We start from the raw sequence: 144,179 nt of genomic DNA, 5'->3' as shown, positions 1-144,179 counted from the left end.
TTAACACTACCTTCTTGTACAAGTCTTCATGTATATGATGGTGGGGGGGTGGAGGAGAAAATCAGAGCACCACTCTGGCACATAAAATGCTAGGAACTGAACTCAGAACCTCATGACTGAGAGCCTAATGCTTTATCTACTGCACCACTTCCCAGGCTATTCCGTAATCTTATTTAAGAGGATCACGTATATGTCAATCTCCCCAGCCCCATCTTAGTTTTCTGTGCTATCAGTCAATTGATGCTCTCTCTGTCCTGGATTATCTTTCTCAGTTTCTTTGAATGACTTTTTCTTCTACTCATGTATCTGAGGGTGTAAGTACATTGTGTCCTTCCTATCCTGCACATCAATTTATATTAGCTTGATAGCACATATCACACAATTTATACTCGCCTCACTTATTTATTTGCCTTTTTCATTAGCCATTCCATCACTGGGATATAAATGGCATGAGGGCTTGGCGACTTTCCATACTGTTCATCACTTTTATTTGCCACCAAGGTTATTGCTGGGGCTCAGTGCCTACACTATGAATCCACTTCTCCTATGAGCCATTTTGTCCTTTTTTGTTTTAACTTTCTTATTATCATTATTTATTGGCTACAGACAGCCAGAAATCGAGAGAAAAGGAGGAGATAGAGAGGGAGAGAGACAGAGACACCTGCAGCCCTGCTTCACCACTTGCAAAGCTTTCCCCCTACCGGTGGGGACCAGGGGCTCAAACCCACCAGGTCCTTGCACATTGTAACATGTGAATTCAACCAGGTATGCCACCACCAAGCCTCCTCCTTTTTTTTATTAGATACGACAGAGAGAAATTGAGAGGGAAGGGGGTTGGGGGAGACAGCATAATAGTTATGCAAACAGACTCTCAAGCCTGAGGCCCCGAGGTCCTGGGTTCAATTCCCCAACAACCATAAGCCAGAGGTGAGCAGAGCTCTGGAGGAGGGGGGGAGAGAATGGGAGGCAGAGAAGGAGAGAGAAAGATAGAGACTTGCAGAACTGCTTCACTGCTCTTGAAGCATGCCCCCAGAGGTGGGGATGCAAAGCGTTAGATCCTTACACATGGTAACCTATACACTTAACTGAGTGCGCCACCAAGCCCCCTGTTCATCACTTTTGGCCAGGTGTATTTTGTGCTCAGTAACTATCAAAGGAAGACAAATATATGCATCTGACGACAAACTGAGAAGTGTAAAGTCTGAAATATAGACAGTATTGCTGTTTACACAGCACATTTTCCTGCCTGAGGCTCCGAGGTCCCAGGTCCAGCCCTTAGCACCACCATCAGTGAGAGCTAAACAGTGCTCTGGCTCTACCCCGGTAGGGAAAGAGAGACAGGCTGGGGGTATGGATCAGCCTGCCAATGCACATGTACAGCAGATAAGCAATTACAGAAGCCAGAACTCCCATCTTCTGCACCTGAAAAATAATTTTGGTCTATACTGCCAGCTGGGGAGAAATTATAGGGGGAAGATGACCAGAGAGCTCTGATCTCCAACTCCATCAGGACCTGGAGAGAGAAGAGGAAAAGGGAAGGGACATTTGGATGTAGTAATAGGTGTAAGTGTGACTTGGAAAGGAAGAGAAGATGAGACTTTAAAAAAAGAGTGGGGGTGGGAGTGGAGGGGTCAGGAATAGGGTTAAGTGCACATAGTGCAAAACGCAAGGACCAGCTAAAGATCCAGGTTCAAGCTCCTAGCTCCCCACCTGCAGGGGGGTCGCTTCACGGGTGGTGAAGCAGGTCTGCAGGTGTCTATCACTTTCTCCCCCTCTTTGTCTTACCCTCCTCTCTCGATTTCTCTCTGTCCTATCCAACAACAACAACAGCAATGGCAACAATAATAATAATGACAACAAGGGCAACAAAATGGGAAAAATGGCCTCCAGGAGTAGTGTATTCGTGGTGCAGGCACCGAGCCCAAGCAATAACCCTGGAGGCCAAAAAAAAAAAAAAAAAAAAAAAGGATGGAAGTGAGGGTAGCCAGCATAATGGCTATACAAAAAGACTCTTATGCCCAAGGCACCTAAGCCCCAGTTCAATCCCCATGCCACCAAAAGCCAGAGTTGAGCAGTGCTCTGATTAAAAAAAAAAAAAAAAGCAAATATATACAAATATAGACAGATAGTTGTAGAAACAATAGTTAACCCACATCTGCAACCTTAAAAGAACTGCTGTAGCTTGCAATTGAGGGATTGGGGATACAGAACTCTGGAGGTGGGAACAGTGTGGAACTTGTTATCTTTTAATTTTAGAAATCAGTATGAAATCATTTTTTAAAATGCTCTGGTCAAATAAATAAAATCAAAAGAAATCAAATTAATTGTTTTTTTTTAAAGGAGGCATGGGGCCCAAGTGGTGGCACAGCTGGTAGAGCGCACATGTCACAAAGCAGAAGGACCCAGGTTCAAGCCCCCCGGTCCCCACCTGAAAGGGGAAAGCTTTGTGAATGGTGTAGCAGGTCTGCAGGTGTCTCTCTGTCTTTCTTCCACTCTATCACCCCCTTCCCTCTCGATTTCTGGCTGTCTCTATCCAATAAATAAATAAAGATCCAAAAATTTAAAAAGGTGGGGGGAAGGCATCCATCTTGAGTATGGACACATTATTACAGTAAATTTGAGACAACAATTTAGAGCTATGGGAGGAAGGCAATGGCGGCCCACCCTATTTAACTTTTCAGCGAAAAAAAAAGATGAGAAGGTCACTCCTCCCGCAGCCCTGGGGGACAGGAGCCATCGCACAGCTGGTAGTGATGCCTTGCACAGTCGCTCAGGCCCAGCAGGTGTCTGCCAGCTGGGCGTGTGCGGAGCTTGGCAACTTGCCAGCCCAATAGGGGGAGGCTCTTGTGGGGGGCGGAGAGAGGGGGGGAAGCCTGTCCCATCACCCCTTGCTGCACACGGGTTCAAAGCCCCGTATGTTCTACGCCATCACGCCACGACCCCACAGCCAGGCAGGGACGCTGAGAGGCCTAGTCGACGGAAGGAGCAGGGGAGCGAAGAAAGAGGTTCAGGGTTGAAAAAGGACTGAGGTGTGTGGGCAGGGTTGACGGACTAGGCCTCGGTGGCCATGGCCATGGACTTTGGGGATCCAGGAATCGGTTTCCACCACAGGGAGGTGGTGGAGTTCATCAACGAAGAGGTGCGTTGCAATGGCGGCGGCCCGGATTTCTATGTGGCCTTCCGCTCGCGGCCCTGGAACGAGGTGGAGGACCGGCTGCTGACCGTGGTGGCCAACCCGCAGGTGCCGCGCGCCCTCAAGCGGGCCTGCACCTGGAGCGCGCTGGCCCTCAGTGTCCGCGTGGGCGCCCGCGAGCGCGAGCAGCAGACCTGCTGGCTCCGGCAGCTCCAGAAGCAGGTGGAGGAGCGCGAGGGTGCCGCCTGGGCCCTGGCCTCCGAGCTACAGCGCCTGCGCGAGGAGCGCGAGGACATGGCGTCGCAGTTGCGCGGTGCCCGCGACCACCTGCAGCAGGCCCTGAGCGAGCGCGAGCTGCTGCGCGGGCAGCTCATCCAGGCCGAGAGATGGGCCCAGACCCACCAGGCGCCCTGGGAGGCCGTGCCCAGGCCACCGGGGGGGCAGCTCGGGCCGGAGACGTGGGCCATGGGTGCTGGGGAGCACAATACGGCACTAGACCCAGAGGTGCAGTGCGGGCAGGATGGCAACGCCCAAGTGGGCGCTAATGCCACTGGTATGTTTTATGTGCCAGGGCCCCCAAATCCCTGGGTCCAGGTTGTTCAGCCCCCACCGCCGGTGCTGCTCCCCACACCATGCCCAGTGGGCCCCCCGGTGGCACCAATGGCCTTCCCGTGCCACCCTCCACCACCAGAAGCAGCGGGGGGCGCAGCATACCCACCCCAGATGCCACTGGGGGTGGCCGGTCTACCTACAGAGTGGCCTGCAGCTACCCAAGAGCATATGGCTCCGCAGTGGAACCAAAGGAACCAAGGCCAAAGGGAATGTTCTGTGAGACCCCACGTTATGCATCCCTCTGAACAAAACTGGAACCCAGGAGACTCGGGAGAGCAAGACCTTCAGGGGCAGAGGTCCACAGTACCAACAGGTAAGACAACGTTTGAACCCCTGCAGGAGGAAAAGCTTGCCCCAGACCTGCGGAGGAGAGGCTAGGGCCACCTGTGGTGTAGAATGAGATTGATTTTTCTGACACTTGACTTGGATGAGTGCAAGAAAATCTGCACACTAAAGTGAGCTTGAAATATTGACCCAAAATGAGCACCTCACTGAATTCAGGAGTGGAGAAAAAGACTGGAGACCACACCCATTATTACAGTAGAAGTCCTGGGTTCAAATTTCTGGTCCCCACTTTCAGGGGGGAAGCTTCACTAGCTGTGGAGCAGTGTTTCAGGTGCTTTTCCTCTCTGTCTGTCTTTCCCTATTTTTCTCAATCTCTTGCCTTATTAATAAGAAGGGAGGGACGGAGGGAGGGAGGAGAGAAAGAAAAAGGGGAAATATGGCCACTGGGAATGGTGGAGCCTTCCAGATACTCAGTCCCCAGTGATAACCCTGATGGGAAGAAAAAATAAAAAAAGTATGAAGACATAATCCAAGGGGAAATTCATTTCTGGAAGTTCTCTTCTAAACAAAATGCTTTTATTTGCATAATAGAAAAGCTGAAAATCTGGGGCCGGGTGGTGGCGCACCTGGTTGAGCACACAAGTTATAGTGCGCAAGGAGCCAAGTTCGAGCCCCCGGTTCCCACCTTCAGAGGCACAGCTTCACAAGTGGTGAAGCAGTGCTGCAGGTGTCTCTCCCTTCCTTCTCAATTTCTGGCTGTTTCTATCAAATAAATAAAGATTTTTTTAAATTAAACAAAGGGAGTCGGGCAGTAGTGCAGCAGGTTAAGCACACGTGGTGCAAAGTGCAAGGACCTGCATAAGGATCCCGGTTCAAGCCCCCGGCTACCCACTGCAGGGGAGTCACTTCACAGGCAGTGAAGCAGGTCTGTAGGTATCTATCTTTCTCTCATCTCTGTCTTCCCCTCCTCTCTCCATTTCTCTCTGTCCTATGCAGCAATGACAACAACAATAACTACAACAACAATAAAAAAACAAGGACCACAAAAGGAAATAAATAAATAAATAAAAGAAATCGAGAGGGAAGGGGGAGGTAGGAGGAGAGAGTAAGAGACACCTGCAGCACTGCTTCATGGCTTGTGAAGCTTTTCCCTCGCAGATGGGGACAACGGGCTCAAACCCAGGGCCTTGCACATGGTCACATGCACGCCTAACCAGGTGCACCACCACCTGGCCCCCTCTACATCATGTTTTAAAGATAAATGTTCCAATTTGCACTTGGGTTCACAGGTGTAGGCTCTGGATGGTGGACACCTTGAAAAAGACACGAGGAAACATTTCTCCATTGGTCCTCTCTGTAGTCTCCTTAACCTCCTCTCTCCCTTTCAGAAAAGCCTTGCTTTCGGAACACCCCATCTGGTACACATCAGGTAAACTGCTTTTCCTTGAGAAGGCGAGGCTCTCAACAGCAGCAATGTTCATGTTTGCTTCTTGCTTGGTTTGTATGAAATGCAGAGGTGAGTGTCTGTTCTTTGTGTCTCTAAGCTGCAGGAACTGTGTGTGACGCTGAAAACGCTGCAGCTTCCAACATGTGACTCGTCATGACGTTCCCTCCAGCCCCTCAGCAGCTTGCCCATCAGTGAGACCTTGGCTGGCTAGAGCTGAAAAGCTTGTGAAGGAATCTGAGAGGAGGAGACATACTGGCACACATCTTGGAACAAGAGGAAGTAGATTTTTTGTTAGCACATAAATCCTTCTGTTGGAAAGAAAATAGATTGACATAACCAGAGTTCAAAGGGGGTTGGGAGGGTAGGTTCACATTTCAGAGGTTCTTGGAAGTTTGTTGAAGTTCATTAACTAGTTCATACACCACTGCCATTGACTGCTTAGCATGGCTAAGGAACTACGATTACATGTTATTATCTGGTGCACACACGTTAACCTACTGGAGTGACAGGAGAGAACTAAATTTGAGATAGTGAAGGCCAGGCTTGTTTTCTTTGCCTAGCATCTTGTAATGTTTGGGTAAGCCCATTTGGAATAATGCCTAGATCCATTTGTGTATTTCTGGGAACAACATCTGAGAGACTTCCATGGAAGGGTTTGAATGACTGCAATGGTCATCTGATTAATCCCAGTGGAGACAGATGGGCTGCGGTAAATATCGAGATAGTGACAGTGACCGTATAAAAGTACAGTCAAGAGTTTTCTAATACCTTGTTTATTTTCCTCCTTGGAGAGGGACATCAATTTCTAGTTGTCTGAAAGAACACATGGTTATATTGAAGAAAAACAGTGCTTGAGAGTGTGTTGGTGTTGCAGTCAGCCTCCAGCTCTTGCCACGCCAAGACCCCGTCCAGTCAGGAGTGATGGAAAATAGAATGGAGCCCAAGGACACTGAGCTGTGGCTGGGACTGTACTTGGGACTAACAGAATTGACAGTGGAGCTGGACTGGGACAAAAGTGTTCCAGAATGCCCCCGGGCCCCTTCTCTTCTACTTGGTGTGTTCTCCTGAGGGACCTCTGCTTCCAAGACAGGCGGAGTTCATCAGCTGGGATATTAGACCACTCTCAGGTCTGAACCAAAGGCCATCTCGAGTTCCCCCGGAGAATCAGTCTTTGTTCGGGCTTTGCTGTGTCTAACCAGTAATAAAAAACGCATGCACTGGCTGGCCATGTTATCTGTGTAGTGTTGTGGGGGTGTGGGGGGAGGAGAGGTTTGCTAGAAGCAGCCTCTAAAATCCATGCCTTTCCTTTATCCCACAGAGGAGAAGGGAAGCTCAACTAATAGGCCCACTATTAGAGGGCCCCTCCATTTACTGATAGGTAACCACCCAGGAGAGAGAGGGAGGGAGGGAGGGGGGTGGGAGAAAGAGAGAGAGGTGCAGGGCAGGGCGGGGGCTGCTGCCATGCTTTAGTCCTTCGTGAATGTCTGGTTTCCCCACCCTGTCCACATCCACATGATCCCTTGAAGGTGGGCATCTCTGCTGCTCCAGAGCCCATGGGCATGAGTGAGCAGGAGGTGGGGGCTTCTGCAGAGGCTGGGAGACCTGATGCCTGGGATTTGGTCTCTCTGTGCAAAAAGAAGTTATTTCTCTGAGGACCTGCCTCTGAGTCAAAATTTTCCTCCTGCATATCTGCCCTGGAAGGCATTATCCCACTCTCCAATGCTCAGGATTCTGGAAAGCAGACAGGATCAGTCAGCTAACAAGACAAGTATGCCCCGAGGCAAAGTCTGGCTACTGCTTGGAACCTGGACTGGGAGGGGGCAGAGAGCAGAAGTGATTTGGCCAGTCAGCTTTCTTTCTTCCTTCAATATCCAGAATTACAGGGAGACTTTGGTTACTCAGGATGGCCCTGAGAAGGCAGGGGACCATCAACTCAAAAGCTAGTTCCCCTGGGTTGGAGGTTGTCCTTGTGGTGTGCCAATATTTCCCTGAGGCCTTTGAGGAGGATGAGATACAGATGAGATTTGAGAATGTGCTGGTATATTTTAGTCTGAATTAGCAACACCAGAATCACCTTAGAACACGTTGCAAATGCAGATTGTTTTTTTTAAATATATATATATATATTTTTTTTTATTTTAGTAACACAAGAGATAGGGAGAGAACTAGACCATTACTCTGTCACATGGGATGCCAGGAATCAAACTTAGGACCTCATGCTTGCAAATCCAACACCCAACTTACTCTATGTGCCACATCCCACACCCGAAAAATACCAATTCTTGAACTCTACCCCAGATCTGATTCCAGAAGTATAGAGGGCTGGGCGTGACAGGTGCTACTGATGCCTGCCCTTTGAGAACCTTTGTAATCTACAAATCATCCTCTATCTCTATGTTGGTTAGTTTAGGGCTTCACAAGATATCGGTTCCTATTGGAATATCTGGAGACCTAGATGAAAACAGACTCATTCCTGGGTAGAGCGCAGTGTAATTATCCAGAATGCCAGGGCTGAAAAGCTTTGCTTTTTTCATAGCACCTTATATGAACCTTTGGCCAGAATCATTGAGGTTCAATATCAATTATTGAATTGATTTGATTGAATTGATTGAATTGGGTTGTTGGAAAAGTCATGACAGGGAAGGGGTAGATAGCATAATGGTTATGCAATAAGACTCATGCCTGAAGCTCCAAATTCCCAAGTTCAACCCCCTGTACCATCATAAGCTAGAGCAGAGCAGTGCTGTGGTTAACAAGAGAGAGAGAGAGAAGTCATGACACATTTTTGCATGTAAAAACATAGAAAAGAGGCTGGGGAGACAGCATAATGATTCTGCAAAAGAATTTTCATGCCTGAGATATCAAAAGGTCCCATGTTGAACCTGCAGCACCACCATAAGCCAGAGCTGAACAGTGCTCAGGTTGAGAGAAGAAAAAAATAAATAAATAAAAACAGAAAATTACACTATGACTTTTCCAACAACCCAATATTATCCTGGACTGAGCATATGCAGGTAAAAGCACTAAGTTATTTAAGGAAAGAGCTTGACTTTAGATTCAGGCAGACCCGGGTTCATACACCTGCCCTTCTATCTACTGCTGTGTAACCTTGAGCAGGCCATTAAATTTCTCCATCCCACCAGAATATTGGTTCCTTCCCCCCCGCCCCTCCTTAGGCTTCTGCTCTGTGATGTGATGTGAGAATAATGGGACCAAGTAGTCCCTATAAGTGCCTACTCAGACCACCGTGTGCCAGCCATGTGACATTCTATGGCCATTTTCCCATTGGTGATGTCACAGTCTGCTAAGGATAATAGATATCTCGATTAGTAGTTCTTTAAGGAGGGTGTTTTACACATGTGACAACCCGGCAACTTAGGCAAAGTCGTTCATCTGGGAGTTGGTGAAATCTGGATTTAAACCTCCATCTCTTTGACATCAAAGTGCGTGCATACATGCTCTGTCTCACTCTATCACACTGCCTCGGCCTATTGTCCTTACCGATTAATAGTCGTTGACAGGTTCTCTCAACACTTGACTGATAAGAGATGATGGTAAAGGAAAGGCTTTGAGTCATAGAGGCAGTCTTAGGGAGAGGGAAGTGGGTGGTGATGACCAAAGAGTCAGGCTTGGTTGCTGTAGGGAACCGGCGCTAGAAAAGAAAGTGCTGAAAGAAGATTGTAGACACGGCCCCTAGGTGTGTCAGCCTGGTGAAACCTTCAGAGGCAGGAATGCGGGGAATAGAGCCGCAAGAGATGGCATGTCTGTCTCCTCCCTCCACACACACCCTTGCCATCAATAGTTTCCACTCAGCTGTAAAAGTAGTGGTTCCAAACTGGACTACTGGAATATTAATGCTGCCTATCAGCATTTTTTTTTTTTGCCTCCAGGGTTATCGCTGGGGCTTGGTGCCTGCACTGCTGCTCCTGGAGGCTATTTTTTTTCCCTTTTGTTGCCCTTGTTGTTTTATGGTTGTTGTTATTATTGCTGTCATTGTTGGATAGAACAGAGAGAAATGAAGAGAGGAGGGGAAGAGAAAGGGGGAGAGAAAGACAGACACCTGCAGACCTGCTTCACCAACTGTGAAGTGACCCCCCCCCCACAGATGGGGAGCCAGGAACTCGAACCGTTATCCCTATGCTGTCAGTGCGCTTTGCGCCATGTGTGCTTAACCCGCTGCGCTACCACCAGCCCCCCCCTTTTTTTTCTTACCAGAGAACTGCTCAGCTCTGGCTGATGGTGGTGCAGGGCATTGAGCCTGGGACTTTGGAGCCTCAGGCATGAGAGTCTCTGCATAATCAATATGCTATTTATTAAAAAAAAATAATAAGGGAGCTGGGTGGTAGCGCAGTGGGTTAAACACACATGGCACAGCATAAGGATCCCAGTTCGATCCCCCAGGTCCCCACCTGCAGGGGGGTCGCTTCACAAGCAGTGAAGCAGGTGTCTTATCTTTCTTTCCTGTCTTCCCCTCCTCTCTCCATTTCTCTCTGTCCTGTCCAACAGCAATAACAATAACTACAACAAGCTCAACAACAAGTGTAACAAAATGGGAAAAATGGCCTCCAGAAGCAGTGGATTTGTAGTGCAGGCATCAAGCCCCAGCAATAACCCTGGAGGCAAAAACAAAAGAAGAAGAAGAAGGAAAAGGAGAAGGAGAAGGAGAAGGAGAAGAAGAAGAAAGAATAGGCACTATAATTTAGGAGTCTTACAATCATCAATAAATCAGGAATTAATTTTTAACCACCATACCACCTCTGTCACCTTCAACTAAATCACTACTGGTGCTGCCACCCCACATTACGCTGCTACTGAAATCCTACTGTGGACTGTAACTCTTCAAATCTGGTGAGACTTTTCCTAACACATGAAACTACCTACACCTACATTAGATGGCACATCATTTAACTAAGTAACAGATACCAGATTGGGATAGGGTTTAGGGTACTGGGTACAGGTGTACACGTATCCATAAGCAAGGGCAATTATATAATTCAAATTCTAAGTGCTCAATAACAGTTGAAGAGCCTAAAGAAGGCATCGTAAATTCTCTAATTGATTGAACTTTGACCAAATTAGCTGGGCAGCCCAGCTGAAAGGCCCAAAGAAGACAGATCCCAACAACCTAACTCTGGCTGGGCTCAACAAATGATACTTAATGCCTAAACAACTGAGAAAAATCTAAGATCATCAGATAAAGAGAGGGCTACAAAAGCTGGATAAGTGCAAGAGACTGGCCCACTTAATAACGGCCCGTTTGGTCAATATCACACCATCTCATCATCTGGGGCCCTAGTTAGGGAATCCTTGGATTCCCACACACATATGATGGGCCTAGACCTTTAAAGGGTCCCTCTCTCCACCACCTATGGTTGCTTCCATAAGGAATGGCATCTTGTGGGCCCTTCCAGGACCTTGTCCTCACCATAAGGACGGTAGCTCCAGTCTCCGAAGGGAGGCCAAGGGTATCCTACCCTGCCACTTGAGAAAGACTGGTCCTGAAATAAGTGCAGCCTTATGTTCCCAGATGTGACCATGAGCTGTAAGCTCAAACCAATAGGGACTTAGAAGTTACACAGGCTTTGGTGAATATATATATGCTGTGGAGCAGGTGGATGGAGGTAAATAGTTAATTGTATCCACAGAATTTTTTTTCAAGAACAGGAGCTACTCTCTGCCCTAGTCCAACTTTCTAGCCCTTTTTCTCTACTCTGACACCATTCTCTCAGACAATATTCTCATCCAACCTCAGGATAGCTACCAAACTCAAACAAAACTACCATAGTTGTATACCCCCCAGGAACATGCCTAAAATGTATTTCCTAGCTTTCTTCTACCCTAAAGTCCCTAATCTCATCTGCTCTAATCCTACCTTGTGGTTCTTGTTCATTAACCATTTTGTCTCAACTTAGGTCATGCCTCCTTCCAGACACCAAGTTATAGATACTACCATGACTCCATCCCAACTTCTCTAGGCATATGACCTTACCAATGTGTCCTGGACCCTTGCATCTCCAGAGCTCTGGTCCACTAGGGAAAGCAGGCTGGGGGTATAGATGATCTGACAAAGCCCATGTTAAGCAGAGAAGCAATTACAGAAGCCAGAACTCCTACCTTCTGCTCCCCCAAAATAACCTTGATCCATACTCCCAGCAGGGGAGAAGTGATAGGATGAAGATAAGAGGACTCTGAACTCCAGCTCCATCAGCACCCAGAGAGACAGAAGGAAAAGGAGAGGGACAGATGGAGGTAGTAATGTTGTCATGAGTGGCTTGAAGGGGAAGAGATGATTAAATCAAGAAAAAAGGAGTAATTATGTATAAGTGTGGTCAGATAGTTGTAGAGAAGAGGGTTGGTCCATGTCTACAACTTTAGGGGAACTGTGGTGGATTGCAGTGGGGAGAGTGAAGATTCAGAACTCTGGTGGCGGGAATGGTGTGGATTCAAACCCCTGTCAACATGTAATTCTGTAATATAAAAATAAAAAGTAAAAATAAATCAGGAATTAAGAAATCAGGGGGTCTCCCAAAGCATTTTGTCACCAGGAATCTTGTCTTTTTTATAAGTAATTTATTTATTTTTTATTATCTTTATTGGATAGAGACAGAAATAGAGACGGAAAGCGGTGATAAGGAGAGAGACAGACACCTGAAGTATTGCTTCACCACTTGTAAAGCTTTTCCCCTGCAGCTGTGGCCCGGGGGCTTGAATGTGGGACCTTGCGCATTGTAATGTGTGCTCAACCAGCTGCACCACCACTCAGCCTCGAATCTTGTCTTATTATCATCACTAAAATGGAAGTGACACCTCCTGGCCTCCTCTGGCTTTTTTTTGTTTTGGTTTTTTGCTACCAGAGTTTTCCCTGGAGCTTAGTGCCTTCACAACTCCACCATTCCTGGTGGCCATTTTTTAAAGAATCATATATATTTCATATACTATATATATTTGAGAGACATGGGGAGGACAGAGTATTGCTCTGGCACATAGATGCCGAGGATTGAACTCGGGACCTCCTGCCTGTGGGTCTATATTCAGTCCACTGAGCAACCTCCTAGGCTGAGCAGTGGCCTAATAAAGGGTGAGAGAGAGAGAAAGAGGGAGAGAGAGACACCCGCACCACAGCTCCACTGCTCATGAAGCCCATCCCTCACCCTGCAGGTAGAGACAAGGGGCTTGAACCTGGGTCGTTATGCACGGTAAAGTATGTACTTTGCTAGGTGCTCCAACACCCAGCCACCATTTGCATTCTCAGTATGATGCCAGGGTGGAGTTCCATGTACCACTGTATAGAGTAAGATTATCATTTAAAGGATCTCAGCCAGTTTAATAGATAGCTTGTTCTGGGGGGGGGATAGCATAATGGTTCTTCTTCTAGCATTTGCCCTTCTTCCGTAGCCAGTCAACAGCATCAGGTTGAGCCTGATGTAAAGTTTCGAGACCTCCTTTGAATCTGGAGAGGTGGCAGTCGTTGACTATGTGGGTCATTGTCTGTAGCCACAGGGGCAGTTCGGTCGTCTCTGGCTCCCCAGCGATGGAACATAGCGGCGCACTGGCCATGGCCTGTTCGATAGCGATTGAGGAGGGCCCAATCATAACGTGCTAGGTCAAAGCCGGGTTGACGCTTGCAGGGGTCTGTGATGAGGTGTTTGTTCTTTACCTCAGCTGACTGCCAGCTCTGTTTCCAAGAGACTGGAACTTGTCTCAAGTGGCCTCCCCCAGGGCTCTGTTCTGGCTCCTACGCTATTTAATATTTACATCAATGACCTCCCAGAAACTTCTTCAAGGAAGTTCATCTATGCCGATGACATCTGCTGTGCAACTCAGGCATCAAAGTTCGACATCCTCGAGGAAACACTCACGAAAGACATGTCTCTGATATCTGATTACTGTAAAAAATGGTGACTAATTCCTAGCACTGCAAAAACGGTATCATCTGTTTTCCATCTACACCATGCCTCGGCCTCGCGTGAGCTTAATGTGCAGCTTGGCGATACGAGAATCCGGCATGAAGCCCAGCCAGTCTATCTTGGCGTTACTCTCGATCGCACTCTGTCATTTCACAAACATCTCATAAAAACTGCAGCAAAGGTGGGCGCGAGGAATAACATTATTGCAAGACTGGCCAGCTCCTCATGGGGCATGAGCGCTTCCACACTACGATCATCATCTCTGGCATTATGCTATTCCACTGCAGAATACTGTGCCCCAGTATGGTTCCGTAGCCCCCATGTCCACTTGGTTGATTCCAAATTATATTCCTCCATGAGGATAATTTCTGGAACCATCCGTTCCACCCCGGTTCCATGGCTGTCAGTTCTTAGCAACATCGCCCCGCCAGATATTCGTCGGGATGCGGCATCATCTAAGTTCATTTCCCACGTCTACGCTCGACCGGACCTTCCAATATATGTGGATATCTTCGCCCACCCTGTTCAACGCTTGACGTCTCGCCACCCAATCTGGTCCCCTACGCCTACAACTGAACTTCTCTGTTCCAGTCTCTTGGAAACAGAGCTGGCAGTCAGCTGAGGTAAAGCATAATGGTTATGCAAACAGTCTCTCATGCCTGAGGCTCCAGAGTCCCAGGTTCAATCCCCTGCACCACCATAAATCAGAGCTGAACTATGCTCTGGTTGAAAAAAAAAAGTGGTCCAGGAGGTGGCGCAGTGGATAAGGCATTGGACTCTCAAGCATAAGGTCCTGAGTTTAATCCCCAGCAGCACATGTACCAGAGTGATGTCTGGTCCTTTCTCTCTCTCCTCCTATCTGTCTCATTAATAAATAAATGAAATCTTAAAAAAAAAGATAACTTGTTCTGATGATTATTTTTTGCTATGTAAGGTGGAACATTCATTTCAAGTTTCATACTCATGTATATTTTTGCCATCATGATTTAGTGCTTCCTGTCTATTCAAGTTTACTCGGATTATTCATCTTCTTTCCTGAGTATTGATTTGATATTAAGAATATTCACCTGTTTGTTATATTTAAGGTTGCATGTGTTTCCCCTTGTTTATAGTTTATTTTTTTAATTTTTAAAAGATTTTTTATATTTGTTTATTTTCCTTTTTGTTGCCCTTGTTGTTTTTCATTGTTGTTGTAGTTGTTGTTGTTATTGATGTCGTCATTGTTGGATAGGACAGAGAGAAATGGAGAGAGGAGGGGAAGACAGAGAGAGAGAGAGAGAAAGATAGACACCTGCAGACCTGCTTCACTGTTTGTAAAGCAACTCCCCTGCAGGTGGGGAGCCAGGGCTCGAACCGGGATCCTTACTCCAGTCCTTTGCGCCACCTGTGCTTAACCTGCTGGTGGCCATAATTTTTTTTTCTTTGCAGTGCCAGGGATTAAACCTAGGAGCTCATATCTGTCAGTCCTTCATTCTACACACTGTTCTTGTTGTTGTTGCTGTCATTATTGGATAGGACAGAGAGAAATTGAGAGAGAACAGGCAGGAGTAGATAGCCTAATGGTTATGCAAATAGTCTCATGCCTGAGGTCCCAAAGCCCCAAGTTCAATCCCCTGCACCACCATAAGCCAGAGCTGAGCAGTGCTCTGGTAGAGAGAGATGGGGGGCGGGGGGGAGACAGACACCTGCAGACCTTCTTCACCACTTGCAAAGCAACCCCCACCCCCACTCCCTCAGATAGGGAGCCAGGGGCTCGAACTGAGATCCTCGCACTGGTCCTTGCACTTCAAACTATGTGCACTTAACCCAGTGCTTTACTGCCCGGTCCCCTATTTATTTTACTTTTTATTTTAACCAGAGCACTGCTCAGCTCTATTTTATGGTGATGCCTGAGATTGAACCTGGGACCTCAGAGACCCAAGCATAAAAACAGAACCATTAAGCCATCTCCCCAACTTCTTTGTAGCTAGTATTTAAACTTGTGTTTTGTGATAATTTAATGGTTGAAAGTATTACATTTTTATTTACTGGTATATTTTCCTGTATTGATAATTCTTTCATATATATATATATTTATTTATTTTCCCTTTTGTTGCCCTTGTTTTATTGTTGTTGTTGATTATTGTTGTTGTTATTGATGTCATCATTGTTGGATAGGACAGAGAGAAATGGAGAGAGGAGGGGAAGACAGAGAGGGGGAGAGAAAGATAGACACCTGCAGACCTGCTTCACTGCCTGTGAAGCGACTCCCCTGCAGGTAGGGAGCCGGGGGTTCGAACCGGGATCCTTACGCCGGTCTTTGCACCAATTCTTTTTTTTTAATATTATTTATTTTGAATAGAGACTGTGACATTGAGAGGGAAGTGGGAAATAAGGAGTGAGACAGAGAGACACCTGCAGCCCTGCTTTCCCACTTATGAAGCTTCTCCCCTGCAGGTGGAGAACATGGGCTTGAACCAGGATCCTTGCTCACTGTAATGTGTACACTCAACCAGGTGTACCACCACCTAGCTCCTTCTTATTTATTTATTTTTTTAGTTCTTTTTTCCACTTTATTGGAGGGATAGTGGCTTACAGTACAGTTGTTGACATATGAATACATCAAATATCCCAAGACCCTTTGCACACCCATCTCCTCCCTTTATTTATTTATTTAATTTATTTATTAAGATTTATTTATGAGAGAGGAAAAATAGGAGAGAGAACCAGAACTTCAGTCTGGCACATGCCATGCTGGGGAACTGAACTCAGAACTCAGGGCCTCATCTTTAAGTCCAGAGCTTTAGCTATTGTACTACCTCTGGGCAACTTTTTTTTTCCCATATGACCCAGGATCAAGTTTTGATTGCTGTGTGTCTCTTTTGCCTGTCTGTATCTGAAGAAGTTAGCCTGAAGCAGTGAAACCCCAGTAACAGCAAAAAAAAATAATACCAGGGGGCCGGGTAGTGGCGCACCTGGTTAAACTCACATTACAATGCACAAGGATCCGGGTTTGAGCCCCTGCAGGGGGAAAGCTTTGCGAGTGGTGAAGCAAGGCTGCAGGTGTCTCTCTCTCCCTCTCTATCTCCCCTCCCCTCTCGATTTCTGGCTGTGTCTATCCAATAAATAAAGATAAGTTTTAAAAAATGCTGAAAATCATTTCCTAGATAGGGGAACCAGTATGTTGTTGTAAAGGGAACTTTAATGCCAAGATGTTTATGTTTGTTTTTACCAGAGCACTGCTTATCGTGGTGGTAGGGGGATTGAACGTGTGACTTTGGAGCCTCGGGCATGAGAATCTCTTTGCAGAACCAATATACTGTCTCCATTCCCCTAAAGCTAAGATGTTGGAATGTATTGGTTCCAACTTCTGGGCTGAGAGCACACCCAGCAGAACACACACCTTTCATGTGTGATTCCCTGAGGTCAAGCCCCAGCACAGCGAGCACTACGGTACACTGGGGAAGCTTCACAAGTGCTGAAGCAGTGCTACAGGTGCCTCTTTCTCTCTCTCTCTTTTTTACCACAGCAGAGCTCAGCCTGTTTTATGGTGGTGGGAGGGATTAAACCTGGGACTTTGAAGCCTCAGAAATGAGAGTCTCTTTGCATAGCCATTATGCTATCTACTCTCCATCCTTTCTCTCTCACTATGTCCCCTTCTCTCTCAATTTCTGTCTCTGTCCAAAACAAATCTTTAAAAAACTTTACAAAAAATAAATATAAATCTTGGACTTAAGAAAAAATCAGTAGAGGTAATGACTCCAGTTACTTGGTTATGAACCCCAGATATTGCCAACGGATTTACGATAGATGCAATAATCCACATACAACACTCGCCAGTGCACATTATAATTCTGAAAGGGACATCCCCCTTTTTTGAAACTAGCATCTGACAGCCAGAGCTTAGTCAGCAATATTTCTCCTAATATCAGGTGTGATAAAATAAATCTAGACTTTCCCCAGAGACACACCCTACTAGGGAAAGAGAGAGGCAGACTGGGAGTATGGACTGACCAGTCAACGCCCATGTTCAGAGGGGAAGCAATTACAGAAGCCAGACCTTCTACCTTCTGCAACCCACAATGACCCTGGGTCCATGCTTCCAGAGGGATGGAAAATGGGAAAGCTATCAGGGGAGGGGGTGGGATATGGAGATTGGGTGGTGGGAATTGTGTGGAGTTGTATCCCTCCTACCCTATGGTATTGTTAATTAATCCTTTCTTAAATAAAAAAAATAAATAATAAATAAATCTAGACCACCACCTGACCATTCAGCAAGCATTTATTCACTGTGAACTATGTGGGAGGTACCGTTCTAGGGACTAGGGACAGGATTGTATTATAAACACAGGGGGAAAAAAAACTCCTGCTTTCCTGAAAACTTACCTTCTAGTGAGAGACAGACACACAGATGGAGGAGGAAACGTCATAGGAGATGGCGATGATGCAGGCGAGAATGCAACTGAAGGAAAGAGGCAGTGGGCAGGAAGCCTTATCTCACTTTTTTTTTATTTATAAAAAGGAAACATTGACAAAACCCTAGGATAAGAGAGGTACAACTCCACACAGTTCCCTCCACCAGAACTCTTTTTTTTTTTTTCTGGTTCTCCATTTCCTTTATTGGAAAATGCAGTAGTTCTCTATGTCTATATATATACAGATATATATATTATATACATATATATTTGCCCATTTATTCCTATTTCTCTAACTTCTCTTCCTTTCTAAGTCACACCTACTACTTCTTTTTTTTTTCACTTTTTTAAATTTTTTATTTAAGAAAGGATTAATTAACAAAACCATAGGGTAGGAGGGGTACAACTCCACACAATTCCCACCACCCAATCTCCATATCCCACCCCCTCCCCCGATAGCTTTCCCATTCTCTATCCCTCTGGGAGCATGGACCCAGGGTCATTGTGGGTTGCAGAAGGTAGAAGGTCTGGCTTCTGTAATTGCTTCCCTGCTGAACATGGGCGTTGACTGGTCGGTCCATACTCCCAGTCTGCCTCTCTCTTTCCCTAGTAGGGTGGGTCTCTGGGGAAGCTGAGCTCCAGGACATATTGGTGGGGTCTTCAATCCAGGGAAGTCTGGCTGGCATCCTGATGACACCTGGAACCTGGTGACTGAAAAGAGAGTTAACATACAAAGCCAAACAAATTGTTGAGCAATCATGGACCCAAAGCTTGGAAAAGTGGAGAGGAAGTATTAGGGAGGTACTCACTGCAAACTCTAGTGTACTTCTGCTTTCTTACTTTGGTGCCATACTCCAAACTCAGTCAATTTCTGCTTTGCGTTTCTACTTCTTCTTTTTTTTTTTTTTTAACCAGAAACTCTTTATCCCATCCCCTCCCCTGATAGCTTTCCTATTCTTTATCTCTCTGGGAGTATGGACCCAGGGTCAGAAGGTGGAAGGTCTGGCTTCTGTAACTGCTTCCCTGCTGAACATGGGCGTTGGCAGGTCGATCCGTACTCCCAGCTACTGAGTGCTCCCAGAGCACTGCTCAACTCTGGCTTATGGTGGTGCAGGGGATTGAACCTGGGACTTTGGAACCTCAGGCATGAGAGTCTGTTTGCATAACCATTATGCTATTTACCCCTGCCTGAGGGCTTATCTACAACCAGGAAATATTTCAGTGCTTCACTAAGAGACTAGAATGAGCAATGAGTGAGTGAGTGACTGAAGATGGTTTGAGGGGCAGGATGGGTGGAAGAGAAATCTTTCCAGCTAGAAAGCAGAGCCTTGTGTGGGCCAGGAGGTGGCATAGTAGATAGATAAAGCATTGGACTCTCAAGCGGGAGGTCCCAAGTTCAATCCCTGGCAACACAAGTACCAGAGTGATGTCTGGTTCTTTCTCTCTTATCTTTATCACTAATAAATATATAAAATCTTAGAAAGAAAGAAGGAAAGGAAGAAAGAAAGAAAGAAAGAGGGAGAGAAAGAAAGAAAGAGGGAGAGAAAGCAAGAAAACAAGCAAGCAAGCAAGCAGAGCCTTGAACTGAGAGCATCCTCCCCTTCTGGTATTTGAGGAGTGACCAAAAGAACAGGCAGGCAGGTGCTTAGTTAACTGTGGTTTATGTAAATAGAATACAGTGTTAAGCAGGGGGGATTAAACCAATGAAACAGAAGGGGTCTTAGAAGCATACCAACAGGCAACAAAAGGGAATAAATACATTTAAAATAAAAAAGTTTATAAAAAGTACTAAGATGGTTGGGGAGGGCGGAGATTGATTTAGGGACAGTGAAGGGAGAGGCAGCTCCATTTAGTCTCTTGAACACACTAATGCACAGTCAGAATGATTCATGGTGCAGAGCGTTTCAGGGCAGAGAGATGATACGTGGTCAGTCTAACTACATGTGGCTGATCTCTCGAAAGGAGAGTGGGGAAAGAAGTGACATTTAGGGTGAACATTACTGATGAAGAACAGCACAAACTGGCCTTGGTTTGGTCTTATGAAAGGCAGGCTGCGGCAACATCCATCCTCCCCACAAATGGGCTGGACAAAGCAAGTTATTTATTTATTTATTTATTTATGTAAGTATTTATTTATTTGCCTCCAGGATTATTGCTGGGGCTCAGTGCCTGCACCATGAATCCACTGCTCCTGGAGGCTATTTTTTCCCTTTTGTTGCCCTTGTTTTATTGATGTTTTTTGGTTGTTATTACTGTTGTTGTTATTGATGTCAATGTTATTGGATAGGACAGAGAGAAATGGAGAGGGGAGGGGAAGACAGAGAGGAAGACAGACACCTGCAGACCTGCTTCACCACCTGTGAAGCGGCCACCCTGAAGGTGGGAAGCCGGGAGCTTGAACCGGGATCCTTACGCTGGTCCTTGTGCTTCACGCCACGTGCGCTTAACCTGCTACACTACCACCCGGCCCCCCAAAGCAAGTTATTTTGAGAATCCCAAGGAACAGTTGGGGTAGGGGTTGTGCGTGGCTAGAGAAACACACACGTTGGCTGTCTGTAACCATTTTGTGTCAGGCAAGGTGCTGTTGCAAAAACTGAGTGCTTCTTTGAAGTCAGGATGTGGAGAGGTTTCATAGGATTGCTTTTGATGACAGAGCTGGCCTTAAATGACACTTTGGCCCCTTGCCCTTGTGTGTGACTTGGGTGGAGAAACCAACTCAAACCTCAGTTATCTGAGAACTGGGAATGGTCCACCTGTCGGACCTCAGACAGTTGGTGTGAGGATTGAATGAAATAATGTAGGTGACCCGATGGCAGTGCACCTAGTTGAGCATACACGTGACCATGCACAAGGACCCAGGTTCAAGCCCCTGGTCCCCACCTGCAGGGGAGGTTTCGTGATCACTAAAGCAGTGCTGCAGTTGTCTCTCTTTATCCCTATCTTCCATTCCCCTCAACTTCTGTTGAGGAAGGGAAGAAGGGAGGGAGGGAGGGAGGGAGGAAGGAAAGCTGGCTAAAAATAAGAAAGTAGAGCTGGGGAAATAGTATAATGGTTCTGTAAAAAGAAAAAGACTTTCATGCCTGAGAAACCAAAATCCCAGATTCAATGCCCCACACCACCTCTGGTAAATCAAAAATAAAATAAAGATAAACTGAAAGCAAAAAAGGAAAGGGAGAGAAAGAAAGGAAAGGAGGAAGTAAAAATTTCTGGGGAGATAGTATAATGGTTCTGCATAAAGACTTTCGGGGCGGGGGGGGCTGGGCAATGGCACCCCTGGCTAAGCACACATATGATCATGAGCTAAGACCTGAGTTTCAGCCCCACCCCCACCTGCTTCATGAGCACTATAGCAGCCCTGCAGGTCTGTCTTCTCTCTCCTTATCTCCTATATCCCCCGCCCCTGTCAGTTTCTCTCTGATCTATCCAATAAAGTCGAAAGGAAAAATAAAATAAAAATGTAAAAGTGGCCGCCAGAAGCAGTAGACTCGTAGTGCCGGCACTACGCCCCAGCAATAACCCTGGTGGCAATAAAAGAAAAAAAAAATTTTATGCCTGAGGCACCAGAATTCCAAATTTAATTCCCAGCACCTTTGGTAAATTAAAAATCAAGTTGATTGGTCCGGGAGGTGTGCAGTGAATAAAGCATTGGACTCTCAACCATGAGGTCCTGAGTTCGATCACCGGCAGCACATGTACAAGAGTGATGTCTGGTTCTTTCTCTCCTCCTGTCTTTCTCATGGATAAATAAATTCTTAAAAAAAAAAAAAAGGAGTACTTAGTAAAGCCACAGCTGCCTTTTACTACTGAAAACACACCCTGGGCCAAGATTTCCAGTATGTTATGCCTGCCTCTCAAAATCAAAGCACTCAAATTTACACTGCTGTCCAAGCAAAGGCAATGGGAGGTTACTGGCGCTTTGGTGAAGACTACAGTGCCTGTCACAGTGTCAGAGTGACAAACATCCATTTGAAGAAGTGTGAATGGTGGCCCTAACTTGCATCCAGAGTTGTAAATCAACATGGCCTTGATAATTTAAAAAAAAAAGTACCATTTTAAAATCAGTATACTTAGACATTTTTATGAATAAAACTTTATTATTCTATTTTTAAAAAACCAATACTTTTGAAGACAGAGGAGAGCCTAGTGGGGTTTGAATTGTTATGTGGAAAACTGAGAAATGTTACACATGTACAAACTAGTGTATTTTATTTTACTGTTGACCATAAACCATTAATTCCCAAATAAAGAAATTTTTAAGAAATAACTTAAAAAAAAAGAGAGAGAGAGACAGAAACAAAAAAAGAGTGAAAGAGACCAACATCAAAGCTTCTTTCAATGTGGTGGGGGCTGGGCTTGAACCTGAGTCACATACATGGCCAAGCAGCACACTATCCAAGTGAGCTATTTCACGGGCCTTAAAAATGAACACTTTTCACCCGAGTAATGAGGCTGAAGAGTTGACATTCCACGCCTGACGTCTCTGAACACAGTCTGAAGTGAAGCATCCTGAGGTGGTACTCAGTGCGTTGATTAGGTTGAGATCAGCAGATGCAATATCATTTGGTATGAACTGAGAGCAGCATGCAGGAAAGTGAGCCCCACCCTAAGGTTCCAGGACTGGGGGAAATATAGGCTCTATAGAGGAAGCAGGAGATTCCTGCTATCTTAGGGTTAAGAAGATAATAGATAGTTATTGCTGTAATCAAGTTATTTGACAATTGGGTTAACTTTGAAATATCCCTGTAAGGATTTGCTGTATCATACACATCACGGTAATTTATGTCCTTTGACATTATTTGTATATAGCTGTGTCTTTTTTTCTTCCCTTTTGTTGCACTTTTTTATTTTTGTTGTAGTTATTGTTGTTGATGTCATCGTCTTTGTTGGATAGGACAGAGAGAAATGGATAGACGAGGGGAAGACAGAGAGGGGGAGAGATAAGACACCTGCAGACCTGCTTCACTGCCTGTGAAGCGACTCCCCGGCAGGTGGGGAGCCAGAGGCTCGAACTGGGATCCTTACACTGATCCTTGCGCTTCTGCGCTACCACCCAACCCCCTATAGCTGTGTCTTACAGAGTAATGCCACTGGTTGCCTCTTTTCTCCCTGGTCTAAGCTTTTTTAAAAATTATTATTTATTATTTTTAGTACCATTTCTTTTTTATTGGGGAATTAATGTTTTACATTCAACAGTAAGTACAATAGTTTGTACATGTATAACATTCCCCAGATTCCCATATAACAATACAACCCCCACTAGGTCCTCTGAATCCTTCTTGGACCTGTATTCTCCCCACCCATCCACCCCAGAGTCTTTTACTTTGGTGAGATATGGTGGTCTAAGCTTTTAAGAGAGTCAACATTTCAAAGACTCAGCCTATGGTCTGTGCACTAAAAAATTTGAGACATTCAATTTTTCCCCTCTCGTATTAGTAATTTATGACTACAAGTTAATAGGAGTGTACATAAACGCCATTCCCACCAAAAAAACTCCAAAAATCTAGTATAGTCATGGGCCTTTTGGAGTATAACTAATAGGCCTACTAGCTACAAAACGGAGACCCCCAACTCTTCATCTGAACTACTCTAGCCTTCAGGTTCATGATTAGTCAACAATTTGTTTGGCTTTATATGTCAACTCTTCTTTCAGCCACCGGGTTCCAGATGCTAACACGATGCCAACTTCCCTGGACAGATGACCCCACCAATGTGTCCTGGAGCCCCCCTTCCTCAGAGCTCTGCTCCACTAGGGAAAGAGAGAAACAGGCTGGGAGTTTGAATCGACTTGTCAACGCCCATGTTCAGCAGGGGAGCAATTACAGAAGCCAGACCTTCCACCTTCTGCACCCCATAATGGCCCTAATGACTCTGGGTCCATATTCCCAGGGGAATAAAGAATAGGAAAGCTGTCAGGGAGGGGATGGGATACGGAGCTCTGGTGGTGGGAATTATGTGGAGTTGTACCCCTCTTATCGTATGGTTTTTGTCAGTGTCTCCTTTTTATAAATATATTTTTAAATGAACACTTTTTACCTTTTTATTTTAATATTTAGTTTATTAGATAGAGACAGACAGAAACTGAGATGGAAAGGGAAGACAGAAAGGAAAAGACATCTGCAGCCCAGCTTTACCAATTGTGAGGCTTCCCCCCTGCAGGTGTGGACCGAGGGGGCTTAACCCAGAGCCTTGTACACGTTAATGTGTATGCTTAACCGAGTGCACCACCACCCATTGCCCCCCTCCCAATTAATACTTTAAAAAGGAAAGACAAAATAAAACATTTCCCCCCAAAAAAACCTAAAGGCAGTTCCAGCATTCAGAGTATGTACCTTGAACTTAAGTCGATGAACCTCCAGGTTGGCCTTTAGTAGCCCCCTTAACAACGTGTAATATTAAGTCACTCTTGCTGGGAGTAATCCAGAAATGCTTCCTTCAGAGGCCCCATGAAGTATACTCCATGAAGAAACAAAGATAATTTCTCAGAACTCCCTCTCGAGCCCTCCCCTTTCATTAAAGGTCATTAAATGAGACCCTGTTACTTAGTAACCATGGGGAGAACCAATGTTCAATTCCCCCACCTACCAAGAATGTCCATTATATTTAAGTGTGGTGGCCCAGGAGCTGATGTAGTGGAAAAAACACTGAACCCTCATGCATGAGGTCTCAAGTTTGATCTCCAGTGATGCATGTGCCAGAGTGATGTTCTGGTTCGTTCTCTCTTCCTCTCTCGTTAATAAATAAAAATTGGGGTTGGGAGGACAGCATAATGGTTCTGCAAAAGATGCTGATGCTTGAGGTCCTGAAGTCCCAGTATCAGTCCCCAGCATCACCACATGCCAGAACTGAGCAGTGCTCTGGTCTCTCTCTGTATCTTTCTCATTAAAAGAAACATTTAAACGAAATAAACAATTATCTCAGAAAATTAAGTGTATTGTCATTTAATCTAATCCTCTAACAGTTGAGCATTAGACTGAGTTGTAAGGAATTCAAAGAATATTCATAAACTGGATAGCTCACTTTGTACCCCTGGCATATTCCCGAGGTCTACCTTACCCAGAAAGAAAGAAGCTCAACAATTAAGTACAGTTCATCGATGCAGACAGACATGTGTGCTGAAAGGACATTTATTAAGAAGCTCTCACATTTGTTAGGTTTCCAGAGTTTATTACCAAATGTTTTCCTGGAATTTGCGTGACTGTAGACCCTCCGAAATTTGAAGTGTATTTTAAGGGTTTGAAGGTACCTCTTTACTGGTGGCAATCGGTTAATCTGCAGACCTAGATAGGCTGCTGTGGACAATTCAAGAGGTTTGAATTTGAAGAACTTGGATTATACAAACCAAGTTCTTAAGGCAGAATACATGGAGTAAAAATGAAGCTGTCCATATGGATTGTATCATCTTTATTATCGTTTAATCCATTGATCCAGACATCACATATCATCAAATCACACAGTAGTACCACAATATGCTTTATTTTGCAGGTACTGATTAGTTCACTAGATCGAAATACTCAAAACCTTAGGTAGCAGCAAGCATCAGTTCTTCGAAAAATGCTTAAGTGGAAAATGCTTCATTATAATTAAAGAGTTCAAAGTTCTACTGTCTGATGTACATAAAAATAAACTCAACAAGGTTAACCACACACTCAGTTCATAGATTTCTGAGCTCCCTGCATTTTATTGGAGTTGAAGCAGTATTCGTTTTAACCCTGTTAATACACTGCATCATATTCTCAGTAAGAATTAAATGCATGTTTGTTGGTTATCTAACGCCATGATGCCTAATGAAGAATTAAATGCTATCAATATTCCATCCATAATTTTGAATACATCTGAACTTCCAACCCATAAATTTAACAAGGTCACAAGCTGATTTATCTAATCTGGCTTCCGGATAATCATCTCAAAAATATTTATTGAAATGAAGCCACAGATCTTGATGTTGCCATAATTTGGACCAGCTGGCAAAGCAGCAGTTGTCTCCTGTAAGTTAGAGCTAGAGAGTTCTAAAGGAGATGGGATTAAGCAATCTGACCTCCTACTCCTGTTTGGAATACATGCTTTGAGACACAAATACAGGTAATAGAGTAAAGAAAGATGCTAATGGATTTTTTTTCCCCTTTATTTAACAAGAATTTCAATTCCAGTTATTGGTTAAGTGTTCTGCTATCAGTTCTGGGCAACAAGACAGTGGTAGGTGCCTCAACTGTGCTAAGAGGTACACGGGGACTTAATCCTTGGGTTTAATAACTGACTTCTATTATAGTAAAAGTAAGCTTTTTAACATTTTTTTATTTCATTTATTTCCTTTTGTTGCCCTTGTCTTTTTTTATTGTTGCTGCTATTGTTATTGATATCATCATTGTTGGATAGGAGAGAGAGAGAAATGGAGAGGAGAAGACAGACAGGGGGAGAGAAAGATAGACACCTGCAGACCTGTGTCACTGCCTGTGAAGTGACTCCCCTGCAGGTGGGGAGCCGGGGGCTCGAACCAGGATCCTTAAGCCGGTCCTTGCGCTTTGCGCCACGTGTGCTTAACCCACTGCGCTACTGCCTGACTCCCAGTAAAAGTAAGCTTAATGTGTCATCCAGGCAACAGTCTTTTAAGTGAAGGAAGATCTCTGATAACATGAGCATAAGCTCTCTGCTAATAACAGGTGTATAAAGCAGCCATGTGGACCCTAGAGAAATACAGCCCCATGCTTCCAAAGAAAAGGGCAATGCAACAGCCCAGCCAATCAAGTCAATACTGGGATGGCTGGTCTCTGATATCTTCCTCTAGAAAGCAGAGTCATCAGAGGTCCCTATTCAGACATAAGTCTGCATCAAGATCAACACATTCATGCAGTGCCCCAGTCCAACTCTGATTAGATAATCATCTGACAGATGACACTTCAGGGCCTGCCAGCCTATAGAGTCAGCACTTGCTGCTGTGAGAAAAAAAAATCCATCAATACATTAAACTATCTACTAGGAATTATTCATACAGGGACTGGAGAGTGCAGGAGACACACACAAAAAAAAAAGTAGAAAATTGATTTTCTTTCTAGTGGAGGAAGAATTGACTTTCTGAGCAAGCTAAGGAAAATATATTTAAATCATAACCCTAAAACAAATAGCCATTTTTGTATCCATACCCTCAAACAAAGCTGATGCTTTTACTTCATCCTTCATCATAAATGTCAAACCTGATAATCAACATATTCCATATGCGAGGAGGAAAAAGACATCCCCTTAAAATATAGTCGTCATTAACCATGATGAAGAAACGGACCAGACTTTTGCTATTACACACAGTCTCATGAAGACATCTCTTCCTTTTCTTTTTTGAACCCGAGAAACACAGATTTCGATAATCCCGATTAGGAAGTGGGAAAAGGAAGTCTTTTTATTTATTTTTTAATTATCTTTATTTATTGGATAGAGACAGCCAGAAATCGAGAAGGTAGGGGAGACAGAGAGGGAGACAGACAGAGAGACACCTGCAGACCTGCTTCACCCCTTGTGAAGCTTTCCCCTTGCAGGTGGGGACTGGGGGCTCGAACCCGGGTCATTGAGCACTGTAACCTGTGTGCTCAACCAGGTACGCCACCGCCCAGCCCCGGAAAGGAAGTCTTATCAAGAACCAAATTTTATGTGTGCCGCCAAATGAAAGTGCATTCTTCTGTTGAGTTGATTTTCCTAAAGTCAGTTAAACTCTCTTAACAGCTTTTGACTTTGCAAAGAAAACTCCAAGGAGCAGAACCCAAGGAAATGCAACATTTAAAATGATCCTTCAGTAGCAATGCTTTCCTAATTGGATCCTGGGGGTTTAAAATCATTGTTTACTCAAAGAAAATATTCGGAGTTACAATTTTTCTTTCAACCACACTTTAACAAAGGAAGAAAAAGATGGGGGGGGGAGAGGGGAGAAAAATCGATCTTGATACATTCTTTTTTTCCTTTTATTAAATGAGCTCTATTCATGCTCAAGTCAGCTGGCAGCTCATTGAGGTCAGGCTGTGTATCATCAACAATCAACTGCACAGTATTTCCTGGCTTTTTTGCCAGTAAAAACATCATTTCTCATGGCAAAAAAAAATTTAAAAAAAAGTGATATAAAATTGATTACACAGACTGATAACCAGTACGACTTTTCCTTCTTCCAATCATGTAAGAGATAAAGACAACAATTATAAGGAAGCCCAAGGCCACACCCACTGCAACAGGAATAAGAAAGCTGAGGTCAGAGTCAGCAGAACATTCTTCAGCTGTTAGAAAAAGAACACACAGAAAGCAAGGAAAAGGAAATTAGTAAGGAGTGCAATGAAGTAGAAACAAGCAAACTAGAAGTCAGCATTTTGAAAGTGTACATAGGTTATGTCTTTGCTTGCATTTCCCTTATTTTCTGACGTTCTCCATATCCACGCAGTTTGCTAAGCAACTGATCTTCATTATCTATTCATCTCAAATCACACCTAATTTCTCAGTACAGAAACAAGAACTTAAGGGAGGAATGGGAATGGGTCCAAATAACTGTGTTTGTCCAATATGGGGAGATTTTATCTTTAATTGTCTAATGGTACCAGGAACAGAGCTATCATCTACATAAAAAAAAAAATCACTGCCCCACCCCTGCTCTCCCTGGCCACCACAATCATTAAAAACAAGAGTTGTGTATAAGTAGTAAACATTTTAAGAAAGACTTAGAATCAAGAAAGGTGAGTGCTAATTTTTTTTCCATGCAGCCATGAGGTGACTAGTGGATTCTATATAATTATTTCTAGCTGAGCAGATGCCTGGGTGAATGATAGCAAAATACAAAACGTTGCAATCAACTCCATTCGACCAAGGCAGAATGCATGTGCTAGACAGCTTTAGGGCTCTGGATTCAGACAGAACAGAATTTGAATCTTGCCACCTCCAGTGACTAGTTAAAGGATCTTAGTCAAATAATCTCAATGGAAACCCACTTTCCTCATCAATTAAAAAAAGGGAGAGGGAGTAATGATTCCAAAATAGGTCTTTATATATTATGTACAACAATATTTTTAACAAATATTTATTCCCTTTTGTTTCCCTTGTTTTGTTGTTGTAGTTATTGTTATTGATGTTGTTGTTGTTGGATAGGAGACAGAAATGGAGAGAGGAGGGGAAGACAGAGAGGGGGAGAGAAAGATAGACACCTGCAGACCTGCTTCACCGCCTGTGAAGAGACTCCCCTGCAGATGGGGAGCCAGGGGCTGGAACAGGGATCCTTATGCCAGTCCTTGCGTTTTGTGCCACCTGTGCTTAACCCGCTGCGCTACCGCCCGACTCCCGTACAATGGTATTTGTAAAGCACCTGATACACATCAGTTGGTCCACAAGTTCAATCCCATCTAATGTTTCTGTTATTGGAAACACTTATTAACAATAACCAGAATGTTACTCTGGCACATGTGGTGGTGCCTGGGATCAAATGCTTCCAAACCCGAGGCACTATCCTGGGAGCCATCTCCTAGGCTGTGATGATTTAGCTTTGGAAGTAGCAACCAGATATCAAAACAGGAGTGTGTTGGTACTTTAGTAGTGTTAGTGAGAATACCGATATTCAGTATGTTCACAACAAAGCAAAGCCTAGGTATTGCATGTTATTTACTGCAAGAGTACAGAAACTCCAAGTGCCTAGTTCTGAGCTCATCAACTCACATTTAGACTAGTCTTCCAATGGAGTGGTTGCATGGGGACAACTTTGTTTTATAAATCTGAATGATAATCTTTCTTTGCCCATTATGAAGCCTCAGTGAAGTTGCATCCTTTCTATACAATTACGGAGTTAAGAGTGAATTGTTTATAAGATCAATGCAATGAACAAGATGGGACACTTGGGTGTGACACATGATGGCATTTTCCTTCTAACTTTTCTTCCTCTTGTACTTATTAAAAAACAAACAAACAAACAAACAAAAAACCAGCAAGGTTGCTAAGATTCAGAAATCTACCACAGAAATCTCAGTAAGGACGTAAGTCTTCGTCGAAGAGATTTTACTCAATCCTAGTGAAATGCTTTTGGAGATTGCTAACAGGATAGCAAGCTACTCTAACCAGTGAGGTACAGAACATCTGAACAAACCAAGATCTACATAGGATGGATTAATACAAAAAGCACTTGAATGGGAATCTTCTCAAGTCTACTGATTAAGCTTATTTACCTCTACACACAGTATCTGAGCTGCACTGAGAACATGGAGTATCCTTCAATGGGGGCTAATGACATAGCTCATTTTCACGCCAACAGCTTCTCTGCACACCCCCATTTAGGCTCTGTCCCATGGGGGCCGTCTTGAAGAAGCCAAGAGCCTAGTTGCCATGCTTCACCGCCTCCCTTCTGAGATTGTTGTTCGCTTACATTTCATAAGTGCCAGTCTGATGACAACACTAAATAGATTTTAATGCTCTAGAGATCAACAAGATGAGGTAGAGAAACACAACACAGTCTGTCCTAATTAGCTCATAGAATATTTCTCCCAGTGCTAATCAGACATCCAGAGAAGAGAAAAACACAAGGGGGATGGAAGGCAGGTGGTTAAAATATCCTTGAATCTTTTGAATCTTTACAGCTTTTATTGCTGAAAAAAGAAACCTTTTTTTTTTTAACTTGGGTCCAAGTTCCACAGTCTCCACCTGCGAGGGGTGGGGAGGTGGGGTTTTCACAAGCAGTAGAGCTGTGTTGCAGGTGTCTTTCCTTCTCCTTTTCTCCATCTCAACCTCTATCAAAAAGAAATGTCAGGCTGGGGAGATAGCATAGTGGTTCTTGTTCATGCCTGAGGCACCAAAGGTTCCACGTTCAATCCTCACCACCACCATAAACCAGAGCTGATCAGTGCTCTGGTAAAAGTAAATGGAAGGAAGGAAGGAAGGGAGGGAGGAAGGGAGGAAGGGAGGAAGGAAGGAAGGAAGGAGGGAGGGAAGGAGGGAGGGAGGGTCACTGAGAGAAGTGGAGTCATGTAGGTATCAAGCCCTAGCGATAACACTGATGGCAAAAAAAGAAGTTTTTCAAAAACTCAAATTCTGAAGGCAATTTAAGCTCTGTTGTGACTTTGTGGGTCTGTTTTATATGTGAGGGGAATCACAGGCCTGAGTTTATTGGCTTCCTTAACTTGGGGGGGGGGGGACAGCAAATCACATAACCTAAAGAATGTTGATGGTCCTGAGGACATTTGACTGAAAACCAAGCTTGCCCATATCTGATGGGTCCTTGTGTTAAGTCAAGTCACTCAGTGTCTGTTTAATCAAGTATATGTAATGGCACTGTGATGAGTTTCAATCAGGACAGTTCTTATACACTGAAAAACAGAACACCGATAGTGAAATGGTATTTATTAATTTCATTAAGAAACAACTACATATTTTATTCTTATAGAATAGTCATGTTAATAAAATTTAAGGCATCTTTAAGTTAGGATCAAAACTTGGCCAAGGCTTCACAAGATGGACCTTAAAGCATTACACATACACTGATGTTCTTTCTAACAAGTTTGTCTTCAGGACCAGTAGATACAACTTTTTTTCCCTTTCATTTTAAACTGATCAAAAAGAATAGTTTTCATTAGTAAACACTCATCTTTAAAAAGCTGGGACTGATTTAAAAGCAAAAGTTTCAACATTATCAATCTTAATAAGCAAAGTGTTTCAAGACTGAGAGGCCAGGAAATTGCTGGGGCGTGAGATCTGATAAAATCAAACTGCAGGTTCTAAAATTGCTCATATCCAGCATGATGGCGCTTGAGACCAATAAAGTAAGCCAGCAACACTAAAATAAGTACTCCTGCCAAGGCTGCTCCCACCACTATGGGCACAAGGAAGTTGTCGTCATCTGCACTGCAGTCTTGAGCTAGATGTAGAAAAAGGACAATTGAGAACAAAAGCAGTGACAACATTTCACATCTGTCAATTTCCAAGTTCAAAAATGACATCACTTCCCAGCGCACGGATTTCTTCTTTCCTTCATTCCAACTTTTTCTTTTTCTCCCTTTTCTATCAAGGAAACAAGGCATAGGCATTCATTGCCAACAAAGAGGCTGCTCTACAAAAAGGACTTTCCCAATAACCAAAATCATAAGCTTTTAGATACCAAAAGAAAAAAAAGAAGTCACGGGGTGGCACAGTGGCACACCTGTTTGAGTGAGCACATTACCATGTGCGAGGACCCAGGTTTAAACCACTGGCCCTCACCTGCAGGGGACGTTCACAAGCAGTGAAACCAGGCTGCAGGTATCTCTGTCTCTATCTTCCTCTTCCCTCTCAGTTTCTCTCTACTGAAAAATAGTTAAACAAAACTTAAAAAGTAAAAAGGCAGGAATCGGGAGGTAGTGCAGCAGGTTAAGCGTACATGGTGCAAAGCGCAAGGACCGGCCCAAGGATCCTGGTTCGAGCACCCGGCTCCCCACCTGCAGGGGAGTCTCCTCACAGGCGGTGAAGCAGGTCTGCAGGTGTCTGTCTTTCTCTCTCCCTCTCTGTCTTCTCCTCCTCTCTCCATTTCTCTCTGTCCTATCCAATAACAATGGCATCAATAACAATAACTACAACAATAAAAAAAGGGCAACAAAAAGGGAAAATAAATAAATATTTTTTTAAAAAGTAAAAAAAAAAAAGTGAAAAGGCAGTCATTTGGTAGGGAAGATAAAGAAAATGATTGCACGCTTCCCAGATTTCTCAGAGATGCTAATGGGTAAGTACAATCAGACTTTCCTTGATGAGGTTGTGAACTGTCAAATGCCACAAAAGCACAGTGCCTAGATCACAGCAGGTTGGGAAATAAAAATTAAATGAATTCAAATGAATAACTGCGTAAAGCAGACCTAAGAACACAATACACAGTAACCTGGGGCTATTACTGGTGGGCAAAGAAATCAACTGACCTTGACTGCATTAACTATTTGACTCAAGATTTCTAGTCTACTGTGAGGGTCAGACAAGAAAACCAGTGTTTTTAATTCCAAGATGTGTTATAATTGGGGCAGCCAACACACAAAATGTCATTGAGGGTATTTTTGAAGCACTTTCCACTCAGCTTCATCACCCAAGACCTAGACCAGAGCTGAATTGAAGGATGAGTAGGAGTTGGGGCCAGTGGTAGTACACCTAGTTAAGGGCATATATTATCATGTGTGAGGACCCAGGTTCAAGTCCCCACTCCTCACCCGCAGGAGAAAACCTTCACAAGTGGTGAAGCAAAACCTGTAGGTATCCAGAGCACTGGTTAGCTCTGGTTTATGGTGCTGTGGGGGATTAAACCTGGGACTTCAGAGCCTCAGGCATGAGTTTCTTTGCATAACCACTATGCTATCTAACTCCAGCCTCTATTTTCCCCCCCTCCTTCCCCTTTCAATTTGTTTTATTAAATTGTTAAATTGGAATAAAAAGGAAATAAATGATCACTGGGAGCAGAATGAGTAGGAATTAAGTATGCAGATAACAGGGGAAGGGCCTTCCAGATACAGGAAACAGATAAAAAAAAAAAAAAACGCCTTCCAGGTATAGGAAACAGATTAAAAAAAACATGCCTTCCTGGTATAGGAAACAGATAAACACGAAGAAAAAGAAAACATGGCAGCTCAGAGACACATGCAAGCAAGTGGGCATGATTAGAACAGAATCAGAGGTAGAAAATGGATGCTAGGATCATCTCAACAAAGGCATCACATGTCCTAAGTAGACTGGCCTAATATTGATGCTCTTCCCCACCTTAAAATAAAAAAAAAAAAAAAAAAACATATGGAAGACTGGAAGTAGTTAGGAGCCCCTTGATTGCTAGTCTGAATGGTGGCCAATAACATGATCTTGAACTTGGTTTCACAAAGTACAGACGCAGAAGGGCCAGAGGAGAGAGAACCTATTAGCATGCAGAATTGACCCAATGGATACTGGTGTCAAGGCAGTAGAGAATAGAATGGTTTCCAATTCCACTCAAGTGATTATACAGATGCTAGTCCCATCCATCATACTAAGGAATATAGGAGGAAAAATATATACATTGCAGGTTTCTTACTTTTTTTTAATTTTACAGTCCCTTTTTTCTGTGTGTATACGGGGGTTGTATGCAGGCCTGGGGCGGGGTAGAGGTGGAGAGAAAATTATGGGGGAGGCAGCACAAAAATCCAGGTTCAAGCCCCTAGTCCCCACCTACAGAGGGAAAGCTTCATAAGTGGTGAAACACAGCTGCAGGGGTCTGTCTCTTTTCCTCTCTATCCCACCCTCCCCTCTCAATTTCTGTCTCTATCAAATAATACATTTTTAAGGGATTTAAAAAAAAGTTTTATTGAGAGAGAGAAAATTGTGAGAAGACATTCACTTCTGAATTCCCTAAGCTGAAGATGCTCATATCCCAGCCAGACAAAGAAGTATCTTTTTCAACAAGGGAAATAAAGAGGACCAGAGACAAAACGCTTGGGGAGACCAGTATGTGAGGCACAGACAAGAAAGCAGGAGAAAAGTCAAAAAGGCAGGGGAGAGAGAGAGAATGAAAGAGAGAGAGAGAGAGAGAGAGAGAGAGAGAGAGAGACCTGCGGACCTGCTTTACTGCTTGTGAAGTGATCCTGGGGCTTGAGCCGGGATCCATACATAAAAAGGGAAAATAAATAAATTTTAAAAAGATTCCCATGCCTTTTTGTGTATGGGCAGGAGGAAAAAAATTTCCTCCCCTGCTCTCCCTCAGCCTTGCTAAAGCATCTTACTAATTATTTTCATTCCATCTATGTCTTGCTCCCTTTGCCCATACACATTACAATGTGCAGGGACCCAGAAATAATAAGCACACATTCTCACCAAGCACAAGGATCTAAAAAACTTAAATAGGGGGCCAGGCGATGATACACTTGGTTGAGTGCACATTATCATGCACAAAGATTTGAGTTCAAGCCTCTGTTCTCCACCTGCGTGTGTGTGTGGGGGGGGGTTCATGAGCAGTGAATCAGTGCTCTATCCCTGCCCAACATTTACTTTTTTCTTAATTTTATTTTGAGAGATAGAGACAGAGAGAGAACACACACAACACTACAGTCCCCCACTGAGTGCTACTCTCATCTTTGTTACCAGGGATCGGAACCCATCTAGACTACCCCAAACACAAACATGCAAGGCAAGTTATCTCTCCCTTTCTCCCCCTCCCTTCTCAATTTCTTTCTGTCCTATCAAATAGTAAATATTGAGGGGAGAAAAAAGAAGAAACTGACAGATTGAAGAGGCTGAGTGACAGTCTCCTAAATTACAGAAGTGGTACCGACCAGAAAGAGAAAATAATAAACTGAGGCTGGACAGAAAGGACGGATGCAGGTGAAGGGATGCTTGCAGAGAGGGTGGAAGGCTTGGAGGTTGAACGGCCTCTTTTTATTTTCCATTCCCTTGCCTCTTATTGCCCTAGTTCTCCTCTTAGCTTGCAACCTACCAGGGATTGATAAATCAGATAATTAAGCTTATTAGAATTGTGTCAAAAATAAGGATGAATAGGCTGCAAGGCAAGTCTGATTGTACTTGCAATTAAGCAATGTGCCAGGCATTTTGCTGGCCTCTGGGGCAATAACTGGGAACAAGATGCAATTCTGGAGTTTATAGACTTTATGATATCCACTTCGGCTGCCAGAGGAATGACTTTTTTTTTTTTCTTACTTGTTGCTCTGTTAACAATCCAGATAGGTGAGCTTGCCAGACCTGACTTGTGAATATGTTAGTCCCTCCTTTTCAATTTCCCAAATTACCACCCAGCACATAAATATATTAGGTGACATGCACCATAAAGTATAATGCCCTGGATTTAATACAACTTAAAAGAATTAATTAGCAGATTAATTTTTTTTTAATTCTGGCAACAGACTTTGAGTATCTCTGACCTAGTACTGAAATGACTTTTTTTTTTCCCTCCAGGGTTATTGCTGGGCTCGGTGCCTGCACCATGAATCCACCGCTCCTGGAGGCCATTTTCCCCCCTTTCCTTGCCCTTCTTGTTGTAGCCTCATTGTGGTTATTATTATTACCACTGTTGATGTTGTTCGTTGTTGGATAGGACAGAGAAATGGAGAGAGATGGGGAAGACAGAGGGGGAAAGAAACATAAGACACCTGCAGACCTGCTTCACCACCTGTGAAGCGACTCCCCTGCAGGTGGGGAGCCGGGGGCTGGAACCGGGATCCTTAAGCCAGTCCTTGAGCTTTGCGCCATGTGTGCTTAACCCACTGTGCCACCGCCCAACCCCCCTGAAATGACTTTTATAAATACTGCCAATAAGGCTTTCTTCACACAAGACAAATATCCCTAGAGTAGATCAAAAAGGCAATTCCACTAATACAAAGACCTTTCTAGATGCCATAACTTACTTAAAATGTTCTCAGTTAGTATGTGAAGTATTAATCTATAGTAACTATTGATTTTGAGATCAACCTTTAAACATTCTTTAGGTAATGGAAATAAATTTTGATAAAACAGTAATTTTCAATACAATCACATCCTGAAAAAGAAAATCTCATTCTGTAAGTCATTTTGACCCGATCGTTGTCCACTTGAAATTACTGAAAGCATTTCTGAGGAATAAGAAAAGTGTCTGTGTGCAACAGTTAATAGTCAGAGTGAAGCTTTCAAAGATGAAAGTTTCATGGCCATTAACATTTCAATGAAAAGCTTCATGTAGCTTGGAAAATGTTGTCTTTAATTTTCTGAGAAATTTTTCAAATATAATTCTCAAGAAAGCTGAGAAGCCAAGGGTATACATTTTTAACAAAATTAAAAACTTTTAAATTGTGTTGAGACTGGGCGGTGGCACAACTGGTTGAGGACACACACTTGTATGCACAAGGACCTGGGTTCAAGCCCCCAATTCCTACTTACAGAGGAAAAGCTGCCACATGGTGACACAGTGCTGCAGGTGTCTTTTTCTCTTCCTCTCTACCTCCCCCTCTCAATTTGTCTCCATTAAATATAGATTTTTTAAAAATTGTGTAGGGGCCAAGTGGTGGCACACACATCGCAGTACACAAAAAGGCCCATTCTCAAGCTCCTGGTTCTCACCTGCAGGGGAAAGCTTCCTAAGTGGTGCTTGAGAACAGTGCTGCAGGTGTTTCTCTCTCCTACTCTTATCTTCTTTCCCTCTAAATTTCTAACTCTATTCAAAATAATTAATTACTTAAAATGTGACAAAGCCTCTTTGAAACAATCAGCAGTAAGAATCATATTATTGTGGCCTGGGAAACAGTTCAACTATCAGACTTGCACACCTGAGGTTCCTGGTTCTATTCCCAGCACTGCCATGTACCAGAGTGGCACTCGGTTTTTCTGCCTCATGGGAAATTTTCTCAAAAAAATAAGTTTATATATATATATATATATATAATCTTAAAAAACTGAAATATGAATATGAAGATACTCAAAACTACTATCACTCAAACATATCTATACTAGTTTCAAAGGCATGGTGTGAATCCAAGACAATTTAGCATTACCTAAAGAAACAAATTACTTTTAAAAGATCCTTTTTTTTTTTTTAATCTGAGCATTATAAGAATTCCTCATGAGAGGCCCAAGAAGTGATGCGCTGAACTTGGAAGCGTGAGGTTGAGTTCAATGCTTGATATTCCATGTACCAGAGACATTCTTTGCTTCTCTCTCCCTGTCTTGTGTTAATAAATACCTAACATTTGGGGAGTTGGGTGGTAGCATACTGGGTTAAGCGCAGGTGGTGCAAAGCGCAAGGACCGGCATAAGGATCCCAGTTCAAGCCTCCGGCTCCCCACCTGCAGGGGTCGCTTCACAGGTGGTGAAGCAGGTCTGTAGGTGTCTATCTTTCTCTCCCCGTCTTCCCCTCCTCTCTCCATTTCTCTCTGTCCTATCCAACAACAACGACATCAGTAACAATAACTACATCAATTTTTTTAAAAGGGCAACAAAAAGGGAATAAATATTTTATAAAAAATACCTAAGATTTTAAAAAATTCCTCATGAAAAATTCAAGAAACCTCTAACGGTCAAGAAGCATCTTGTCAGATTCCTTCCGAAAATACTCAAATGCTTATTTATTTTCACTGAAATGGAAACTGTTATTCAAAGAAGTAGCAGGAAAAGTGTAAGGATCTCAACCTGCAGATGAGACCGAGGTCCCAGAAATTAAATAGTTTGGCCACAGGCACAAGGCAAAAGTGGAAGGCTGAGGATAAGCTAGCCATCACATAGCTTAATAAGCCAGACTGCTGTGTACGTGTGTGTTGTGATACACTAAGGTGACAGGAAGCTACTGGAAAACTGCAAAGTCCAAGTATTTGGGGGTGATCTAAGATAGAAGTTACCCACAATCCTATTTTTGGTTTGGATCAATAGCTTGGTTTCAATGTCTGCAATATAAAGTTGCTATGTATAGATATTAAACAAGTCTCAACTCAGGAGTTGTGAAGTACACAAGGAAATACATGGAAACTTTTGCTATGAAATAAATACCCCAGATCACTTGTTTCCTAAGTGGCTACATATCAGATTCAGCTAGAGGGCTTGCTTGCATGCTCACTTGTTCTTACACACACACACACACACACACACACACACACACACACTCAATCTAGACCCAGCAAGTTACATCCTTTAGGAATATGAATTTTTACAGCAGGTGATCTTATTCTGTAGCTGGCTCAGTATCTAATAGAAAGATACATTTGGGACTACGATTTCTGGAGCACAGAAGAATATTTTGTTACGTTTTTGACCAGAACTCTGGGTTATGGTGGTGCTGGGAATCTCAGGCATGAGTCTTTTGTAGAACCATTATGCTGTCTCTGCAGTCCCAGAATATTTTAGAAATAATTTAGTTCTAAGCATTTTTTTTTAACCAGAGCACTGTTCAGCTCTGGCTTATGGTGGTGTGGGGGATTGAATCTGGGACTTCCGAGCCTCAGGCATGAGAGACTGCTTGCATAACCATTATGCTATTTACCCTCCACCCTTTCTAAGCATTTCTAAAGTTATTTTTTCTCCTTCGAAACAAACTCTTACTGTACAGTATACAAAATTGTGACTTTACCCAGTGGGAAAAAATGTGAGCAAGTTTCCTTAAGAAATAAAAGAATCTTTATTGTTTGTTTTAGAAGCAATATGGACAGGCAAGTATCTAAAGAGAAACACCATACATCATCTAGTGGTTTAAACATTTGAGGGGGGAAAAAACATGAAAGCATCTACATGGACCAGTTTCTTTATACAAATGCTAAAACACAAAAAACATCCAGAATCAAGTAGAATACCAGACCACCAAGGTGTAAACCCAATAAAACAAAACTACAAAAAGGAACCAAGAGCATGTGGCTGTAGGAAAAGGCTCGTGTAAATAACAGCATATAAACTGGCCCATGGAAGCTACAAAAATATTCAGTGAAGTCGGATTTTTCTATAAAACCGTGCTTTTAGAGGTATCTTAATAGGAATCTGGTATATAATCTAAATGTAAAAATGTTTAGAAACATTAACAGCATTAAGCCAGCGCATCCATTTGTGCTTTTCTTCCCCCCCCCCAAAAAAAAAGCTGCTTTGTTTTTGACTCATGAGAAATAGCTATAGCCCGTGGTGTTTTTTTCTTTCTTTTTAATAAACGTTCTTATAAGGTTTAAGAGACTCACACTAATCCACTGTTTAAATTAATTTGTAGAAATCAGGGCACTGTCTAGCCTTTTAAAAGGTAGTTCAAGCTGGCAGTGCAGTGCAGATCATCTAACTTTTTTAAGGAAGTCAGGAATCAGAATTACAGCTGTTAAGATTTCCAGACTGACTCAACAGAGAGCAGATTGAAGTGGGAGGAAATATTCCGATAGAACTTGATAGTTACAGATGTCTGCATGTGACATACATCTGTCTCTGTTAAGTGGTCGTGTGTTCAGTGAGACTGGCTCCTTCAACATCAATATTCTGAAATCCAGATATTGGCCAATCTCCTAATGAATGGGAACAGGGGGGGGGGGCTCGACACAGGAGATCTGACTTCCTGTTAACATTTAAAAAAAAATTATTTGCTCAGCCATTCCTAGACCACCACCCCCCAAAGACCTCCAAGCAGCAGCATGAGACACTTGACATGTTAACTATCAAGCTGAAATGTTTTGCCTTCACAAAGAAACATTAGGAGGTGAAGGGTTAAATGGACAGTTGCTGCATCTCCCTGGAGCACAAAGGTGAACACGAAGTCCATGCGTTAATAATGACCCTACTAAGAATGAACAATGACAGTGTGAGTTTTGATTAGCACAGGACCATTTAAATGTGGAAGCCCGGTTGGTAAGTGTTGTAGCAATCAGTGCAAGCTGGAAGCAAAGAACAACTATTTAAATGGACTAAGAGAAGACCAGGACTTTGGGGGGGGGGTGCCAAGCGTTAAGTGTAAGTGCACTTTTTTATCTAGGTTCTAGGACACACTGGCATTTCTTCTTGAAGGAAAAGAAAATTACAAGAAATAGTGGAAGTTTCAAAAGAAATGTACATTGATTTTATGGGTACAAAGGACTAATGCCCTAAAAATTGGCACTGCCTAGCAATTACCCCTAAAGCTCCTGGAAAACTGAAATGTCCCGTTGGAACAGTCTTGTGTCTTGCAAGTTAAAAGATTGAAAAAGCCAGCTTTGTTTAAAAAGGTTTAAGCGGTAAGATTTAACACCTATTCTAAAATGTAGAAAAGCTCTTGTATCTGATCATTACAGCCACATTAAATACAAGTGTATTCAAAAAGGCATTAGAAAGGCATTTATTGCTAAGAACATAATACTAGACCCCTTTCAAATCTATTAGTATATCTCTCATAGGTCAAATATGCAGCAATGTCAAAGCAGCTAAGTTAACCTGCAAACATAAATCACACAGAAATGCAAAAGGAGCAAGTACAAATCCACTGAAAAATGAATGCACTGTCTCAATATGCAACTACATTCAGGAAAAATATCTCCTTAAAAAAAAAAAAATGTGTCCCCGGCCCCAGATCGTTGATTTCTAGGCAGAATAGCTAAAGTGAAAAACATTGAAAATCCTAATTCAAGACAGTGAAACAGAACCTCTGTTTAGGTGATCTTGGACATGCTACATAGTAGATTTAAATTCCTTAATTGGGGAGATCGAAATCGCATAATTAATTTGTACTTTGAAGTTTGGGGGGAGGCGTTCATTCATTTCTTTTAGCTTCAAAAGCCCCCATGCCACACCATTTACTATCACAACTGTAGCTAAGTAAGCCTTACGTTGAACAGTACTGCATGTTGGAACTTGTACTTGCTTTATTGTTGAATAACAGATACCACGCGTGTATTAGTGTTACAGGGTCTGATATCCAGCATAACTCTTTCTTCTGCCAATTAGGTAAGCAATCACTATAACGATAATCAAGCCTGAAAGACCAGCACCAACTATAATTGGTATTAGAATGGTGTCATCATCCAGCGAACACTCCTGGGCTGTAGGTGAGAAAAAGTGTGTGACAAATAATGAGTATAATCCCCCCAAAAAAGTTTAAAAGTAAAAAAAGAAGAAAAAAATGTTGGTTCAAAAGTCAAAAATGTTCCTCTTATAAGACCAACTTTACATCATTAAGACAGTTTTCTTTTAATTATGAAACCACAGAAACCTATGGGTTATTCCTATGGGAACTAAGATCCTAAAACTTAATGGTCCCTTCATCTATTTATGTGTGCTTATTCATTTTGATAAACAGATATACAGGCTCCCCTTGTTAGCCAAAGGTAGAATATTTCTACTTAGTATGATTTGGTAGTATGATTTTAAAGTAGTGGTCTGGGAGGTGGTGCAGTGGATAAAGCATTAGACTCTCAAGCATGAGGTCCTGAGTTCAATCCTTGGCAGCACATGTACCAGAGTGGTGTCTGGTTCTTTCTCTCCTATCTTTCTCATTAATGAATAAAATCTTTTAAAAAATATATATATATATATATTTATAAATATATATATTTATTTATTTGGTGGGGAGCTGGGTGGTGGTGTACTTAGTTGAGAGCACATTACCATGCATATAAGGACCCAGGTTCAAGCCCCAGTCCCCACCTGCAGGGGGGACACTTCAAGAATGGTGAAGCAGTGTTGCATGTATTTCTATTTCTCTCTCCCTTTCTTGGTTTCTCTATCTTTATCCAATAAATGAATAAACAATATATACATACTTTAAAGTGTATTTATTTATTTATTTATTTATTTTTAATATTTATTTTATTTATTTATTCCCTTTTGTTACCCTTGTTGTTTTGTTGTTGTAATTATTATTGTTGTTGTCATTGTTTGATAGGACAGAGAGAAATGGAGAGAGGAGGGGAAGACAGAGAGGAGGAGAGAAAGATAGACACCTGCAGACCTGCTTCACCGCCTGTGAAGCGACTCCCCTGTAGGTGGGGAGCCGGGATTCGAACTGGGATCCTTATGCCGGTCCTTGTGCTTTGCGCCACCTGCGCTTAACCCGCTGCGCTACAGCCCGACTCCCAAGTGTATTTATTTTATGAGAAAGAGACAAAGACCAGTGTGGTGTTCCAGCACATGTGGTGCCAGGGAATGAACCCAGGGCTTCGTGTGTACAAGTCTTACATTCTACTACTCACTGTGTCACCTCCCTTTCTCCCACCTCCACTTGCTGGTAGGTTATTGTGGTGTCTGGGAATACTGAATTCATTTTGTCCATGGCCAGAGAGGTGGCTGAGCAGTAAAGCACATACTTTTTACATATGTGAGGTCCTAAATTTAATCCTTGGTGATGCATGAAAATTAGACAGACACAAAGCAAATGGAACTTTTTTTTTTGGATCCTCCAGGGTTATCACTGGGGCTCAGTGCCAGAACTATGAATCCACTGCTCCTGGAGGCTACTTTTCCCATTTTGTTGCCCTTGTTGTTATAGCTGTTGTTGTTGGATAGGACAGACTGAAATGGAGAGAGGAGCGGAAGGCAGAGAGGAGGAGAGAAAGATAGACACCTGCAGACCTGCTTCACCAGCTTGTGAAGTGACCCCCCCTGCAGGTGGGGAGCCAGGGGCTCAAACTGGGATCCTTACGCCAGTCCTTGCACTTTGCGCCATGTGTGCTTAACCTGCTGTGCTACCACCGCCTAGCCCCCACAAATGGAACATCTTAAGTGATGAGCTAGTGCTCTGGGGTGTGTATGTGTGTCTACTCTTGCAATAAAAATTGTTCCTATGTAAATTAATGGTGACAGCGCATGCACAAATAATCTACCAAATAATATCAACTAGGGATGTTCGACTTCCAGATATGGAGAGAAACCAGCATGTTCCTTTACAACTGCAGCAACTCCTGTGGTTTCGTATTGCATGGAACATGTCCATATACACGTATGTGTTTGGTTCTATTTCAAATGCTTTCCAAACTAGGACTTGATTAGAAATGAAGAGGGCTAATCTAGCCCATTTCTACAAAGTTGGATGAGTCTTTCAGTGCTTTAGTGGATGTCTTTTTGGAAAACTGGGGTTGGATCAGGAAGGTTTAATTGTGGAGATTAGAATGTGCAGGATGATTCTGGAATCCTTTAGAGCTGGGGTGAGTGGGTTTTTTAAATATGACCCAAGATTTAAAGATGGCATTCAAACTTTTTTTTTTTTTTTTTTTAAACCAGAGCACTGCTCAGAGCTCTGGCTTATGGTGATGCTGGGTTTTGAACCTGAGACTTTGGAGCCTCAGGCTTGAGTCTCTTTGTATAACCATTGTGCTACTATACCTCTCCCCACCATTTAAGCATTTTAAAAGGCTGGGGGTGGCCAAACAAAAACTGTGAAACATGGGAATGATATAAAATTCCAATTTCCATCAGTCAATAGATTTATCTGTATGCAACCAGCTTTTTATTTTTTTAACTGTCTATGGCTATATTTGAGCTTAAAAAAAGTTGTGACATAGGGGCCGGGTGGTGGCACACCTGGTTGAGTGCACGTTATAGTGTGCAAGGAGCCGGGTTAGAGCCCCCGGACCCCACCTGCAGGGGGACAGCTTCACAAGTGGTCTCCTCTATCTCCCCCTTCCTCTCAATTTCTGGCTGGCTCTATCAAATAAATAAAAATTTAAAAAAAATTTTTTTCAAGTTGTGACATAGAGCATATGGCCCCCAGGTCTAAGATACTTTCATAACCTTTACATATATATTTAAAAAAAAAAAAGGTGTGGTCTAGGACGTGGTAGCTCTCAAACATGAGGTCCTGAGTTTGATCCTTGGCAACGCGCGTGCCCGAATGATGTCTCATTGTTCTCTTCTTCTCTTTTCCTCCTATCTCTCTCATTAATTAAAAAAAATTAAAATAAAGTATTTTAGAAAGTCTGGGGTGGGGGAGACAGTACAATGGTTCTGCAAAAGACTTTCAACTCTGAGGCTCCAAAGTCTCAGATTCAATTTCCCACACCACTGTAAACCAGAGCTGAGCAGTGCTCTGCTTTAAATAATTCTGGGAGCACTGATGTCAGGTATACAATTTTACAATTGCAGTGGCTGTGAGAAATCAAGACACTGGGACCTCTTGCTAATTTTTAGTGTGCCTTAACTACACTCAGCAATCTGGGCAGAATTAGCTACCCACAAGGGGTATTTTTTTTTTCTATTTCTAGAAAGTAGTCTGACTCAAGCAAGATCTCATCAGCACTCTTTCTACCTAACTCCAAGTCCATTTCCTCCTCATATATGATCAAGTGTTACCAGTGCACTGTATTTATAGTTACCCAGAGTCAAATACCCAGCTCCAGAAATAGATTGTGTAATCATTATCAGTATGAACTATATAATCCTTAGAGTCTTTCTTTCTTTCTTCCTTCCTTCCTTCATTTCTTTTTTAATGTACCTAAAAGCCAGTTTCAAGATACACAAACTGCATAGCTCATCTTGAAGACAGCTAATTAGATAAACAGGTTTGAGCTGTTATTAACCCTGCAGATGGTTTTAAATAACCCTGCAGATGGTTTTAAAAATCTGAACATATAAGGAGTATAACGTAGGCAAGCTAGAGGAAGACTCCAAAATCCCAGAGCTGAGCAGTGCTCTGACCTCTCTCTGTGTGTCTTACTTTAACTCTTTCTCTGTGTATCTCTCATTAAAATGAAAAAAAATATATATATATATATATTTTTTTTAAAAAAACTATTCTAGGGATTGGGCAGTGGTACACCCAATTGAGTGCATATATTACCACGCACACAAAGGCCTGGGTTCAAGGCCCCATTTACTCACTACCTGCAGAGGGGTAGCTTCATTAATGGTGAAACAGTGCTGCAAATCTCTCTCTCTTCCTTTTCAGCTTCTCTCTAGCCTATGTCAACTAAAAATAAATAAAATAAAAAGGGAAAATGCAGGTACCAAGTCCTAAGAATGATAGAGCAGTTAAAAAAAAAAAAAAAAAAAAACTATTCTAAGGGGCCAGGCGGTGGCGCAACTGGTTAAGTACACACACTAGTGTGCAAGGTCCCGGGTTCACGTCCCTGATTCCCACCTGCGGGGGGAAAGCTTCATGAGTGGTGAAGCAGGGCTGCAAGGTATCTCTGTCTCTGTTGATCTCTACCTCTCCTTCCCCTCAATTTATCTCTGTCTCTATCCAATAATAAATAAAGTTAAAAAAAAGAAAGAAAAAAATATTCTAAAGCATCTCAGTAATTTACATGAAAAAACAAAACTAACTAAACATAATAAGGAAATTGTTTAATATTTTAAAGGTAGATCCATCTCTCTGGTCATAAGAATGCCAGACTGAACTCCTGAGACTGGTTTATTCTGGTCTAACCAAGTCAGATTCAGTACTCGCCTCATCACACAAGCAGTTAAATGGCTCACACAACAAATTCCCTTTTAAACACACCTTATACCATTCAAAATCATACAATGTGAAAATTTTTTTTAAAAAATTAATTCAGATAGCACTCAGCAGAGCTGTGAGCCACGTGTCCGCCCCCAATTTTAAGTTCTCACGGTAAAAGGACAAGTGAAGTAAGCCCAATTGTTTCTTTCATGTTCATGCAAACACACTATACAACGGGCCTTTCAAAATCAGCTTAAAAAGACAAAGAAAGGGGGCCAGGTGGTGGAACACCTGGTTGATCGCACATGTTACAGTGCACAAGGAGTCAGGTTCAAGTCCCTGGTCCCCACCTGCAGGGGGAAAGCTTCATGAGTGGTGAAGCAGTGCTGCAGGTGTCTGTCCCTCTTTCTCTATACCCCCCCATCCCTCTTGATTTCTGGCTGTCTCTATCCAATAAATAAAGATAATAACCAAAAAAAAGGACAAAGAAAAAGGATCCCAGTTTGAGTCCCCAGCTCCCCACGTACAGGGGAGTCATTTCACAAGTGGTGAAGCAGGTGTCTATATTTCTCTCCCTCTCTCTGCCTTCCCCTCCTCTCTCCATTTCTCTCTGTCCTATCCAACAATGATGACATCAACAACAACAATAACTACAACAACAATAAAAAAAAAGAAAGAAAGAGAAAGAAAAAGACAAAAACACCATAACCTGGAGTAGATTTTGAAAAAAATCATTCACCCTGGGGAGATGGCATAAGACATACAAAAGGACTTTCATTCCTGAGACACCAAAGGGTCCAGGTTCAACCCCCTAGCACCACCACAAACCAGAGCTGAGAAGTGCTCTGATAAAATTTTAATAAACAAATACATAAATAAAATAAACCACCCTCAGTCACACTGGCACACGCTTTTAAAATTCTCCAGATTGTTTGGAGCTGGCTGAAAGCATAGTACTTTAAGCCTCTGCTACCATAACTTCTGGTCTTAGCGACATAAAACCCAACTCTGCTCTGATTCTGAAAAATGCTCCGGGTGGATGTGCAGTGCATACACTGAGCCCCAGCAGTAACTCTGGAGGCAAAAAAGGAAAAAAAAAAAGGAAAGAAAAAAAATGAAAAAAAAAATGAAAGAAATAGGGAGGAGGAAATGGAGGAGAGGAAGAAAAATCACCCGAGCACCCAATTTTCACATTCTTTCTACATATCCTGCCTAATCTTCACCGAATAGTAACAGGGACAAAACCTGGCTATTCAGGATGGGCTTTAGGAATGGAACTGAAAATGTGGCATCCTGAATGTACACAGATGAGGCAGAGTCTATACAAGAGGTAAAAGGACAATAGTGAAAAGAAACTGGTTTGAGAAATTACCTCCTCCCTTGGCCCTCCCCCCAACATTGGTCATGGGTCTTTTTAATAAGGTCTGAGATGTTTCCCTTTTTGAAAAAAAAAAATGCTCCAGGTGGGGAGACATGCGAACCCCCTCTTCTTCCCCCCTAGGAAAAAAGGGCAGATACAGGACGCTCCCCCCGCTCCCAACAGTCATTGTCATCACCCCACCCCACCCAAAAAAAGTAAAGTGAGGGGCAGGGGGTGTCTATACCTGAAGGCCAGCTCATCGAGACCATCTGCTGGGTTTTCCCCCTTTTGAGAACCTTCATTGCCAAGTTTTCAGATCATAAAGCAATCTACTTGGACTTAAATGGCCAGCCAAGCCAAATAGTCACGCAACGTGCGCAGCCATGGGAACCCTACGACAGAGCTCAGAGGGTGATTTCATATTTCTGGCTCACCACCGTTTTGATTTCCAGGATTTGACTTGAATGAGACCAGGCCCCTTTCCTCTCGCCCACCCCCATTAGTCAATGTTAAGGGAGCAACGGTTAAGCTCATACCACTGGCTTGGGCCTTACCTGTGGAATACTTTCCGCCCGCCACATTGAAAGGCTGCACCCTTAGACTAAAGGTGTTGATGTGAAAGGTTTCAGACACTTGAACAGTCTGCTCCTTGTTGCACATGTAGGAGCTTCCTATGGGTGCGTCCCAGTAGCTCAGATTGTTATTTGCGGTGCTGAAAACTTTAAAAGAAAAATGTTAAGTGACTTCTAGCCTCCCCTCCCCCGCCACTCAGGGTTGTCATAGCTTCATCACTCCCAACAGCCATTTTTCTTCTTTCTTACTTTTTTTTTAAAAAGATAATTTTATTTTGTTTATGTATATATTTATTTGTTTTTGGATAGACAGAAATTGAGAGGGGATGGGAGGAAGGGGATTAAGAGAGAAAGAGAGACATCAGAGAGAGAAACCTACAGCACTGCTTTACCATTTGGGAAGCTTCCCACCTAGCAGGTGAAGACTGGCGGGGTGGGGCCTAAACCCAGGTTCTTGTGTATGGTAGCATATGTTCACTAATGAGTGTGCTACTGTCTGACTCTCCCCATTTTTCTTTTGATGGAGGGTGGGACAGAGAAAGGAGGAGAGAAGGGAAGCTTGGTAGAGTACATGTACACTCTATCAAGTATGCCACCAGATGGTCCTTATAACATCTTATTTTCTCAACAGAAAAAAAAACAGGACCGTTCTCAGGACTTTTCAGTGACCTATGGGAGCTTGCAGTATAGGTTCGACCAATAAGAAACAACTCTTATGATGCCAAGTCTTCTTATAGCTGTTCCATAGTCTAAACTTCAGTCATATTTTTTCTTCGTTTGTTTGTTTGTTTTTTAAATTTATTTCTTTATTGGGGAATTAATGTTTTACATTCAACAGTAAATACAATAGTTTGTACATGCATAACATTCCCCAGTTTCAGTCATATCTTTAACTGTCACCCACCATACCTTTTCTTTTAGTTTTTACTTTTTTTGCTTCAGATAGAGACAGAGCAGCGGAAAGGCAGAGAGAATGTAAGAGACCGCAGCACTGACGCTTCCTTCAATGTGGTGAGGGCCAGGCTTGAACCTGTGTCACGCACATGGCAAGGCAGCACACTATCCAACAGAGCTATTTTGCCAGTCCCTCCCACCATACTTTTAAAATAAGGGATACTGGGGGGCAGGCGGTAGTGCAGCAAGTTAAGCACACGTGGTGAGAAGCACAAGGATCCTGGTTCGAGCCCCTGGCTCCCCACCTGCATGGGGGGGGTCACTTCACAAGTGGTGAAGCAGGTCTGCAGGTATCTAATCTTTCCCTCCCTTTCTCTGTCTTCCCCTCCTCTCTCCATTTCACTCTGTCCTATCCAACAACAATGACAGCAGTAACAATGACGATAACAACAATGAGAAACAACAAGGGCAACAAAAGGGGGAAAATAAATACCAACCAGCTTGAACACTTAATTCTAAGCTACTGGTTTTCAAGTTGTGGTCAAATATAATTTCCACATAGGATCTCCTGCTCCATCAGACAATACAATTAGGGTTTCAATTCCTTCAGTGTGACCCTCACTCTTCTTCCAGGGGCCAAGTGCTTTGCTTACCAGAACCGTTAGCCAAATTCATGCTGGCATTCACTTCCTTCAGGTAGAACCGGTTGTCGTTTTTCTGTTTGAAAGAGTTTCCAGTTAGCTCATCATCATTATCAAGAGTGTCTATGGGTATACTTAACACACACGGAAGACAAGTGATTTAATGCTACTACTCAGAAAATGAAACCCCAGAGCAGCCCAGAGCCAGGAGAAGAAAATACGATTAAGTGTAAACGCAAATGAGACAGGCACCCTATGCTTCAACTGGTTTGAAACCTCTGGTTTCAATAGTTGGGGGCCACTGAGGTAATCATGTGGTCGTTAGACTCCTGACAATTTATGACCTCTATCTGATTCCTCCTGTCACTTCCTGAATCTGTACCACCTCTGACTCAGATGGCGACAGCCTCTTAACTGGGCTCCCCGCCACTCAAAAGTCTCTCTAGGTCCTGTCTTTCCTCCACTGCTATCATCGTGCTTTTGAAAAATTTCAACCAGCACATTGTGCGGCTCGAGCTTATGGTGGTGCTGGGGATTGAACCTGGAACTTCAGAGACTCGGGCAGGAAAGTTTGTTGTGAAATCACTGTGTTATCTCCAATCCCATGCCTGACTCTGTCCCATTATTATCTTGCTGAAACCTTCCTGTGAGGGTCTTTTCAGTGATTACTATGGACAAGGTAGGGTGGAGGAGACAGTGTAATGGTTATGCAAAGAGACTCCAAAGTCCCAGGCTGAATCTCCACATTACCATAAGTCAGAACTGAACAGTGCTCTAGTTAAAAAATGATAATGAGGGGGGAGTCAGGCGGTAGAGCAGCGGGTTAAGTACACGTGGCACAAAGCGCAAGGATCAGCGTGAGGATCCCAGTTCGAGCCCCCGGCTCCCCACCTGCAGGGGTGTCGCTTCACAGGCGGTGAAGCAGGTCTGCAGGTTTCTTTCTCTCCCCCTGTCTTCCCCTCCTCTCTCCATTTCTCTCTGTCCTATCCAACAACAAGGACATTAATAACAACAATAGTAACTACAACAATAAAAAAACAACAAAAGGGAATACATACATATAAAAAATTTTTAAATGATGATGGGGGGCCAGGGGGTGGTACACCTGGTTATGAGCATATGTTACAATGTGGAAGAACCTGGGTTCAAGCCACCAGTCCCCACCTGCAGGGGGAAAGCTTCATGAGTGGTGAAGCAAGTCTGCAGGTGTCTGTCTCCCTCCTTCTTCCCCTCAATTTCTGACTGTCTCTACCCATAAACAAACATAATAATAGGGGCAGGGTAGATAATATAATGATTATGCAAGCAAAGAGACTCTCATCCCTGAGGTCCCATGTTTAATCCCCCACACCACCTTAAGCCAGAGCTGATTAGTACTCTGGTTAAAAAAATATATATGCATAATAATAAAAATTAAAATAATAGTAAATTATGTGCAAGGTTAACACATCCAAATGTTTCAGGGTACTATCCCAACTAACCATAACTGGTTTCTGCCCATATCTTGCTTATAACTGGCCAGGAAAGTTAAGATGTGTCATCTCCTAGCAGCCTGGGAGATGACACAGGAGATAAAACATTGGACTTTAGTACGAGGTCCTGAATTTGATTCTGAGCATTACAAATGCCAGAGTGATGCGTGCTTCTCTGCCTCTCTCATTAATTAATAAACAAGAATCCATCCCAGAGACCACGGAGTAGACCCTGCAGGTTAGCAGGGATCAGTGGACTACAATCAAACTCAAATGTGTTGAAATGGAAAATAAAACCAAGTATATCTCAGGGGCCACAGCATAATGCACCTAGTTGAGCACACATGTTCCTGTGCACAAAGACCAGGGTTCAAACCCCTGGTCCCCACCTGCGGGTGTGTGTGTGTACTTCATAAGCAGTGTAGCACATGTCTCTCTCTTCTCTTCTCTATCTCGCCCTTCCCTCTCAGTTTCTGTCTTTCAACTATAAACAAATTAATAAATAACCCACACACACACCCCTATTTATAGACTTCCAGAATAAGCCTAATGTTAAGACGACGTGGTTACTCACCAAAGCAAAAACAAAGTCAAGATACTGGATGCTACTACTATTCAGTCTCAGCAGAGCACTCTGCGGCTGGCAGCTGCCAGAGAAATCAGTTGTGTTGGGGTTGATGTTAATAATGGAAACAACCTGCAGAGAAAGAGATGAGGTGGAGAAGTACAGATTAACCATCAGAGGCTAGAATCAAACCTCCTACTCTAAGTTGATTAACTTCAGCCAAAGAATTAGAAACTTAACTTTGAAAAAAAAAAAGAAAAAGAAAAGAAACTTAACTTTGTCTTGCTTTTGAGCAAAGTTGGCATGGGCCCTTGAGCTATGACTCAGATGGAAGGAAGTATGATGTACACTTCTTCTGTAACAAGCCAAGTGAAAACACAGATTTATGGAGACTGAGAGCCAGCTGTCTCTCTTGTTCAACAGGGTTCTGGAGATTGGGATCTGCTGCCTGGCATGCCCTCTGCAGCCTCAGTGGAGCATTGCACCTGGAAGTGCCCAGGTGCACTGGAGTCTATCAATCTAAAAGCATCATCAAATAAAAACTTAAAAGGGGGGGGGGGGAGTCCGGCAATAGCACAGCGGATTAAGCGCACATGGCGCAAAGCACACGGACGGTGTAGGGACTCCGGTTCGAGCCCCCGGCTCTCCATCTGCAGGGGGGGGGTCACTTCACAGGTAGTAAAGCAGGTCTGCAGATGTCTATTTTTCTCTCTCCCTCTCTGTCCATCTCTCTCCCCATCTCTGTCCTATCCAACAACAACAATAAAAAAAAAAGCTGTGGGCAGGGGAGATAGCTTAATAGTTCTTTCAAAAGACTCTCATGCCTGAGGCTCCAAGATCCTAAGTTCATTAACCAGCACCACAATAAGCCAAAGCTGAGTAGTGCTCTGATTTAAAAAAAAAATTAATAGCCCACTGTTCTCATCAATTGGCCTCCAACGAAGTTGAGACAAAGGCACGAGAATTCTCCTTTTTAAATGACTAAACTAAGGACCAGCTGGTTGAATTCTGACTTTCGGGTCTGATAGAACCATTAGAACGTGAATCAGTGAATCACGTGCATTAACTCACAACTGGACTGGAACAATAGAAAGGTTGGGGAGTACATCTTTCACACCTCCCTATGTGGATAAGAGCCACTGCATCCACCACCAAGCAAACAGTCCTTTTTTAAAAAATTATTTGTCTGTTTTTATTTTGTATATATAGAGAGAATAATTGAGAGGGAAGGAGGAGATAGAGGGAGGGAGGGAGGAAGCGAGGAAGGGTGTGAGGGAGGGAGGGGGGCAACTGCAGCATTGCTTCATCACTTGTAAAGTCGTCCCCCATCTTCCTACCCTGCATGTGGGGACCAAACAGTTTAGAAAGCCAGGCTTCCTGCTGGCCAAGACAACCCTGTGAGGATGACATTAACTCTTTGTGGGCCTAACTGCTCCAAAGCAATAAAAACTCAATGAGTCAACATTAACCATCCACTGATAAGAGGATCATTCTGGCAACACTCCTCTTGGGCTAAGAGAAGCCACATGGTATTTTTGAAAGGTATAATGGAGAAAAGCCAGGGGTGTGGCACACGTTTCAAACATAGGAAATCCTGGTCCAATCCCATCACTGCATGCTCCCTCCAAAAAAAAAAAAAATACAAGGGATACAGACAAGTCTACCTTATCTTGAGTGATGTTCAGCTGCAGCCCCATAGTGGCCAGAAGGCAAGTGCCATTGCCATTAGTCACCACATAGTGGCCCACTTCTGGCTTCTTTGGGGTGGGTGTAGTCGGAGCTGGTGTGGCGGTGGTGGGAACGATGGGTGCCACAGTGGTTGACGCTTTATCCTCCGCACACACAAACTCTAAAGCAAAGGTACAAGGTGAGTGAAAGTGGGCTTCCTATTCTCCCATCCAAGTACTAACCAGGCCCAACCCTGCTTAGCTTCCGAGATCAGGCGTGTTCGGGGTGGATGGCCGTAGACGGGCTTCCTATTCTGAAGGCCAGAGAAGAGTATCGCTCACAAGAGGAGGTCAAGGGCTAGGGAAACAGCATGATGGTTCTGCAAGAAGACTTTACCTGCCTGACACTACAGGTGTTTCTCTTTCTCTCTCTATCCTGTAACTAAATAAAGAAAATAAATAAAGAAAAGAAAGAAAAGAAAGTTTAGGTGGTTACCCAAAACTATCAAATAAATTATTTCGGGAGTCGGGCAGTGGCCCAGCAAGTTAAGCGCACGTGTTGCAAAGCACAAGGACCAGCGTTAAGGATCCCGGTTTCAGCCTCCGGCTCCCCACCTGCAGGGGAGTCGCTTCACTGGCGCTGAAGCAGGTCTGCAGGTGTCTGTCTTTCTCTCCCCCTCTGTCTCCCCTCCTCCATTTCTCTCTGTCCTATCCACCAACAACATCAATAACCACAACAATGTTAAACAACAAGGGCAACAAAAGGGAAAATAAATAAATATTTTTTAAAAAAGAAAAGAAAAGAAATTATTTCAGGGGCCAGGTGGTGGCACATCTGGTTAAACACACATTACAGTGTGCAAGGACCTGGGTTCAAGTCCCTGCCCCCCCCGCAGGTGGTGAAGCAGGGCTGCAGGTGTCTCTCTTTCTTTTCACATTTCTGTCCCCTCCCCTCTCAATGTCTCTCTCTAGTCAATAATAAATATTTTTAAAATAAAATACTTAAAAAGAAAATTATTTTACCTCCCTAGTGATTTATAAAAAAAAAAAGTTACAAAATAAAAAAATATCTTCTGGAGAAGAACAGAGAGGTGTAGTTTCTCATCTCAGATCTTACCTTATGAAAAAGAACTGATGCTTGAGCTATTTGAAGGTTTGTTCAAAGATCAGATTTTATGGGTTGAAAATATAAGCAAGCAGAGGGTTATCGAAAGACCCATCTACAGCAAAGACATCATCAGCTTTAAACTGCAAGCTCCACAGTCAATTCTCAACCTTTTGATTATGATCAAGTGTAAACCTACAAGCTCCACAAGCACAAGAATAAAACTGTACAATCGAGTGCAAGCTATGAATCAATCTTAATGTCAACTGAGACACCGTCAGATCCACAGTCTAGATTAAAGTCAGGGTCAGACATAGGGACACAGTCCACCTGCAGCCCGGCTTCACTGCTCATGAAGCTTCCTCCTTGTAGGTGGAAAGCAGGGGCTTGAACCCTGGCCCTTGTGCACTCAACCAGGTGTCACTGCCTGGCTCCTGCAACCTAGACTTTTGAAAGAAGTGCTTACCTTTTGTGCTCACTGTGCCATTTTCAACAAAAGCTTGTACATGGACATCCCAATAGTTATGGACCACATTCTTCTCATCAACAGGTAACAAACTGCTGCATCTAAAGATGTTATTCAATGGAACTGTATATCCAACAGGGTAGTAAACAGTTTGAACTCCTAGAAAATAAGACCAACAACAGCTAAAGTTTCAAAGCAGGCAGGAGAAAAATGCTCACGCATCCCTTAGAATGCCCATACCAGGAGCCGGGTGGTGGCGCAGCAGGCTAAGCGCACATAGACCCATCAGGCTCTCGGTTTGAGCCCCTGGCTCCCCACCTGCAGGGGGATCACTTCACAGGCGGTGAAGCAGGTCTGCAGGTGTCTATCTTTCTCTTCTCCTCTCTGTCTTCCTCTCCTCTCTCCATTTCCCTCTGTCCTATTCAGCAACAATGACAGCAATAACAACAACAACGACGACGATGATAAACAACAAGGGCAACAAAAAGGGAAAAATGAATAGTTTTTTTTTTTTTTATAAAAAAAAAGAATGAAAAAAAGACATGGCACATTTGGGAAATGGTGTGCAACTATGGCAGAAACCCAGGAGAGAAGAAGCCACAAGGGGACTGGAAGGCAAGTAGTCACCTCTGAGGAGTAATTTCTATGAATCAGCAGGACTAAATGAGACAGATAGATGGGTTACATGAAAATGTACAGGAAATCCTTGTGTGTGTGCTCCTATCCCAGAACAAGCTACAGGAATTAAAATGAGCTTTGGGTACCTTTTACTGAATAGAAAGAACTTTCCGTTTTGGGATGGTGAAACAGCTCACTTGGATAGTGTGTCCCAGGCTTAAATTAAGCCCACCTCCCACTGCCATGAAGGAAGCTTTAGTGTATGTGTCTCTCTTTCCTTCTCAAAAAAAAAGAAAAGAAAAAAGAAAAACGGGGTTAGGTGGTAGCATGCCTGGTTGAGTGTACACATTATCATTCACAAGGACCTGGGTTCAACATCACAGCCCCCACCTCTGGGGCAGGGGGGGACTTCAAGAGTGGTGAAACAGTATTGCAAGTCTATCTCCCCCTTTCCTCTCAATGTCTCTACCCAAAATTAAAAAAAAAAAAATTAAAGCAAAACAGACCCCCATTTCATGGAATCTTCAGATCGTGAATGCAAAAAGTTTCAGGTATTCTGTCTAGTTTTTCCTATGACTGCCTATATTTTATTAGAAGATGATGATTATTGGTATACCCAAATGGCTTGGTTTGCACTGGAGAAACAGCAAGGAAGGGAGCTATTCAAGGCCACTTATATGGGCGACCACACCGGGGAGCCCATTCATGCTTCCTGGGCACCCCCTACTGGCCAAAACTTTATGAAATAAATTGGTGAACTAGATAAGAATGTCTCTCCCCTCAGCACACACCCTCCTACAAAAATATGGCTGTTTTTTTTCCACTCCTGACATCAGTAAAAAGATAATAAAAGGGCTGGGGCCATAGGACAGTGGTTCTGGCAAAAAGTCTTTCATGCCTGAGGCTCCAATGCCCCAGGTTCAATCCTGGGCACCCGCATTGTATCAGAGTTGAGCAACGCTCTAGGAAAAAAAAAAAAGGGGGGGGCAGCAGTGAAGCACCCAGCTAAACCTACATAGTATTACCAAAAGCAAGGAGCAGGTGTGAACCGACCCCCACCACCTGCGGGGGGGAAGGGGGTGCTTCACAAGTGGTGAAGTGAAGCAGGTCTGCAGATGTCTATCTTTCCTTCTCTCTATCTCCCCCTTTCCTCTCAATTTCTCTCTGTCCTATCTAATAAAAACAATTAGAAAGGGAAAAAATGGCTTCCAGGAGCAGTGAATTTGTAGTTCCAGCACTGAGCCCTAGTGATAACCCTGGCGGTAATAATAATAATAATAACAACAACAACTTTAAACAATAAAATAAGAGGATGGGGTGGTGGCACACCCAGTTGAGCACACAAGGATTCAGGTTTGAGTCCCCATCCCCCATCTGCAGGGGGAAGCTTAATGAGCAGATCTGCAGCTGTCTCCCTATATCTCTCCCACTCACTCTCAATTCCTCTATCAAGTAAAACAGAAAAAAAAAAAAAAAAGGAAAGGGAGACGGGTGGTGGTACACCTGGTTGAGCACATGTTACAATGTGCAAGGACCCAGATTTGAGCCCGTTGGTCCCGCCTGCAAGGGGAAAGTTTTGCAAGAGATGAAGCAATGTTGCAGGTGTCTCTCTTTTTTGGTTTTTTTGTTTGTTTGTTTGTTTAATCATCTTTGTTTATTGGGTAAAGACAACCAGAAATCAAGATGGTTGGGGAGATAGAGAGGGAGAAGAGGGACACCTGCAACACTGCTTCACCACTCACAAAGCTTTCCCCAGGCAGGTGGGGACCAGGGGGCTTGAACTCAGGTCCTGCACACTATAACATGTGTGCTGAACCAGGTGCGCCACCACCCAGCCTCTCTCTCTCCCTCCCCCTTCCTTTAAATTTCTGGCTGTCTTTATGCAATAAATAAATAAAGATAATTGGGACCGGGCGGCGCAAAGACCGGAATAAAGATCCCAGTTCAAGCCCTGGTTCCCCACCTGTGTGTGTGTGTGGGGGGGGGGGGGTTGCTTCACAAGCAGTGAAGCAGGTCTGCAGGTGTCTTTCTTTCTCTCCCTCTCCATTTTTCTCTGTCCTATCTAACAATGACAACAATAACTGCAGCAATAATAATAGCAAGGATAAACAACAAGGGCAACAAAAGGGAAAAATAGCCTCCAGGAGCAGTGGATTCTTGACTCAGGCATGGAGCCTAGCAATATACCCCTGGAGGCAAAAAATAATAATAATAATTTTTTTAAATAAAGATAATAAAAGAAGTACAGCAAACCCTAACAAAAGGACTTTTTCAAAGTTAACCCAATTACCAGTTGATGATAACATTACCAGTTGATGATAACATTAACTATCGATTGTCTTTTGGAACCCTAAGACAGCAGGAACCTCACATCTCCACTATAGAGCCTCTACTTCCCCCAGTCCCGGAACCCTTGTTATTTTTATTGTTGTAATAATTATTATTACTGATGTCATTGTTGTTGTTGTTAGGCCAGTCCTTGTGCTTTATGCCAATACAATTTTTTAAAAGATTTTATTTATTTATGAGAAAGACAGGAGGAGAGAGAAAGAACCCGACATCACTCTGGCACATATGCTGCCAGGGATCGAACTCAGGACCTAATGCTTCAGAGTCCTTCAGAGTGCACTGTGCCACCTCCCAGACCACACCAATAAAAATGTTTAAAGTAATTTAATATCATGCAGCCTGATCCCTTTTAGCTATAAAAAGGCCATCATATATATTTCCCAGGATTGCTATTATGGATTAAATGAGATGTTGCTGACTACAGACTTCTGGTTCTGCCACCTGTTACAGTGTAAAGCATTCACAAACAGGCAGGACTGAGGAGAGAGCATAATGGTTCTGCAAAAAAGATCTTCATGCCTGAGGCTCTGAGGTCCCAAGGTTCAGTCCCCAGCAACACCATAAACCAGAGCTTAGTAGTGCTTTGGTATTAAAAAAAAAAAAATAGAAGAAAAAGGAGGAGGTGATGGGGGAGGAAGAGAAGTGGTAGGAGAAAAGAGGGAGGGGAAGAGGAAAAAGAAAAATCAGATGAAGAGGAGGAAAAGGAAGGTTAGTACACAAGACACAGCATTTCCATTCTAGCTAGGAAGACAGACCTACATGGATACGATTGATTTATTTTGACTATTTTCTTTTTGTGGAATCAAGAGCAAAAGAACACAACACAAATCCCATCTTCTTAAGCTTACCTTTGTCTTTTGCATTGGGAAACGTGGAGTTTTCTGTTGTGTTGTAGGAAATTAAGATACCATCGATCAAATAGTTAGAAGAGTCTTTGGTGAAATTCACAGTCCAAGAAAAGCCAGGTACAAACTGCACCTCAATTACGGACCTGTTATGGTCATCCTTGCAAACGCTTCCAGCATATGTTGGGCTGCCATGCTCAAAAATGGTGACATTTTTCTAAAAGAAAAAGAAAATTGAGGGTGACAAGCAACTGAGTAGTAGCGGGCATTTGGGCAGTGGTTACCACCACCATCTGCATCACACACACTCACCATGACCGAGCCTCTGCCTGGCCTGCATAACTGTACCAGCTACACATTAGTCCTCTGAGGCAGATTCCTGGATGTTTAAAAAGTCCAAGGAGGGAGTCAGGCAGTAGCGTAGCGGGTCAAGCGCATGTGACGCAAAGCACAAGAAGATCCCAGTTCAAGTCCCCGGCTCCTCACCTGCAGGGGGATTTGCTTCACAGGCGGTGAAGCAGATCTGCAGGTGTCTCTCTTTCTCCCCCCTTCTCTGTCTTCCCCTCCTCTCTCCAATTCTCTCTGTCCTATCCAACAACGACGACATCAATAATAACAATAACTACGACAACAATGAAAAACAAGGGCAACAAAAAGGGAAAATAAATTTTAAAAAGTCCAAGGAAAACTGATCCCCACCTTGGTTCCTGGTTTGAGAAAACAGGGAGAACCATAACCCAGAGACAAAAGGCAGGGTTGGCTGGTGGAGCACCTGACTGTGCACGCACGTTTCTATGCGCTAGGACCCGGGTTCAAGGCCCTATCCCTACTTGCAGGGGAGATGCTTCAGAAGTGGTGAAGAAGTGCTGCGTGCGTGCGTGCGTGTGTGTGTGTGTGTGTGTGTGTGTGTGTGTGTGTGTGTCTGTCCCCTCCTCTGTATCTTCCCTCGTCGCTCGCCAACAAATTAAAAAAAAAAAAAAACTACAGGGAGGGGAGGGGATCGGGCGGTAGTACAGCAGGTTAAGCACACGTGGCATGAAGCCAAGGATCAGTGTAAGATTCCTGGTTCAAGCCCCCGGCTCCCCACCTGCGGGCTTCACAAGTGGAGAAGTGTAGGTGTTTTTCTCTCCCCGTCTTCCCCTCCTCTCTCCATTTCTCTCTATCCTATCTAACAATAACGACATCACCAGTAACAACAATAATAGCCACAGCAACGATAAAACAAGGGCAACAAAAGGGGGGGGGGATGGCCTCCAGGAGCAGTGGATTCGTGAGGTAGGCACCAAGCCCCAGCAATAACCCTGGAGACAAAAAAAAAAAAAAAAAGAAGAAGGGAGTCGGGTGGTATCACAGCTGGTTAAGCGCACGTGGAGCAAAGCGCAAGGACCCGTGTAAGGATCCTGATTCAAGCCCCCGGCTCCCCACCTGCAGGGGAGTCACTTCACAGGCGGTGAAGCAGGTCTGCAGGTGTCTGTCTTTCTCTCCCTGTCTTCCCCTCCTCTCTCTCAATAAAAACAACAAAGGCAACAAAAAGGAAATAAAGAAAAGAAAAACACACTGGGGTTGTTTTGAAAAAAATATTTTTTTAAAAAATTAATGAGCTCGGTATCTTCAAAACTGTGTTTTAAAGTTATGTATTCCCTTTTGTTGCCCTTGTTGTTTTACTGTTGTAGTTATTATTGATGTTGTCATTCTTGGATAGGACAGAGAGAAATGGAGAGAGATGGGGAAGACAGAGAGGGGGAGAGAAAGATAGACATCTGTAGACCTGCTTCACCACCTGTGAAGCGACTCCCCTGCAGGTGGGGAGCCGGAGCCAGGGTCTCGAACCAGGATCCTTACGCCGGTTCTTGTGCTTTGGACCATGTGTGCTTAGCCTGCTGTGCTACTGCAGACTCCCCAAAACTATATTTTAGGGAAGGGGAGATATTATAATAGTTCTGCAAAGAGACTCTCATGCCTGAATATCCAAGGCCCAGGTTTAATTCCCTGCATCACCATAAGCCTGAGTTAAGCAGTGCTTTGGTTCAAGAAGGGAAAAAAAGATGTTGGGGAGGGGGGACGTGAGTACACGGGGGACTTGGTAAAGTGGCTCAGTGATTAAGAGTGTGAGGACCTGGGGCATTGTATTACAATGCAAAAATAAGCAGAATATCATAAATGGTAGAGCGGGGGTCGGGCGGCAGTGCACCGGTTAAGCACATGTAGTACAAAGAATATGGGACCTGAGTAAGGATCCCGGTTCGAGAACCTGGGGCCCCATGATCGCTTCACAAGCAGTGAAGCAGGTCTGCAGGTGTCTGTCTGTCTGTCTGTCTCTCTCTCTCTCTCTCTCTCTCCCTCCCTCTCAATTTCTCTCAGTCCTATCCAATAAAAAAGAAAAAAATGGCCTCCAGGAGAGGATTCGTAGTGCCAGCACCAAGCCCTGGCAATAACCCCTGGAGGCAATCAATCAATCAATCAATCAATGGTGGGGCGCTATTTTGGTCTGTCTCATTTAAAAAAAAAAGTTGGAGGAGGAGTGGCACAGTGGATAAAGCATTAGACTCTCAAGTATGAGGTCCCAAGTTCAATACCAGGTATCACATGTTCCAGAGTGTTCTCCTTCCTTCACTCATTAATAAACATATCTTTAAAAAAATTAAATTACCAAAGAATTTCTTTTTTTTCCCTCCAGGGTTATTACTGGGGCTGAGTGCTGGCACTACAAATTCACTGTTCCTGGTGGTCATTTTTTAGGACAGAAAGAAACTGCGAGGGGAGGGGAAGATCGACACTTGCAGACCTGCATCACCACTTGTGAAGCGAACCCTCTGCAGGGAGGAGCTAGGGACTTGAACCAGGATCCCTGCACCTGGTCCGTACACTTCGTACTATGTGCACTTAACCTGGTGAGCCATGTCTCACCAGCCCCCAGCAACTTTGTTGTTGTTTTTTTGTTGTTGTTTTACCAGAGCACTGCTCAAACTTTGGCCTCTCTGGTGGTATGGGAAACTGAACCTGGGACTTTAGAACCTCAGGTCTCTGAGTCTTTTTCATAACCATTATGCTATCACCCCCACCCTCTTACAGAATTTGCACTAACTTAGTAATCACAAAGAATCTTATTTGTGTGGTTCAGAAAGTGGTGCAGTGGATAAAGTATTGGACTCTCAAGCATGAGGTCCTGAGTTTGATTCCCGGCAGCACATGTACCAGAATGATGACTGGTTCTTTCTCTCTCTCCTTCTAGTGCTCTCATCAATAAATATTTTTTTAAATGTTTAAAAACAAAAAATAAATCTTTGTATAAGTGTACAGAAAGACTAAACAAGAACATAATTGAAACTTAAAGCAAAAGGTAAAAGAGACTTACGTATTCTTTGTTTGTGGTCTCATAGGTTACTGTGAAATTCATCTGCCATTTTGCATAAAGGCAAGTAGCATTTTCTGAATCTGTCAGATTAACTTCCAATGCATAAGATGGAACTGCACCTAGAAGAGGAAATTTTTTTTAATCCTACTATAAAACAATGTGAAGAAAAAACAAGTTCTAGCCATCAGAAAAGCTCAACCAATTCTGAAGTGCAACAGCCTCTATTCTTCTGCTTGGTGTATCGGTTATTGGTTGTTGTTTTTTATTGTGTGTTTAGGGGAATCCTAATGATAAAGTTAGCATTATTCCTTCCCAAAAGAAATGGTTACTGGGGCTAAGAAGATAGCAAAATGGTTCTGCAAAAGACTTCCATGCTAGGTGGAGGATAGATGCATCATTACTTGTGAAGCATCCCCCCTGCAGGTGGAGAGCAGGTCCTTGAGCTTAGTACTGTGTGTGCTTAACTGGGTGTGCAGTCGCCTTCTCCCCTAGTAAAATATTTAAAAAATAGTTGTGGTATATATACACAATGGAATACTACTCAGCTATGGAAAATGGTGATTTCACCTTCTTCACCCCACTGTGGATGGAGCTTGAAGAAATCATGTTAGTCAGAAACAGAAGGATGAATATGGGATGATCTCACTCATAGACTGAAGTCGAGAAACAAGGTTAGAAGGGAAAACACACACATTCACAATAAATAAATAAATAAATAAATAAATAAATAAATAAATAAGAGGGGAAACACAAGTAGAACCTGAACTGGAGCTGGTGGGTGTATTGCACCAAAGTAAAAAAAAAAAAAAAACTCTGGGGTGGGTGGAGGGGGAGAGTACTGGTCCTGGAACAGGATGGCAGAGGACCTAGTGGGGGTTGTAGTGTTGTGTGGAAAACTGAGAAATGTTATGCATGTACAAACTATTGTATTTACTGTCGACTGTAAAACATTAACCCCTGAATAAAGAAATTGAAAAAAAAAAAAAAAGGAAAAGGAAAAACACTAAGCAGCACTTGGACTGGAGTTGGTGCACTGCACCAAAGTAAAAGACTGGTGGGGGGGAATGGTTCAGGTCCTGGAACATGATGGCAGGAGAACCCAGTGAAGGTTGTTGTTGAACTATTATGTGGAAAACTGGGAAAGATTACACATGCACAAACTACTGTATTTTACTGTCAACTCTAAACCATGAATCCCCTAATAAGAGAAAAATTTTTTTAAATGTTACTCAATGTGGGTTCATAGGTAGTAACAGTGGTGGTGTTTGCCTTTTGCCTTTTTAAAAATTATCTTTATTTACTTATTGGACAGACCGTCAGAAATTGAGAGAGAAGGGGGAGATAGACGGAAAGAGACAGAGACACAACGGTAGCATTGCTTCACCACTCGCAAAGCTTTCCCCCTGCAGGGTCCTTGTGCATTGTAACATGTGCGCTCCACCAGGTGCACCACCACTGCCCCCCCCTTTAAGGTGAAGTTGATAGAACCCAGAGCCTCGCATATGCACACCTTTAGTTAGCTCTCTAGCTAACTAAGATTTTGTTTGTTTAAGAGACCCCAAAGCACTGCTCCACTCCCCATAGTTCCACTGGTCTCTGTGTGGTGCTCACGGGATGCTGGGGAATCGGACCCAGAACGTTTTGCATGAAAGCCATGCACTCCACAAGCTGAGCCATCTCCAGAGCCTCTACCCTCTGTCTCTTACTAATTATTTCCAGTCCAGCTATGTCTTGCTCCTTTTGCCTTGAGCAATGATAGCTTGCCTGGCATCTGTTCTTTTATCATTTTATTGGGCAGCTAAGGGTTTACAGTGCAGGTGTTGACACATGGGTATACTTCCTCATCTCCCTGTGATACCTGATGACTTTTTAAGTGACATAAGGGACAGCCCAGAAGGGAGTGTTAAATCCCTGCAACACTTAAACCATCTGGTGGAGCTCTCTCTGCAAAGAAAAAAAAAAAGACATACCTGGTGTTCTATGGTCTTATTTCCTAACCCCTATCATGGACCACACAAATGTCTTGGTGGACTGTTTTATCTGGGTGTGGCAGTATGGCATGGCCCTTCCTATAGGATTAGACCATAGGATTAGAGAATGGCAAAGACCATTAGATCCACAAGCAACAGGTTGATCTAGATAGGTTCCCTCACTTTCACCTTAGAACCCAACTGATTTGGAAGGTTACCGAATCCTCTGACAAGTACTTGAAGCCACATCCTAGGTTCTCAACCTTGCTGCTGATACTACTGCTTTTCTTATTTATTTAGACAAGAGACAGAGAAAAGTGAAAGGAGTTAGGGAGAGCTAACATAGGAGACTATGCAAAAAGACATTCCAGCCTGAGGCTCCTAGTCTCAGGTCCAAACACACACACTCCCAACACTGTAAGCCAGAGCTGAGCAGTGCACTGGTATCTATCTGCCTCTCTGTAACGTTAAAATAAAATAAAATAAAATAAAATAAAATAAAATAAAATGTCCTTTATTGAAAAAGAATTCCTTCAAAAGAGAAGAAGGGAGGAACGGAGGCTAGGGGAGGGAAGGGGAAGGGGAAGGGAAAGGGAAAGGGAAAAGAAAGTCACAAGGACTTTCAATAGGACACAAGAGCATGGCCTATTCCACTGAAGAGAGAACACAAGGGCCTCCAAAGACTAAGTACCAGCCAACCCAGGGGCAGTGTAAGCAATGGGAATTTCCCTCACGCTTTCACAAACACCTGAGGTGTGAGCTGTTTCCTGTGAAGATGACTGCGTGGCCTTTAATGACACCTGAGCAAGCCAGCATCACCTACAAGCAGGGACATGCTCTGGGCTCCTGGGAATTGGGTCCTGAGAGGAATGAATGCCTCAGCAACGGCTTTCAAGTTATGCACAAAGGTCTCTCTGGGCCCAAGCAGTCTTAGGAAGCCCGGATGTGAAGCTAAAGCTGTGGTTACTGACAGTGCTGGGGGGGGGGGGAGCAGTGGCAGTGGACCTGGTTGCATGCATGTTACCAAGCACAAGGACCTGGGTTCAAGGGGAAAGCTTTAGGAGTAGGTGAAGCAATGGTGCAGGTATCTCTCCTTATTCCCACTCCCCCTCTCAAATTTTTCTCTGTCCTGTGGGAGGGTGAGAAGAGGGGGAAGAGCTGGGGAAACCTACATGTTTCCTTCCCATTCTTCTCCAAGTACCACACAAAATGGAACTGCCACCACTAATCCAAGACTAGGCCACTTACAATGCAGCTCGAACCAGGATCCTTCACGCCAGTCCTTACACTTCGCACCATGTGCACTTAACCCGTTGCGCTACCACCCAGCCCCCCTCTAAAATCCATTCTTTTACTTCTTCCACGTGGTCCTGCTCTTGGCATGTCTAGTTCCAAAGGAAAGGCAGGATCCTGTTTAGTCACTCTAGGTCCTAAGTTGGCAGGGGATGCAGAGATAGCTCAGTGGTAGAACAAAGGACTTGCAGGAGGGAGGACTCAGGTTCTATCCCTGGCACCACCAACAGTCAGCTGAGGTGTGCTCTGCATCCTTCCCCCATACACACACACACACACACACACACACACACACACGGAGAATTAACTTCTGCTTCCTTCTCTTTTAAGTCTCCTTCAAATTCCCTTTAAAAAAACTTTTAAAAGTTATTCATTGGGTTGTTGGGAAAAGTCATGATACACGTTTGCATAGAAAAAAAGCACAGAAAAAAACCATGTTATGACTTTCTTGACAATCTAATATTTCTGAGAAGCAGAAAAGCCGCTGTGGGACATGCAGTACCAGGGCTGGAACCAGAACCTCATGCGTGACACTCCATCCAGCACTGTGCCAACTTCCAGACCGTCAAATTCTCTTAACTTCAACAATAGGGGTAAGCAGGTTTGAGAACATGTATTATGTGTGTGAGGGGCCCCTCCCTGGCACTCCATCAAATGGTGGGGCTCTGGCCTCTCTCACAATAAAATAACTAAATATGTTCTCGACTAGGGAGACAGCACAATGGTTCTAGAAGACTTTCATGCTTGAGGCTCTGATATCTACCTCCCCACATCCCTCTCTCCAGAGAGAAACTGAGAGGTGAGGGGAAGATAAAGAGGGAGACACCTGCAGACCTACTTCACCACTTATGAGGTGACACCCCCCACCCCGCAGATGGGTCTCCCTCTCTCTCATCTTTCTACACCTCTCTCATTAAAACAGATAAATAGGGGCCGGGGGTGCCTGATTAAGCAAAGACATTATAATGTGCAAGAACAGGGGTCAAGTCTCAAGTCTCTAGTCCCCACCGGCAGAGGGGAAGCTTTACAGAGCTGCTGTCTCCCTCCCTCTCTCCCTCTCCCTTTCTCTCCCCCCCCATCTGCCCCTTGCCTCCCAATTTCTGTCTCAGTCCAAAAAAAAAAAAATTAGGGGGGATAGCATGATGATTATGTAAAGAGACTCAGGCCTGAGGCTCCAAAGTCCCAAGGTCAATCCCTCACATCACCAGAAGCCAGAGCTGAGCAGTGCTCTGGTAAAAAAAAAAAAAAACCTTAATTCATTAAAAATAAGTGTTCTGAAAAAAAAAAAAAAACTATATTTGTCTTTTATCTTTATCTCTAACCCACTGCCTTGTTTCTAAATCACTATAGCAGGGGCCAGGCAATGGTAGACCTGGTTAAATAAACATAGTACTAAACACAAGGACCCAGACAAGGATCAGGGTTCGAGCCCCCGGCTCCCTACCTGCAGGGGGGGGGGGGAAACACTTCACAAGCAGTGAAGCAGGTCTGCAGATATTTTATCTTTCTCATCCTATCTCCTCCTCTTTTCCTCCTCTTTTTCTCGCTGTCCCATACAATAAAATGAGGAGGGGAAAAAAAAAAAAAGGCCACCAGGAGCAGTGGATTCCTATTGCTGGCACTGAGGCCCAGTGATGACCCTGGAGGCAAAATATGTATGGATATACTTTTAAATAAAATAAAAATAAAAATAAATTATAGCCACCTCCTACCTGCCCCCCCCTAAAGACCTTCAGAGTTAATGGGCCTTAAACACTGAATCCTCCCAGGACACTTCCTTGTTCCTGACTCCAGGAAGTGCCTGGCTCCAGATCCTCTGATGAAATTGGAATCCCTCTGTCTGTCTGTCTGTCACAGGATCCTTAATCTTGTCCCACCCATCCTACTCCTTCCACTTCTGTCTAACCATTTTCCCAGCACACGCCCTTTAGTCTGGTCAAACTGGTCGGGCAGGACCCAAATGCCAGCCCTGCACACAACCAGTATCCTCCACAGCCTCCATTCTTCCTACCCTTTGAAGAAGACACTTTCTTCTGACCTAAATGGCTAGTGAGGAAAGCTTTCTCTTGTACTTTTTTCTTTTGCCCCGCCCCCCATGTACTTTTTTTTTTTTTGGTTGTCCTAAATCTGAAATAGCCCCTACCCTCTCAAGGTTCTTTCAGCAAGCATTATCAATTATTATTATTGTGAGTTTTGTTTGTTTTAACTGGAACTGCTCAGCTCTGTTGGTGCCGAAGATTGAATTTGGGGCTTTGGAGTCTCAGGTTCAATCCCCCATACCACCATAAGCCAGAGCTGAGGTGCTCAGGTAAAATAAATAAATAGGGAGTCGGGAGGTAGCACAGTGGGTTAAGCGCAGGTGGCGTTAAACACATGTACCAACTAAGGATCCCGGTTCGAGCCCCCGGCTCCCCATCTGCAGAGGAGTCACTTCACAGGTGGTGAAGCAGGTCTGCAGGTGTCTGTCTTTCTCTCCCTCTTTCTGTCTTCCCCTCCTCTCTCCATTTCTCTCTGTCCTATCCAACAATGACATCATCAATAACAACAATAATGAAAAACAAGAGCAACAGAAAAGAAAATAAATATATATTAAAAAAAAGAAATGTGGTCCAAGAGGTGGCACAGTAGAGTTCTTTCTCTCTTCCTATCTTTCGCATGAATAAATAAATTCAAAAAAAAAAAAAAGAAGGAAAAGAAATGTGGTCCAGGAGGTGGTGCAGTGATAGGGCTTTGGACTCTCAAACATGAGGTCCCCAGTTCAATCCCTGGCAGCACATGTGCCAGAGTGATGTCTGGTTCTTTCTCTCTCCTCCTGTCTTTCTCAGAAATAAATAAAATCTTAAAAAGAAAAAGAAGAAAGAAAAAAGAAAGAAATGAAATGAAATGGCCACCTGAACTGGTGGAGCTGTGCAGGCACCAAGCTCCAGCGGTAACCCTGGTGGCAAAACAAATAACAAAACTGAAAATGTCAAGATATTTGCTTTCCCAGCCCACCCCACCCCCATCCCTAGCTCCTTGCAGCAAGGATGGGCATTTTCCCCTCAACAGGCACCTCCTCCAGGCTCTGACTAGGGCGCCAGAGGAAGGAAGCCAAGGCTGGAATTCTCCCAACTCCAGTAGAAATAGGGCCATACAGCAGGGTCTAGCTCCCCCAGTGGCAAGGCCAGCAGAGCTAGTGGCAGGATAAGAGGCGCCCAGCTGCAGCTTAATACTAGCTGGGGACAGAGCAGTCTGCTGGCATGATCTGGGGTAATGACCAAGGCCTTGGGGGTACAGAGCCAGAAACTCCAATAACTCCAAGTTACCCAGCAGACTTTATTTGGGGTGGGTGCAAGGGATGAAAACCAGGGGCACTAAGCTGCACCCCAGACCCTCCAATACAGTCTGTAAAGTACAATGTTATATATGTACAACATATACACAGAAAAGTACCCAGTGCACCTAACATTAAGTATGTGCCTCCAGGACTTCCCCAACTGAATTTATTCATGGTTGGTTTGAGCACACATTATATACTGCTCAAGGACTCGGGTTCAAGCCCCCACTCCCTACCTGTGGGGGGGGGGAGCTTCACTAATGGTGGAGCAGGTCTGCAGGTATTTCTCTTTCTCTGTCTCCCCTTCTCCTCAATTTCTTTTTTTTTTTTTTCCTCCAGGGTTATCACTGGGGATCGGGAGCCTGTACTATGAATCCACTGCTCGTGGAGGCCATTTTCTTCCCCACTTTTTGTTGCCCTTATTATTGTCACTATTGTTATTGGACAGGACAGAGAGAAATAGAGAGAGGAGGGGAAGGAAGACAGAGAAGGGTAGAGAAAGATAGACACCTGCAGACCTGCTTCACCGCTTGTAAAGTGACCCCCTGAAGGTGAGGAGCCAGGGCCTCGAACCAGGATCCTATACCAGTCCTTGCGCTTCACAGCATGTGCACTTAACAGGCTGCACTACCATCCCATTTCTGTCCTAACAAATAAAATAAATTTAACTTAGAAAAATGTACCCATGTCAGCAGACAGAGCACTGTAAATTCCCCATATTCCAATTTCCAGTAATTCAACAGTACCGATTGGTGGTGTCTGTTTCCCACCCACTAATATGCCCTTTCTTTTTACCAGAGCACTGCTCAACTCCGGCTTATGGTAGTCTAGGGGATTGAACCTGGGATCTCAGAGCCTCAGGCATTGGTCTATTTGTATAACCATTATGCTGTCTCCCCCATCCACTAAGTCCTCTTCTGAATCAGACTCCTTCCATTCTTTCATGCCTGCGGTTCACACCTCAGCGGCTCTCTTGACTCTCCCTGTATGTACAACTTTGTTACAGTGTGACAGCCATGCTGCTTTGGCTACTTTGTTTCTTTCTTTCCGTTTGTTCCCCCTTTGGTTCTGTTACAAAAACATGCAAGTGTGTCTGTAGGATCTGGACCCAGGAGTGAAACGATGAGGGTCGAAAGATATGCAGGGCTAGAGAAGGAGCCACCAGAAAGAAGCCAGAGCTTAACAGTGGTGCTCTGGTTTATGGTGGTGCAGTGGACTGAACCTGGGACTTTGAAACCTCAAGGCATGAATCTCTTTGCATAGCCATTATGCTATCTACCCTCACCCTAAAAAATATATATATATATGTTAATTTTTATTATCTGTGTAAGGGGGTGGTATGGGAGGTGGTACAGTGGCTAAAGCACTGGACTCTCAAGCATGAGGTCCCAAATTCAATCCTGCTGGCAGCACATGTACCAGAGTGATGTCTGGTTGTCTCCACCCCCCCATCTTTCTCATTAATAAATAAAATCTTTTAAAAATATTTTTATTTATTTTATTTTAACAATGAGCAAGAGCAGATAGTAGATACAGAAGAAAAGATACTGAGAAAGACCAGAACATTGCTCAGTTTTGGCTTATGGTAGTACTGGGAATTGAACCTGAGACCTCAAGAGCTTCAGGCTTGAATGGCTTTTACATAATCGCTATGCTGTCTTCCCAACCCAATAAATAAAATAAAATAAAAAGAGGTGGGGCTGGGCGGTAGCATAGCAGGTTAAGCGCGCGTGGGCGTGGCACAAAGCTCAAGGATCCTGGTTCGAGCCGCCAGCTCCTAGCCTACAGGGGAGTCACATAGCAAGCAGGTCTGCAGGTGTCTATCTTTCTCTCCTCCTCTCTGTCTTCCCTTCCTCTATTTCTCTCTGTCCTACCCAAAAAAAAAAATCAAGTTAAAAAAATAGAGGTAAGGGAGAGGTAGCGAAAGAGACACCTGCTATTGCCTCAGTACTCATAAAGCTTTCCCCTGCAGGTGGGAACTAGGGACTCAAACCCAGGTCCTTGAGCATTGTAACATGTGTGCTCAACCAGGTGCGCCACCACCTGGCCCCATGAACATGTATCTTTTATCTTGGGTGAGGGAAGATAGCCTAATGGTTATGCAAAGAAACTCACGCTGGAGGCTCCAAAGTCCCAGGTTCAATTCCCCCATACCACCATAAACCAGAGCTGAGCAGTAAAACAAACAAAAAAATTGCTGTCTTATTAAGATATGCATAGCCCTGTTGCATTTTTTTTCATTTTTTAAAAATGAATGCCTGATTTATCTCTTAGAAGCATTTTATTAAATGCTTAAGATGTTGCTTCCAAATCATTTCTAAAAGATATTTGCTCATTTATGTATATCTGATTTATAAGAAAGGGTCACAGCACAACACAGCTCTGGCATAAGGTGATATTACAGAGGGAGGGAGGGAACAGACACAGGTGTACTGTGTTTTAACCAGAGCACTGCTCAGCCATGGTTTAATGGTGGAGCTGGCGAATGAACCTGGGACCTCAATTTTCAGCCATGAAAATCTCTTTGCATAATCATTATCTAGGGCAGGGGTAGATAGCATAATGGTTATACAAAGAGACTCTCATGCCTGAGGCTCTGAATTCCCAGGTTCAATCTCTTGAACTACCATAAACCAAAGCTGAGCAGTGCTCTGTTTAAAAAAAAAAAAAACATAATCATTATGCTATTTATCTTCCTGGCCCTGGTCAACAAATTTTTTTGATTTTTTATATTTATTTATTGGATAGAGATAGTCAAAAATCGAGAAGGCAGGGGGAGATAGGAAAAGACAGAGACACCTGCAGCACTGCTTCACCACCCCCCTGCAGGTGGGGACCAGGGGCTCGAACCGGGTCCTTGTGCACTGTAACATGTGCGCTCAACCAGGTGTGCCACCACCTGGTCCCATCAACACTTTTAATGAACATCTTTCCTGCTTAAAAAAAATCTGATTTCCTTTCTGTTGCTTACAGCTAAGAACCTGAGTTAGTTCGCTGCCATTGTCTGTTCTCCACAGAAACTTCTTGTCTATCAAAACTGAGGGGGCTCATAGTTCATAGCCTCACAGTTCAGCTTATTTAATCCTGTCCTGAATTATTCAGTGGTTTTATGTCTATAAATCTCATCTCCTTAATTGTCATCAGCTCCCAAAGAACAGTTCTCGACTGTCACTTGGCAACAAATTGATGTGCCATGAGAAATTCTGGTAGACAGCAAGTCATTTGTTGAGTAATACAGAAAAAGAACAGACCAGGCTGTGAATGAATGATATATATGTGGGCAGGCCCAAGATTCCGTTGTGATGATGCTACTCATTTGAATTCCAATATGCTCCCCTAAAATGGTTATCTTATCTGTGCCACCGCTCCTGGATGTGTCTTTTATATGAATATCATCTATCATAGATTTCACAGAAGGAATGACCAAGTCTATTACTCCCCTATTTCCTCTCACTCCCAGAAGGGCTGAATACATACTAGCTTCTCAATAAACAGACTGATTATATCCATTTCTGGGAATAGCTTAATCTCCTTACTGGAAGGACAATGCATTAAATCATGACTGTAAATTCTTTGAGACACTCTCTCCCTCATTCATCCCTTCCATCCATCCATCTATCCATCCACCCATCCATCCTAAGTCAGTTTTCTCCTCAATAAATTCTGACATAGGGTTCAAGCTAGGAATAGTGATTTTCCCACAAGCTAAGTTTCTGGTTGAAACAATGATACTCTGGTGTATATAACATTTCCAGCAAGTCACTTCTATCCTTATAGCTATGTTAGATTTTAGAATGGGCAAATCATTTCTACTGAAAAGTTTTTATGGCATTTAAAAAGACATGGCTGGGGGCCGGGCGGTAGCGCAGCAGGTTGAGCGCACGTGGCACAAAGTGCGAGCCACCTGCAGGGGAGTCATTTTACAGGTGGTGAAGAAGGTCTGCAGGTGTCTATCTTTCTCTCCCCATCTTTCCCTCCCCTCTCGATTTCTCTCTGTCCTATCCAACAACAGCGCCAACAATAATAGTAACAACAACACTAATAAACAAGGGCAACAAAACGGGAAAAAATGGCCTCCAGGAACGGTGGATTCGTGGGGCCCCAGCGATAACCCTGGAGGCAAAAAAAAAAAAAAAAAGACATTGCTGAATCTATTCTAATGTGTTACAATTAAAGAGATGAGCTTATTCTACAAAGGAAAGTAAAAGATGAGTTCCAAAATGCGCGTTATAGAGAATTCAATCCCCTCAGGCAGGGGAGACAAGCATAATGGTTATACAAACGGACTACCCTGCCTGAGATTCTGAATTCACTGGAAAAAAAGAGAGAGAAAATGCAGGGTGTCTGTCTCCTCTATGCCCTCCTCAATTTCTTTTTAAATATTTTATTTATTTGATAGAGACAGAGAGAAATTGAGAGAGGAGGGAGATATATAATAATGGGGGGGAGACACAACTGCAGCCCTGCTTCACCACATGTGAAGTTTTCTCCCTGCAGGTAGGAATCAGGGGCTTGAACCTGGGTCCTTGTGCACTGTAATGTGTGAGTGCTTAACCTGGTGTACCACCACCTGGCCCCCTCCCCCTCAATTTATCTATGCCTCTAGCCGATAATAAATAAATAATTTTTAATAGGTGTTTAAAAAGTAAAAAAAAAAAAAGTGGAAGTAGTAAACACACTGAACTAAAAAAAAAAAAAAAAAAAAAGCAAACAAACTTGGACCAGCAAATTGAAGATTCCCATCTACAAACTTCCTTTCTAGTCAACATAGCAATTAAAAGGACCTTCCTGATTCCTGAGTTGATATTTTACCTGTATACTTTCATCGTAGTCATTTACGAGCTCCTGTCCTCAAGCTCACCAATTCAGAAAGCAGGTGAGCAAAGGGTCTCAAGGAAAGTAGAAGTAGTAGTAGTAGTAATAATAATAATAATAATAATAATAATAATGAGGGCCAGGCAATGACATGCCTGGTTGAGCACATGTATTGCCCAACAGGTTCTAGACCCTCCCCCACCCCATCTGTGAGGGGGGCAAAGGGGGACAGCTTCAGGAGTAGTGAAGCAGTACTACAGGTATCTCTTTTTTTAAGATTTTATTTATGTATTAACGAGAATGACAGGAGGAGAGAGAAAGATCTAGACATCACTCTGGTACATGTGCTATTGGGAATTGAACTCAGGACCGCTTGCTTGAGAGTCTAGTGCTTTATCTACTGCGCCAACTCCTGGACCATGGCGTCTTTCTTTCTGTCTCCCCCTTCACTCTCAATTTCTGTCCTATCAAATAAAATGAAAAAAAGTTTAATCAGGGCAGGAGTGTGTAGCATTAACGGTTATGCAAAAAGACTGTCATACTTGAGGCTCCAAAGTCCCACATTCAATCTCCACCCCCCCACCAGCATAAGCCAGAGCTGAGCAGTTAAAAAAAAAAAAAGTTTGATAAAACACACTAGGACCCAGGCAATACATGTAGGCATTGCATGCTCCCATTCTTTCCTATCCAGAGCAAAGATTTCTCCATACTTTGGTTTGGTTACATCAGATGAACTGCTGCTCACATACACTTACCTCCCCCCCACACACACACCCTTCACCAGAGCACTGCTCAGTTCTGGCTTATGGTGGTGCTGGCGATTGAACCTAGGACCTTTGGTGCCTCAGGCATGCTTTCGCAAAACCATTATGCTATCTCCAGCCCTCGTGTACAGTTTTTTAAAAATATTTTTATCATTTTTATTTATTTATTGAATAGACGGCCAGAAACCGAGAGGGACGAGGGTGACAGAGAGACACCCGCAGCCCTGCTTCACCACTCGCAAAGCTTTCCCCCTGCAGGTAGGGACCAAGGGCTTGAACCTGGCTCCTTGTGCTCAACCAGGTGCGCCACCACCTGGCCCCCCACGTACACTTTCTAGGACCTCCCCTCCTGCGTACACTTTCTAAGATAGGTAAAATCATAGCCCGCAGGTGGTAAAATTATTGATTTCTGGTAAAGCTCTTAAAAGTAGGGGGAGGGGGGAAACAATAACGTGATGTTCTTCTCAATTATAGAATATTATCTGAGGATCAGAGCATAGGTCGGGAGATAAAGAGCCAGCACTGTGCAGAGCTAATGTTAAGTGCTTATTGAAAATTAGGGGTGGGCAGGGCTCCAGAAATCTTTAACACCATACAGGATACTTACTAACCAGCACTTAGATAATTTGGAGCCTGAGCAGATCACTTTTCTTTTTTAGATGGATAGAGGAGGAGGGGAGGGGGCAGGTCGGGGAGAGACACTACTGCACTGAAGCTTCCTTCAACATCATGGGAGCCAGGTTCCAATTTAAGCCATGCACAGGGGTAAGCAGTGCACTATCCAAGTGAGCTTTTTCACCGGCCTGATCCAAGATCAGTTTATAAGAAATGAAGGATGAAGGCTATGGGCTGCGGAGACAGCATAATGGTTCTGCAAGACTTTCATGCCTGACACCAAGGTCCCAGGTTCAAACCCCAGCAGCAATGTAAGACAGAGCTGAGCAGTGCTCTGGTCTTTCACTGTGTCTTTCTCTCTGTATTTCTCTCATTAAGCTAAAATTCAAAATAATAAAAAATATCTTAGGGCTGGGTGGCAGCCCACCTGGTTGAGCACACGTTACAGTGCACAAGGACCTGGGTTCAAGCCCCCAGCCCCCACCTGCAGGGGAAAGCTTCACAAGTGGTGAAGCAGGGCTGCAGGTATCTCTCTGCCTTTCTCCCTATCACCCACTCTTCCCTCTCGATTTCTGGCTGTCTCTATCCAAAATAAAGATAATTAAAAAGTATATATGTATATATATATATATTTTTTTTAAATGAAGACTGAGGGGTGGGGTGACGTCATACCTGATTGAGCACACATGCTACAATGCTCAAGGACTCAGGCTCAAGCCCCCAGCCCCCCACCTGCAGGGAGAACATTTCATAAGTGGTGGGACAGTGTTGCAGGTCTTTCTCTTTCCCAGTCCCTCTCAATCTCTAAATAACTAAATAAAAGAAATAGCATAATGATTATGCAAAGAGACTCTCATGCCTGAGGCTATAAAATTCCCGGATTCAATCCCCAGCACCAACATAAGCCAAAGCTGAGCAGAGCTCTGGTAAAAAAAAAAAATATATATATATATATATATAAATACTTTTGTCACTCCAGGAAGAAAAATCATCTTCCCACTCCCAAAGACCTAAGCCAGCTACCATGCTGTGGAAAATTCCTTGATTACAACCTCCACCCAGATGCATGGGTGCCAAAGCTGGGCTCACAGGGAGTATTTGGAGATTTATCACCCTATCAAATGTCACAATCAGAAAACCCGGGGGCTAGTGATAAGCCTGTCCTTTCAAGTGTCCTGATGATAGCCAAAATCATCTTAGCAGAACCAGTGAAATCAAAGTTACCAGTTTAACAAAATATGATGGTAGAGCTGAAAAAAAAAAAGGGGGGGGTTGGGGGGAAGGGAGACAGCACAATGGCTGTGCAAAAGACTTTGATGCCTGAAGCTCTGAGGTACCAGGTTCAAACTCCAATACAGCCAGAAGATTTTGTTTTTAAGCAAAAAATATTTTTAAAAAACCCTGTGTTTACTTTCTCTTATAGATTACGTCCAAAAGGATAGAGACTAGTTTATTTTTACCAAATTTTTTTATCTTTATTTACTTATTGGACAACCAGAAATCGAGAGGGAAGGGGAGAGAGACACCTGCAGCACTGCTTTACCACTCACAAACCTTTCCCCCTGTAGATAGGAACTGGGGGCTGGAACCCAGGTCCTTGCTCATTTTAACATGTGCACTTAACCAGATGCACCACCACCAGGCCCCCAGACTAACTATCAAAACTTTCTTTTTTACCACCATAAACCATAAAGCTGAACAGTACTCTGGAAAAAAAAAAGTCTCATTGCTGTGGTGAAAAAGTAAGCCAGGAATGGTGAAGTCCTGGAAATGGCCAAAAAAAAAGTAATGATAATCAGGTAGATGGCTCAAAACCAGAGAGAGCACTTGGTATCTGTGAGGCCCTGGGTTCGACTCCCAGCATAGCACATATGACCAAGGAATGCTCTGGTGTCTCTTTCAGAAAAAAAAATTAAAGATTTACTGTTTTTTAATTTATTTATTGGTGACAGAGAGACACCTAGAAGGAAAGGAAAAACAGAGGGAGACAGACACCACACCACGATAAACCAGAACTGAGCAGTGGTCTGGTAATAAAAAAAAAAAAAAGACTACAGAATTCTGAAATCTATGATGTCACAAAGGGAACAGTTATTAGGCAAAGATATCAGAGAAGGTTTTTCGTCTAATACTCTTTCCATAATGCTTCTATCTAGCTTTTCTAGAGAAAATAAAGTTCTCTTTTTTCGAGAAAGTTCTCGAGTCAGCTAGAACTCATTCAAATAAGTAGCACCCCTGCAAACGCACAACACATAGACCTGTGGACTTCTCTTTTTATTTTTTTATGTTTATTTATTTTCCCTTTTGTTGTCCTTGTTTTATTGGTGTTGTAGTTATTGTTATTACTGACTTTGTCATTGTTGGATATGACAGAGAAATGGAGAGAAGAGGGGAAGACAGAGGGGGAGAGAAAGATATACACCTTCAGACCTGCTTCACCACCTGTGAAGCGACTCCCACAAGCGAACACCCTGCAGGTGGGGGAGCCAGGGGCTCGAACCTGGATCCTTAAGCCGGCCCTTGCGCTTTGTGACGTGCACTTAACCCACTGCACTACCGCCCGACTCCCGGAAGTCTCTATACTCACTCTACAGCAAAACCAGGGCCCGGGAGGTAGCACAGTGAAGAAGCTAGTTCAATACCCAGCACCCCATGTGCCATTGGGATGCACTGGTACACTCTTCCTCTCTAGTCTGTGCTAAAGAATGAATCAATAAGTAACCCGGGCTGACACTTGGATGTTGCGCTGCTTTGCCATGCGTACTACCCAGGTTAGAGCCCAGTCCCCACCACACTGATGGAAGCTGTGGTGTTGCAGGTGGTCTCTTTCCCCATCTGCCTCTCTGGATTCTCTGTATCTATCTAAAATAATAACAAATTGGGGGTCAGGAAGTAATGCACCAGGTTAAGTGCACATAGTACCAAATCTAAGGACCCACGCACAGATCCCAGTTTGAGCCCCCAGCTCCCCACCTGTGGGGGGGGGGAGTCGTATCACAGGCGGTAAAGCAGGTCTGCAGGTGTCTCTTAACCTCTCCCTCTCTATCTTCCCTTCCTCTCTCAATTTCTCTGTCCTACTGAATAAATAATAATTTATTAGAAACAGAAGAGCAGGGGCAGAGTTATAAAGCTATGAAGAGAACTTGGCACAGCTAATGTGGAAACACTAATACAACTACAAATCCAAGGGATGTGTTGCCACTGGTGCAACCAACAGGTGGGTAGGTACAGCTCAGAATCCACAGCGGGTACACATCAACTTCTTCTTGACTTCTGTTTACATATAGAAAAGTAACGTTGGGTGGCAGGGGGCTGGGTGATGGTACACCTAGTTGAGCACACATATTACTATGCACAAATTCAAGCCCCCAGCCCCCATCTGCTGGGGGGGGGAAGCTTCATTAGTAGTGAAGTAGGGCTACAGGTCTTTCCCTCTCCCCCACACCTCCTTTCAATTTTCCTGTCCTATCAAAGAAAAAACCTTTTTTAAAAAAAGGAAAAGTAGGGTGGTCCAGGAGGTGGCACAGTGGATAAAGCATTGGACTCTCAAGCATGGGGTCCTGAGTTCAATCCCCGGCAGCACATGTACCAGAGTGATGTCTGGTTCTTTCTCTCCTCCTTTCTCACTAATAAATAAAATCTTAAAAAAAAAAAGTGGTCCGGGAGGTGGCGCAGTGGCTAAGGAACTAGACTCTCAAGCATGAGGTCCTGAGTTCGATCCCCGGCAGCTCATGTACCAGAGTGATGGCTGCTTCTTTCTCTTCTCCTATCTTTCTCATGAATAAATAAATAAATTCTTTAAAAAAAATAAAAAGGTAAAGTAGGGAGTCGGGTGGTAGTGCTGCAGATTAAGCGCACATGGTGCAAAGCACAAAGACCGGAGGAAGGATCCCAGTTTGAGGCCCCGGCTCCCCACCTGCAGAGGAGTCTCTTCACAAGTGCTAATTCAGCTGGAAAAGAGAAACAGTTTCTAGTTTTTCATCTGGAAAAAAAAAAGGCAACTTGGGTGGTCCGGGAGGTGGATAAAGCATCAGACTCTCAAGCATGAGGTCCTGAGTTCAATCCCCGGCAGCACATGTACCAGAGCGATGTCTGGTTCTTCCTCTCTCTTCCTATCTTTCTAATAAATAAATAAAATCTTTAAAAAGAAAAAAGTCAACCTGGATGTAGGTGCATTATTAACTTGCACCCTGTCCAACTCCTCTTCTGGACTTGGAATTAGAGAGAATCAACTCTGGAAGTCTTCCAGAGGATCAGCCACGGAGTAAGTGGCCACATAGCAGGCAAGACGAAAGGTTCTTCCCTGTGCCTCTCCTGCCTGTTTATTGAGGGCACTGACTAAGCACTGCTTCTGTGAAAGCTCAACAAGAGCTTTCACTTTAAAAAAAATAAATAAAATAAAGGCAATAAAGCTAACCAGCCAGGCGGTGGCGCACCTGATTGACACACAGGCAAGGACCCAGTTTCCAGTAGCCAGTCCCCACCTGTGTGTGGGGGGGGGGGGGAGAGAGAGCTTCACAGATGGTGAAGCAGTGTTGTGGGTCTCTCTTTCTGTCTCTCCTTCTCTCTCTCTCTCCCCTCCACATTTCTGTGTCTCTATATATTATTTTAAAGAATGTAAATAAGTCTAAAGACAGGAGAGCCAACAAGTAGGACAAGTACTATTTTTTCTCTCCGCTTTCCCTAAACAATGGAGTGTTGTTTAGAGTCAGCTGGCAGTGAAGTACTGATTAAGCAATGCCTGGGGCATATGTTCCCTAACAGCTGATAAGGTGCCCTTCTGGTCAGCAGTGCTCTCTCAGGGCTGCTGTCACCAGTGGGTGCTGCTTTGCTTCACTTCAGGGGAAGCTTCAAACTGTGTGGACAAAGCCCAACTGGCCCCTGCCCCTTTTTAGAAGGGGGGACAGCCACAGGAGTTCAGGGAGCCTCCAGCAGTTGGGGACCCAGGCCTAAGCTCCTCTTATCCACAGGGGACCCCAGAGAGGTGAGGTGTCAGTAAACTAGATCCGTCTATGTATTTTGCTTTGCTAGAAATTCAGACTAAGATAGTAGGACACAGTGGCACCGTCAGAATGCTGATGTCACCATCACATACTGTGTTGCCTCTGGAAAACACCAAGGTTTTCTGTGTGAGAGGGGAGCACACATGTGAGTGAGAAAGAAAAATCACCTCGTAGTGCCTGAATCTGTCCAACTTCCCGAAAAGAAAAAAGATCCTTGAGAAGCACTTCTAGGGGCAGAGTGGTGGCACATAGGTTACAATGTGCTAAGACCTGGGTTTGAGCTCCAGGTCCCTACCTGCAGGGAGAAAGCTTCCCGAGTGGTGTAGAAATGCTCTAAGTGTCTCTGTCTGTCTCCCTCTCTACCACCCCTTCCCTCTCAATTTCTGGCTGTCTTTATTCAACAAATAAATATAATTTAAACAAAAAAAGAAGCACTTCTATGATTTTTTGTTATTAGTATTAATGAGAAAGGAGGAAACAGAGACCTGGGGAGACAGCATAAAGGTTCTGCAAAAAGGCGTTCATGCGTGAGGCACCAAAGGCCCCAAGTTCAATTCCCAGCACCACCAGAAGCCAGAGCTGAGCAGTGCTCTGGTTAAAACTAAAAACAAAAAACAAGGAGGGGGAGAGAGAGAAAGAGAGAACCATTGCATCACTTGGGTATATGTGAAGCCAGGAATCGAACTCAGGAACTTCACTTTATCCACTGTGCCACTTCCCAGAGAATCCGTTTCTAGAAGAGATCAAGTCCCCTTCCTAATGCTATGGCTCTCAAGGCTGTGTGCAAGACCATCTCAACTTTTGGGTGTGTAGCACAGCGGGTTAAGCGCACTTGGCGCAAAGCACAAGGACTGGCATAAGGATCCAAGTTAGAGCCCCTGGCTCCCCACTAGCAGGGGAGTCACTTCACAAGTGGTGAAGCAGGTCTGCAGGTGTCTGTCTTTCCCCATCTTCCCCTCCTCTCTCCATGTCTCTCCTATCCAACAACGATGACAACAAAACAAGTGCAACAAAAGGGAATAAGTAAATAAAATTTTTTTAAAAATTTGGGTGAACTGCCATTTTTGAGAGGAGTAAGTTCTTTGTTGCAGGGAGGCTGTCCCCAGCAGGATGGAATGTTTAGAAACTCCAAAACCCTTAAGCCCTTCAAAAACAAAGTGTCTCCAGACTGAACGTCTCCAGGTTGAGAACCCACCACGGGGGGGGGGGGGGGTGAGTTTCTTCTAGTGAAATGTAAATTACAAAACGCTGACCTCTTCCTACTTCCTTCATGTACCCTCCCCATTATATGCATTTTCTCATTTTCTCTCCACTCCCACTTTGGGTGGGTGGGTGTGTGTGTGTGTGTGTGTGTGTGTGTGTGTGTAAGTCCAGAAATCCCAATAACCAGTGGGGGGAGCCACAGATAGGAATCAGGTTAGGAAGACATTCTGTGAACAAAGTTCACCTTGCAGGCATTCAAGTCTAAAGGGCCCTAAAGGGCCCGACTGCTGATGGGGTGGAGTGGGGATACAGCCAACCTTCACCCCAGCTATTCCTCCTCAGAAAAGGGGCCAGTTGTATGGAGGACACCAGCACCCCAAAAGTAAGACCTCGCAAGCGGAGAGGAGCCACTCCCAACTGAAACAGCTGAGGGTTTTTTCTTTCTTGTTTTTTTTTTTTTTGAGGGGGGAGGAGGGCGCAGGATCTGCTTGAGAATAAGTAACCCCAGTGGTAGAAAAGTGTCACCCTCAACACCTCCCAAGCAGATCTTCTGCACTCCCCACAAGCGTTCCCACGCACCCGTTTCTTCTCCAGAGGTTGGGGGGTGCAAGCTTTCCGATCCGGAAATGGCCATGGCCAACCCCCCACCCCCACCCCACCCCCGCTGAAAACTGCAACAGCCCAACTCCAACGCAGCATCTTTCTTCGGCTTCCTCCCCCTCCCCCCTCCTCCTCCAGAGTCACAAATTCCCCCCATCCTCCCCCAAAACGTCCCCGGCAAACCCCCCCGCCGCCTGTCATACCGTCCCCAACCTGCCTGCCCCACGCACTCTCCGTCCACGCTTCTCTGCCTCGAGCGGCGTCGCTCCCCCCCCCCCCATTTCCTCTCTCGCCCCATGACTGGCCACCATCTTCAGGACGCTCTCCCTGAGAAACCCGGGCGCCACCGAGCGTCTCCCCCAGACGCCCAAGGCAGCGCCCTACCCCGCTCACTCCTCCGCGCCTTCCCAAGTTTCTCTCCGCACCCCACTCCCCCGGCGGCTGCCCCGCTGACTCTCCCTGGGGGCCTCCTCCTTCTCCTCTTCCCCCGCCACCCTCGCTCGCTCGGGCCTTCTCTAGGTCACGGCCAGGGCCGGGCGCCGCCGCCCTGTGCCAGCCGCGGGGCCGCTCCCCCCTTCCCCCTCCTCCGCCGGACCAGTCGTGCAGGTTGTGCCCTTTGAACTGGGCACCCCGGGGGCCCGGGCTGGAAGCCGAGGCAAGAGGGCCGGACAACTCACCCAAGATGAGGCAGAGGGAGAACAGCACCGAGCCCGGAACCCAGGAGAGGCGGAAGCACACCATGATTCCGCGGGAGGGCGACGGCGGCAGCAGGCGGGTGACGGCGTCGGCTTCTAGGACAGCAAGAGCGGGGGGGGGGGCACAGGGGCCGCCGATCCAAGGACAGAGGACCGCTGACCACCGACCACGACGTTGCAAAAGCCAGAACCCGCGGTTCCAGCCCGGGTCATAAGACTGGAGGCGGGGCTCGCTCCCTTGCCAGCAGCCAATCCCCGCAGTCGAGCGTTGCCAAGGGGGCGGGGCTGTCAGGAAGGGGGCGAGGGTAGGGGCGACCACACCCTGGCCTTTTGGTTCACAGCTCTTTGCGCTTAAGAGAGGCTGCGCGGGCGGTCTTCTCTACGGTTTAAAGAGAAACCTCTGGAACTTTTGGCTCCGTGGAGATCGCAGAGATTACTTCAATTCCGGCTCCTTGAAGAAGAAAAGAATGATTTAACTAGAGTGAAAAACAGTTACTGGACACCCCAATGCAGTACAGAAACACATAGAAACAAAACAGAATCATTTTCTCAGAGCACGCAATTCTTTGCGACTCAGTAAGTGGCCTAGGGAGCTTGAGGGGGTTGGAGTATGGAGTCACTGACCGCCAGAGTTGGCCTGGCCTAGAGGTTCACTTAGTTGCAACACCCTGTTTTTCAGATAGAGAAACAGAACTCAGAGGAATAGGATTCTTTGAACTCCATAAAGAAAGCAAACTATAAGTGGAACAACCGTACTGTGAACCATTAACCCCTCGATGAAAAAGAGAAAGAAGGAAAGAATACACCGAACAAAACAAAGATCACCATACACACATTACTCAGAGTTCACATCTCTATGTGCCTATACGTGTGTCTCTATCCCTGCATACCTGCCTAGTAAGCATGCTACTTAGTATACTAGGTAGAGAAATGGACAGAATCTAAAGCATTCGGGGGAGGGGCTAGCGGCGGCATACTAGCTTAAAAGCACACCTTTGCAGTATGCAAGGACCCTCCTGGTCCCCACCTGAAGGGGGAAAGCTTCACTATTGGTGAAGCAAGGCTGTGGGTGTCTCTCCCTGTCTCCCCCATTCCCTCTCAACTTCTGTCTCTATCCAATCAATAAGTAAATAATTAATACATACATCTTTAAAGAAATAAAGCATTTGGGGATGAGGGGTTCTCATATATGAGGTCCTCCGTTCTAAGCCCAGACACCTCCTTGCCAAATAAATAAATGAACTTGTAGTATTTACAAGATAAAAACGCTCGAAAACTATCCAACTCTCAAGTTGGGATAAAGTACTGATCTGCAATTGCTCATTTCCAGAAGAATCATCCAGGAAGTAAAAAGAAAAAATATATGGATTTCTAAATGTTCATTTCCCAGAGACTGGACCACAGAAAGTTAAGTAGAGGGAGTCAGGTGGTAGCGCAGCGCGCTAAGCGCACATGGCAGGAAGCACAAGAAGCACAAGGACCAGCTTAAGGATGTGTTCGAGCCTCCCCTCTGTCTTCCCCTCCTCTCTCCTGTTCCCTCTGTCCTATCCTACAACAACATCAATAGCAACAATAATAATAACTACAACAACAATGAAAAACAAGTTCAACAAAAGGGAAAATATAGCTATAAGAAAGTTAAGTAGATCCCCAGCAGTCTTAGGAATCTATTTAAACCGCCTGGGGAGACGGGGGAGGGGGGGCGTTTCTTGGGCAGGGAGTGAGCAGGAGGAAGTTCACTGGACAGGGATGACCTTAGAACCAAGTGCGATCTGAGGGCCGGTTCCAAGACAGTCCATTGTTGGGGTCCGGTGGACTGAGCCTCTGGGGCTTGGTCAGATATGCATTCTGGTGTGAGATCTGCTCCAGCTCAGTCTGCAGCTAAGCTACGGACCTGTCCCAGAGCCAATAATGGCCACATTATGATCCAGAAGCGCACTGGCGTCACAGTGTCAGGGCAGAGTGGCTTAGGGGCGGGACGGGGCGGGGCGTGGTGGGGTGAGGAGGGAGGGTGTTCATATTGTGCTCCAGAAATTGGTCCTGCCTGTGTAAACAAGACTTATAGAAGTAGTTAACGATATCATTCCTTTACTGCGTACTAGGTTCTTTTTATTATTACTATTATTATTCCCCTTTAACTTTAGAGTAAGTTGTCTTTCACTTGGCACTGACATAAAAATATTCCTAAGAAACCTGAAGCAGTAGGTTCAGAGTTTTTGTTGTCCTTGTTGTTGAATATATCCTACTGGGGGAGGGAGAGGCAACCCAGGCAATTCAGATTCCTGTGATCCCATGGACCACACTTTGAGAGCCAGAAAAATGGAGCTTGGGAGTCATCTAGGCCCAGGATCTCAATCCGGGGTCAATGGATGAATCTGGGGGAAGCTTGTGGCAAATCCCCCCCTCCAATCACATATGCCATCTATATTATATATATATCAAATGTTCTGATTTCCTTGCTGTGGGATCTCTAAGGAGATTCCAGCTCTTAACTCCAGAATACTGAAAAAGTAAATGCTGGGGTGGGGGGGTAGGGGTGCGGGGGCGGGGGGAACAGCATCATAGTTCTGCAAGAGACTTTCCCACCTGAGGCTCTGAGATCTCAGGACCAAACCCCAGCACCACCATAAGCCAGAGCTGAGCAGTACTCTGGTCTGGATGATCTCTTTATCTTTCTCTCTGTATCTGTCTCATTAAAAATACAGGGGCAAGTGGTCCAGGACATAGCGCAGCGATAAAGCTTTGGACTCTCAAGCATGAGGTCCTGAGTTCGATCCCAGGCAGCACATGTGCCAGAATGATGTCTGGTTCTTTCTCTCTCCTCCTATCTTCCTCATCAGTAAATAAATTAAATCTTTAAAAAAAATACAGGGGCTGGGCAGGGTGGGGCATAGACGCACCCGGTTAAAGGCACCTAGTACAAATATGGGTTTGAGCTCCCCACCTGCAGGGGGGAAAACTTCACAAGCAGCAAAGCAGGTCTGCAGGTGTCTATCTTCTCTACCCCCTCTCTATCTTCCCCTCCTCTATCAATTTCTCTCTGTCCTATCCACTAAAATGGAAAAAATGGCCACCAGGAGCAGTAGATTCATAGTGCTGGCAGCGAGCCCCAGTGATAGCTATGGAGGCAAATTAATTAATTAATTAATTAAAAATAAAGGTGCCTGGTGGTGGAACACCCAGTTGAGTGCACATGTCCAAGGACCTGGAATCAAGTCCTCACACCCCATCTGAAAAGGGAACACTTCAGGAGCAGTGAAACAGGTCTGCAAAGATCTCTTTCCTCTCTATCTCCCCTCTTCCCTCTCAATTTCTCTCTGTCCTGTCAAAACAGAAAAAAGGGGGGGGGATGACCACTGGGAGCAGTGGATTTGTAGTGATAGCACCAAGCCCCAGAGATAAACCTGGTGTCAATAAAATTAATTAATTAATTAACACACACAGCCCAAGATCACAACAACCTGAAACAGAAGCTTGTGGAGCAGTATTGTGGGTGTTTCTCTTCTCTGTCTCTCACCCTTTATTTATTTTTTTAAAGGCCACAATGAGTGCAGGAATGAAACCCTGGCAATATTTCTAGTGGCAAAAAAATACTAAATCGTTAAATAAATAAATAAGAAATCAATATTTAAAAGCAAAAGTAGTGCTCGCTGCCACAGCACATATACTAAAATTGGAACGATACAGAGAAGTTTAGCATGGCCCCTGTGCAAGGATGCCACGCAAATTCGTGAAGCATTCCTTTTTTTTTTTTTAAAGGAGCCGGGCGGTAGTACAGCGGGTTAAGCACACATGGCGCAAAGCGCAAGGACCTCTATTTTGCTGTTGTTGCTGTTATTGTTATTATTGTTGTTGTTGTTGGACAGGACAGAGAGAAATCGAGAGAGAAGAGGAAGACAGAGAGGCAGAGAGAAAGACAGACACCTGCAGACCTGCTTTACTGCCTGTGCAGGACCCCCCTGCAGGTGGAGAGCCATGGGATTGAACTGGTATCCTTGAGCAGGTCCTTATGTTTTGTACTGGCCCCGATTATATTGATTGATTGATTGATTGATTGATTGACTGATTGGATAGAAACAGCCAGACACTGGCAACACTGCTTCACCACTTGCAAAGCTTTCCCCCTGCAGGTGGAGACTGGGGGTTCAAACCAGGGTCCTTGTGCATTGTAACACGTGTGCTCAACCACGTGCGCCACCACCCAGCCCCCTTCTCATTTTTTTTCCAAGATTTTTTTTCATTACCAGAGCACTGCTCAGCTCTGGCTTATAGTGGCACAGGGGACTGAACCTGGGACCATAACCGTTATGCTATGTACCTCCCTCTTTTTTTATTCTTTTTTTTAATATTTATTTTATTTATTTATTCCCTTTGTTGCCCTTGCTGTTTTATTGTTGTAGTTATTATTGTTGTTGTCATTGTTGGATAGGACAGAGAGAAATGGAGAGAAGAGGGGAAGACAGAGAGGAGGAGAGAAAGACACCTGCAGACCTGCTTCACCGCCTGTGAAGCAACTCCCCTGCAGGTGGGGAGCCGGGGCTCCAACCGGGATCCTTATGCCGGTCCTTGTGCTTTGCGCCACCTGCGCTTAACCCGCTGGGCTACAGCCCGACTCCCTTTCTTTTTTTTATTCTAAGTTTTATTAGATAGGATAGACAGAAATTGAGAGAGGATGGGGAGATAGAGAAAGAGAGACAGAAAGACACCTGTAGACCTGCTTCATGGATCTTGAAGCAGACCCCTTGCAGGTGGGGAGCAAGGGCTCAAAGCCAAGTCTTTGCACTTGGTAACATGTGTGTTTAACTGGGTATGCCACCGCCCAGCCCTCTCTCCCCCTTCACAAGCTTTTCCCATAACAAAATTATACATTGAGACCTTTACTTTACTATTATTTTTTCTTTTTAAATATTTATTTATTTATTTATTTTACCAGTGCACTGTTCAACTCTGGCTTATGGTAGTGTGGGGGATTGAACCTGGGACTTTGGAGACTCAAGGATGAGAGTCTGGTTGCATAACCATTATGCTGCCAGACCATGTCATAGGCTGCTGTGAGATCAACAAAGACAGCACCCGTGGTCTGGCACCGTGATCTCCTGGTCAAGATCACAAGATGCCTGCCTCCATGGGTGGCCAACACTATATCGTTTCTTCTCCAAAACAGAAGATTCCGGGTGCATCTGGGTGACAAGTCTAGCAGATGGAGACTTGTCTCAAGTGGCCTCCCCCAGAGCTCTGTTCTGGCTCCTACGCTATTTAATATTTACATCAATGACCTCCCAGAAACTTCTTCAAGGAAGTTCATCTACGCCGATGACATCTGCTGTGCAACTCAGGCATCAAAGTTCGACATCCTCGAGGAAACACTCACGAAAGACATGTCTCTGATATCTGATTACTGTAAAAAATGGCGACTAATTCCTAGCACTGCAAAAACGGTATCATCTGTTTTCCATCTACACCATGCCTCGGCCTCGCGTGAGCTTAATGCGCAGCTTGGCGATACGAGAATCCGGCATGAAGCCCAGCCAGTCTATCTTGGCGTTACTCTCGATCGCACTCTGTCATTTCACAAACATCTCATAAAAACTGCAGCAAAGGTGGGCGCGAGGAATAACATCATTGCAAGACTGGCCAGCTCCTCATGGGGCACGAGCGCTTCCACACTACGATCATCATCTCTGGCATTATGCTATTCCACTGCAGAATACTGTGCCCCAGTATGGTTCCGTAGCCCCCATGTCCACTTGGTCGATTCCAAATTATATTCCTCCATGAGGATAATTTCTGGAACCATCCGTTCCACCCCGGTTCCATGGCTGCCAGTTCTTAGCAACATCGCCCCGCCAGATATTCGTCGGGATGCGGCATCATCTAAGTTCATTTCCCACGTCTACGCTCGACCGGACCTGCCAATATACGCGGATATCTTCGCCCACCCTGTTCAACGCTTGACGTCTCGTCACCCAATCTGGTCCCCTACGCCTACACTGAACTTCTCTGTTCCAGTCTCTTGGAAGCAGAGCTGGCAGTCAGCTGAGGTAAAGAACAAACACCTCATCACAGACCCCTGCAAGCGTCAACCCGGCTTTGACCTAGCACGTTATGATTGGGCTCTCCTCAATCGCTATCGAACAGGCCATGGCCGGTGCGCCACTATGTTCCATCGCTGGGGAGCCAGAGACGACCGAACTGCCCCTGCGGCTACAGACAATGACCCACATAGTCAACGACTGCCACCTCTCCAGATTCAAAGGAGGTCTCGAAACTTTACATCAGGCTCGACCTGATGCTGTTGACTGGCTACGGAAGAAGGGCAAACGCTAGAAGAAGAAACCATTATGCTATCTACCCTCCACCCCTATTATTATTATTTCCACAGCATTGCTCAGCTCTAGTCTTTGTTGGTGCTGGGGAATGAGCCTGGAACCTCAGAGCCTCAAGCATGAAAGTCTATTTGCAGAACTATTCATGCTGTCTCCCCTGTCCTCATAATCCTTTCTATACAGCTGTGATATAGTTTAATGCAAAACATTGGCTTAAAAGAAACCAGCACTGCCTGAGCACATAAAAGAACATTTAAATGGGGAGTCCGGCGGTAGCCCAGCGGGTTAAGCGCATGTGGCACAAAGCGCAAGGACCCGAACAAGGATCCCTGTTAGAGCCCCCGGCTCCCCACCTGCAGGGGAGTCCCTTCACAGGCGTCGAAGCAGGTCTGCAGGTGTCTGTCTTTCTCTCCCCCTCTCTGTCTTCCCCTCCTCTCTCCATTTCTCTCTGTCCTATCCAACAACAATGACATCAACAACAATAATAATAACTACAACAACAATAAAAACAACAAGGGCAACAAAAATGAAAATAAATAAATAAATATTTTTAAAAAGAACATTTACATAATCTGTGTTCTTGCTTCTGTCCAGAACATTCCTTATCCAACCAGGCAGGCCTTTGCTCCTCCATCAGCTAGTGCTGACACTTTCTCTCTCTCCCTCTGTTTTTTAAAACTATTTCTAATTTAATTTGATTTAATTTTAATTTTATTCAGTATATTTACACAGTGGAATACTACACAGCTATTAAGAATAGTGAACCTACCTTCTCCAACCCATCTTGGATGGAGCTAGAAGGAATTATGTCAAGTGAGATAAATCAGAAAGACAAAGACAAGTATGGGATGATCCCACTCATAAACAGAAGCTGAGAAAGAAGAACAGAAAAGGAAACTCAAAGCAGGATCTGACTGAGTTTGGAGCAGGGCAACAAAGTGAAAATCTCTGGGTGGAGGGTGAGGGTAGATGTTCAGCTTCACTGTGGGGGATGAGGGAGGGACACAGACCTTTGGTTGTGGGAATGTTGTTAATATACACTCCTTTTAACCTACAGCCTCACAAATAACTATTTAATTAATATGAGAGGGGAAAATGGATTGAATGTCTCAAACTTTTTAATGCATACACCAAAGGCTGAGTATATGTTCCTTCAGTCTAAGCACTTAGGACTTCAAATTGGTAATCAGATTGAATTTTAACAGTGGGATCAAATTGTTAATACAGTTATAATAATGACTTGTTCTTTGAAATATTAAATATCCTGAAAGCTTAGACCAGGAAGAACAAAAGCAACTGGTGATGTTCCTTTATAAAATACAGCTAGGGAGGCGGGTGGTAGCACAGTGGATTAACCGTACATGGCAAAAAGTGCAAGAACCAGCATAAAGATCCTGGTTCCAGTACCCGGCTCTCCACCAGCAGGGTACTCAATTCACAGGCAGTGAAGCAGGTCTACAGGTGTCTATCTTTCTCTCCCCCTCTCTGTCTTCCCCTCCTCTCTCCATTTCTCTCTGTCCTATCCAACAATAATGACATCAGTAACAACAACAATAATAACTACAACAATAAAACAACAAGAGCAACAAAAGGGAATGAATATTTTTAAAAGTTTTTAAAGATACAGCTATATGTAAATAGCATACAAGGACATAAATTCTGGTGCTGTTATATATGATACAACAAATCCTAACAATGGGATTTTCTTTTTCTTTTTTTTTTTTTAAGTCTATTTGACCAGAGGACTGCTCAGCTGTGGCTTATCGTGCTGTGGGAGATTGAACCTGTAACTTTGTTTTTTTTTTTCTTTTATTGTTTTTTTTTTATTTTTTTTTATTTAAGAAAGGATTAATTAACAAAACCATAGGGTAGGAGGGGTACAACTCCACACAATTCCCACCACCCAATCTCCATATCCCACCCCCTCCCCCGATAGCTTTCCCATTCTCTATCCCTCTGAGAGCATGGACCCAGGGTCATTGTGGGTTGCAGAAGGTAGAAGGTCTGGCTTCTGTAATTGCTTCCCCGCTGAACATGGGCGTTGACTGGTCGGTCCATACTCCACAATGGGATTTTCAAAGTTAATCCAGTTGCCAAATAATTTGACTATAGCAATAACTATCTCTTGCCTTCTTAAACCCTAAGACAGCAGTCCCCTTTCTTTATAAAGACCATACATTTCCCAGTCCTGGAACCTCTAGGTTGGAGCTCACTTTCCTGCATGCTTCTCTCAAGTCACACTAACTGATTCTGCATCTGCTGATCTCAGCCTAACCAGTGCAACCAGTTCCACCTCGGCATGCCTCACTTTGGACTGTGTCCAGACACGTTAAGCGTGGAATGTCAACTCTTCAGCTTCATTACTCTAGTGAGACCTTTCCTAGCTCATAGGACTCCTTAACTCCATTTCGAGCGGCACACTTCTTTTTTTTTTATTTTAAGAATTTATTTATTTATTCATGAGAGATATAGGAGGAGAGAAAGAACCAGACATCACTCCAGTATGTGTGCTGCCGGGGATCAAACCTGGGACCTCATGGTTGAGAATCCAGTGCCCCATCCACCGCGCCACCTCCCGGACCACAAGTGGCACACTTCTTAACAAAACCTCCAAACCTAGATATTGACCAGGGCCCATGAGATAGGGCATGTGTACATGTATCCATAAGTTAAGGGAAAACATATACATTAAAGCGAAAATGCACAATAATTTACAGGGAGTTAATAAATGAAGCAAGAAAGTAGAAAGACCTAAAAAGACACCTTAAAGTACCTGGTTAAACAGTTTTTAGTTAGACCTAGATACCCTCCTCACCTACCTCCTATTACACATCCCTCAATCACTCCAAAGATAACCGTGTCAGACAAAGTAAGGACTACAAAAGCTGAATAAGGACAAGAGACTGGCATACTTTAAAGATGACTCTTTAGTCCTTACCAGGTCACCCCATCACCTGGGGCCCTAGTCAGGGAGCCCTGGGGTTCCCATACAGATATGATGGGCCTAGACCTCTAACAGATCCCTCCAGCCACTGTCACTGGTTATCTCCATCAGGAACAACATAATGGACCCCTATAGGACCTCTGTGGGCCCCTATAGGACCTCGCTGTCAATATGGATCAGTAGTAGTAGGGAATGTTCCATTCTCCAAAGGGAGGTTGGACAATATACTCCACCTACTAGCTGAGGAGGATGGGTCCCGAAATTAGTGCAGCCTGGAATGTTCCTAGCCGTGACCACAGAATGTGAGCTCAGTCCTACAGGGATGCAGAAGTTACATAGGCTCTTGTGCTGAATATGGGCCCCAGATTAAACCAGTGTGGCTTACGGTTAACAATATTTATATACTTTCCCCATATTTGGGAGCTACTCTCTTCCCTGATCCAGCTTTCTAGTCATTTTTCCAACTATGACACCATCTCCCCAGACAATAGCCTAGGTCCACCTGCATATCAGATGTCAGGTGAAGGCAAAAACTAGTAAAGTCATGGGCCCTCTGGAATATACCTAAAACAGACATACTAGCTTTTTCCAAAACGGAGACCCCAAATCTTCATCCGCAATATTCATGCCTTTAGGTTCATGATTAGTCAACAATTTGTTCTGTATTATGTCTTAATTCTTTTTCAGCCACCAGGTACCAGATGATACCATGATGCCAACCTGACTTCCATGAGCAGTGGACCCCATCATATGTCTTAAAGCCTCCCCAGACCCCTGCCCCACTAGGGAAAGAGGGAGAAAGAGGCTAGGAATAAGGATCGACCTGCCAATGCCCTCTTCCCCCTCCCCCCCCAGGTGGGGACTGAGGGCTGGAACCTGGGTCCTTGTGCATTGTAACACCTGCGCTCAACCAGGTGCACCACCACCTGCCTCCCCCACCCCCAGCTTTCTCCAAAGAAGTCTTATTTAATCAGTAAAGACTGAATTGAGGGGAGGGGGATAGCTCAGTCAGGCAGTATGTTGCTTTGCCATGTGTTCCATATAGGTTCCAGCCTGGCCCCCATCATACTGAAGGAATCTTTGGCGCTTTAATGTCTCTGAGTCTGCCTCTGTCTCTCTCTGCCATACAATCTCTATTTAAAAAAAAAAAAAAGCCTAGAGGTGCCGCAAATCGCAAGGACTGGCATAAGCATCCTAGTTCGAGCCCCATGGCTCCCCACCTGCAGGGGAGTCGCTTCACAAGCAGTGAAGCAGGTCTGCAGGTTTCTGTCTTTCCCTCCCCCTCTTAGTCTCCCCCTCCTCTCTTCATTTCTCTCTGTCCTATCCAACAATGACAACAACAATAATAACTACAACAATAAAAAATAACAGGGGCTGTGGGATGGGACACAGTCTTTTGGTGGTAGGAATGGTGTGGTGTTTACGTACACTCCTATTAATTTGTAGTCATATAAATCTCTTTATTTAATATGAGAGGGGGAAAATTGATTGTATGTCTCAAACTTTTTAAAGCACAGACTGAGTCTTTTTAATACATAGGCTGAGTATTTGATATGTTGACTCTCTCAGAAGCCTAGACCAAGGAGAGCAGAAGCAACCGGTGGCACAGCTATATACAAATAATGTCAAAGGACATAAATTATGGTGATGTTGGGTATTATACAGCAAATCCTAACAAAGGGATTTTTCAAAGTTAACCCAATTACCAAACAATGTGATTATAACAATAACTATCTATCGTCTTCTTGAACCCTAAGACAGCAGGAACATCACATTTCCACTATAGAGCTTATATTTCCCCCAGTCCTGGAACCTTAGGGTGGGGTGCACTTTCATGCAAGTTTCTCTTAATTAATACCAAATAATATTGCATCCGCCGATCCCAACCTAATCAACGCAACGAGTGCCACCTCAGAATGCTTCACTTCAGACTATGTCCAGAGACTTCAGGTGTGGAATGACAACCCTTCAGCTTCATTACTCAGATGAGACCTTTCCTTTCACAGTATTCTCTAATTCCATTCCAGGAGGTTCACTTCCTGACAAAGTCCCAAAACCTAGATATAGACCGGTCCCGTGAGATAGAGCATATGTTCACACGTATCCATAAACTAGGGCAAAACATATACCTGAAAGCAAAAGTACACAATAGCCTGCAGTGAGTACCCCCCCCCCAAACTTCATCTGCACTATTCCAGCCTTTAGGTCCATGATTGTTCAACAGTTTGGCTTTGTATGTTAACTCTCTTTTCAGCCACCAGGTTCCAGATGCCAGCATAATTCCAACCAGAATTCCCTGGACAGATGAACTCACCAACGTGTCCTGGAGCTCAGCTTCCCCAGAGACCCACCCTACTAGGGAAAGAAAGAGGCAGGCTGGGAGTATGGATCGACCAGTCAACGCCCATGTTCAGCAGGGAAGCAATTACAGAAGCCAGACCTTCCTAAACCTTCTGCATCCCACAATGACCTTGGGTCCATACTCCCAGAGGGATAAAGAATAGGAAAGCTATCAGGGGAGGTGATAGGATACGGAGATCTGGTGGTGGGAATTGTGTGGAGTTGTACTCCTCTTGTCCTATGGTTTTGTTAATGTCTCCTTTTTTAAATAAATAAATAAATAAATAAAATGTTTTTTAAAAGGTCAACAAACGGGAATAAGTAATTTTTTTAAAGCCTAAATTGAGGGTTCAGCTCCTTAACACCACACTGTAATTGTTCACTGGCCCCAACCCCATGGGAGCTGGTTTCTCTGGGTAGAGAACATGACTATTAGGGGCTAGGCAGTAGTGCACCTGATTAAGCGCACACAGTACATTGCTCAAGGATGCAGGTTCGAGCCCCTGGTCCCCACCTGCAGGGGAAAAGCTTCATGAGTGGTAAAGCAGGGCTGCCGGTGTCTCAGTCTCTTTCCCTCTCCATTCCCCTCTCCCCTCTCAATTTCACTCTATCTGTATCTAATAATAAATAAATAAACAAATAAACAGAGAACATGACTGCCCACAAACCACTATATTTCCATGCAAGTATTATTTACAGATCTCCACCACGTTATCCCCTCAGGGTATTGCTAATTCAGTTAAAACCATTGCAACAGTTGCTAAGGATGCTTCCACCTTCCCAGCATGCCTTTTGCCTCTCTCTACCCCCTTTCCTAGCCAATCCCACCCGACTTGCCACTTCCGGAATTCTCCCATAAAAGCCTCTCCTGTTTCTGCTTTCGCTCTCTCTTTTTTTTTTTTTCTCTTCCGCTACCCAACCTGGAGAAGGGCTGGTGGGCGTAGTGGGAGGTGGCCATTTTGCTAGCTCCACGTGGCCTAAACCGCTGTGCTACATCCAATTCTGGGGTGTCCGCATGAATAAAGATTTGCGTTCCCACTCCCCCACGACTTCCTGGTCTCTTCTCTTTCCCACCGGCAAAGCAACCCCGACATCGTGGGGGTAGATAGGATAATGGTTATGCAAACAGACTCTCATGCCTGAGGCTCCAAAGTCCCAGGTTCAGTCCCCTGCACCACCATATGCCGAGCAATGCTCTGGTAATAATAATAATAATAATAATAATAATAATAAAATTTTTAAAAAGAGTTCAGTAAATTCTGATTGACTGAATGACTTAATGAATGGCAGATCTCTGAATAGGCTCCAGCTTTTGAAGACCATATGACCTCAGTGCTGAGCCGGCAGAACAGTTTCCACAGCAGAAGATTACCCTGTGGTTATTATTTTTCCAACTGTGTCACGGCAGGGAAAGTGGTGGAGTACAGGCCTTCTTTCCACCTGCCTAGCTGGCTGATGGAAAACTTCCATCTTCCACTGCTATCATTTTCTCCTTGACTGCATGTGTCTCTCCACTGCTCCATCTTTCTAGCTCTTCTCTTTTGAACAGAGATTACTACTCAGCTCTGGCTTATGGTGATGCTGGGGTTGGAGGGTTGAACTTGGGACCTCAGAGCCTTGGTCAGGAAAGCCTTTTGCAGTACCACTGAGCCATATCCCTAGCTCTCAGGTTTGTTTTGTTTTGTTTTGTGGAGTTTTTCTCTCACACATACTACCATCCTTACTCATCTCTCCAGTACAATCTCTCTCTTGTTTTTTGTTTGTTTGCTTGATAGAAACAGAAAGGCAAAGGGGCCAGGCAGTAGTTCACTTGGTTAAACACACACATTACAGTGTACAAGGACCCAGATTCAAGCCCCTGCTCCCCACCTGCAGAAGGAAAGCTTCACAAGTGGTAAAGCAGGGCTGCAAGTGTCTCTCTGTCTCTTTCCCTCTCTACCTCCTCCTCCACTCTCAATAACTCATTGTCTCTATCCAATAACAAAAATAAATAGGGAGCAGGGTGGTGGTACACTGAATTAAGCACACATAGTACGAAGTGTAAGGATCCAAGCAAGGATCCTGGCTTAAGCTCCTGGCTCCCCACCTGTAGGAGGGTTGCCTCACAAGCAGTGAAGCAGGTCTGCAGGAGCCTATCTTTCACAAGAAATGGCCACAGGAGCAGTGGATTCATAGTGCAGGCACCGAGCCCCAGTGATAACCTTAGAAGCAAAATAATAGTAATAACAATATAACTAAAATTTTGAAAAAAGAAATATTTAAGAAAATCTGTTTTAAAAAAGAAAAGAAACAGAAAGGCAGAGAGAGAGAGACTCCAGCACCAAAGCTTCCTTCAATGTGATGTGAACCAGGCTCGAACTCCAGTCTCGCATATGGCAAAACAACACACTATGCAACTGAGCTATCTCACCTGCCCATCATGTCCTTTCCACTCAATCAACACTGAGGGTGAAGACTCCTGGGTTTGTGGCCCGCTGAACTGTGCGGGACCTATTGCTGAGAGATTTCACCTTGTTTTCTTCCTCTCCAACAGGAGTTTGCAGGAGAGGGCTCAGATTCAGTTGTCACTTCTGTCTTTATAGAACTCTTGGTAACAGCAGAGTCTCTGCAGTGGCTGCCGGCCAGCACTTAGGCAGAAGGCAGCAGCCGCTCGGTACACCCTCTTGTTCTAGAATGATCAACATCTGAAACTCAGAAAAAAGGCCTTGTTTGTTCCAACCCCCCCCCCCTTCGTTTTTCTCAGGGAACTCAAAAGCTAGGAATAGAACCTTTACCTCAGAAATGCTTATTGTCTCAGGATCTACTCTGAATTGGCTCAAACCTTGCACTCTAAAATCACAGCCACCCCCACCCCCTTCATTAAAATTTCATGCCAGCAAGAAACGCCAGAAAGACACTGAGGGAGCCCTGTTCCATCCTACTACAGAATGTCCAAGACTAGAGCCCTTAGCACGCTTGTGAATTGAGATGTGGAAGTTCCCTAGCAACTTCGCTTGTCCAGATGTTGTTTTTTCGCTTCTCACGGCCAACCAACCATTCACATTAGTGTGGGCGGATTTGGCAGCGGACTTTGAGGGAGACAGTCCAGCTGATCAACCCCATCATTAGGGACTCAGTGGACTTCAAGGCAAATGAGCAAGCTTCACCCGATGCCATCCTCCCTGTTCAAGCAAAGTGCTGTAGGAGAGCCAAGGCAGAGGAGACGCATTCGCCTGCAGAGGGAGAATCGGGACAGGCACACTGACTGCCGGGGTAGCTTGGGCTGCTTCTGACCTTGGCTCTTCACTACACAACTCTGTGACTCACTTGGGGCACTTATCTCTCTTTCTTTTCTTTTTTAATATTTTATTTATTTATTAATGAGAAAGATAAGGAGGGACCAGCCTGTGTGAGCACCAGGTTAAGCTCACACAGTACAGTGCACAAAGACCCAGGTTCAAATCCCTGGTCCCCACCTGCAGGGGAAAAGCTTCACGAGTGGTTAAGCAGGTCTACAGGTGTCTCTCTCCCTCCCTATCTCCCCTCCCCTCTCAATTTAACTCTATATATTCAATAATAAGTAAATAAAAATGAAAAAAAGTTTTTTTGTTTTTTTTTAATGAGAAAGGAGAGAAAGAACCAGAAATTGCTCTGGTACATGTGCTGCTGAGGCTTGAACTCAGGACCTCATGCTTTAAAGTCTAATGCTTTCTCCACTGTGCTATCTCCCCGGACCACTCTCTCTTTTTTCTAGGTATATATTTATATATTTACTTATTGAGATGACACTAATTTAAAACATTGTATGTGTTTTTGTTTTATTTCATCACACCATTCCTTTTTCCCCCCTAATATAGTCCTCCTCCTCCTCCTTCTTCTTCTTGCTTTATTTAATTTGATACAACAGAGAGAAATTGAGAAGAAAGGGAACTAGAGAGGGACAGAGACAGAGAGACACATGCAGCACTGCTTCACTGTTCATGAAGTCTTCCTTCTGCACTTGGGGACCAACCTAAGGCTTGAACCACGGTCTTTGTGCATGGTAACATGGTGTGTTCAAACAGGTGCACCACCGCCATGCCCCTCTTTTTTTTTTAATTGTACTTATTTATTAAAGTGTGAGGGCTGGTGAGATAGCATAATGGTTATGCAAATAGACTCTCATGACTAAGGTTCTAGGATCCAAGGCTGTATCTTCTGCACCACCACAAACCAGAGTTGAGCAGTGTTCTGGTTAAAAAAAAAAAAAGTGGTCCAGGAGGGCGCAGTGATAAAGCTTTGGGCTCTCAAGCATAAGGCTCCAAGTTCGATCCCCGGCAGCACATGTACCAGAGTGATGTCTGGTTCTTTCTCTCTCCTCATGTCTTTCTCATAAATAAATAAAATATTTTTTTTAATTACTAAAGATTTAAAGAATAGGAAAGCTATCAGGGAAGGGGAGGAGATACGGAGTTCTAGTGGTGGGAATTATGTGGAGTTGTAGCCCTCTTGTCCTATGATTTTGTCAGTGTTTCCTTTTTATAAATAAAAATTTTAAAAAAGATTAATGAGTGAGATAGGAGGAAAGAGGAAGAACCAGGTATCACTCTGTCACATGTACTACTGGGGTTCATGCATGGGGCCTTATGCTTGAAAATGCACACTTTATCCACTGTATAATCTCTCAGTTCTTTCCATACCATTTTCCCCAGACGACTTCCCAGCTCTGGTTTGTGGTGGTGCTGGGAATTGAACCTTGGACCTTGAAGCCTCAGGCATGAAAGTCTTTTGCAGAAAGATTATGCTGTCTTCCCAGCCCCCACATTTTTTGACACTCAGTTTTCTTTTCTTTTTTTAATTTTATTTATTTATTCATGAGAATGTTAGGAGAGAGAAAGGACTGGATATCACTCTGGTACATGCACTGCTGGGGCTTGAACCTGGGATCTCAGGCTTGAGAGTACAGTGCTTTATCCACTAAGCCACCTCCTGACCACAAGATTTTCTTTTTTTTAATTTTTTAAATTATGTTTATTTATTTTCCCTTTTGTTGCCCTTGTTCTTGTCGTTGTTGGATAGGACAGAGAAATGGAGAGAGGAGGGGAAGACAGAGGGGGAGAGAAAGACACCTGCAGACCTGCTTCACCACCTATGAAACGATTCCCCTGCAGGTAGGGATCCGGGGGATCCTTACTTGGGTTCTTGCGCTTTGCGCCACGTGCACTTAACCACGCTACCGCCTGACTCCCTTTTTTTTTTTTTTAACCAAAGCACTGCTGAGCTCTGGCTTATGGTGGTGCGGGGTATTGAACCTGAGACTTTGGAGCCTCAGGCAGGAGAGTCTCTTTGCATAACCATTATCTTATCTACCCTCTGCCCTTAATTTTCTTTATTTCACAGGAGATAGGAAGAGGGAGGAAGGAAGAGAGAGTGAGCCAGAGCAACACTCTGGCACAAGTGATGCCAGGGACTGAACACCCCAGGACCTCATGCTTGAGAATCCAACATTTTATCCTCTGTGCCACCACTGAGGCCTTACTGCCCTTATTTTGATGAAGTTTTTGTGTTTTTTCTTGCAAATTCATTATATACTTTGGATATTTTTGCCCTTTCTTTCTTTTTTATTATTATTATTATTTTAACCAGAGCACTGCTCAGCTCTGGTTTATGGTGGTGTGGGGGATTAAACCTGGGACTTGAGAGCCTCAGGCATGAAAGTCTCTTTGCATAACCATTATGCTATACCCTTACCCCCTTTATTTATTTTTTATATTTTATTTATTTTTGAGATAGATGCAGAAAGAGAAAGAGAGACAGAGTACTGTTCAACTCTGGCTTATGGTGGTGTGGGGGGACTGAACCTGGGACTTTGGAGCCTCAGGCATAAGAGTCTCTTGCATAACCATTATGCTGTCTCCTCCATCCATTTTTGCCCTTTATCAGATCTATGGTGTACAGATATTTCCCCCCATCTGCTAGAATGTCTTTCCATCTGTTTTGCAGTTGTTGTTGCTAGAGCTTCATCTCTCCGGCCTGTTTCAGATAGGAAGCAAGAACATAGAGAGACCATAGCGCCGAAACTCTCCCCAATGCAATAGTACTCCCATATAGTGTTCCAGGGGCTTGAACCTGAGCTGCACGCACAGCAAAACAGAAGTCTTCCCAGGTGAGCTATCTCACAGGCTCCATTTATTATTATTATTATTATTATTATTATTATTACCACCAGAGCACTGTTCAGCTCTGGCTGATGGTGGCATGGGGGACTGAACGTGGGACTTTGGAGCCTCAGACATGAGTCTGTTTGCATAACCATTTGCTACCTACCTTCTGCCCTTATTATATATTTTTTAGGTTTCTTTTTATTTTTTTTTAATTTTTATTTTTTATTAAAAGATTTTATTTATTGATTGATGAGAAAGATGGAAGGAGAGAGAGAGAAAGAACCAGACATCACTCTGGTACATGCGCTGCCGGGGTTCCAACTCAGGACCTCACACTTGAGTCAAGCTCTTTATCCACTGCACCACCTCCCAGACCACTTTAGGTTTTTCTCTTTTTTTTTTTAAGTTCCTTGCTGGATTCTTTAGGTATTTATTTATTTATTTATTTATTCCCTTGTGTTGCCCTTGTTGTTTTATTGTTGTAGTCGTTGTTGGATAGGACAGAGAGAAATGGAGAGAGGAGGGAAAGACAGAGAGGGGGAGAGAAAGACAGACACCTGCAGACCTGCTTCACCTCCTGTGAAGCGACTCCCCTGCAGGTAGGGAGCCGGGGCCTCGAACTGGGTTCCTTACGCTTGTTCTTGTGCTTTGCGCCATGTGAGCTTAACCTGCTGCACTACCGCCAGACTCCCTCAAAAATTCTTTTTACCACATCTGCTGAAGCAGCAAACGAGATCAGATAATCATTTGGAAAAGGAGAAACTTTATTATGGTAGCGGGGTTGGTGTTTGGATCACTCCAAGAAGAACCCAAGCCCCCAGCCTTTGTTTTCTGGGCTACTTATAACTATAGGACAAGTCTCTTAAGTTACTTGGTGTGATTTCATTGGCATATAGCAAACAGGGAGTACAGATATAAATAGATTAATAGCAGTTGGCTCTGTCAGTCACATATATAGTTAGTTACACATGTGTTCACATAACTTCCCGTATAAGGCAGTGGCATTCCCTTTGTCTACATATAGCCCAGCCTTTCGTTAGCTATTTCACTGCTTCCTACTCAAAAGCCTTCAATGGTTCTCTCGTCCCAACTACATTAGGAATTAGATAATGGGTGAGGGGCAGGCAGTAGTACAGCAGGTTAAGTGCACATGGGACGAAGCTCAAAGACCTGCATAATGATCCCGGCTCCCCACGTGCAGGGGGGTCGCTTCACAGGCGGTGAAGCAGGTCTGCAGGTGTCTATCTCTCCCTCTCTCTATCTTCCCCTCCTCTCTCCATTTCTCTGTCCTATCCAACAACAACGACAGCAATAACAACAACAAAGATGATAAACAACAAGGGCAACAAAAGGAAAAAAATAGCCTCCAGGAGCAGTGGATTTGTAGTGCTGGACTGAGCCCCACCAATAACCCCGGATGAAAAAAAAAGGAATTAGATCATTGCATGTATGACATTCCATGTAACATATTATCTAGAGTCTCAGCTTGTCTTTGGAAGCCTTCACCTCCTAGTTCCTCTCCACCAAGTCACACCTATTTCGTCCTCTATTCTAACTTGCCTTATCTCTTTACTGTTGTGTAAGTTCCTTTTTTCAGTCTCATCTGTGGCAGCCAGTTTACTGCCTACCAAAGAGTCCTTTCTCCTTAGTACCTTAGTAACAGAGCCTTGATACAGTTCCAGGCTATGAATCGTAATTACTTCAAGACAGACATACAAGCCTTTGCTGGTGATGAATGCAGGCTTGACCAAGTGACCTAGTTCTGGCTAATGTTACATGAGGAAGACTCTGAGTGAACTTCTTCTTCTTTTTTTTTTTTAAAGAGCCATTTATTATTTTTTAAAGATTTTATTTATTCATGAGAAACAGGAGGAGAAAGAAAGAACCAGGCATCACCCTGGTGCATGTGCTGCCAGGGATTGAACTCAGGACCTTATGCTTGAGAGTCTGATGCTTTATCCACTGCGCCACCTCCCAGACCACTCTGCGTGAACTTCTAGGAAAGATATTTCCTCTCTGTAAAAGAGATGAACGTGGAAAAGGGCCCAATGAACCTCTTGGCTCGATGTACAATTAGAATATGATGATCGCTGAAACTCTGAATTCTTATGATACCATCTCTGCCAGAGCTGAGGTAAATGAAAATAAAATAAATGAAATAAAGTCAGCATCTTATTTCTCTATCTGCCATCTTTTATATTGTTGCTCTCACTGCGGGGACTTCACTGTTCCAGGCCAACTTTTTTCAGATAGAAAGAGAGAGAGGGCAGGGGAAAGAGCACAACAAAAGATGTTCATGGGGCTCAGGAGGTGGCTCAGCAAGTAGGGCTCTAAACTTGGAAGCCTGAGCTCTAGAATTCAATTTCTGGCATCCCTTGGGGCAGACTGATATTCTGGTTCTATCTACCCACCTTGTACTCATAAATAAATAAAATCTTTTTTATAAGTGGGAGGGGCAGTTGGGCGCCAGCTCAGCAGGTTAAGAGCACGTGGTGCAAAGCGCAAGGGCCTGCATAAGGATCCTGGTTTGAGTCCTGGCTCCCCACCTGCAGGGCAGTTGCTTCACAGGTGGTGAAGCAGGTCTTCTGGTGTCTTTCTCTCCCCCTCTCTGTCTTCCCCTCCTCTCTCCATCCTATTCAACAACGACAACATCAACAACAACAATAACTACAACAACAATAAAACAACAAGGGCAACAAAAGGGAAAATAAATTTTAAAAATTTAAAAAAGAAAAAAAAGGGGGGCTTTTAAGCATGAGTCTCTGAGGTCCCATGTTCAATTTTTGGCACCACCATCTGTTAAGTACTCTGGTTTCAAAAAGAGAGAGAAGCAGAGACAGAGACAAGGAAAGAGAGGAAGATAACACAGCACCTTAATTTCTTCCCCAGTGCAGTGGGAACCAGGCAAGAAAGAAAAAAAAATGATCAGTGCTATGGCAGCCATCTTGGAACCATGAGGAGAGAGCCATCATCACTATTTCACTGAGGTTGTTAGGGCAAATGGACAAAAGAAATCAGTATTAAACTGAGTTGCTACACAGACTCTGAGCCTGCCCATCTCCCAACTTATTAAGGATAATACCCAGGTGAACTTAAGTCAGTCTTAAGTCACTCTTAGTTGGAGAATGTCATCAGAACTCGTGTCCTTAAGCATCCTGGAAGCTATCCATTTTGTTTCACTATCAATTCAAATCTCCAAATAGTTTGAAGAGGCAGCTCAAACCATTCCTCACCAGCCTCTTTCTCTGTTGAGCCTCTGGATGTTGTTTTTCTTTTTTAAAGATTTGCTTATATGGGGATAGATAGCATAATAGTTATGTGAAGAGATTCTTATCCCAGAGGCTTCAAAGTCCCAGGCTCAATCCCCTTACGATCATAAACCAGAGCTGAGCAATGCTCTGGTGAAAAAAAAATGTTTATTGCATATCTTGAGTGATAAAAGGACTGGAGAATTACTCAGTTCAGGCAGATAGCAGTGCATGTGCTGAGGTCTGAAACTAGGGACTTTGGGGCCTGCAAATCCTATATGCTGATACCAAGGTATCTCCCTTTGTACTTAGCTCCTGAACCAGCACTTTTCTTATTTACCAGACCACTGCTCAGCTCTGGCTCATGGTGGTGCCGGGGATTAAACTTGGGATCTGAGAGCCTCAGTATATATATAGCCTTTTTTTTTTAACCTGAGCACTGCTCAGCTCTGGCTTATGGTGGTGCCAGGCGTTGAACCTGAGACTTAGGAGGCTCAGGAATGAGATTCTCTTTGCATAACCATTATGCTATCTCCTCCACCTAGAGTGTCACCTTTTTTAAACCATTTTTTTTCCTTTGTCATCTTTTTGTTACTGAATAGAGACAGAGAGAAATTGAGAGGGGAGGGAAAGATAGATAGAGGGAGAGACAGAGACAGCTGCAGTGCTGCTTCACTACTTGTGAAGCTTTTCCCTTGCAGATGGGAACCAGGACTTGAACCTGGGTCCTTGTGCCCTTTAATGTGTACGCTTAACCAGATTCACTGCTGCCTGGCCCTGCAGGGGAGTCTTTTACAGAACCACTATGCTATCTCCCCAGCCTCTGAAATAACATTTGTCATGTGCTACCCTAAAATTCAGTACTTCTTTAAGATGTGATTTTATCGTGGTCTGGGAGATGACACAGTGGATAAAGCATCAGACTCTCAAGCATGAGGTCCTGAGTTCAATCCCCAGCAGCACATGTACCAGAGTGATGTCTGGTTCTTTCTCTCTCCTTCTATCTCCTTGAAAAATAAATAAAATCTTTTAAAAATGTGGTTTTATAATATGTTCTTTCTTTCTTCCTTTTCTTTCTTCCCTCCCTCCCTCCCTCCCTCCTTTTTTTCTTCCTTCTTTCCCTCTCTCCTTCCTTCCTTCTTTCCTTACTTCCTTTCTTTCTTTTGCCATCAGAGTCATCACTGGGGTTTGGTGCTTGCACGATGAATCCCCAGCTCCCTGTGGACTTTTTTATATATATATATAATTTTTTAAAAATATTTTTATTTATTTTACCTTTGTTGCCCTTGTTGTTTTTAGTTGTTGTTGTAGTTATTGTTGTTGTTATTGATGATGTTGTTGTTGGATAGGACAGAGAGAACTGGAGAGAGGTGGGGAAGACAGAGAGGAGGAGAGAAAGACAGACACCTGCAGACCTGTTTCCCTGCCTGTGAAGTGACTTCCCTACACGTGGGGAGCCAGGGACTCGAACAGAGATCCTTAAGCCAGCTACCAACCGACTCCCCCCGTGGCCATTTTTTTCTTTTTTTCTTTTATTTGATAGGACAGAGAGAAATTGAGGGGCCAGGTGGCGGTACACCCGGGTCAAGGTCTCACAGCAAGCCCCTGGTCCCCACCTGCAGGGGGGGAAAGCTTCATGAGTGGTGAAACAGGGGTGCAGGTGTCTCTCTATCCCCCCTTCACAAACCCAGTTCCATTGGAATGGTAATGTGTGTGCTTAACCAGGTGTGCCAGCCACAGTCTGGCCCCTATCATAACTTTTCACTCTGGCTTTTTCCAAGTTCATTTTGACTCTCTGATCAGACCAGGTTCTAGCAGGATAATACCTTCCACAAGCTTATGACGGGGGCCCCCCACAGCTGCCAGCACTGCTAGCATATATAGCTTCACACTGCTGCACATATAGTACCCTCAAACCTTCCTTGTCTGTATGACAATGATCCTAACTACTCAGGTTTTAGTGCTGAGTAAGTGCCACCTCTTGTGTCCCCTCAGTGGTGTTTGTTTTTGTTTTCTTTAGAAAGATCTAAGATTTCTTTTTCTAAAAAAAAAAAAAAAAAAAGAATTTATTTACTCATGAGAAAGACAGGAGGAAAGAACCAGACATCACTCTGGTACATGTGCTACCGGGGATCGAACTCAGGACCTTATGGTTGAGAATCCAATGCTTTATCCACTGTACCACCTCCTGGACCACAGAAAGATCTAAGACTTTTAAAATATTTATTTATTTTCCTTTTTGTTGCCCTTGTTGTTGTTGTAGTTATTATTGTTGTTGATGTTGTCGTTGTTGGACAGGACAGAGAAATGGAGAGAGGAGGGGAAGGCAGAGAGAGGGAGAGAAAGATAGACACCTGCAGACCTGCTTCACCGCCTGTGAAGCGATTCCCCTGCAGGTGGGGAGCCAGGGACTCGAGCTGGGGGCTCAAACCGGGATCCTTATGCTGGTCCTTGTGCTTTGCGCCACCGTGTGCTTAACCTGCTGTGCTACCGCCAGACTCCCGAGATCTGAGATTTTTTTTTAAAAAAGATTTTATTTATGAATGAGGAAAATAGAGGAGAAACAGAAAGAACCAGAGCAGAGGGTAGATAGCAGAATGGTTATGCAAACAGATTCATATGTCCAAGGCTCCAAAGTCTCAGGTTCAATCACATGCACCATCATTAGCCAGAGATGAGCAGTGCTCTGGTTAAATTAAAAAAAAAAAAAAAAGGACAGAGAGAGAAAGAACCAGACATCACTCGGGTACATGTGCTGCCGGAGATTGAACTTGGGACCTCATGCTTGAGAGTACAGTGCTTTATCCACTGTGCCACCTCCTGGACCACGATGTGTTTTGTTCTTTCTTTTTGTAATTTTTTTTTATTTCTTTACTGGAGAATTAATGTTTTACATTCAACAGTGAATACAATAGTTTGTACATGCATAACGTTCCCCAGTTTCCCATATAACAATACAACCCCCACTAGGTCCTCTGTCATCCTTCTTGGATCTGTATTCTCACCCCAGAGTCTTTTACTTTGGTGCAATATGCCAATTCCATTTCAGGTTCTACTTGTGTTCTTTTTTTAAATTTTTTATTATCTTTATTTATTAGGTAGAGACAGCCAGAAATCAAGAGAGAAGGGTAGAGAGGAAGAGAGACAGAAAGACACCTGCAGCACTGCTTCACCACTCTTGAAGCTTTCCCCCTGCAGGTGGGGACCGGGGATTCGAACCTGGGTCCTTGCACATTATAACATATGCGCTCAACTAGGTGCACCACCATCCGGTCCCTGTATTTTTTTTTAATTTTTAAAAATTATTTATTCCCTTTTGTTGCCCTTGTTTTTTTATTGTTGTAGTTATTATAGTTGTTGTTGATGTCATTGTTGGATAAGGATAGAGAGAAACGGAGAGAGGAGAGGAAGACAGAGAGGGGGAGAGAAAGATAAGACACCTGCAGACCTGCTTCACCACCTGTGAAGCGACTCCCCCTGCAGGTGGGGAGCCAAGGGCTTGAACCAGGATCCTTATGCTGGTCCTTGCGCTTTGCGCCACGTGCGCTTAACCCGCTGCACTACTGCCTGACTCCCTCTTTTTATCTTTTTTTTTTAATATTTTATTTTTCCGAGAGATGCAGAGAAAGAGAAACAGAGAAATACCAGAGCACTGCTCAGCTCTGGCTTATGGCGGTGTGGGGAATTGAACCTGCAACTTTGGAGCCTCAGGCACTAGAGTCTCTTTGCACTATACTATATACCCCACCCTCTTTTTATCTTTATTTATTGGACAGAGACAGCCAAAAATTGACAAGGAGCAGGTGATACAGAGGTAGACAGAGAGACACCTACAGCCCTGCTTTACCACTTGAAAAGCTTTCCTCCTACAGGTGGGGACAGTGGGCTTGAACCTGGGTCCTTGCACATTGTAGTGCATGCAATCAACCAGACGTGCCACCAACCTCACCCTTTTTAATTTATTTTTTAAAGATTTTATTTATTAATGAGGAAGATAGGAGAAGAGAGAAAGAACCAGACATCACTCCGGCACATGTGCTGCTGGGGATCGAACTCGGGACCCCATGCTTGAGAGTCCAAAGCTCTATCACTTCGCCACCTCCTGGACCACTAATTTATTTTTTCCTTTATTCCCCCTCCACCCCTTTTTTTTAACTTACTTTTTACCGGAGCACTGCTTAGCTCTGGCTTATGGTGGTACTGGGAATTGAACCTGGAACCTTAGAACCTCAGCTGGAAGGTCCAGCTTCTGTAATTGCTTCTCTGCTGGACATGGGCATTAGCAGTTCAATCCATACTCCCAGCCTATTTCTATCTTTCCCTAGTAGGGCAGAGCTCTGGAGAGGTGGGGTTCCAGGACACATTGGTGAGGTCATCTGCCCAGGGAAGTCAGCTTAGCATCATGGCAGTATCTACAACTTGGTGGCAGAGTATTGGAGCTGAAGGGTTGACATCCCACACCTGGCATCTCTGGACACAATCCAAGTGAAACATGTCGAGATGGTACTGGTTGCATTGATTTGATTGATATCAGCAGATGCAGTATCAAATGGTATGGATCGAGAGAAGCATGCAGGCAATGAGCCCCACCCCACAGGTTCCAGGACTGGGAGAAATATGGGTTTTTTAGAGAATGGGGAAGGTTCCTGCTGTCTTAGAGTTTAATAAGGCAATTCTTCTTCTAGCGTTTGCCCTTCTTCCATAGCCAGTCAACAGCATCAGGTTGAGCCTGATGTAAAGTTTCGAGACCTCCTTTGAATCTGGAGAGGTGGCAGTCGTTGAATAAGGCAATAGATAGTTGTTATTGTACCCAAGTTATTTGGGAATTTGGTCTACTTTAAACTCTTTTTATTTTATTTTATTTTATTTTATTTTATTTTATTTTTGAGAGAGATGCAGAAAGAGAGAGAGAAACATCAGAGCATTGCTCAGTTCTGGCTTATGGCAGTATGGGGGACTGAACCTGGGACTTTGGAGCCTCAGGCATGAGAGTCTGTTTGCATAACCATTATGCCATTATGCTATCTCCCTTACCTTTTTTTGCCTCCAGGGTTATTGCTGGGGCTTGGTGCCTGAACTACGAATCTAATGCTCCTGGAGGCCAATTTTTTCCATTTTTGTTCTCCTTGTTGTTATTATTGTTATTGTTGTCATTACTGTCGTTGTTGTTGGATAGGACAGAGAAATGGAGAGAGGAGCGGAAGACAGAGATGGGGAGAGAAAGACAGACACCTGCAGACCTGCTTCACCACTTGTGAAGCGATAGCCCTGCAGGTGGCGAGCCAGAGGCTGGAACCCGGATCCTTATGCCAGTCCTTGTCTTTCATGCCATGTGTGCTTAACCAGCTGCGCTACTGCCCGGCCACCCCCCACACCATTATTTTTTTAGCCAGAGCACTGCTCAGTCCTACTTTATGGTGATGGAGGGGACTGAACATGGGACTTTGGAGTCTCAAGCATGAGAGTCTGTATAACCATTATTCTATCTACTCTCACACACAAAAAGTATGGGTTTAAAATTTATTTATGGGAGTCGGGCAGTAGCACAGTGGGTTAAGCGCGTGTGGCACAAAGTGCAAGGACCCGCGTAGTATCCCGGTTCGAGCCCCCGGCTCCCCACCTGCAGGGGAGTCACTTCACAGGCGGTGAAGCAGGTCTGCAGGTGTCTTTCTCTCCCCCTCTGTCTTAGCCTCCTCTCTCCATTTCTCTCTGTCCTATCCAACAACAACCACATCAATAACAACAATAATCACAACAACAATAAAAGAAAAAACAAGGGGAACAAAAGGGAATAAATAAATAAAATATTTTTAAGAATTATTTATTTATTTGAATGCGAGGGAGAGGAAAGTCTGGCATATGAAATGCGAGGGACTGAACTCAGGACCTCATGTGTTGTTGAGGTGGCCACTTCCCGGGCTATAAGAAAGATGATGTCTGGGAGTCGAACGGTAGCGCAGTGGGTTAAGCGCACATGGCGCAAAGCGCAAGGACCAGTGTAAGGATCCCAGTTCAAGCCCCCGGCTCCCCACCTGCAGGGGAGTCGCTTCACAAATGGTGAAGCAGGCCTGCAGGTGTCTGTCTTTCTCTTCTCTCTGTCTTCCCCTCCTCTCTCCATTTCTCTCTGTCCTATCTAACAATGATGTTATCAATAACAACAACAATAATAACTACAACAATAAAACAAGGGCAACAAAAGGGAACAAATAAATAATTTTTTTTTTTTAAAAAAGACAGGGGAGTCGGGTGGTAGCGCAGCGGGTTAAGCGCATGTGGCACAAAGCGCAAGGACTGGTGTAAGGATCCCGGTTCGAGCCCCCGGCTCCCCACCTGCAGGGGAGTCGCTTCACAGGTGGTGAAGAAGGTCTGCAGGTGTCTGTCTTTCTCTCCTCCTCTCTTTGTCTTCCCCTCCTCTCTCCATTTCTCTCTGTCCTATCCAACAACAACAAGAATAACTACAACAATAAAACAATAAGGGCAACGAAAGGGAATAAATAAATAAATAAATAAAATTTTAAAAAAAGACAGATGATGTGTTAAATGATAGGAATGCTTCCTGAAAATAAAGTGAGAGTAAACTTGGCCAATAATCCACACCCCTAAGAGTGAGTTCTTCCGGTGTTTCAGTTTCACAGAGAATCAATGACAGGTACTACTACTTCTCTGACCCAAACTCAAACAATGAGCCCCAATCAGTGCAATGCAACAAAAGGGAGAAAGAGATAAAAGTCTAGTTTAGGGAGTCAGGCGGTAGCGCAGCGGGTTAAGTGCACGTGGCGCAAAGCGCAAGCACCGGCCCAAGGATCCTGATTTGAGCCCCCGGCTCCCCACCTGTAGGGGAGTCGCTTCACAGTCGGTGAAGCAGGTCTGCAGGTATCTTTCTTTCTCTCCCCTTCTCTGTCTTCCCCTCCTCTCTCCATTTCTCTCTGTCCTTTCCAACAACGACATCAATAACAACAACAACAATAACAACCCTCTCTTTTTCTCTTATTAAAATATAACAAATAAAATATATATTTTTTTAAAGTCTGCTTTCAGGGGGGCAGGCGGTGGCACACCTCGTTAAGCGCACACACTGCAGTGCACAAAGATCCAGGTTCAAGCTCCTGGTCCCCATCTATAGGGGGAAAGTTGTGAAGCAGGGGTGCAGATGTCTCTGTCTCTTTCCCTTTCTCCCTTACCCTCTCAATTTCTCTCTGTCTCAATCCAATAATAAATAAATAAATACATAAATATATAAATAAATAAATACAATTTAAAAGTCTGGTTTTAGGGCAGAGGGTAGATAGCATAATGGTTATGCAAACAGACTCTCATGCCTGAGGCTCCAAAGTCCCAGGTTCAATCCCCTGCACCACCATAAGCCAGAGCTGAACAGTGCTCTGGTTAAAAAAAAAAAAAGTCTGGCTTTAGTGGGGGTAGGGTAGCATAATGGTTATGCAAAGACTCTCTCTCTCTCTCTCTCTCTCTCTCTCTCCCGTTTCCAGGGTTATTGCTGGGTCTTGGTGCCAGCACTACGAATCTACTGGTTCCTGTGGCTATTTTTTTCAATTGTTTTTTGGATAGGACAGAGAGAAATTTAGAGAGGAAGGGAATAGAGAGAGAGAAAGAGAGAGAGAGAGAGAGAGAGAGAGAGAGGGAAAGACAGACAACAGCAGACCTACTTCACCATTTGTGAAGTGACCCCCTTGCAGGTGGGGAGCCAGGGGCTTGAACTGATATCCTTGCTCTGGTCCTTACACTTTGTACTATGTGTGCTTAACCCTATGAATCACTGCCCAGGCCCCTGCAAAGAGAGAGGGGGCTCTCATGCCTTAGGCTCCAAAGTCCCAGGTTCAATCCCTTGCACCACCATAAACCAGAACTGAGCAGTGCTCTGGTCTCTTTCTGTATTTATCTCTCATTAAAATAAAGCAAATAAAAATATACTTTAAAAATGAATATGGTGATGGTGGAGGTGGAGGGTGCTGCAATGGATAAAGCCTTAGACTTTCAAGCTTGAGATCCTGAGTTCAGGCCCCAGCACTGCATGTGCTAGAGCTCTATGTCAAAAATAAATTAATCTTAAGAAACAAACAAACAGACCTAAGCAACAAGCCACCTACACAGGATCATGAGGTTTTAAGGAGGAAGAGAAGGGGCCCTGTGCATTTTGTCCCTGGGAACAGCATTTAGAAGCTGAGTGGGGTGGGGTGGGGTGGTGGTGCACCTAGTTGAGTGCACATGTTGGAGGGTGCAAGGACCCAGGTTCAAGCCCTTGGTCCCCATCTGTAGGGGGGGAAGCTTCACTAGTTGTGAAGCAGGGTTATAGTTATCTCTCTTTCTCTATCCTTCTCTATCTCCCCTTCCCTCTCAATTTCTCTCTGTCCTATCAAAAGAAAAAAAAAGGTGGGGGCTGGGTGGTGGTGGAGCTGGTTGAGTGCACATGTTACTATGTGCAAGGACCTGGGTTCGAGCCCCCAGTCTTCACCTGCAGGGGGAAAGCTTCATGAGTGGTGAAGCAGTACTACAGGTGTCTCTCTGTCTCTCTCTCTCTCTATCACCCTTCCCTCTCGATTTCTGGCTGTCTCTATCCAATAAATAAATAAAGATAATTAAAAAATAAAAGACTCATAGTGGGGGTTGTATTGTTAAATGGGAAACTGGGGGATGTTATGCATGAACAAACTATTGTATTTACTGTTGAATGTAAAAAAATTAATTCCCCAACAAAGAAATAAATTTAAAAAATAAATAAAAGACTAAAAAAAAGAAGAGATAGATAGATACAGAAAGAGAAAGAAAGGAATGAAGGAAGGAAGAAAGAAAGGAAGAAAGAAAGAAAGACAGACAGGAAGGAAGGAAGGAAGAAAGAAAGAAAGAAAGAAAGAAAGAAAGAAAGAAAGAAAGAAAGAAAAGAGAAGAGAGAAAGGACAAATACAAGCTTTGGGGGCCAGGAGAGAGCTCTCTGGTAGAGCTTGGCAGCTGACTAAGTAGCATTTGCTCCTTGAAGCTCTCTCCCTGTCAGCTGCCAGGCTGCTCTTGACCAGGCCTCCCACCGGTTTCTTTCTTCCTTTCACTGTCTGGAACATTCTTCCTCAGATACCCAGATGACTAACCCTCTCACTTCCTCTCAGCCTTTGCTTATCTATCCTTTTCTTCATGAGGCCTGCCTAACGGAACTCTGTCGAACACTGGAACAAAGACATGCTTGCGAACTCATTTTCCTGCCCATTTTATTTCTTCTCAGAGCATATATTTCAGAAAATGTGATTTACTGCCTTATTTACTGTCGGATTGTCCAGGTTCCCCTATGAAACTGTCAACACTACCCCGGGCGGTGACAGGTCCGCTGATTTGTCTGGAGCCCTAAGAACACTGTGAGACACGTAGCAGATAGGCAGTGACTATTGTTGAGTGAGTTTATTTGCTAAATTCTTTGAATTTTTTTTTATTGCCACCAGGCTTATTCCTGGGGCCCAGCGCCTGCACAATGAACCCATCACTCCAGGCAGCCTTTCTCTCTTTCCTTCTTCCTTTCTTCCTTTTTTATTTATTTATTTATTTATTATTTCATAGGACAGAGAGAAATTGAGCAGGGTGGAGGTGGGGGGATAGAGAAGGAGAGAGAGGGCCCAGGTAGTGGACCCCACTGCAGGGGGAAAGCTTCAAGAGTGGTGAAGCACGCACGGTCTGGGAGGTGGCGCAATGGATAAAGCACTGGACTCTCAAGTGTGAGGTCCTGAGTTCAAGCCCCAACAGCACATGTACCAGAGTGATGTCTGATTCTTTCTCTCCTCCTATCTTTCTCATCAATAAATAAATAAAATCTTTAAAAAAAAAAAAAAAAGAGTGGCGAAGCAGGGCTGCAGGCTGCAGGTGTCTCTCTCTCTCTCTTTCCCTCTCTAGCTCCCCCCTCAATTTCTGTTTCTATCCAATAATAAATAAAAATTTTTTTTTTACAAAAGAGAGAGGGAGAGAGGAAGAAAGATACCTGCAGACCTGCTTCATCATTCATGAAGTTTCCACCTCCCTGCAGGTGGGTACAGAGGGCTTGAACCTGGGTCCTTGTGCATGGTAACACGTGTGCACTCTACCAGGTGTGCTACCACCTGGCCCCTCTCTCTCTTTTCTTTTATCATTATTACTATTATTTTTTTTAAGATTTTATTTATTAATTAATATGAAAGATAGGAGAGAGAGAAAGGACCAGACATCACTCTGATACATGTGCTGCCGGGGATTGAACTCAGGACCTCATGCTTGAGAGTCCAGTGCTTTATCCATTGCGCCACCTCCCAGACCACTTCTTTTATTTTTTAAAATTATCTTTATTTATTTATTGGATAGAGACACACAGAAATTGAGAGGGAAGGGGGTGATAGAAACAGAGACACACCTGCAACACTGCTTCACCACTTGTGAAGCTTTCCCCCTGCAGGTGGGGACCAGGGGCTCAAAGCCAGGCCCTTGCACATAGTAACATGTGCGCTCAACTAAGTGCACCACCACCCGGCCCCTCTTTATTTTTTTTTCCATTTCTCTTTTTTTATTTCTTTATTGGGGAATTAATGTTTTACATTCAACAGTAAATACAATAGTTTGTACATGCATAACATTCCCCAGTTTCCCATTTAACAATACAACCCCCACTACGTCCTCTGTCATCCTTCTTGGACCTATATTCTCCCCACCCACCTACCCCAGAGTCTTTTACTTTGGTGTGATACGCCAATTCCATTTCAGGTTCTACTTGTGTTTTCGTTTCTGATCTTGTTTTTCAACTTCTGCCTGAGAGTGAGATCATCCCATATTCATCCTTCTGTTTCTAACTTATTTCACTTAACATGAATTTTTCAAGGTCCATCCAAGATCGGCTGAAAACGGTGACGTCACCATTTTTTATAGCTAAGTAGTATTCCATTGTGTATATATATACCACAACTTGCTCAGCCACTCATCTGTTGTTGGACACCTGGGGGCCCCTCTTTATTTTATTTTATTTTTTTTAATTTCTTTTTATTATCTTTACTTACTGGATAGAGACACCCAGAAATCGAGAGGGTAGGGGATACAGAAAGGGAGAGAGAAAGAGAGACGCCTGCTTCACCACTTGCAAAGCTTTCCCTCTGCAGGTGGGGACTAGGGGCTCGAACCTGGGCCCTTGAGCACTGTGACATGTGCACTCAACCACGTGTGCCACCATCCAGTCCCTTATTTTTAATTTTTATTTTACCAGAGCGCAGCTCAGCTCTGGTTTATGAAAGTGTGGGGGTTTGGACCTGAGACCTTAGAGACTCAGGCATGAGAGTCTCTTTGCATAACCATTATGCTATCTCCCCGGCCCCTATTTATTTATCTCTTTTTTTTTGAAAAGGATGTTAGAATCATTTTATTGAAATCTGTAGACAAGTACTTGTAAAAGAGAATCACTTTCAGGAATTCCAATATATAAAATATTTAGTAAAATGGATGCAAATTTAACTAGCCTAAATCCCTATTGTTTAGTAAATACTATTTTCATTTTTCTTTATTTTTATTTATAAAAAGGAAACACTAGGGAGTCGGGTGGTAGCGCAGCAGGTTAAGTGCAGGTGGTGGAAAGCGCAAGGACCAGCATAAGGATCCCGGTTCGAGCCCCTGGCTCCCCACCTGCAAGGGGGTCACTTCGAAAGCCATGAAGCAGGTCTGCAGGTGTCTTTCTCTCCCCCTCTGTCTTCTCCTCCTCTCTCCATTTCTCTCTATCCTATCCAACAACGACGACATCAATAACAACAACAATAATAACTACAACAATAAAACAACAAAGGCAACAAAAGGGAATAAATAAAAAATAAAAGTTAAAAAAAGGAAACACTGACAAAACCATAGGATAAGAGGGGTACAACTCCACACAATTCCCACCACCAGAACTCTATATCCCATCCCCTCCCTTGATAGCTTTCCTACTCTTTATCCCTCTGGGAGTATGGACTCAAGGTCATTGTGGGATGCAGAAGTGGAAGGTCTGGTGGTCCGGGAGGTGGCGCAGTGAATAAGGCATTGGACTCTCAAGCCTGAGGTCCTAAATTCAATCCCCGGCAGCACATATACCAGAGTGATGTCTGGTTCTTTCTCTCTCTCCTATCATTTCTCATGAATCAATAAATAAAATATTTTAAAAAAAAGAAGTGGAAGGTCTGTTTTCTATAATTGTTTCCCTGCTGAACATGGGCGCTGGCAGGTTGATCCATATTCCCACCCTGTCTCTCTCTTTCCCTGGTGGGGCAGGGTTCTGGGGAAGTGGGGCTCCAGAACACATTGGTGGCATAGTGTGCCCAGAGAAGTCCAGTTGGCATCATGGTAACATCTGGAACCTGGTGGCCGAAAAAAGAGTTAACATATAAAGCTGAATAAATTGTTGACTAATCATGAACTAAAGGCATGAATATTGCAGATGAAGATTTGGGGGAATCTCTGTTTTGAAGATAGCTCGTAGGCCTATTTTAGTTATATTCCATAGGGCCCATGACTATACCAGTTTTTGCCTGAGCCTGAAATCTGATATGTAGTTGGACCCAAGTTATTGTCTTGGGAGATGATGTCATGGCTGGAAAAAGGGCTAGAAAGCTGGATCAGGGAAGAGAGTCGCTCCCAGATATGGGAAAGGTGTATAAATATTGCTGACTATAAGCCCCATCAATGTGATCTGATCTGGGGCCCATATTCAGCTCAGGAGTCTATATGACCTCTGCATCCCTGTAGGTCTGAACCCTTCAACCTCATTACTCGGGTGAGACCTTTCCTTTCTCATAGGATTCTCTGATTTCATTTCAGGTGGTTCACTCCCTAACAAAGCCCCAAAACCTAGATATAGACCAGGTCCCAGGAGATAGGGCATATGTTCACATGTATCCATAAATCAAGGCCAAATATATACCTGAAAGCAAAAGCACACAATAGTCTGCAGTGAGTAAGTATATGCAGCAAGCAAGTAGAAAGACCTAAAAAGACACCATAAAGTTCCTAACGAAATAGCTTAGATACCCTCCTCACCTACTTCCTACTACACTTCCCTCACTCACTCCAAAGCTAACCTTATCAAAGTAAGGTCTGCAAAAGCTGAATAAGGGCAAGAAACCAGCATACTTGAATGATGACTCTTCAGTCACTATCAGGCCACCCCATCAGCTGGGGCCCTAGTCGGGAAGTCCTGAGATTCCCACACAGACATGATGGGCCTAGACCTTAAATGGATCCCTCTCTTCATTGTCACTGGTCATCTATCAAGAACAACACACTGGACCCCTTTGGGGGTCCCCATAGGACCTTGCCCTCAATGTGGATCAAAAATAGTAGAGAATGTTCCATACGGGCTGGGAGTAGATAGCATAATGATTATGCAAAGAGACTAGCATGCCTGAGGCTTTAGCGTTCCAGGTTCAATCCCCTGCACCATCATAAATCAGCTGAGCAGTGTGCTGGTAAAAAAAAAAAAAGTTACATCCGTGGTCCGGGAGGTGGTGCAGTGGTAAAGCTTTGGACTCTCAAGCATGAGGTCCTGAGTTCGATCCTCAGCAGCACATGTGCCAGAGTGATGTCTGGTTCTTTCCCTCTCCTCCTATCTTTCTCATAAATAAATAAAATTTTTTTAAAAAGTTCCATCCTCCAAAGGGAGGCTGGATAACATACTCTATCTACCACCTGAGGAAGATGGATCCTGAAATTGGGGCAGCTTGGAACATTCCTACTCATGACCACAGAATTCTAGCTTGGACCTACAGGGATGCAGAGGTTATTATTATTATTTTTTATTTCTATAGCACCTACCAAGAAATTGAAAAGGAAGGGCGAGGTAGATAGGAAGTGAAAAAGAGATACATTTGCAGCCCTGCTTCACCACTCAAAAGCTCAAGAAGCTTCCCTCTTGCAGGCGGGGACAGGGTGGGGGGTGAGGTTTGAACCTGCATATTTATGCATTGTAATGTGTATTCAACCTGGTGCGTCACCACCGGGCCCCAAATTAGTTTATTTTCTCCTCTGCTTCTGCTGTGTCAGGGCCTGGAGTGGGATTGGAAGAGAAGACATTATGTGCCTTGGATATGCCTGCCCACTAGTGAAGCTTTCATTCTTTCATTTCCTTTGGACTGTCTGAGAGCAAGTACTCAAGCAGGTGCAAGGGGGCCACACGGTGACGCACCTCATAGAGTACACACATGACCACACAAAAGGATCTGGGTTCAAGCCCCCGGCCCTTACCTGCAAGGAGGAAGCAGTGCTATAGGCCTCTCTCTCTCCTTCTCTCTTTCTCTCTCTCTCTCACATGCATGCTTTATTATCTTTTTTTTTTTTTTTTTTTGCTCCCAGGGTTATTGTTGGGGTTTGGTGCCTGCACTACAAATCCACTGCTCCTGGAGGCCACTTTTTCCCTTCTGTTGCCCTTGTTGTTTATTGTTGTTGTTGTTATTGTTATTGCTGGATAGGACAGAGAGAAATGGAGAGAGGAGGGGAAGACAGAGGGGAGGAGAGAAAGATAGACAAATGCAGACCTGCTTCACCACTTTGTAAAGCGACCCCCCCCTGCAGGTGGGGAGCCGGGGCTCGAACTGGGATCCTTATGCTAGATCTTTCACTTTGCGCCATGTGCGCTTAAACCGCTACGCTATGGCCCCGGACCTCTCTTTTATTATCTTTATGTATTTATTAGATAGAGATAGCCAGAAAAGTGGGTGATAGAGAAAAGTGGGAGAAAGACAGAGAGACACCTGCAAGACTGCTTCACCACTCGCAAAGCTTTCCTCTGAAGGTGGGATGGGAGGCTTGACCCGGGTCCTTGCATATTGTAACATGTTCACTTACCCGGCCCCAGTTTCTCTCTTTCTCTATCCCTCTCCATCTTCTTTCCCCTCTACATTTCTTTCTGTCCTATCAAAAAGATCTAAACAAAAAGGGGAAATGGCCACTGGGAGTGGTGGATTCTTAGTGTAGGCACTGAGCCTCAGTGATAATCCTGGTAGTCATTAAAATAGAAGCAGCAGGTGCATTCCTTAACTTCTCTCCATTTCTCTGCTGCTAATCTCTGTTCTCTCCCTCCTCCCATTCTCCCCAAGTTTCTCTCTTCTACTCAGTGGAAAGGAATGAGCTGGAACTGGCACTATGAATTCACCACTCCGGGCAGCCATCTTTCTTCCTTCCTCTCTTTCTTTCTTTCTTCCTTCCTTCCTTTCTTTTCTTTCTTTCTTTCTTTCTTTCTAATTTTTGTTAGATAGGACAGAGAGAAATTGAGAGATTAGGGGTAGATACAGAGGGAGAGAGATCACCCTAGTGAAGCAACCCCCTGCAGATAGGGAGGAATTACATTGCTTTCTTTTATTTTTCATTCTTTAAAGATTTTATTTATTTATTAATGAGAAAGAGAGGAAGGAGAGAGAGAGAGAGAACCAGACATCACTCTGTGCTGCCAGGGATGGAACTCAGAACTCCACACTGGAGAATTCAATGCTTTATACACTGCACCATATCCCAGACCGCAGGAGTTATATTTCTTCTTCCACTAAATGTCTGTGCTTACAGATACAAATGTCACATCACTTGGGGGAGGGGAGCATAAAAATGTACTTGGACCAATACTGTTGCTTTAAAAACAACACAACATATAGGTGCAGGAAAACCATCAAGCAGCTAGCTCCCAAACAAACAAACAAAAAGAGTTGTGGTCTATGAGGGGGTGCAGTGGATAAAGCCTTGTATTCTCTTTTTAAAAATATTTTATTAGGGAGTCGGGCGGTAGTGCAGCAGGTTAAGCGCATGTGGTATAAAGCGCAAGGACCAGTTAGGATACAGGTTCTAGCCCCTGGCTCCCCATCTGCAGGGGAGTCACTTCACAGGCAGTGAAGCAGGTCTGCAGGTGTCTCTCTTCCCCTCTATCTCCCCCTCTCTCAATTTCTCTCTGTCTCTATCCAATAACAAATAAAAAATTAAAATTTTATTAATTTTATTTTTGAGAGAGATGAGAGAAAGAGAGAGACCAACCAGAGCACTGCTCAGCTCTGGCTTATGGTGATACAGGGGACTGAACCTAGGACTTTGGAGCCCCAGGCACTAGAGTCTGTTTGTATAACCATTATGCTATCTCCCCCACCCAAGTGTTGTACTCTCAAGCATGAGGTCCTGAGTTAAATCCCCGGCAGCACATGCACCAGAGTGATGTCTGGTTCTCTCTCCCTCTCTCTCTCCTTTCTTTTTCTCTCTCCTCTCTTTCTAATAAATAAATAAATAAAATTTTAAAATCTTTAAAAAAATGCACACTGCTACACGTGAAGACCTGGGTTTAAGCCCCCAGCCACCACATAGGAGCACCTACAAAGGGAAAGCTTCCCAAGCCAAAGCTTTGGAGAGATCCTGTGATGTTTCTTTCCCTTTATCTCTCTTCTCTTCTCTTCTCTTCTCTTCTCTTCTCTTCTCTTCTCTTCTCTTCTCTTCTCTTCCCTTCCCTTCCCTTCCCTTCCCTTCCCTTCTCTTCTCTCTCTCTCTCTCTCTCTCTCTCTCTCTCTCTCTCTCTCTCTTTCTCTCCTTCCCTCCCTCCCTCCCTCTCCCTCCCTCTCCCTCTCTTTGTCTGTTTTGGAAAGAAATGGGGGAAAAAAGTGTCTGCTGGGAGCATATCCAAGCCAAGCCCTGGTGGGGTGTGTATGTGGGGGGAGTGGCAGGTGTGTTTCACTTTAAGCAAACCTAATCATTGAGAACTCAACATTCACAAAAACACTCTGGGCTCAGCTATTCACATTTCAAAGAACTCCTCACTCCATAGAAAGAATGGGCTCCAGGGTATTTTAAATCCCTCAATTGAAAATACTGAGCCCAAAACTTCCCAAATGGAGGATTAAGTGCTGTGAGTCCCAGTCATACAATGGACTATTAACAGTCACAAAAAGTTCTGTTCTGTTCTCTTTTGTAAAAACGCAGCCTTGAGGGCTGGAGAGAAAGCATAATGGTTATGCAAAAACATTTTCATCCTTGAGGCACCAACGGACTCAGGTTCAATCCCCAGCACCACCTAAGCCACAGTTGAGCAGTACTCTGGTAAAAACAAAAGTGAAAAGAAAATTTAAATAAAAAGATATCTTTTTAAAATATTTATTTATTTATTCCCTTTTGTTGTCCATGTTGTTTTATTGTTGTAGTTATTGATGTTCTTGTTGTTGGATAGGACAGAGAGCAAGCATAATCTCACAGCTCCCTGGCTAACTCTGTCACTCAGATAGACAGAAAAAAAAAAAAAGGCGGTAGCACAGCGGGTTAAGCGCAGGTGGTGCAAAGCGCAAGGACCGGTTTCATAGGTGGTGAAGCAAGTCTGCAGGTGTCTCTCTTTCTCCCCTGCTCTGCCTTCCCCTCCTCTCTCCATTTCTCTCTGTCCTAGCCAACAACGATGACATCAACAACAACAATAATAACTACAACAATAAACAGCAAGGGCAACAAAAGGGTAAATAAATAAATGGCAAGAAGGCTGGGAAGACAGCATAGTGTTTCTGCAAGACTTTTGTGCATGTGGCTCCAAGGTCCCAGGTTCAATTTCTGGCACCAACATAGAACAGAGCTGAGCAGTGCCTTGGTAAAAACAGGCAAGCAAACACACACACACACACACACACACACACACACACACACACACACATCTAGGAGGTGGCACAGTGGCTAAAGTTCTGGATTTACAAGCATGAGGTCCTGGGTTCTGTCCCAGAGATCTAATGTACCAAGATGATACTCTGGTTCTCCTCTCTGTCGTTAGTAGAGATATAAATCTCTGGGCGGTGGCACAGCAGAGTGCACGCCTCAGAGTGCATAGGATTCAAGTTCAAGTGCCTGGTCCCATCCACAGGGGAAGCTTCCCAAGCAGTGAAGCAGTGCTGTAGGTAGCTTGCTCTCCCCTTTTAGGCCCCCTCTTCCCTTTCAATTTCTCTCTGACTCTATAAAAGTAAATAACAATCAAGATAAAGGTGTTTTGCTTTTTTTTTTTTTTAACCAGAACACTGTACACCCTCCAGTATATGAGGTGCTGAGTTCAATCCCTGGCATTGCATATGCCAGAGTGATTCTCTAGTTCTCTCTCATTAATAAATCTTCTTAAAACTTTACATTACTGATGACCTCACCAATGTGTCCTGGAACCTCAATTCCCTAGAGCCCTGTCCCACTAGGGAAAGATTGAAACAGGCTGGGGGTATGGAATGACCTGTCAAATCCCATGGGGAACTAGCTCAACTGGTAGGTAGAGTATTAGACTTGCATGCCTGCGGTTCCTAGCTTGATCCCCTGTGCTGCAAGTACTAGAGTGGTTCTCTCTCTCTCTCTCTCTCTCTGTCTCTCTCTCTCTCCCTCCCTTCCTCCCTCTCTCTTTCTCCCTCTCTGTGTGTCTCATATGTAACAAGTCAAATAATTATTTTTTTTAATTTTTTTATCATCTATTTATTTCTTGGATAGAGACAGCCAGAAATTGAGAGGAGACAGGGAGGTAGAGAGGGAGAGAGACACCTTCAGACTTGCTTCACCAAGCTTTCCCCTGCAGTTGGGGACCCACCAGGAGCTCCAACCCAGGTCCTTGTGCACTGTAACATGTGCGCTCAACCAGGTGCGCCATCACCCAGTGCCAGAAGTCAAATCATTTCTAAAATATGTGTACAAAGATTTAGGATTACCACTACTGGAGTGTACCTGTGGGGAAGGAGGGACAAAAGTTTCAGGACAACAATCTATGATGTTCGTCTTTATCTATGTCTCCCATTTGCTTCAGATTGGGTTTCCAATATCCCAGAACCAAGGGAGGTAGGTAAGTGAAAACAAAACAAAACAAAGCCCCGTTGATCCTTTTAAGAAACCATGAGGAGTGAGGGACACATACTGTGCCAAAGTGATGGCTTAAACCTACCTCCTCCTTGCCCGGGCTTGAAAAGAATTCATCAGATGCTACTTGTGTTCTTTGTTTTCAGCCGGAGAGAGTTCCCTTTGGAAGGTTCAAAACTGGCTGGGAAGGACTGTGGGAACAAACGGCGAAGGCGGTGACGCCAAACCAATATACGAAAGCAGGCTGTGGGGAGAAAGCGCTGAGTCAAGAGTCAGGCAATCACGTGAAGGTTCCCTCCCTCCCCCCCCCCGTGCGCCCCCAAAATGAAACTTAACCAGAAGTGGTTAGCTTTCCCTCCTCCCGCCATTCTCTCTCGGTTTCGCTGGGGGAGGGCACAGGAGGGGGTGTGGGTTGAACTTGGCCTTTGATTTCTCCACTGGACTGGGGGTGGTGGAAGGGAGGAGTGGAGGCTGGATTGGCTGGGGCACCTTTGAAACTTGGGGGGCTGGAGTTTCTGGGATGAGAGCGCTTTGATCTGGGTGAAACTTGGCCCCTCTTTTTATTTTGGGGGGTCTCCTCCTCCGTTGGGTACCTTTCGAGGCCAGCATTAGCTGGCTGCCAGCGGTCAGTGCGACCTTGGTCTGGTCACCGCGCGGCTATATTACCTTGAGCCGGTGGCTCCGTTTTTTTTTTTTTTTTTTTTTTTTTTGCCGCTTTCTAGGCATCTCTCCAGAAGCTATCGCCCCCTGGAGGCTCGGGCTGTAAGTGCAGTTTGTTTTTGCCCTCCGTTGCGGCTTTATTCTTGGCTTTGGCGCCAAGAATCGCTGGGCCATCCACCCCAGGTAATTATGGCTTCCCTCCCGAAGGAAAAGAACAATCAAGCCTCTTCATCCGCGTCTGAGGTGGCTGCTTCTGAGGTCCCTGACAGTGGTTGCTTTGATGTGTTACTCCGGAGTACTTACTTAACTGCTGTATTTTATGACCCGAGATCGTGCTCCCAAGTCTGGTGCCTCCTGGGGTGGACAGCAGGTGCTTCTGGGGCCCTAGATCACTTCAGCATAAAGAGATACCACAGTTGTATCGTGCACATGGCTAGGTCAGGATTTATCAAAACCTACACTTTACTTTTAAAAGGTTTATTAAATGGGGGTGGGGGAGCGAACCAGAGCATCACTCCGGCATATGCAATGCCAGAACTCAGGAAGGACCTCATACTTCAGAGTACCCACTGCACCCACCTCCGGGAGTCCCAAACTGTACTCTTTGAATATATGTCCAACTACCGGATGGTTTCACTCATGTGTGGAATCCAGAGAATTGTAACACATGGAATTGCAAAGACCAAAAGAAACTGTGGCCTGGCAGGTGGTAAAGGTGTTGGACTCTCAAGCATGAGGTTCCAACTTCAAATGTCCAGCAATACATGCACTAGGATGATGTTCTGGTTTTCACTCGCGCGCTCTCTCTTTCTCCAGTTAACAAAAACATGAAGTGGTCCGGGAGGTGGCGCAGTGATAAAGCTTTGGACTCTCAAGCATGAAGTCCTGAGTTTGATCCCTGGCAGCACGTGTGCCAGAGTGATGTCTGGTTCTTTCTCTGGTTCTTTCTCTCTCCTCCTATCTTTCTCATGAATAAATAAATTAAATATTTTAGAAAAACAAACAAAAACATAAAACCAGGGAGTCCGGCTGTAGCGCAGCAGATTAAGCGCATGTGGTGCGAAGTGCAAGGACCAGCTTAAAGATCCCGATTGGAGCCCCCGGCTCCCCACCTGCAGGGGAGTCCCTTCACAAACAGTGAAGTAGGTCTGAAGATGTCTACCTTTCTCTCTCCCCCTCTGTCTTCCGCTCCTCTCTCCATTTATCTCTGTCCTATCCAACAATGGCGACAACAAGAATAACTACAACAATAAAACAACAAGGGCAACCAAAGGAAATTAATAAATAAATAAGCATAAAAAACATAAAACGGAAAAACACAAAGATCGTCAGCCTCAGGAGGTGTGGGGGTGGGGAGGTGGGGTGGAATGGGGACAAGCCTCAGGTTCTGAGTTGGAATTCCCACAGTGCATGTGTCACTACTGTTCTGATTCTCTCTTCTCTTTCCCTCTCATTCATAGCAAAATCTTTATTTTTAAGGAATCTGGGTTTGGAGAGATAGCTCACCTGATAGGGCATGTGCCTTGCCAATCTGGGCCCTGCTTTGAGTCTCTATGCCACACAGATTTTATGGTACCAGGGGTGTTCTGGTGCCATGGTCTCCAGTCTCTCTGTCTATCTGAGTTAAAAGGTGGCCCAGAGGGGCCGGGTGGTGTCGTACTTGGTTGAGCACATATGTTACAGTGCTCAAGGACCCGGGTTCAAGCCCCCAGACCTCACTTGCAGGAAGGAAAGCTTCACAAGTGGTGAAACAAGGCTGTAGGTGTCTCTATCTGTCTTTCCGCCTCTCTCCCTCTTCCTTTCAATTTCTGGCTGCCTCTATTCAATAAATAAGTAAATAAAGATATATATCCAGAACAGTGAAATTGTGCATGTGGGAGGCAGGCACAGGCTGCAAAGGAGAAAAAAAAAAAAGAGTACACTCAGACCATTAATACCCGGTAATCTAGATTAAACAAATAACTTAGAGTAATTAGTGTCAAACTAGATGGGGCCTGTCACAAAATAGCTTCCTTTTATCTACATCACTGAGCAGTGAGGGGGGAAAAAGTGTATCTCTTGTCCTTGAAGGCTAGACTTCAAGCTGTTCAGAACAGGCCTTTCCCAAATGTGTTACTTTTGCTTGTCAAGGAGTTTTATATTATTGTTATTGTTGTTGGGCATTATGCCAGCTCCCCTGCATTGCTTGATGCTGTGGTCTATTTACATAATCATTGTATTGCCTGAGACCCGTCCTGCCTGAAGGGTATTGGCTAATCCCACTGATTAGAACCTTCGCAACAGCTGCTATGGAAGCTTTCTACCTTCCCAGAGTGCCTTGTTTTCTCCACCCCCTTTCCTAGCCAATTCTGTTCCCGACTTGCCACTTCTGTTTTTACCCTATAAATCCCGCTGCTGTTCCTGGTTTATCCCTCTTTCTCTTCCGTGTCCCGTCCTGGAGAAGACCTGGAGAAGGGCTGGCGTGCATAGCGGGAGGCAGTCATTTTGCTAGCTCCACGTGGCCTAAATCCGCTGTGCTCACACCTAACTCTGGGACAACGGCATCAATAAAGTATTGTATTACCACGCCGCCACGAGTTCCCTGTCTCTCTCTCCAGCGAAGCTAGCCCGGCAATTGTTGCTGATATTATTGTTATTGCCTTCAGGGTCTCATGTCTGAGTTGCTCCCAGTGGCATTTCCCCTCTCCCCTTTAAATATTTTCAATAGTGGGCTGGGTGGTGGTGCATCTGGTTAAGTACACATATTACTATGCATGAGGACAAGCCCCTGGACCACTTGCAGGGGGAATCTTCAGGGGTGATGAAGCAGTGCTGCAAGTCTCTCTCTCTCTCTTTCTCTGCTTCCAGGGCTATCTCTGGGGCTGTGTGCCTGAACTATGAATACACTACTCCTGTGGCCATTTTTAATTACTTAATTTATTTATTTATTCTTTGATAGGATAGAGGGGAGGGGAAAATAGAGAGGGTGAGAGAAAGACAGACAACAGGGGGCCAGACAGTGGTGTACCTAGTCAAATGCACACATTACAATGCACAAGGACCCAGGTTCAAACCCCTGGTCCCCACCTGCAGGGGTAAAGTTTCACAAGTATGCAGGTGTCTCTCTCCCTTTCCATCTCCTCTTCCCCTCTCAATTTTTCTCTGATTCTAATATATATATCTATATCTGAGAAAGACACCTTCAGACCTACTTCACCTCTTGTGAAGCTATCCCTATGCAGATGGGGAGCCAGGGGCTTGAACCGGGATCCTTGAGCTGGTCCTTGCGCTTCATACTATGTGCACTTAACCTGGTGCATCACCGCCTGCCTCCCCATTCTCCTTCTCTAACTCTCCTTCTCTCTCAATTTCTCTCTGTTCTATCAAATTAAATAAAGTTTAAAAAAAATTTTTTTAAAATTTTTTCAGATAGTCGGGGCTGGGCAGTGGCACACTTGCTAGAACGCACACAAATCTGGATTCAGTCCAGAGCACTGCTCAGCTCTGGCTTATGGTGGTGCAGGGGATTGAACCTGGGACTTTGGAGCTTCAGGCATGAGAGTCTCTTTGCGTAACCGCTATACTATCTACCCTCCACCCTATATTCATTTATTTAAATGTTTTAATATTTATTTATTCCCTTTTGTTGCCCTTGTTGTTTTATTGTTGTAGTTATTATTGTTGTTGTTACTGATGTCATCATTGTTGGATAGGACAGAGAGAAATGGAGAGAGGAGAGGAATACAGAGAGGGGGAGGGAAAGATAGACACCTGCAGACCTGCTTCACCACTTGTGAAGCGACTCCCCTGCAGGTGGGGAGCCGGGGGCTGGAACCAGGATCCTTATGCCAGTCCTTGTACTTTGCACCACGTGCGCTTAACCCGCTGTGCTACTGCCAGACCCCCCCTTATATTTATTTATTTATTAGATAGTGACAGCCAGAAATCAAGAAAGAAGGTGATGATAGAGGGAGAAAGGGGTCGTGTGGTGGTGCGCCTGGTTGAGCGCACTTATTACAATGTCCAAGGATCTGGGTTTGAGCCCTCATCCCTACCTGCAGGGGGATAGCTTTGTGAGTAGTGAAGCAAGACTGCAGGTGTCTCTCTTCCTCTCTTCTTCTCTATCTTCCCCTACTTTCTTGATTTCTGGTTATCTTTAATCCAATAAATAAAGATAATTTAAAAAATAAAGAGAGAGGGAGAGAGACAGAGAGACACTTGTAGTCCTGCTTCACCACTCCTGAAGCTTTCCCCTGGCAGGTGGGGACTGGGGGCTTGAACCTGGGTCCTTGGGTAACATGCGTAACATGCGTGCTCAACCAAGTGTGCTACCACCTGCCCCCTCTTTCTTTTATTTTTTTAATATTTATTTTCTTTTTGTTGTCCTTTTTTATTGTTGTTGTTGTTGTTATTGATGTTGTTGTTGTTGGATAGGATGGAGAGAAATGGAGAGAGGAGGGGACAACAGAGATGGGGAGAGAAAGATAGATACCTGCTTCACTGCCTGTGAAGCGACTCCCCTACAGGTGGGGAGCCGGGGGCTTGAACCAGGATCCTTACGCCAGTCCTTGTGCTTTGCGCCCCTCTCTTTCTTTTAATGTTTTATTTATTTATTTTGCATAGGTACAGTGAGTAATTGAGATGGAAGGAGGAGAGAGGTAGATGAGAAAGAGAGGGAAAGGGAGAGAGAGAGTCACCTGCAACTTTGCTTCACTACTCATGAAGCTTCCCCCTGCAGGTGGCTTGAACCTGGGTCCTTGCACATTTCAATATGTGTACTCAGCCAGGTGTGTCAAAGCCCAGACCCCTCTTTCGTTCTCTCTCTCCCTCTCTCAATTTCTCTCTGTCCTATCAAATAAAAGGGAAAAATAAAAATAATAAATAGATGTAAGATTTCAGATACACACAGAGAGGGCTAAAGATAAAGAAGGGGAGGGGCTGGGGAAGTAGTATAGTGATTCTGCGAAAGACTTTCATGTCTGAGGCTCTGAGATCCCAAGTTCAATCCCCAGCACCACCATGAGTCAGAGCTGAGCAACACTCTGGTCTCCCTCTCTCTCTGATAAAAATAAATAAAATTGGGCGAAGGGTAAATAGCATAATGGTTATGCAAACAGACTCTCATGCCTGAGGCTCCAAAGTTCCAGGTTCAGTCCCCTGTACCACCATAAGCCAGAGCTGAATAGTGCTCTGGTAAAAATAAATAAATAAATAATAAAATAATAAAATAAAATAAAATAAAATAAAATAAAATTTAGGGAGTCAGGGCGGTAGCACAGTGGGTTAAGCACAGGTGGCGCAAAGCGCAAGGATGGCTTAAGGATCCCAGTTTGAGCCCCCGCCTCCCCACCTGCAGGGGAGTCGCTTCACAAGCGGTGAAGCAGGTCTGCAGGTATCTATCTTTCTCTCCCCCTTTCTGTCTTCCCCTCCTCTCTCCATTTCTCTCTGTTCTATCCAACAATGACGACATCAATAATAACTACAACAATAAAACAAGGGCAGCAAAAGGGAATAAATAAATAAATAAATAAAATTTAAATAAAAAAAGAATTTAACAAAGAGAGAGAAGGGGAGAACCATTCTACCGTTCATCAGTCTTCCCCTATGCCTTGTCCTATCCTCCCGTGTGAGGGCTGGGGGCTCAAAGCTTGGTCTTTAGACATGGCAGAGAATGTGCTCTATAAGGATCCAGTATCCTGGTTTTACACACACACACACACACACACACACACACACACACACACACACACGATATCTATCTACAGCTCTTATTTTATTGTCAAGCTGTTATGGTTTCCCCAAAGCACCGCTCAGCTCTGGCTTATGGTGGTGGTTGGGGATTGAATCTGGGACCTTTGGTGCTTCAGGTATGAAAATATGTTTTTAACTACATTTCTTGTTTAAAAATGTTATCATCTTGGGAGTCGGGTGATAGCACAGCGGGTTAAGCGCATGTGACAAAAAGCGCAAGGACCTGCATAAGGATCCCAGTTCCAGCTCCGGCTCCCCAACTGCAGGGGAGTCACTTCACAAGTGGTGAAGCAGGTCTGCAGGTGTCTGTATTTCTCTCTTCCCCTCTCTGTATTCCTCTCCTCTCTCCATTTCTCTCTGTCCTATCCAACAAGGACGATATCAATAACAACAACAGTAAAACAACAAGGGCAACAAAAGGGAATAAATAAATAAATATTTCTTTAAAATTATCATCTTCATTTATTTAGTGGATAGAGACAGCCAGAAACTGAGAGGAAGACAGAGAGACACCGGCAGCACTGCTTCACTACTTGCAAAGCTTTCCCCCTGCAGCTGGGGACCACGGCCTCAAACCCATGTTCTTGCACATTGAAACATGTGCGATCAACCAGGTGCGCCACCACCCAGTCCCTGAAAATATTGTTGTATAAACATTATGCTATCTCCTCAGCCCAAGCTATTATTTTATTAATCAACGTTTTTCTATCTTGCAATAAATCTTAGCAGTAATGAACAGAAATAAAGAGAGCGGGGCCAGGTTGTGGCAAACCTGGTGGAGCACACACATTACAGTGCATAAAGATCCTGTTTCAAGCCCCTGGTCCTCATCTGCAGCTTCATGAGTGGTGAAGCAGGGCTGCAGGTGTCTGTCTCCGTCTCTTTCCCTCTCTACCTCCCTCACCCCCTCTCAATTTCTGTCTCTACCTAATAATAAACAAATAAAATTATTTTTTTTTAAAAGGGAAAAAATGGCCACTGGGAGTGGTGGTTTTGTTGTACAGGTATCAAGCCCCAAAAAGAACCCCAATGATAAATAAATAAATAAATAAATAAATAAATAAATAAATAAATAATATTACTGAATTTGATGGTGACTGTAAGTTATATCAGTAGTGGCCTGGGAGGTGGAACAGTAGATAAGGTATTGAAGCATGAAGTCCCAAGTTTGATCTCCAGTTCTTCCACTTTCTCTTTCATTAATCAATAAGTAAGTTGGGGGGGGGTCTAATGGTGCACTGGGTTAAGCGCAAGGACCAGCGTCAGGATCCCGGTTCGAGCCCTGGCTCCCCATCTGCAAGGGAGTCGCTTCACAAGCGGTGAAGCAGGTCTGCAGGTGTCTCTCTTTCTCTCCCCTTCTCTGTCTTCCCCTCCTCCCTCCTTTTCTCTCCGTCCTATCCAACAATGACGACATCATCATCAACAACAATAATAATTACAATAGGACAACAAAAGGAAAAACAAATAATAACAAAAATCTTTTTAAAAAAACCTTTCATTTATTTATTATCAGATAGAGACCGCCATAAATTGAGAGGGAGAGAGACACCTGCAGCCCTGCTTCACCACTTGTGAAGTTTTCCTCCTGCAGGTGGGGACCGGGGGCTTAAACCCAGGCCTTTGTACATGTAACATGTGCACTCAACTGGGTGCACGACTGCCTGGCCTCTCGAGGGCATTTTATTACAACCAGGTGTTCTGTATTATAAAACTCACAGTTTTATATTATGAAACTAACAGCCTCTGTGTTCTCTATGGCTGAGGGTTTCAGATCAAAAGCAATAGGCCAAAAGCAGGGGCGAATAGTCTCCTGAATTGACACAAGAGTACCACCAGAGGGCGCGCTTTTATAGGCATCTTGATTTAGAGTCAAGGACCGGGAAGTTCCAAAGACAGAGACTGGCTGGCAAAATAGCCCACTTAGATTCTCTACTGCTTTGCCTTGTGCACAACCCTGGTTGGAGCCCAGTTGTCTCTTTGACTCTCTCTTTCTCTGTCTCTCTCTCTCTTTTAAAATATTTATGTTAAAAGTAAGGAGAGAGAGAGAGAGAACCAGTCATCAATCTGGTACATGTGCTGCTGGGGATTGAACTCAAAACCTCATGCTAGATACTCTAATGCTTTATCCACTGCACCACCTCCACTTGTCTCTTTGACTATCTTTCTGAAAACATTAATAAAGCACAAAAGCTGAGGCCAAAGACAGTGTCTCTAGAGGCATAATGGTGTTTAAGATATTAAAGTGATGAAAGAAACAACCGCTTCAGTCTACACATTACCATGTGCAAGGACCCAGATTCAAGCCCTCTTCCCCTACCTGCAGGAGGAAGGCTTCACAAATGCTGAAGCAGGTCTGGTGGTGGCTTTCTCTCTCCCTCCCCCATCTCAATTTCTCTCTGTCCTATAAAATAAAATATAGAGAGAAAGAGAGACAGAGAGAGAGACAGAGAGAGAGAAGAGGAGAGGAGAGGAGAGGAGAGGAGAGGAGAGGAGAGGAGAGAAGAGAAGAGAAGAGAAGAGAAGAGAAGAGAAGAGAAGAGAAGAGAAGAGAAGAGAAGAGTGGCCACAAGTATCACTAGATTCCTAGTACTGGCACTGAGCTCCAGTAATAACCTTGGTGGCTATAACTACAAATAAATAAATAGGTAAACAGATAAGTAAGTAAATAAATAAATAAGGTTTGGGTGGGGAGATAGCATAATGATTCCATAATGATTCTCATCCCTGAAGCTCCGAGGTCCCAGATTCAATCCCCTGCACCACCCTAAGCCAGAATTGAGCAATACTCTGGTAAAAAAAAAAAAAGAGGGGCTGGGTGGTGGTGCACGTGGTTGAGTGCACATGTTACAATGTGCAAGGACCTGGGTTCAAATCCCTGGTTCCTACCTGCAGGGGGAAAGCTTCACAAGTGGTGAAACAGGGCTGCAGGTATCTCTCTGTCTCTCTCTCCCTTCATCTCAATTTCTGGGTACCTCTATCCAATAAATAAATAAAAATAATTTAAATAATTTTTGCCTCCAGGGTTATTATTGGAGATCGCTGCCTGCACTAAAAATCCACTGTAGCCATTTTTTTTTTTGATTTTTTCTTTTTTGGGGGGTAGGACAGAGAGAAATTGAGAGGGGAGAGGAAGATAGAGAAGGGAGAGAAAGTGTGGTCCAGGAGGTAGCGCAATGGATAAAGCACTGGACTGTCAAGCATGAGGTCTTGAGTTTGATTCCCAGCAGCACATGTACCAGAGAGATGTCTGGTTCTTTCTCTCTCCTCCTATCTTTCTCATTAATAAATAAAATATTTAAGAGAGAGAGATGGAAAGATAGACACCTGCAGACTTGCTTCATTGCTTGTGAAGCCACCCCCCACCCGCAGGTGGGGAGCCGGGGCTCAAACCAGGATCCTTGTGCGGGTCCTTGCGCTTTGTACTATGTGCATTTAAACCAGTGTGCTACCACCTGACCCCCTAAATTATTTTTAAATAGTTATTTAGTTTTTCCCTTTTGCTGCCCTTGTTTTGTTGTTGTAGTTATTATTGTTGTTGTTGTTGTTGTTGGATAGGACAGAGAGAAATGGAGAGAGGAGAGGAAGACAGGTAAAGAAAGACAGACATCTGCAGACCTGCTTCACCGTCTGTGAAGTGACTCCCCAGGGGCTCGAACCAGTATCCTTCCTCCTGTTCTTGCGCTTCGCGCCACGTGCACTTAACCCGCTTCGCTACAGCCCAACTCCTTTTTTTTTTTTTTTTTTTTTGTCTCCAAGGTTTTTGCTGGGGCTTGATGCCTGCACCACGCATCCACTTCTCCTGGAGGCTATTTTTCCCCTTTTGTTGCCCTTCTTGTTTGTTGTTGTTGTTGTTATTGCTGTCATTGCTGTTGGACAGCACAGAGAGAAATGGAGAGAGGAGGGGAAGACAGAGAGGGGGAGAGAAAGACAGACACCTGCAGACCTGCTTCACTGTTTGTGAAGCGACTCCCCTGCAGATGGTGAGCTTGAGGCCTAACTGGGATCCTTAAGCCAGTCCTTGTGCTTCGTGCCACGTGTGCTTAACCCTCTGCGCTACCGCCGACCCCCAATTTCTTTTTTTAAATAAAATAAGGACAGAGGGAGGGAAGGAAAAGTATGTCAGACTGGTCTATATTAATATATGAAGTTTTAATTTCATAATCAATACAACAAAAGAAAAATAATACAATGTGAAAAAGTATGCAGAGTCCAGGAGATGGCTTTATGGACAAAGCACAAGGTTTACCACATAGGGGACCTTGGTTTTGATTCCTGCCACCACATGGGAATGCCATGGACTGCACTAACAGAACTCCACTGATGGTGAAGTGGTAATTTTGTCTCTTATCCTCTGTCAAAATAAAAGTTATTAAAATTGGACTGGAAAATTTGGACAAAATCCAAGTGTTCAACAACAGGTGAATGACTAAAGAAGTTGTGGCAAAAATGTCAAAGTGTCCCCACACCTATGGACATCTAATCTTTGACAAAGGGGCCCAGACTATTACATGGGGAAAGCAGAGTCTCTTCAACAAATGGTGTTGGAAACAATGGGTTGAAACATGCAGAAGAATGAAACTGAATCACTGTATTTCACCAAATACAAAAGTAAATTCCAAGTGGATCAAGGACTTGGATGTTAGACCACAAACTATCAAATACTTAGAGGAAAATATTGGCAGAACTCTTTTCTGCATAAATTTTAAAGACATTTTCAATGAAACGAATCCAATTACAAAGAAGACTAAGGCAAGTATAAACCTATGGGACTACATCAAATTAAAAAGCTTCTGCACAGCAAAAGAAACCACTACCCAAACCAAGAGACCCCTCACAGAATGGGAGAAGATCTTTACATGCCATACATCAGATAAGAGTTTAATACCAACATATATAAAGAGCTTGCCAGACTCAACAACAAGGCAACAAATAACCCCATCCAAAAATGGGGGGAGGACATGGACAGACTGTTCACCACAGAAGAGATCCAAAAGGTTGAGAAACACATGAAAAAATGCTCCAAGTCTCTGATTATCAGAGAAATGCAAATCAAGACAACAATGAGATATCACTTCACTCCTGTGAGAATGTCATACATCAGAAAAGGTAACAGCAGCAAATGCTGGAGAGGGTGTGGGGTCAAAGGAACCCTCCCGCACTGCTGGTGGGAATGTCAATTGGTCCAACCTCTGTGGAGAACAGTCTGGAGAACTCTCAGAAGGCTAGAAATGGACCTACCCTATGATCCTGCAATTCCTCTCCTGGGGATATATGCTAAGGAACTCAACACATCCATCCAAAAAGATCTGTGTACACATACGTTCTTGGCAGCACAATTTGTAATAGCCAAAACCTGGAAGCAACCCAGGTGTCCCACCACAGATGAGTGGCTGAGCAAGTGGTGGTATATATACACAATGGAATACTACTCAGCTGTAAAAAATGGTGACTTCACCGTTTTCAGCCGATCTTGGATGGACCTTGAAAAATTCATATTGAGTGAAATAAGTCAGAAACAGAAGGATGAATATGGGATGATCTCACTCTCAGGCAGAAGTTGAAAAACAAGATCAGAAGAAAAAAAAACAAAACAACCACAAGTAGAACCTGAAATGGAATTGGCGTATTACACCAAAGTAAAAGACTCTGGGGTGGGTGGGTGGGGAGAATACAGGTCCATGAAGGATGATAAATGATATAGTGGGGGTTGTATTGTTAAATGCTAATCTGGGGAATGTTATGTATGTACAAACTATTGTATTTACTGTTGAATGTAAAACATTAATTCCCCAATAAAGAAATAAAAAAATTAAAAAAAAGAAGTTGAAAAACAAGATCAGAAAAGAAAACACAAGTAGAACCTCAAATGGAATTGGCATATCACACCAAAGTAAACAAGTCTGGGAGAACACAGGTCCAAGAAGGATTCAGAGGACCTAGTGGGGGTTGTATTGTTATATGGGAATCTGGGGAATGTTATGCACGTACAATCTATTGTATTTATGTTGAATGTAAAACATTAATTCCCCAATAAAATAATAGTAAAAAAAGGAAACACAAGTATAACCTGAACTAGAATTGGTGTATTGCACCAAATTAAAAGACTCTGGGGTTGGTGAGTGGGGAGAATACAGATCCAAGAAGAATGACAGAGCACCTAGTGGGGGTTGTATTGTTATTTGGAAAACTGGGAAATGTTATGCAAGTACAAACTATTGTATTTACTGTTGAATGTAAAATATTAATTCCCCAATAAAGATATTAAAAAAAAGAAAATAATAATAATAAAAAAGGTGTGAATTAAAAAAAAGTAGGGGAGTCGGGCTGTAGCGCAGCAGGTTAAGCGCAAGTGGTGCAAAGCGCAAGGACCAGAGTAAGGATCCAGGTTCAAGCCCCAGGCTCCCCACCTGCAGGGGAGTCGCTTCAAAGGCAATGAAGCAGGCCTGCAGGTGTCTATCCCCCTCTCTGTCTCTCCCCTTTCTGTCTTCCCCTCCTCTCTCCATTTCTCTCTGTCCTATCCAACAAGGACAACAATAACAACTACAACAATAAAACAACAAGGGCAACAAAAGGGAATAAATAAATATTAAAAAATTAAAAATAAACAAATTAAAAAGAAGATGGATGGGGTGGTGGCGTACCTGGTTAAGCACACATGTTACAATGCCCAAGGACCCGAGTTCAAGCCTCCCAGTCCCCACTTGCAGGGGGAAAGCTTTGCAAATGGTGAAGCAGTGCTGCAGGTATCTCTCTTTCTCTCTCCTTCTCTATCTCTCCTTCCTCTTGATTTCTGGTTATTTCTATCAAATTAATTAATTAATTAATTAAAAAAGAAAAAAAGTATGTGGTGGGCAGGGGTAGATAGCATAATGGTTATGCAAACAGACTTCCATGCCTGAGGCTCCAAAGTCCCAGGTTCAAACCTCTGCACCACCATAAACCAGAGCTGAGCAGTGCTCTGGTAAAAAAAAAAAAAAAAAAAAAGTATGTGGTTTGGGAGGTGGCACAGTGGATAAAGTGTTGGACTCTCAACAGTGAGGTCCTGAGTTCAATCTCCGGCAGCACATGTACCAGAGTGATGTCTGTTTTTTTTCTCTCTCTCCTCCTATCTTTCTCATTAATAAATAAATTAAATATTTAAAAGAGAGAGAGAAAGTAGTCTAAGTGTCGGTCCGGGAGGTGGCTCAATGGATAAAGCACTGGACTCTCAAGCATGAGGTCCTGAGTTCGATCCCTGGCAGCACATGTACCAGAGTGATATCTGGTTCTTTCTCTCTCCTCCTATCTTTTTCATGAATAAATAAATAAAATATTAAAAAAAGAAAGTAGTCTAAGTGTCAATAGAACTTGTAAAAACTATGGTGATTATCCTGGAGGGGAGTGGGGGGCATAGAACTATAGTGGCGGATGCAGTGTGGAACTATAACCCTGTAATCTTCTGATCTTAAAAAACCTTATTAAATCACTAATAAAATGAACTTTAAGGGAAGAGATAGAGAGCATCATGATTCTGCAAAGAGACTCATGCCTGAGACTCCAAAGAAAAAAAGTATGTGGTGGGCAGGGGTAGATAGCAAATTCAATCCCCTGCACTACCATAAGCCAGAGCTGAGCAGTGCTGTGGTTAAAAAAAAAAAAAAGTAGGGGGAGGGCGGTAGTGCAGCGGGTTAAATGCACATGGCACAGGATGCAAAGTGCAAGGACTGGTGTAAGGCTCCAGGATCCCCACCTGCAGGGGGTCACCTCACAGGCGGTGAAGCAGGTCTGCAGGTATCTGTCTTTCTCTCCCCCTCTCTGTCTTCCCCTCCTCTTTCCATTTCTCTCTGTCCTATCCAACAATGACGATATCAATAACAACAATAATAATAACCACAACAATGATAAAACAACAAGGGCAACAAAAGGGAAAAAAATAGCCTCCAGAAGCAGTGGATTCATGGTGCAGGCACCTAGCTCCAGAAATAACCCCGGAGGCCAAAAAGAAAATTATACTTTATTTTATTTATTTATTTATTTATTATTTATATTTTATTTATTCATTTTCCCTTTTGTTGCCCTTGTTTTATTGTTGTAGTTATTATTATTATTATTGTTATTGATGTTGTCACTGTTAGGTAGGACAGAGAAATGGAGAGAGGAGGGTAAGACAGAGAGGGAGAGAGAAAGATAAGACACCTGCAGACCTGCTTCACTGCCTCTGAAGCAACTCCCCTCGCAGGTGGGGAGCCGGGAGCTCAAACCGGGATCCTGATGCGGGTCCTTGAGCTTCGCGCCACGTGCGCTTAACCTGCTGCGCTACCGCCCAACTTCCATACTTTATTTTAAAATTATTTTTAATGTTTTATTTTAATGACAGAGAGATACAGAGAAATACAGAGAGAAATACCAGAACTGTTCAGCTCTGGCTTATAGTGGTGCTGAGAATTGAATCTGAGACCTTGGAGCTTCTGGCATGAAGTCTTTTGCAGAACCACTAAGCTGTCTACCCAGCCCTTTTAACTTTTTTTTTTAAAACCAGAGCACGTCTGAGCTCTGGCTTATGGTGGTGTAGGTGATTGAACCTGGGACTTTGAAGACTCAGGCATGAGAGTCTCTGAATAATAATCATGCTATCTCTCCTGGCCCAAAGATAATTTTTTTTGAATACCAAAAACAAATGGATCTTAAAAAAATGGTGACATATTGTATTCATAACCATTATGTTGTCCCCTCTGGCCCCCAAATCAATTTCTCAAGAAAGAAACTGAGGAAATACCTCTAAAATGCCAGGGGAAAATTTCGAGTACCTACATTAATTTATCCCTTATGGAAAAAATAAGTTATTCCTTTATTCAGCATACATTTATCACCTACTGTAGTAAGTTAAATAAAAGATGTCAGCTCCTGGGCACCTGGCTGAACGCACATGTTACAGTGCACAAGGACCCAGGTTCAAGCCCCCGGTCCCCACTTGCAGGGGCAAAGCTTCACAAGTGGTGAAGCAGGGCTGCAGGTGTCTCTCTGTCTCTCTCCCTCTCTGTCACCCCCTTCCTCTCACTTTATGACAGTTTCTATCCAACAAATAAAGATAAAAAATTAAAAAAAAATATGCCAGCTCCTAATTCATAGAATGTGAAAAGTCCCTCTCTCTCTTTCTCCATCTCTCTCTCTCTCCTTTCAACCAGAGCAGTGCTCAGCTCTGATTTATGGTGGTGCAGGGGGTTGAACCTGGGACTTTAGAGGCTCAGGCATGAGAGTTCCTTACATAACCATTATGTTATCTCCCTTGCCCTTAAAATGTCATTTTATCAGAAGAAAGAGTTTTTGTAGATTTTGAGAGAAGGACTGAAACTAAGTATACCTACTGTAGCTAGAGATTGGTCTTAGGAACCCAGATGGAACAAGGGACAAAACAAAGGTCACCACCTCAAAGCTTAAGCTCTACCAAACAATATCTATAAAGATGCCACTTTTAACAATAACTAAAGAAAGGAGTGGTAGAGGTCTGTAGGAGCAAGTTTTTTTTTTCTTAATATCGTCTTGAAGCTGAGTTAGTATTAATTCATACTAGTTTGTTGTATTTTTATTTTTTTATTTTTTGCCAGAGCACTCACTGCTCAGCTCTATCTTATGGTGGTATAAGGAATTGAACCTGGGATTTTAGAGCCTCAGGCATGAAAGGCTTTTTTTTTTTCCCTTCCAGTGCTATCACTGAAGCTCTGTGCTGGCACTACAAATCCACTGCTCCTGGCAGCCATTCCCATCCACCCCCTCTTTAAAAGTTTTATTCCATTTTATTGGATAGGACAGAAAGGGGAGGGGGAGATAGAGAGGGTGAGAGAAAGATATCTACAGACTTGCTTCACTGCTCATGCTGGGGGCTCAAACTCAGATCCTTGAGTGGGTCCTTGAGGTAGCACAGTGGATAAAGAATTGGACTCTCAAGAATGAGGTCCTCAGGGATCAGGTGGTGGTGCACCTGGTTAAGCGCTCACAAAGTCTCGGGTTCAAGGCCCTGGACCTCACCTACAGGGGGGAAGCTTCACAAGTGGTGAAACAGGGCTTCAGGTGTCTCTCTGTCTCTTTCCCTCTCTATCTCCCCCTTAATTTCTCTCTGTCTCTATCTAATAAATAAATAAAATATATATAATTAAAAAAAAAGAGAGAGGAAGGGGAGTCGGCAGTAGCACAGTGGGTTAAGCGCAAGTGGTGCAAAGCACAAGGACTGGCATAAGGATCCAGGTTCGAGCCCTGGCTCCCCACCTGCAGGGGGTTGCTTCACAAGCGGTGAAGCAGGTCTGCAGGTGTCTCTCTTTCTCTTCCCCCTCTCTGTCTTCCCCTCCTCTCTCTATTCTCTCTGTCTTGTCGAATAATGACGACAACAATAATAACTATAACAGTAAAACAACAAGGGCAACAAAAGGGAATAAATAAATATACAAAAGAAAGAAAGACACCTGCAGACTTGTTTCACAGCCTGTAAAGCAACCCCCCCCCCCTGCAGGTGGGTAGCCGGGAGTTTGAACCAGGATCCTTACTCTGGTCCTTGTGCTTTGCACCATGTATACTTAACCTACTGTGCTACCACCTAGCCCCCTATTTATTTATTTATTAAGAATGGTAGGTGTAGAGAGAGAAAGAGCCAGATATCACTTTGGTATGTGTGCTGCCGGGAATTGAACTTGGTACCTCATGGTTGAGAGTCCAATGCTTTATCTACGGTGCCACCTCCCACTCTCTTTTTTTTTTTTTTTTAGGCGGAGAGTCAGAGAAATTGAAAAAGACCAAAGCACCAAAGCTTCCTTCAGTGCAGTGGTAGCTGGGATTGAACTTGGGTTGCACATATGCTAAATCAGAGCACTATCCCAGTGAGCTATTTCTCCAGGCTCCCTCTCTTGCTTTCTATGAGAAAAGGTCAGCCCAGAGCTGTGTAGCCCCAGTCACGACAAAGAATAAAATATTCAATTTATTTATTATTGGATAGAGACGGAGAGAAACTGAGCAATGAAAGGGAGAGAGAGAGAGATAAGAGAGAAACCTACGGGGGTCGGGTGGTGGTGCAGTGGGTTAAGAGCATGTGGCTGCAAAGTGCAAGGACCTGTGTAAGGATTCTGGTTCGAGCCTCCGGCTCCCAGCTGCAGGGGAGTTGCTTCATAGGCGGTGAAGCAGGTTTGCAGGTGTCTTTCTCTCGCCCTGTCTTCCCTTCCTCTCTCCATTTCTTTCTGTCCTATCCAACAACGAACAACATCAACAATGGCAATAATAATAACCACAACAAGGCTACAACAACAAGGGCAACAAAAGGGGGAAAAATGGCCTCCAGGAGCGGTGGATTCATGGTGCAGGCACCCAGCCCAGCAATAACCCTGGAGGAGGAAAAAAAAAAGAGAGAGAGAGAAACCTGCAGCTTTGCTGCACCATTTACAAAGCTTTCCTACCGGTGGGAACCAGGGACTTGAACCTGAGTTCTTGAGCACTATATTGTGTGCGCTTAACCACTGCCTGGCCCCTAAAATAAAATGAAATCAAATTTCAGTGCCTTTGGGGGGTTGGGCAGGGAGAAAATAGAAAAACTGATCTTAAAATTCAAATATATTGATTCGACTTCCGGAGGCGGAGCTACGAGCAGCAGATCGATTTCTCTCCTCTCCTCTCCTCTCCCGGATCAACTAGGAATACCAAAGGAGACCACCCGGACCGAAACAAGACAGGACTAGAATGACCACAGAAACCCAGTAAATCACCCGTGAGTACAAACACGCGTGGCTGGTGACAGAGAGGAGAGAGGGGCCTAAGGAGAGATTAAGTGACTGCTAACAGTTCGACAGTTTGTCAGTGGAGACACCACCTCCAGTCTGCTCCACCAACAAGGGGACAGCTGAAGGGAGGAAAGGACTCCCCAGAGACTCACCAAGTACAACTCTGAGTCTCCATTGCTACTACCCTCAGAATCTGGAGCAGCAAAAGGGAGGGACACCAGGGCACAGAGATCTAACCGGGAAACTCAGGAGAAGACCTATACCTCGGTGGCATAGCTGAAGGGCTGTGAAAGTCTCTTTGCATAACCACTGGATTATCTCTGCCACACCCTGCTTTATCTCTTGGTCAGGAGTCAGTGATTAAGCCAAGAAGCCTATTGATAGTTTAAAAGCCCTCAGGCTACCATAGCCTACAGGGAAAAAAAAAAAAGGCTTTTACACCACTGAACTCCAACTCAGGGATTGAAAAAACTGTTAACTTATATAAAATGGTTAAAACAACAAGAAAAAATATTGGAGACTCGAACCAGGACAAGAGTCCAGCTAAAATTCCTCCAGAGGGCGAAGCACAAAACAACGAGTTCAACATCCAAACATTAGCTAAGGAAATAATAACAGGAGTGAGTAAAGAATTTGAAAAAATTGTAATCAGAACTGCAGGAACAACAAATGAAAATATGGAAGAAAATTCTAATAATCTCATGGTTATTAGAGAGCTGAAAGCTGAAATTGCTGAGCTAAGAAGGCAACTAGCTGAACAAGCTAAAACAGTATCAGAGCAGGGCAACAAAATAGATGAACTCCAGAAAGCAGTAGAGGGCAGAGAGAATAGAATCAATGAGGCTGAAGACAGAATTAGCAAGATTGAGGATGAATTAGAGACAACTAAAGAAGAAGTAAAAGACCTCAAAAAGAGATTAAGAGATGCTGAAAACAACAACAGAGTCCTATGGGATGACTTCAAAAGAAACAATATACGCATTATTGGCTTACCAGAGGAAGAAAGAGAAGGAGAGGAAGAAAGCATTATCCAGGCCATAATAGCTGAAAATTTCTCTAGTCTAGACAACACCAAAGACATAAAGATTCAAGAAGCCCAGAGGGTCCCAAACAGAATTAACCCAGACCTAAAGACACCAAGACATGTCATACTTAGATTGGAAAGGAATAAGGATAAAGAAAGGATCCTCAAGGCTGCAAGAGAAAAACAAAGAGTCACCTACAAAGGAAAACCCATAAGATTAGCAGCAGACTTCTCCATACAAACACTACAGGCCAGAAGAGAATGGCAAGATATCTATCGAGTGCTCAATGAGAAAGGCTTTCAGCCAAGAATACTATATCCTGCTAGATTGTCATTCAGACTAGATGGAAGCATCAAAACCTTCTCAGACAAGCAACAGTTGAAGGAAGCAACCATCACCAAGCCTGCCTTGAAAGAAGTTCTGAAAGGTTTCCTATAAACAACCAGACTACCACGAATAGAACATATATCAAAACACTCTAAAACTCTACAAGAATGGCGTTAAAATATCTTCAATCTTTGATATCAATAAATGTGAATGGCCTGAATTCACCTATTAAAAGACACAGAGTAGGAAGATGGATCAGAAAACACAACCCAACAATATGTTGTCTACAGGAAACTCACCTAATGCAACAAGACAAACACAGACTTAAAGTGAAAGGATAGAAAACCATCATTCAAGCCAATGGCCCACAAAAAAGGGCAGGAACAGCTATTCTCATATCTGACATGATAGACTTTAAAATAGATAAGATTAAAAAAGATAGGAATGGACACTACTTAATGCTCAGAGGATCAGTCAATCAAGAGGACTTAACAATTATTAATATCTATGCACCCAATGAGAAGCCATCTAAATACATCAAACTTCTACTGAAAGAGCTACAGCAATATATTAACAGTAACACAATCATAGTAGGGGACTTCAACACCCCACTATCTCAACTTGACAGATCATCCAGGAAGAAAATCAGTAAAGACATAAGGGAGCTAAATGAAGAGATAGATAAACTAGAACTATTGGACATTTTCAGAGTCATTCATCCCAAGAAACTGGAATACACATTTTACTCAAATCCACATGGATCATTCTCAAGGATAGACCATATGTTAGGCCACAAAGACAGCATCAGCCTATTCAAGAGCACTGAAATCATCCCAAGCATCTTCTCAGACCACAGTGGAATTAAACTAACACTTAACAATCAACAAAAGATTAGTAACAGTGCCAAAATGTGGAACCTAAACAGTACACTTCTTAACAACTTCTGGGTCAAAGAGGAAATCAAGGAAGAAATCAAAATGTTTCGAGAGTTCAATGAAAATGAAGACACAAGCTATCAAAATATTTGGGACACAGCTAAAGCAGTCCTAAGAGGGAAGTTCATAGCTATACAAGCACACATTAGGAAACAAGAAAAGGCACAAATTAGCAGCCTGATTGCACATCTTAAAGACCTAGAAGAAGAACAACAAAGGAACCCTAAAGCAACCAGAAGGACAGAAATTACTAAAGTTAGGGCAGAAATAAATAACATTGAGAAGAGGAAAACCATACAAAAGATCAATGAAAGTAAATGTTGGTTCTTCGAAAGAGTAAACAAAATTGACAAACCTTTAGCCAGACTCACAAAACAAAAAAGGGAGAAGACCCAAATAAATCGGATAGTAAATGAAAGAGGAGAAATCACAACAGACACTGCAGAAATTCAACATATCATGCGAGGCTTCTATGAACAACTATATGCCACCAAGCTAGAGAACCTGGAAGAAATGAATGATTTCCTAGATACCTACCAACTTCCAAAACTAAGTAAAGAGGAAGTGGATAACATGAACAGGCCCATCACAGCTAATGAAATTGAAACAGTTATCAAAAATCTTCCCAAAAATAAAAGTCCTGGACCAGATGGTTTTACAAATGAATTCTACAAAACTTTCAAAGAAGAACTAATATGTCTACTTTTAAAAGTCTTCCAGAAGATTGAAGACACTGGAATACTCCCTGCCAGCTTCTATGAAGCCAACATCACCCTGATACCAAAAGCAGACAGGGACACAACCAAAAAAGAAAACTACAGACCAATATCTCTGATGAACATAGATGCGAAAATATTGAACAAAATTCTAGCCAACCGGATACAGCAGTATATCAAAAAAATTGTTCATCATGACCAAGTGGGGTTTATCCCAGGCATGCAAGGTTGGTTTAATATACATAAATCAATCAATGTGATCCACCACATCAACAAAAGCAAGACCAAAAACCACATGGTCATATCAATAGATGCAGAGAAAGCCTTTGACAAAATACAACATCCCTTTATGATCAAAACACTACAAAAAATAGGAATAGATGGAAAATTCCTGAAGATAGTGGAGTCTATATATAGCAAACCTACAGCCAACATCATACTCAATGGTGAAAAACTGGAAGCATTTCCCCTCAGATCAGGTACTAGACAGGACTGCCCACTATCACCATTACTATTCAACATAGTGTTGGAAGCTCTTGCCATAGCAATCAGGCAGGAGCAAGGAATTAAAGGCATACAGATTGGAAGAGAAGAAGTCAAACTCTCCTTATTTGCAGATGACATGATAGTATACATGGAAAAACCTAAGGAATCTAGCAAGAAGCTTTTGGAAATCATCAGGCAATACAGTAATGTGTCAGGCTATAAAATTAACATTCAAAAGTCAGTGGCATTCCTCTGTGCAAACACTAAGTTAGAAGAAATTGAAATCCAGAAATCAGTTCCTTTTTCTATAGCAACAAAAACAATAAAATATCTAGGAATAAACCTAACCAAAGAAGTGAAAGACTTGTATACTGAAAATTATGAGTCACTACTCAAAGAAATTGAAAAAGACACAAAGAAGTGGAAAGATATTCCATGCTCATGGGTTGGAAGAATTAACATCATCAAAATGAATATATTACCCAGAGCCATCTACAAATTTAATGCTATCCCCATCATGATCCCAAGCACATTTTTTAGGAGAATAGAACAAATGCTACAAATGTTTATCTGGAACCAGAAAAGACATAGAATTGCCAAAACAATCTTGAGAAAAAAGAACAAAACCGGAGGCATCACACTGCCAGATCTCAAACTATATTATAGGGCCATTGTCATCAAAACTGCTTGGTACTGGAACATGAACAGACACACTGACCAGTGGAATAGAATTGAGAGCCCAGAAATGAGGCCCCACACCTATGGACATCTAATCTTTGACAAAGGGGCCCAGACTATTACATGGGGAAAGCAGAGTCTCTTCAACAAATGGTGTTGGAAACAATGGGTTGAAACATGCAGAAGAATGAAGCTGAATCACTGTATTTCACCAAATACAAAAGTAAATTCCAAGTGGATCAAGGACTTGGATGTTAGACCAGAAACTATCAGATACATAGAGGAAAATATTGGAAGAACTTTTTTCCACATAAATTTTAAAGACATTTTCAATGAAACGAATCCAATTACAAGGAAGACTAAGGCAAGTATAAACCTATGGGACTAC

General features: G+C 43.9%; 2 protein-coding genes and 1 non-coding gene across 5 annotated transcripts; 2 read left to right on the top strand and 1 right to left on the bottom strand.

The window, feature by feature from the left end:
• Positions 1-2,902: 2,902 nt before the first annotated feature.
• On the top strand, positions 2,903-4,123 carry LOC132535742 (testis-expressed protein 13D-like). Its single transcript, XM_060182649.1, has one exon. It carries the CDS (start codon positions 3,068-3,070, stop codon positions 4,121-4,123), a length of 1,056 nt encoding a protein of 351 aa, XP_060038632.1. The 5' UTR covers positions 2,903-3,067.
• Positions 4,124-25,164: 21,041 nt separating this feature from the next.
• Positions 25,165-83,621, bottom strand: LAMP2 (lysosomal associated membrane protein 2). 3 transcript variants are annotated; one of them, XM_060182993.1, is made up of 10 exons: positions 83,473-83,621; positions 81,701-82,169; positions 61,445-61,563; positions 58,093-58,306; positions 54,278-54,436; positions 52,704-52,888; positions 51,049-51,171; positions 49,015-49,078; positions 47,450-47,614; positions 25,165-28,028 (listed from the first exon to the last, which is right to left on the bottom strand). In XM_060182993.1, exons 2-10 carry the CDS (start codon positions 81,762-81,764, stop codon positions 27,886-27,888), a joined length of 1,236 nt encoding a protein of 411 aa, XP_060038976.1. In that variant the 5' UTR covers positions 81,765-82,169; positions 83,473-83,621; the 3' UTR covers positions 25,165-27,885. The 3 variants fall into 3 exon arrangements, with proteins under 3 accessions (XP_060038976.1, XP_016046889.1, XP_007530426.2); XM_016191403.2 differs by lacking the exon at positions 25,165-28,028 and adding an exon at positions 31,105-31,633 and having other exon boundaries at positions 83,473-83,619; XM_007530364.3 differs by lacking the exon at positions 25,165-28,028 and adding an exon at positions 39,768-41,201 and having other exon boundaries at positions 83,473-83,619.
• Positions 83,622-85,361: 1,740 nt separating this feature from the next.
• On the top strand, positions 85,362-85,468 carry LOC132535998 (U6 spliceosomal RNA). Its single transcript, XR_009547699.1, has one exon. It is a non-coding gene; the product is annotated as a U6 spliceosomal RNA (small nuclear RNA).
• Positions 85,469-144,179: the final 58,711 nt, after the last annotated feature.

Source organism: Erinaceus europaeus, chromosome X, assembly GCF_950295315.1.
Source record: "Erinaceus europaeus chromosome X, mEriEur2.1, whole genome shotgun sequence".
Classification (NCBI taxonomy): Eukaryota; Metazoa; Chordata; class Mammalia; order Eulipotyphla; family Erinaceidae; genus Erinaceus; species Erinaceus europaeus.
This window is presented reverse-complemented; position numbering and strand designations above follow the sequence as displayed.

What these genes read in the sequence shown, in the direction of transcription:
- LOC132535742 (XM_060182649.1), top strand. Translation starts at nt 3,068, where the DNA reads ATGGCCATGGACTTTGGGGATCCAGGAATCGGTTTCCACCACAGGGAG.
- LAMP2 (XM_060182993.1), bottom strand. Translation starts at nt 81,764, where the DNA reads ATGGTGTGCTTCCGCCTCTCCTGGGTTCCGGGCTCGGTGCTGTTCTCC. An exon ending in TGGCACAGTGAGCACAAAAG is followed by an intron (nt 52,889 to 54,277) that starts GTAAGCACTTCT and finishes CCTTTGCTTTAG; the next exon opens with AGTTTGTGTGTGCGGAGGAT. An exon ending in GGGCGGAAAGTATTCCACAG is followed by an intron (nt 28,029 to 47,449) that starts GTAAGGCCCAAG and finishes TTTTTCTAACAG; the next exon opens with CTGAAGAATGTTCTGCTGAC.